Source organism: Erigeron canadensis, chromosome 9 (genome assembly GCF_010389155.1).
Source record: "Erigeron canadensis isolate Cc75 chromosome 9, C_canadensis_v1, whole genome shotgun sequence".
Taxonomy (NCBI): domain Eukaryota; kingdom Viridiplantae; phylum Streptophyta; class Magnoliopsida; order Asterales; family Asteraceae; genus Erigeron; species Erigeron canadensis.
In genome coordinates, this window is record NC_057769.1 from 24,243,804 (window position 1) to 24,387,982 (window position 144,179).

The window sequence follows — 144,179 nt, forward strand, 5'->3', positions numbered from 1 at the left end:
TCTAATCTAATAAAGCAACTAACTTCCTCAAGCGTGAAGAAGGATCAAACCACTAAATTAACAACTAAGTCCGCACACAATCCCCGACAACGACACCAAAAACTTGATGTGCAAAATCGAGCTTTAAATTTATATCAGAAAATACCTTGAAACTGACTACTACACACTCTCGGGAAGTGGACCCGTTCGTATGCAGTATAGCTAAAAAGTAAGTTCGAGTTCGTTCGCAGGGATTGGTTTGAATCAGTTGTTTAGAAAAATGGTTTGGAAAACTGGGTGTTGCTCAATATCTCCTTTAACAGAAAATTAAATTTGGTTTGAAACCAGAACATATAATGAAGAGAAACTTCAGACAATATAATTAAAGGTCATCCACCTTGACTTCCCTCGACTTCAAATGTGATTGCATTTGCTTAAGACCGAATTCATTAGAACTCAAAAGATAATCGTGACAAGATAAGTGCTCATGTGGTACCACCAACCATGAACCATCACCAAATCACCTAGGTTACTAGACAAATTACCCAAACCGGTACCACCAGTTCCAAGACAACTTTTCCAATAACTAGTTGTACTGGCTATCAATTTACGAATTGAACCTATGTAAAAATAACGTGGTACCACCAACCGTTAGTTGACAAAATAATTCTTTCATTAAAATAATATTCACTATCATACCATGAACTAGTGACAATTGCTTATAGACAAACAACCCTTTTCAAATCACATATCAATTCAACTAGTACCACTAACGGAGAATTAATACGCAACCAATATTATAATAATTATTTAAAAGAATCAAATCATCAAGATCTCAGAACAACGATAAATAAAATCAATTCTTTGAATTAAAAATATAGCAATCACATCATTCATCTCGTTTCATCAAGGTGGATGATAAACTGTTTAGCCACTCATGATCAAATAACAATAATAATCAAAATAAGAGAAGAACATATTGTACCAATCGTTTGATGAAAAAGAAATTGCAAGACAGTAATTAATACGATCTAGATGGGTGCCCGTGATATCCTCGATGAGTCCGCCTAAGTAATACTTGCTTGGAGATTGAAGAACCCTTGTAGAACAGATCCTAGAAAGACTTTAGATCGCTGCAAAATTCGTCCCAGGGTTTGTATTTATACCCCCTTAAAATCTGATGCAAATAAGTCGTCTAAAACCCTCTAATTCGTAAAGCCACTGCGACGCAGTGGGCTATCGGAGCAGTCACTGCGACGCGGTGCTTATATACTGACCTCAATGCTCTTTTTCCATAGGTGACTGTGGCACAGTGGCTATGTGAAGCTACCACTGCGACGCAATATGAAATAACTGAGCTCGTGCACCCTTTTTCCAACTGACTGCGGCGTAGTGGCCTGGTAATGCCCTCAATGCATCGCAGTCTGATTATTCTGACCTGGGTGTCTTCTTTTCAGCTTGTTAATTAGCCCAAAATCTTCATTCTTCTCAACATAAACAACTCCCAATCTCACAAAACAACTTCTTGGCCTCAGAAATAATCCGAAAATGTGTCGAATGAACACGAAACCTGTTAAGTGCCTGAAAACACTAACAAACACCATAAACGCGCCAAATGAACATAAAAGTAACTTAAAACACTCGTTAAAATGCCCAATAATGATGTGGGCGATAGGTATAAATTGGTCACGACCATTTGGCTAGCAATTGGTGAATCATTGATATTTTCTGAGAGCTTATAAACTCATTACTTTGAAGAATCTACAGATTCTCTTTTGCATCATAATGACTCGGGATGGTCAACCGGTCATGCCAAAACAATAATAATGAAATCATGGTTCATAAACTTCGAGTTATGACCATATGTGATTCAACTGCATGATGCATTATAATTCATATACAACGATGATATCAAAAATGAGGGCATCATTGACTTTTAATTGTTGTTCCTCTTGATCAAATTATACTTTCTATTAGAGTAGCTCTTTAGGAACCTCAAAACAGTCAATATTAACATGTAAGTCACTTTGAAGTGCACTACCGACATATAAAATGCATTATACTAGGGCCTTTAAAGCCAACACATAGTCATATAACTTTAGCCACTCATTGTGATAACTCGTGTTCATAATAGAAACACTTTGATAAGTGAACTTCTCATGTTCATTTGATCATATAGAATTCAATCATTGCTAGTATCATCTTGTGTTCTTAAAAAGAAACACCTTGATATTTGAATTTCCATGACCATGACACATATTGAGCATTCCGACCGCATGTAATTGCATTCACTCTAGTGAATGGATAACACAACGTTAAACGGCTTTAGAAAATTTCTATCAAGTTGATACTTCATGAGCGTCCATGCGAAGTTGTACTCGCTTATATTTTACAAATTTTGCAACTTCACGTGCAACAAATTATAGCGAGACTTTAAAAGAATCACATGTTTGTGATTTTCATAAATTTCTTATGACCATTGTCACGAATTTTGATATGCTTTCATATTGAGCTCTTATAATGGATCTTCGTGATTATATCACACCAATTTGGTGATCATTTTCTTTAAGAAAATGGAAGTGTTTCAAAACTTGAAGTTTGCATATGCCAATTAATCATAGTATTTTATGTCAATTTTTCGACATAATCAAATGAATATTGATAATTAAACCAAAATTTGATCCAACAAAATCAAAAGGTGCACAATAATTTATAGGTATGATTCCCAACGAAGAATCATTAAGAACTTTTGAACTACGTGACGTAGTTTAATAAATAACTTATTGTTATTTTTCATTTGCATATCAGCAAAAAGACTATCAAAGAACTTCATGTTCTGTATTAAATACAAACTACAAGTAGTAGTAATCAATGGCATATCCTTCTCTATAGAGAACTTTAAAACAACTTCATGTCAAATGAACATAACTCTAGTTATGATATTTCTTTCAAGTATTTGGCATAATTGCATGGTATTCGATAACCATGTTGCGTAATAAACTGATGTTATTAGCAAATCATAATTCCATCATACAAATCAGTAACTTCTAATTATGATTTTTGATCCAACAAAATCAAAAATATTTGTCGTCCATTGGACATAACTTGTAATTATGATTCTCTACAAAGAATCATTAAGAGCATTTGATTTGTAATAGTTGTCAACTTACCATTGAGATATCTCATAATTGCAACGGGTATTTCACCGCTAAATATTCAAGTGTTGACATGATTTCAACGAGTCTTTCATCGTTATATATTCACTTTTAAAATCCCTATGGATGTGATGTTGGAAAGAAAACAAATATAATTGATTTTGCATGCTCTTGCAAAGAGGTCTTATTACCTCTCCAACATTTGTCATTATAACTACATAATAAGAGAATATGTAGTCCATTGTAGTTCTTGTTTATTAAACCTTAGTTTATTTATTAAAAAAATATATTGCATTCAATTATCATTGTAAATAACCGTTGTTATTTACTTTATATGAGCTACAATTATTTATGCTTTGAATAAATTCAAAGAGTAGCAAAGAACTATATGTTCTTTTAACATAACTTTGATCATATTATTTTTAATTGAATCCAAAAAGATGAAACTTTTAAGTTTCTTATGCATAACCGTAGTTATGATTCACCTTAGTGAATAACGAAAAAAAATCAATTAGTGAGGAAACCTTGAAGTTTCTTTTGCATAACCGTAGTTATGATTCACCTTAGTGAATAACGACAGAACAATTAGTGAGGAAACCTTAAAGTTTCTAATGCATAACTGTAGCACGTTATGATTCTTATGATTATTTTTAGTGGATGACAAATAAAAATGTTCTTTTATAACATATTATTGATCATACATATAAATATTGTCATACAGTTTTAACTTCTAAGAATAAAAAAGTTATAATTATAAATAATAATTATAACCATAATCAATACATATTGAAACACATAGCAAATCGCTTTCAAGTTTCACACTGACAAAACTAATAAGCCGTGATTTCTTTATAAACAAAATTCATAAGCCATGACCAGGACCCATCTTTATATTGACCATGTCGTCATGATATTAATTTAATATCTACTATTAATAGTTAGATGAAACAAAACAAAACATTTAAGTTGGGGTTATACCACACTGTACCTCAAAAGCAGCCGTTGAATACAAGCAATGAAGCAAAATGTTGATTCGTTGAACAATTAAAGCTTGGAACTATTGGTCGAAATTCATAAAAAAGAGTGTTCGGTCGAAAATTTTAATCGAAATTGTACAACTTTGGTTTGTTGACAGAATAACTAGACAAATCATTACAGTATATAACAACATAAATTTGTTATGCTAGAATATATAGGGTTTATAGCCATTGTAAAAATAAAACAAGCACGAAATCGAAATTTAATATATTTTTTTATTTACTTTCATTTGTACTTCAAATGATAGTGATCCAAATCAACCCACTTGTTGAACTAAATATGATCGTAATCAAGTTTAGCTATCATTAGCAGTCAATTCAGATAAATCATTCAAATATGCATATGTATAACACAAATAATAGTTACATGAACAAAACATATATTTTCCTTTTAGTAATGAAAGTCACCCAAATCAAACTACTTGTCGAGATAAACAAGGCTTAAACCAAATTCAAACACCGTTAGTAGCAAATTCGGAACATCATAATTCAAAAGAAAAAAACTTTGTTTCATTCAATGCTTAACATCATACGTTTTCTTCTTATGGTTTATTATGTTATTTGACTGCCCAAACCTTAAAAAACATAAGTAATCAACTAACACAATGAAGATATATCAAAACTTACCCGTAAAATTTCTTACCTTTGCAAATTTACGAACCAACGTAAACTTCGAAAAACTTATATTAGTGGTTCAGATGGTTACGCATGACCTGTACAAAGTTATTAATCCAAAAGCATAATTCCTAATAAATACTTGATGCATAGTTCCTCATTCTTGCAAACGTGGATTTTAGTAAAAAAATATTGTCGGTGTACTCGTAGCAAAGTTTCAATAAATCTCAATAAAAAAATCTGGACACCTTAAAAACTCAATGAGGATTACTTAAAAAGCTTAGTAGTTAGTGGAAAAAAATTTATTAGAGATCGAGCGTATCTATCTATATATAAAAAAAATAACATATTTTATTTATGGAAATGTTGCTCTATGCAATTTGACTAATATACCCCTTACTCTTTATTTAAATTATCATTTTTTTCCACTAATATACCTAAACTACCCTTAATGAAATAAATTACACCACCAGTCCCTCAACTATTAAAATAACTACACTAACCATTATATTAATTACATTTACATCAATAGCATTCACCGCCATCACCAGTCATGACCGCATTGCCGCCGCCACCGCTGCATTTGCGGGTACCATGCTAGTTCTAAGAAAAGAATTTCTGACTCAATAAAAATTTTAGTTTGACTCAAAAGAAATTCTACCGGCTAGATAATTTATTTAGGATTTTAAACTATTCGTGCTGATAACGTGTTATAATAATATGGAGAGAGGAATTGAGAGAGGAGAAGATGTAATCTTATTAATCAGATATTACAATATAGTCTTGTACTAGATTTTAGATCCGTGTCCAACACTGAACATGAGACTTACGATATTATCAGATCTTCATACAATTAACTATTTAAGCCATAAAAGTTTACAATTTTAAAGATATATGATTCCAAGTGTTATACTTTGAAAATTGTAAATAATTACATAAGACATATTGATGGATTTGTTTCCCATAGTCACTTTACAAGGCAAATGTTACAATATTTTCTATATTATAAAATTTTTTGAAACCACTTATACTCATACTGTTATATTAAACATACTTGTGAAAAATTAGAGAAAAATCGAGAGTTGTAATTGGTCAATAAACAAAAAAGTGTAAATTAGTGAGACTTTTGCTATAAATATTAATAATGATCATTAGGATTATAATGATATAAGCGAGAATCAATTTGACGAAATTGAGTGATGTGATTGGGCAATAAGTCATTAGTTCAATTGTTTTAGGCTCGTGTCTAATATACGGGGCTTACGATGTTATCAATATTATATGTTTTTATTATAATTTACAACATAATATACTATTTTGAGTAATAAAAATTGATCGATATATCAACACTTTAAGTTTTATATTAAAATATTTTTTTCAAATATATTCATCGAAGTTGTTCTTAAAATGTTAATATATTTACCTCAAATTTTATTTATTTTTAATTAATTAATTTTATGTTTCTATGATAGAACATACTATTTGATATATATTAGTTATTATTCAATTGGATATATATTATTTTTTATTTTATTGGATAAATAATAACTATTATTTTATTAGATATATATTAACAATTATTATTTATTTAATATATTAAAATTATTGGGTAAAAAATATAAATTTGTGATGGAAAACAAAAAAGTATAAATTAAAGTCAAAATTAAAAACATTGGTCAACTTTAAAAAATCGAGAGTTGTGATTGGTCGATAAGTTATTAGAGATTTATAGGTTCGAATAAAATTTTTTAAAGAATATGCCAAAACATAAATAAGGGAGTGAATATCCATACAATAATAAAATATAAGAATAAATTCTTTTTATATTAAAAGTTTTGTTTGAATAAAATTATCTTTTGACTTTTATTTGAAAAATTAAAAAAAAAATCCTAAATTGAAATGTAGCGTATCTACTGTTGCCAAACATAATCTAATTCACATAGTATCGTTTTTCAGTTCAAAAAAAAAAAATCCCCTTTTCACTGCCGCCGACCGGACCTCCCTAACTTTACCTCCCCTCTCCTCCACCGCTCCCCGTCCTCCATCTCCGACGTCATCCGTTACCAATCAAAATGTCGGACAACATCCCTCTCGAAATCCAAATAGAAATCATTCAGAGAATCCCTGACATAAAATCGGTAATTCAGTACAGATCGGTGTCGAAATCATGAAAGTCGATGATCGATGGCAAAGAATTCGTTACTGGCCATACCCTCCGCCACATCCAGCAGCAGCCCCGTCATCTGCTTATAAGGGGTCAAGATTTCTTTGATTCCCAGGTAAAATATGTGTCCATTGTTGACGATGAAACTTTCCCACATCAAAAGTTCAATTTGTTTGTTCCTGATGTTTGTAAAGATGCAAAATTAGTGGGCAGCTCTTATGGCTTGTTTTGCTTGTACGATGATAAAACAAGTATGGTTGTTATCTGGAATCCTTCCATACGGAAAACCGCCCTTACCACGGTCGTACCTTGTAAGCCGTGTAGTATGATTGATGTTTTTTTTGGGGTTTGTCATAACACCCTTGACCCTAAGATTGTCAAGATTACTAGAATCACAAACCAAGTTGAGGTATTTACATTGAGTTTAGGGGCTTGGAGATCTCCACTAAGCAACACTTGTCCTCGTAAATGGATTTCAATGGGGATTATGGGATCCTCTCAGGCATTTGACGGATTTATTTATTGGGATGCCCTTGATACGAATAATGAGGGTCCACGGAATGTCAGTCTCATTATGTCATTTGATCTGACAAGTGAAGAATTCACGGAACTATACCTCCCTACTACCCCTTTTGCGTATTTGTATGTATCTACTCTAAGGGAGTCTATTGGTGTTTTTGACCTCCATTTAGACACACGCCCACAAGTTGTTAACGTATGGATAATGAGAGGGCGTGGTTGTACGAGATCCTTTGAAAAGCTGTACCACATTAACCTATCTGATGCATCGATAAGTATACCACGGGCGTTCCGAAGCAGTGGTACACCCATAGCTGAAATGGAGAATAACCAGTTCGATTCACCTGTTGCACTTGCTGCTTATGAACCCGGATCAAAAGACATCACTGAAATTTGGAACCATGGAATAGCATATGCATTCCGTGTGCATTCCTACATGGAAACACTACTTTTGCTTGGTCATTGATATCTCAGTATTTGCTTCGCAAATAATTGAAGGCAAGTTATCAACAGTATTTGTTCTATCAAAGATATTATCAACATCGCAAAGTATGAATTTAAGAATAGAGGGTTTTTTACACATGCAAGTTGGCGTTCTGAAGATTCACGAGTAGGATTTAAACACAAAAGCAAGCCTTGACAACTAAAGCAAGGAAGGCCATTCCTGATTTTGTCAATCTTGAAGGTTATTTAAATATTTGTGTTATAGTTAAACATTTCCGTTAGACTTACGCTAAGAAAAAGCGGCATGTTCTTTAGAGATTTAGCAAGTGATAATTTTTATCAGTAAAACATGCTATAAATATTGATGGTATATAAGAATCATCAACGACTTTGTAAGGGTTATTTAAATTTTTGTGTCTCTCACTCTCTCTTTGTATTCTGATTATCTTGCATTCAGAATGTCGTATATAAATAAGCAAGACGTATGTATATGCAGATATTAATCTTCCACAGGATGCTGTTAAGTGAAATTTGAATCCAGTACCTTGCCTGACATTTTTCTTGACATGATGGATATTGATAACTACAAGTCTACAACCCAAACTGGTATGGAAATTTTGTTCTGATAATTTTCAATATCGAATCTATATCGTTTTGATGATGTAGAACATATCCTAATTGATAGGTTTTGACCTCTAGGTCTTTAGACACTCATGTTAGCCCCAATGAAGAAATTTCTTTAATCGGTAAGTTATATAGTTATCTCTGAGCTTGGTCAAACATAATCTAATTCACATAGTATCGTTTTTCAGTTAAAAAAAAAAACCCCCCCTTTTCACTGCCGCCGACCGGACCTCCCTAACTTTACCTCCCCTCTCCTCCACCGCTCCCCGTCCTCCATCTCCGACGTCATCGTTACCAATCAAAATGTCGGACAACATCCCTCTCGAAATCCAAATAGAAATTATTCAGAGAATCCCTGACATAAAATCGGTAATTCAGTACAGATCGGTGTCGAAATCATGGAAGTCGATGATCGTTGGCAAAGAATTCGTTACTGGCCATACCCTCCGCCACATCCAGCAGCAGCCCCGTCATCTGCTTATTAGGGGTAAAGATCACGGTGATCTACAGAATAAGGTAAAATATGTGTCCATTGTCGATGATGAGTGATGACACTTTCCCACATCAAAAGTTAGTTAATTTGTTTGTTCCTGATTTTTGTAAATATGCAAAACTAGCGGGTAGCTCTCATGGCTTGTTTTGCTTGTACAATAATATTAAAAATATGGTTGTTATTTGGAATCCTACGGTTAGGAAAACTGTCGTCGTACCTTATGAGGTGGGTGGTTGGAATTGGGATAATGTTGTTCGGAATGATGTTTTTGGGTTTGTGATAATACTCTCGACCCTAAGATTGTCAAGATGACTAAAAATACACATCGTAGTACCCAAGTTGAGGTATTTACATTGAGTTTAGGGGCTTGGAGAAGTCCTCTAAGCAACACTCCTCCCGGTAAATCGATTTCATTTGGATGGTTTCAGGCAGTTGTTAGACGGATTTATTTATTGGGATGACTTTGATACGACTGAAGTGGATGGTGTATGCACCTATCCCAGTCTCGTTATGTCATTTAATATGACAAGCGAAGAATTCACATAATTATATCTCCCTAATCCCCCCCCCCCCCCCCCCCCCATGGTTCTTTGTCCGTATCTAATCTAAGGGAGTCTCTTGGTGTTTTTGAGTTTAATTGTTACCCAAATATTCATAATGTTAATGTATGGATAATGAAAGGGTCTGACTCCTTTGAAAAGTTGTACCACATTAGCCCATCTGATGCATCATCAATGCGTATGCCTATGGGGTTCCGATGGAGTGGTGCACCCATAGTTAAAATGGAGAATGACCAAAGAGATTCATGTGTTGCACTTGCTACTTATGAACTCGAATCGAATGACATCACTGAAATTTGGAGCAATGCAGTAAAGGGCCTATTTCGTGTACATTCCTATATGGAAACACTACTTTTGCTTGATCATTGAGATTATAGTATCTGTTTTGCCAATAACTGAGGGCAAAGTTATCATCAACATTGCAACGTGTGGATTAAAGAATAAAGGGCTTTTTACAAATGGAAGCAGTGTTCTTGAGATTCAAGAGTAAGAACTACTTTTGTGACGTCTTAAATACGCACAAGAGTAGAATTTAAACTCAAAAACTCTTGATTATTATGAGCAAGCCTTCACCGCTTAAGCAAGGCCATTCCTGATTTTGTCAATCTTGAAGGTTATTTAAATTTTAAATTTTTGCTTACGCTAAGAACTGCCACTTTCTACCAGTTTTAAGCTATCGGAGTTTTAAGAGTTTCCTATTTGTGTCTTTTCAAAGAAGTTTGCAGATTCAGAAAACCTTAATTAGTTCAGGGAGTGACACGTATTTTGTACTTTCTTGCTTTCAACTTGACTTGTTTGGTTAAGATTTCACTATTTTAATTGGTAATAGCATAATGGTAATCTTGACTGTAATCTTGCGTTGTCGTTTTTTTGGTTAGTTTAAAAATCATTAGTGGTAAACGAGTCATTATAGATTCATCTGCTTGAACTTATTAATAGGAGTAGTATTTCAGTGGTTTGTTTATGAACTGTTGGCATGACTCTCGAAAATGATCTTTTGACACTTGAGATATTGGGGCAATAGGACTAATGTGTTTGGCCAACCTGTCTCTTCTTGATCATAGTTTCTTCTAATGAAAAGAACATAAAATGATGTTCACATTATAGTTTTTTACAATCACAGTCTCATATGTTATTGTATATATGTTTAGTTAAGCAGAGCTTGTATACAATTTTGAGCTTTTTTTCTGGACGTTATCAGCAAGATGCTTTTCGTAGGAATTTGTGGTTTGATTGGGATATATAAATGGATTTTTGTGACAACTGTATATTTAAAACTAATGGAGTGTCCATTTTATTTCCATTTTTACCTTTCCTACGGGGACTTGCTCTTAAAGGGCGACAAAGGTCACCCCTATGGCCCTATTGAGTGCACCTATCTACCTACTATTATGCTATTCGTTTCAACAAAACGAAGGTAAAGGGAAAAAAAATCCTGTCAAATGGCCTGAGTTCCATGAAAAGTTTAGGAAAAGAATTCCATACTGAAATCGATAAGCTTGAGCCATTTAGCAAATAGCAATTTGGCAGACATTTTAGGATTGGTCGTGTCTCTTTATGAGTGATAGCCATGTCCGGTCACTGGGGGAAAAAATAATACAAAATGGTCTATTGGGCAATATGACACTCACAAAAGGTGTCGTTCCAATTATTTTGGGTCACTCACCGAGGGGTGTATTTGGGAAAATAAAGATAACAATTTACAAAAAGCAATAAAGCATGAGCTCTTTAACTAAGGCTGAGTGTGGGTTGGTTTCGGCCGAAAACGGAACTTCAAACTGAATTTGTTGATTTTTGAAAACCAGAAACTGCTAGATTCAGCTTTGCTTTGATTGAAATTGTCGGTTTTTCGATTTGGTTCAGGTTAATTTTTGATTTTTTTTTTTTACTTAACCATTGACTCTTGATTTCGAGTATAAATATGATGGGAATTATATCTTGTCGATCATATAAAATACTCTTTTCGTCCTACTAAATGTGTCTTGTTTATATATGCAAAGTCTTTCTTTATTAACTTTGATCTTAAATATACTTTTGTGTATTATATAATACTTAGATGAAAATTATACAAAATAAATTTACATCTAAAACTCAATCAACTCATATAACTTTTACAAAGTATTATATAACACAAACAAATTTATGTAATGTCAAAGTTGATAAAAAAAAAACTATAAAAATATAAAACATGTCACATAGTAGGATGGAGGGAGTTAAAAAAACAAAAATGAGTAGAATTCAACTATTTCACCTAATGAATTTCAACATACTTGAGTATGATTAAAATTTATGAAGCCAATATCATTTATTCATTTTGACCGTGAGCAAGATTCATATCCTTGAGCTTACATTTTAAATAGAATAGTAAACACCTAATCTTGTTTTTTACAATCCTACCATGACGTTTTAAAGAGGTTGTTTATAAGTTTTATTTAAAATAAAATAAGACCTTCAGTTTTGTAAGGCAGGAGGATGGAACCTTTGACTTCTGTTTCCAAAGACAAAAATATTAACCATTTATCCAAACATTTTTCCTTTTATGAATTTCAAACATATAAAACTTCATATAAGAAATAATATAATCACATCTCAATACATAATATGATTGAGAAGCGGATGTATATAAACTAGATGAATGTCCTCACGATACGACACACATGGTGGCGGCATTGACAAGTAGTGGTAATGGCGGTGGCGAGTAGACGGAGTAGTGTAGGTTCTTAATGTACAGATTATTTATCTAAAAGGTGTAAGGTAATAATTTTAGAATTTAGGGGTAGATGTTATAAATAAACTTATTAAAGGTATTTTTGATACAACTTTTTATTCGAACATTCAGTCGGTATACTACGGGAAAATCGCACCGTATAATGGTGAAGTCTTGCACGTACCCTAGACAACGAGATATTGATCATGAGCTGTTACAAGTATTTAGAGGGAAAAGCTCCAAATTTTTGCCATAACAAGGGATTGAAATCAAAACCTTGGATAAAACCAGAGATGCCACTAACCAGCTGTGACTATTGTAGTACAACTTGCAAAGTATAACACTTGGAACTATATATCTTCAAAATTATTGTACTATATATCTTTGATAAGAACCTGTGATTATTGTACTACAACTTGCAAAGTATAACATTTGGAACTATATATCTTCAAAATTATAAGCTTTTATGACTTCAATATATGAAGATCTAATATTGATAATATTGCAAGCCCCGTGTCCAGTTATACTATAACACAGTTGAACTAATAACTTATTGACAAATCATATCGTTCGATTTTATCAAATTGACTTTCTCTTATGCCATCATTCAGCTTAACTATAAATTAAAATATTAAATACTAATCATTATCTAAGTATATTATTATATTAGTACTTATATTAATATTTAACGAAAAAGTTTCACTCATTTACACTTTTTTAATCCCTATCCCAAATCCAACACCATGTAGAACAAATGGTCGGTTTACAATTATCTTAATTGAATCCTAAATCCAAATAAATATAAACATCATTCAGGATTCATATAAAAAAATGTACAACCTTTTACTTTTTATGCATTAATTTTTTTGTATTAATAATGTTCACAGTTGATTGTTATCAAAGTATTTAGTATTAATAATGTCGTACCGGACACAGGCTAAAATTTAGTTAAAATACCAAAACCAAACCAATCCGTTTATTTATTTATTTTTTTGAATATTTTTTTTATTTTTAACCCTTAAGTTTTTTTTAGCTGAGGAGCGACACATCAAGCCATCAAGGCCCCTTAGGGGGGAAGGAGTGGGGGTCGGGTAGGGCTCGGGTTCCCCGACCACGATCGGCTACACCATTTCTAGTGCTCGGCTAAGACTCGGTTAAGGTGAGTTCGGGTATGAGTTTGGTTTGTGAAGCCGAGGTTGGTTTCAAAATTTTTGAACATTGAGTGGGTGGTCCCTAGTCTCAAACGGCTAGTTTGAACATAAAAAAAAAAAATCACTTCCCTCCTATAATAAACGGCTAGTCTCAAACTCCTTCTTCTCCATATTTATATATACATATCGATATATATATATATATATATATACACAGCCACCGCCTCCGATTATATACATACCACCACCACCATAGAACCACCTAGAGGTAACCAACAAAATCACCACCAAGGTTATCGTCAACCACCACCACCGAACCAACCACCACCGAATCAAGTTTATTTTCAAGCACCACTGAACCAACCACCACCACCACCACAGAATCTAGTCTACCGTCGAAACCATACACAGCCACCACCACAGAATCAATATTCCCAACAACCACAGGTGCAATTCTATACACCACAACCCGCTAGCCCACTTTACGGTTACAACATGGGTGCTCCACCTCCCGTCGAACCTCAACACATTGAACTCGCGCAAAGGGAAAACTTTTCTGCATTTGAAGATCTCGGGAACGACGACGTTATACCTGAAACACAACCGGTTGAAGAACAGGAAGAAGTTGAAAAGGTCGATTGTCGTGGGAAGAAAAAGGTGTTTGCCAGGAGGAAGCCGCGTAAACATTGGACGGAAGAGCAAGAGGTCGCCTTGGCTGAAGCATGGATTCAAATATCGGAGTGTAAGAAGTATGGCAACGAACAAAAGGCCGAAGGGTTTTGGAAACGAGTTCTCAACACTATACGAGCACCTTGGGTTCGACTACGCGAACCTTTCATAGTTTGACTACAAAGTGGAAGACGATGAATATGGAGATGGGTGTTTTCAACGGGTTATGGATTCAAGCGGTACATATACTTACACCTTTTTCATTGCAAATGTTTAATTGTTTGATTGTTTTAGAAAAATCTATATAGATTAAGTACTCTGTTGGATTGGATTTATATATATATGTGTCGATATGGATATATATATATGTGTGTGTGTGTGTGTCGAATTGATTGATTATTTGTATACTAATCAGTAAATTGAGTCGAATTGATAGATATATATGTGTTTGATTTTGATTTCGAGTGTAAATTGAGTTGTGAATTGATAGATATATATATGTGTTGGATTTTGATTTTGAGTGTAAATACAATGTTTGATTTATGTAGTTTCATGGAAAGGGGAGTGGATGCAATGACTTGGATGTTACGACGGCCGCTTTGTCCGATTACCACACCAAATTGGACAAGCATTTTACACATATACCTGCGTGGGATGTGGTAAAAACTCATGATAAATGGAAGCAACAAGATTGTTTTACTGATACTGTAGAAATGGGAATCGGTTCGTCTAGTGGATCCTCAAAAAGAAAGTCGGTGGATTATGAATCGGCAAGCAACGACACTGTCCTTCCCGACATGAATGAAGACCCATCCCCGCCTTTGGAACCAAGAAAGATGAAGAAGAAGCAACCCGCCTCGTTTTGCAGCTCGGTGTCAAATGTAGCCGAGGAAATCACCAAGTACACACAACGAAGGACGAGCTATTTGGACAAGAAGGAAGAGAAAGAAGAATTGGCGAAGCATTTGATGGCTACACAACTTGAAGGGGAGGTGTTCAAGAACCGCCAGCGTGAATGGGATGTTTTTATGAGGCCCCATGGTCACATTACCTATCCCGCTTTGTTGGAGTGTATTCTCGAGGAAAAGCGCGCACTCGGGAAAAAAAACGGATGGCCTTGTAATTTTTAAATTTGTTGAACTATTTATGTTTAATTTTAATTTGTAATGTGGTAAACTATTTATTTTTATGTTGAATTTTAATTGAATTTAGTATTTATATTTATATAGTTAAATTGATGATTTAATATAAAAAAAGAAAAAGAATGGAAATTGGGTAAGTTTAATAAATTTGGATATTGTATTTCTAGTGATTTGGGTAAGAATTAGGTAAAATTTAATAAGTATGAGTTGGAAGGTTTTGATTGGAAGATAATTTGGGTAACTTAATCCAAGTACCACTCCTTCCCCCTATATAAAAAAAAAAAAAAACAGAAAACAAAGCACAGCCAAAGAGTAAGAAAAAAGAACGAAAGATGCCTTTGAAAGTGTTGGACGCAACCTTATCAAGCTTCAACTCTGTTTTTGAGAAATTTAAGAATGAAGCAGGAAACAACAAAAGTAATCTCATATTGTTTTTGGCTGATAATGAGCCCTTAACTAATCGCAGTTGGTGCCCTGGTTAGTACTATCTAACATCTTTTCTTTTCTTTTATTTATTATTTCCTTGCGATCCTAATGTTAAGTTTTTTAGATAAGTCTTTAATCATATTTGCTAGTACTCTAATTGCAAATTATATCATGTAATTACAACTTTGATCTTTGATTTGAAACCTATATGGGTTTTTGTTTGACTTGGATATAGTGTTTGTGCCTTTGTGGCCTGTGGGGGATCTCATAATAATAATGTTTTGCTTCTTTGTTTTTGGCCCGGTTTTGTTTTAATAATAAATTCTTAAGTTTTGTTATGTTAGTATTTAAACCCTTTAATATTTTATTGCTTTAATGTATTAAACCCCTTAAAATGAGGTTCAAGAGGAAGTTTGAGGGCTGAAATCACTAACTCGACTAAGCATAATGATTATATCAATTAAGTTGGAAGTTAAAATTTTAAGTCATCTAAATTTTAGGAATTTTATTGTTTTCAATCTCCAGTGTAGCTTATTTTGTAAAATGCTATATAAATCATAGTTTTGAACTTTCAAAGCAAGTCCAGCCTGCACCTGAAATACCAGTATCAAATCATGTTTGCAATGTGAACTAAAATTTTACCAAACAGACAGACCCACTTACCCAGACAAGTTGTTGCAATGTGAATGAATTAGAATTCAAGTTTTCTGTCATTCTGGACTGGAATATCCTAGCAGGGGTTTTCACTTGTTTAGAAGCCATAAGTGATAAGTTACCAAAAATTTGGTAGCCAAACAATGCTCATATGCTCGAGCTTATGAGAACCATAAACTCAAGCTCTCATAAGCTCCTAAAAGCTAGTTGCCACCAAAATAAGAGAAGCCAAACACTCTATAATTCAAGTTAGTTTGTGGTCTTAATTTTTTTTTTAAGACCAAGATTGTGAAATTTTGCATAAAATATGAAGTGCGAGGGCCCGGGGAGTAAGTTTATCCTAATTTTTACCACCTTGTTTTGTGATTTTCTCGTTAAGTTGAGGTTTATGGAAGCGGCTGCAGTATGCAGAATAGGGCTGCAGTTGAAACTAGCTAGTGGCTTTTATCAAGTAATTTAAGATAGACATACACACTTATATCTTCACCTAGTTTGAGTACAAAAATGTGTGTGAACAATAGTTTTAAGTTTTACTAGTACTTACCTCAATTGTTATCAAACCTGTGTATGTGTTGATATATGTTGGTCAAGCTCAAATCCAAACTGCGGATGTAGCCCAGATACTTGTTTTCAATCTCCAGGGTAGCTTGTATTGTAAAAAAAGTTGTATAAAGTGTAGTTTTGAGGATCCAAAGCAAGCTCCAGTCTGCATCTGATGAAATACCGGTGGACTATCAAATCATGTTTGCTGCAATGTGAAATAAAAAATTTACCAAACAGACAGACCCACCCAATTTTTGGCAATGTGAAAGAATCAGAAGCCAGTTCCTTTATAACCCCAAAAAATGGTTTTCTTTCATTCTGGGATGAATAATGCACAGGGGTTTTCACTTGTTAACATGCTGTTTACTTGTGTCTACTATTCAACAGATTGTGTGCGAGCTGAACCAGTTATATACAAAAAATTAGAATCATCGGGAGATGATGTAGCACTCCTGAGGGCTTATGTTGGGGACAGACCCACGTGGAGGAACCCCAGCCATCCATGGAGAGTGGATTCAAACTTTAAGCTCAAGGGAGTCCCGACTCTAATCCTATGGAAGAATGGTGAAGTTAAAGGTCGCCTTGAAGACCATGAAGCACACATCGAACGCAAAATTGATGCACTTCTCTCCTCCAAGTGAACTTTTTCCAAGTGTTTCCACCCTAATAAAGCTTTAGTTACCACATCTGCTAAATGTTGAACACTATGTTTTGACTCAGTGACCAGAAATAATTGAGGTTATGACTCTTGCAATGTGCTTAAACTGCGTTCGTAGTTTGACACTGCTCATGATTAGTGATAACTCTCCCCTTGTTAATGGGCAATGGCCCTTCCCTATGAGATATGGGTATGGTAAACCATTATGATTTCTATATCATGCTTTATAAGTTCTATGTTAGTTACATTGTCAGTGTATGTCTAATGAGTAATGTCACACTTTACTTTTTAAAAAAATTTGCAGCTTAATTATTAGGTTTGTAATTGGTCTCAACTTTTTATATTTTATTTCATTTGAGAAAGTTTCACAAGTATGAGTGTCATGTGGAATGAAATGTACCAAAAGAAGTTCTGGAAAGTTACAATACACTATTTGATAGTAATAAGGACGTTTAAAGTATGAAAAAAAAAAAAAAAATCAAATTCACAGCTCTTGAGTGGGCGATTTTTACATCACGATTACTAGTGGCTGTCATAACTTTCGATATGTTGGCAACACACTCTTATATATATCCCGAACATTCTTGATGATTGCAGAATTAATGTTGAGTATCACGTAATGCTTTTTATTGGTTTTGATTTTGTTATCGATTTATGATCTTACTCGGGTTATTTTTTAACTTCAATTACAACAGAAAAATAGTTTCGTGTTTTTCTTCGTTATATATTCCTCATTCGTGCATTCTACTTCAACAGTATGGTTTTAATTTCAGATTCATAGCTTGTGTTTTGACTTAAACAGCTTTTGTAGTGGATGCTTTTGCTCATGCTTTTCAAGTGATCAACTAAAGTGTTGTCATTTGGTCTAACTGCTTGTCTTTTAGTGAACTAACATATGCAGCTCGTTTATAATGTTTTAATGTTGGATGAGGACACTCTATAGTTAAGAATAACCTTTGATTTTAAGCCAAATGTCAAGATTATCAACTTTGCTAATTAAATTGGTTTCACTTTTAACTTTAGAGGATCTCAGTACTTTAATTGTTGATCAAGTTTTAGACATTATATGTTATTGATGTAGGTCTGTCATGTACATAGTTATGTAACTATGTAATAATACATTGTACGCTTTGGGTTTTTTTAATTTTATTTTTCTAATCATGGGTGTCCTACGTACTCGCTTTACGAGTAGACTAATCCCAAGAGCCTAGAGTCATCAAAACAGATTAGCATCAAGAGCCCAGAGTCGTCCAAGCAGATGAGCAAATGTGACAACTAGGGTATCGTTTTTTAAGGAACCAAGAATCAAACCTCCTCCAGGAAGTCTCGTTCTTTTGGAGACACATCAACCAATAGACCACCAGGCTAGTGGTATGTCATGATCTATATATGTGAGTAATGTATTGGATTATTGTGCATCTAATGTTTCTGCTTTAGGGGATGTGATATTATAGAATAACAATAACAAACGCTGACCAAAAAATGTTAAATGTTATTGGTATATGATATGATGATAATTTCATTGAGACTTTGTTACTACTCTTCATTGGAATTTTATCAGCTTTATAACTATAACTTGGTTTGTCTAATGAAATATTTTGTGACATGTTTTCATCTCTCAAATGAGGTTTGTCTTCGTCGTAAGTCATACCTACTCCCAAAAATTTTTGGTTTTTCTACTTTCTCTATATGTACTTTCAAACCTTTTTGAACCAATTTTAACAAGTATAAATATTACAATATATACTCAATCATAACCAAGATAAAAATTACTTTAAATTTTGAAACATATATACATACAATAATACAATATAGTGTATGTATATAATATCAGTAATAGACATGAAACGATACAAATATCGATACAAATATCTCTGTAATTGCTTCTTATAGGCGGAGTATCAAAAACAAAAATGAAAGCCTTACTCATTTCTATATGTTTAACGAGCACTTTGTAATGAAAGCATCATGTCCTGCATTTCACTAGTGATAGAAGTGTCTCCGAAAGTATTGCTCATAGGAATTAGCGGAATACTATAAAGATCAGTTGGTTCCATTTCAATCATAAGACTGGTCGTTTCGTTGTAATTGCCTTCGCTAAGTGAATTAGTACACTTTCCCAACTTTCTTAAAGTGTCAAGCTCCATAGTCACTTCTTTCATGCTAGGCCTGTTCCCACCAACTTGGTTAAGGCACCTACATACGAGGTTGCTTATTGCTTTAAGTTGCTCATAAGTCGCTTCCTTTACCACGCCTTGTTCAAGAATATCAAGAAAGTTATTTTCCTTTGTTGCCTTCAAAAAATATGTCGCGAGATTTCGTTCCTCAGGACACCTTTCCATATTGAGGGGTTGTTGCCCTGTTAAGAGTTCTGCAAGAACCACACCGAAACTATAGACATCACTTCTATCTGTTAATTGGCCTGTATGAAAATACTCAGGATCTAAATATCCAACCGTTCCTTGCACTAAAGTAACGACTTCATCGTGACCTAAGGGAACTAGCCTTGAAGCTCCAAAATCTGCAATTTTTGCCGTGTAATTTTCATTCAACAAGATGTTACTCGACTTCACATCTCTATGTATGATGGACATTCTAGCATCTGTGTGAAGATAGGCAAGGGCACCAGCCGATTCATGTGCTATCCTTAAGCGAGTATACCATGATAATCTCTCTATGCCGTTCTTTCTATTATGAATGTGGTGATGAAGGGTATTATTTGAAATAAATTCATACACTAGCAATGGGACATCAGTTTCCAAACAAAATCCTAAAAGTTGCACCACGTTGGTGTGATTAATCTGTGTGAGAATCACCATTTCATTTATAAAATCCTCCCTTTGTCCTTGATCCACTCTTTGGGATTTCTTGATTGCGACAAAACGCTTATCTATTAGAGTTCCCTTGTACACGGTACCATTGCCACCCTTACCAAGAACCTTAGTTTCTGAAAAGTTTTCGGTTGCTTTTTTTAGCTCTTCAAAACGGAAAATGTTCATAGAACTGACACCGACACCACCCTTAGTTTTCAGTTTGTCTTTCAATAGTGCACCCCCATTCTGTTCATAATACTTATGTCTTAAATTTTCAATCTTCCTTCTCTTAGCTATGAAGAACAACATCAATAACATAATCACTATTGTGGGTAATGCAAGTCCGAGACCTACACATAATGAGAAGCAAAGAACGATCACTTGAGTTTTCTGAATTGAAAGACAAACGAAAATGCACATATATTTTATTTTTAATTTGATAATAAACCATAAACCTCGAGTTTTCTTAAGTACCAAATAAGACTATAGATAACTATCCCTCGAAACGATTGTAATAATAGGAATTCTGTATATAACCAAAGAACTAATTAAATAATTGCTTATATATGCCATGTGAATTGCTAACAAGAGTTAATTATGTGAATGTTGATGTGGGTGTGTTTAGCAGAAATTGTCATATTGTATGTTAAGTCTCAAAGTTATTATTAAAAAAATTAAAATAAAAATCTTAGGAGTACCTAGCTTGAATAAGAGAGTTTGACGGAATGGTTTTCGTTGACATCCATTTGGAACCATAAAATTGCCTGAAAATCCTTTTTCACATTTGCATGTGAAGTTCCCGGGAGTATTAACACAAATTCCGTAACAGGAATGTTTTGCCGGATCTTCACACTCATTGATATCTAGAAATTAAGAAAATGTAGACAACTCGTTAATATTGATACAAGTACAAAAAATCTCTTTTTTCGATTCATAGTGCAAATTTGTAAGTACGAGTTAATATATAGTTCACTAGATACATTTGAGTAAACTTAAAGTAACTAATTAGCTGAACTAAGACAAAGATAGATATGAGAAAGAAAAATATCCAAATGTATTTCAATGGATGTACATCAAAATTACATGATGTAACTATTACAATTTACAAACAAACAAACAAATTTTGATGACATTTGGCAGCTTAAATAATCCTTTTCTAATTATATAGTAGTCTTAATACTCGTATGATATAAGGATTAACTAAAACAAAGGTAAATTGGAAGGAACTTTCTCATCCATGTACCAATTTGGTACCCGCCAATCCCACCCCCCTCTGGTCCCTTTACCACTACATAGCTCCGCCACTATGATGCAAGTAAAGAATTACAAATGGTGGGTATGGTCAGAGTAAATAATGAAATTTAGGAATTATTGAACCAGCCATATTGTACATACTTCAGGTATCATTCCAGTAGAATATCAAAATAATAATAATAATAGTAAGTAGCTTGAGTTCTAGCAACTTAAGGTGAAGATTGACTGTTTGCTTTGGTATACAGTCATGTGTCCCCTTGTTGAAGGACATGAACTCATATATGCATATCTTTGCTGTTGTAAAATGAGCACAAAAATGGGAAAACTGCAGTAACATACAGTAGATACTTCGTACGTACGTTACCTTGGCAACCAGGAGACAGATAAGGGCTTCCTTGATACCCTTGTATACACTGGCAGCGGTACCCTCCAGATTCCCTTGTGGAGTCAACACATATGCTATTTGATTGGCAGGCGTAACCGTCTGTTGCTTTGGCTTCAGCACAACTCAGATTGCCAATAGCCCAATCGAGCACTAATGGGACATTATTCTCAACCTTTTCGTGGAAGGAAAAATCAGATAAATCCGTTGAACCATTATACTTGAATGTGTTCTGCTCACCAACAAATGCGTATGCACAACGTACAGAAAGGTCGTTCATCTTGGGTACTTGCGACAAGTTTCCTATGGAAGTTCTGTAGTAACTAATGTCTCGGGGTATGGACGATTGACAGCAACCATTCCCTGAACACTCATGATCACTTGAAGTATTCTCCGAGCTAGCATTAGAACAGAACACCATACAACCAGTAAACACTTGTTTAGACTTTGATCTTAACGTCAGCCAAGCATAATCATTGCAACCAATCACTGTGAACCTATTAACTTGTGAGAAAGTGTAGGAGGGCCATGCGGAAAAATTATTGTACATCCAGCTGTTTGAAATTTTTATGCTGCCATTTGGGTAATGCGAGTAGCATCTTCTAGCCACTAGATTGGATATCCTGATTGTAGAATCAGATATCTGTTTGATCCATCCATATTGACTATCTTCTGTAAAAAAGGCTTTATGTGGCTTGGAAGAAGTGTTGCAATAGATTGCAAAGTCATTATCTATAGAACATTTTGAGTTAAGGCCGACGCCAAAAGGGTAGGGAACAATTAAGTCACCGCAGCTGGTATTGCAGCCCGGCTTTGCCATTGGTAAGTTTCCGGTAGCGTTAATGAGATTGTATGTTTCAGAGATGGGAGTAAGACTAGGATTGGTTTCAGATGTTGTAAAGGAAAGCATTACAAGTATTTCGAACGTTAAAACAAGAAGTTTCATGGCTGTCTATGTATCTTGTTTGTACAAGTATTTGAGTAAGTAATTCATTATCTCTAGCTATATTAATGTATATATAGACAAGCGCCGATTTTGACATAATACTTGTTAATCCAACACAACACAAAGTTAAGAGGTTTCATGTTTGACCTTAGCTCGTGTCGTGTTCGTGTTTTGGAAAAGCTGACACGATAAAAGTTCGTGTCAAGACACGATAAAAGGTTACACAATAAAAATTCATGTCTTATCGTGTACCCTAACTACTCTTTCAAGAAACCTGTCAAGACACGAATTGGCCCGTTAAGGCCGTTAAAATATAGTTAACATATCGGGATAACCACTGAAAATTTGTAGAGAAAATGATCAAATAAGGCTCAAATTTTCCTGCGTATCTTCAACATGAACCTTATACCCGTTTATGTTACATTTGGAATGTGTATTTCTAGATCCGCTCAGAGGCGGTTCTATATAGTGGACACATAGCTAGGTCCAGGACCTAGGCTAGATTGGCAATTCAACAAAATAGTAAAGTAAAATTAAAAGTTCGAAATCATGATCTGTACTGATTTTCATTTTAATTTAGTTTATTCGTATCCATCAACAATATATCCACAACTTCAGTCAGGCCAGTATTCCCTGCATCCGCTGACTTTGATAATTTCTTGACTTTGACACTTACATTTTACCAAGTCTTTTATCGTTCACACATGAGTCATGAAAAGATGCACCAACTACCAACCTCAAAAAAAAAAAAACATATCCATAGGTAATACGACTTGATCTGCCAATCATATATTTAAGCAGAATGTCAGATGAATAGATGATTTGACAAGACTTTCGACCTTTTCATGAACAACGACATAAGTAATTATCAATTTCTTAAATATTACACGTATTTAATTCCATAGTTGTAGGATATTCTAACAGATATTTTAGTTGTCAAGTTGTAATATTTATCAGCTATATGTGTTTTTATCGGTTGTTGAATTGAATTATATATTATATATCTCTATTCCTAAGAACGTCCCGAAGTCATTTTCTGAATAGTGACATAGTCAGTGATGTCTTTCTATGTGATCCCTCTAAATGTGTTGGTCTGATAGAAGAAGTATGAAGTCTGGTATGTATTAGTTAGTCTCAAATCTGTTACTTATAATTCGATACTACTGTACGCAGAATGCTTTCCCCCCTAATCTGTATGTAAGCAGAGTTTTACGAATACTGATGCAGGCCCAAGCCCAACCATTGAGGACCAGGCCCTTTTGTTTTTAGAAAATCAAGACAAAAAGAGGCCACCACAAAAATGGGCATAACTTTTGCTAGAAGGCTCCGTTTTGGGCGTGTGACCAGTCAAAACGACCGCAGAAATGATACGCATCAAGTTGCAAACGCCAAATGCGGTTTGGTTGACCTTCGAGCCCCGAAATGGCCTTTTTCTATGAGTTTTGGACCATTTTGTATGTTTTTTCGGTTTTTTTTTACTTTCTTTTGGTTATAACTTTCGGCCCACTTGTATTTTAGGGCCCATTCGAATTTTGCAGCTTTATTTATATGTATCTGGACATGGGGAAATGATCGGTTTATGATAAATCAAAAATTCATTTTTTCCCTATTCACAATGTGTGTTTAGTGTGAGAATCCAGATTATCGGTATTCAATCTGAATCAACGATAATTTGAAGAATTGTTTTCCGGGTATTTTTTGAATCAACAGAATCAATTAGTTATCTTAAATTTCATTGTGCGTCAAATACCTAAAGTGGGACTAGAAGCTTATGTAAGTTGCTTTTTGTTTTTTGTCTGCAGATGTGTAGTTGCTCTACTATATGGACTCTAAATGGTGTGCAGGTAGTTTTAAGGTCTTTTATGCTCATAAAATAGATCCGAAATAGGTGTCCAGTTGGATAGCATGTCGTACCTATTATTGTGTTTTGGCACACTATAATTCCTCAAACTAGCGGAAGACCAAGGGTATAACATATATTAGTGTATATTGGTAAAGAGCACTTTGAATTTCAGTCCTATGAAGTAACCAACTAATTGTATGCATGTGAAACAAGCCAATGATATAAATCTGCTGGAACTAGGCTAAAAGGATGGAGGGTGCAAAGTGTCGTTTTTCAATAGTACTTGGAGGTCAAGTTAGGTTATGTCTGATGTCTTTAAAGAAGGCCTATGAACCAAATGTTTAGGGGGGTCGAGATTATTTAGGTTCTTTGAACTAGGAGTTGCTGGACTAAAACCAATTGTGGAGCTTGCTGAAGTCCAACTCATTATTTATCTATCTATCTAATATAACAGCCGACTTTTGCCGGCTATTATTTTTCTTTTGTTGTGTAAATCTGGTCTGTACCGTATCAGCCTACAACAGTGCAAACATGCTGTTGATCTGACCAAACATTAGTGTTTTATTTGGAGATATTATTAAAGCACAAAAGTAGGAGTACGTGGATGCATTAGATTAGCATCTTATGATGATGATGTTCCCATAGGTTAACAGTTGATAATCAGGCTTATAAGTAAGTCTGCAGCACCTAAAATTTCACCAAGATTAAATTCCATTGAGAAGTGTACGTGAAAGCTCAGTTTCTTACCTTTAACGGAGGAGTTGTTCCGGTCAAACGTAGCCAAATTGGGTGTTAGAATAATGATCTGATCATAACTTGCCAAAGGTCTTTTTGGAAGCATTCTCCCCACCATTGGGTAGGGTTATACACTATCTACATCCCACCTTCCCTGCACCCTGCTATTGGCAGATTGGGTAGTGTTGTTGTGTAATAATATGATCACAAAATGTTTATAAAACAAGTTGAGTTATAACAGTCTTTCCTCCACTCTGATTGATATTGTAAAGCTTTTCCATGGTTGAACTAAAACTGCAGACAAATCTGAATAAATCGTTGTGATAAAATTAAATTCTATCACAACACCTATATGCATACATATTGTACGAGTGTATACTTTTGTTATAATCACAAAAAAGAACAAGTTAAAATGTTCTAAAAATGTTAATAACTCATCTGAAAATTATGCAACTTCCACAGTTACTGGTACTTCAAGTTCTTCACAAGAGTTAATATCTGAATTTTCTTCTTCATCTGCTTCCAAATCATGTGCATTAGGAATGTACCCAAACAGCTTCATTACACCACTAATTAAGAGTTCTAAACCTCATATAAATTTCTTTCTTTTTAGCCTGTCCTTTGTCTTACACCAATAACACATGAACTTTACCCCAAACTTCAATCCAACTACAACTCAGCCGGTTGTTTATCAACACATCATTACTTAATAAGCTTTTCAATACGTTTAGCGTCTCCCCAACTTCCATTGCAGTATACTGTGAATGCAAAACGTAAGGACCCCAAATTATTACCATCAATTTCTATCAGCTTTTCCGCCACATACTTACCTAGGTCAATGTTACCGTGAAGTTTCACCAAGCAATGATGCCCATACAAGTATACAACAGCATCGGGTTGCATTGGCATTGTGTCGATTAAGTTCTTGGCTATCCACAATACACATGTAATGCTCAGACGCTGGCTGTCTTCCATAATCTTTACTCATTAACGATAAATAATGACAGCCCTCATCAACTAAACCAACATGGCTACAAGCAGAAAGCAGTCCAATCATCATAATATGATCTGGTTTTTCAGCAGTTGCCAACATTTCCTTAAACAATTCAAAACTTTCTGTCTCGTAACCATTTTGAGCACATCTTACTATGATCTCATTCCATGATTCCCAAATTTCTATAAACCATATTTCCAAATGCTTGCTTGTCATCTTCAATTGATCCACATTTGACATACATATCTATCAGAGAGTTTCCAGCAAAAAATATCACTTTTGGAGTTTTGGGTCCAGATTCAAATCTAAATCAATGTTTTAAGACATGTGTGTGAGCTTGTTGTCCTAATTTCAAATCAGCAAGGTTTGCACATGCACTAAGAAAATTCTCAGAAGTGTAATCCGTTGGAAAGACATTGTCTTGTTTTTAGTTTCCAAGATAGTCCTAACGCAGTCGAGAAATATTAACGTGCGTTGTGAAGTGTCAACATTAACAGACTTTGCGTAACCACTAATGATTAATGTTGCTCTACCTCATTTTACATACATATCAACCAACGCATGCATATGACATTATCATTCCTCAGCTTATTAAACATCATAACTCCATCAAGAGCACTTATCATGATAGCTAGAGTGACCTCATCCGGTTCAATCCAAACTCCATCATCGTCTTAAAAACATCAACAACCTTTTCAGCCAGACCATTTTGTTCATAACACATAATGAAACGAGAAACACATTATGCCGATCCATCCCATCCAAAACCATTTGATCTCCATCCACAATTCCACATTTCCAAAACATATCTATAAGCGTACTAGTCACGAACACTGATCAGTCTCAGGCATTGACAAAAACACTTCATCTAAAAGACCCACAGTTGTTAATATAGACAAAACAGCATTCCAAGAAAATATATTTCTCTTGGGCATTTCATCAAACACCTTAGAGGGGAAGGAGTGGTTTTTGACTTGGGTAAAATACCCAAATGTTTATCCAATCAATACCCTCCAACTCACCACTACCCAATTTAACTCAATTCTTACCCAAAACACTTGAAATACATACCCAATTCATTAAACTTACCCAAATTCATTTTCTTTTTTTTTTCTTTTTATTTTATTCCACCAATAATTTAACTAAACATTTTATTAAAAACTTAAAAAAACATTACATAACACTTAAAAAAAACAATACATAATTAAAAAAAACATTAAAATAAAAACAATACAAAATAAAAATACATTAAAATAAAAACACTAGACTTAAAAAATAACGAAGACGACGATGGATGTCTTCGTTTAGTAACTCCGCGTAAAAGGTATCGTCCCACACCGGTTGAACCGGTTGGTCCATGATGTGAACCGGCGAGATAGCTCGACCATCACCTTTTATCACCATGTTATGCAAAACACACGCCGCGTAAACATACTGACCAATCTTCTCTTTGATCAGTGGTCGGAGAGTACGTCTAAGAATCTTCCATTTTCCTTTTAGAACCCCAAAAGCACGCTCCACATCTTTCCTCGCCCCCTCTTGTAATTTCTTGAATCTTTTCTCCTTCGGGTCAGTAGGATACGGGTATGCTTTAACAAACGTCGAGTACTTGTTGTAGATGTCGTCGGTTAGATAATAACCGCGTTTGTACTGTCGACCATTAACAACGAATGAACTATCCGGGGCAGTGCCATTTCGCTCCGTGTTATACAAGTCGGATTGGTTCAACACGTTGATGTCGTTGTTTGAACCAGGAGCACCAAAATAAGCATGCCAAATCCACAAGTCTTGAGAAGCGGTTATCTCAAACATAATAGTGGGAACGCCATGGTCGCCTCTCGTATATTGTCCTTTCAAGTGTCTTGGACAATTTAACCACTCGACATGTGTACAATCGATGCTACCAAGCATCCCCGGCATGTGATGGCGCTCTTCGTGAGCTTGGAAAATACGAGCAACGTCGTGTTGGGTAGGCCTACGTAAGTACTCACGGCCATACAACTTAATGATGGCGTCACAAAAATGATCAAGAGAATCGCGGCCGGTTCTCGCGGCCATGTGTAAGTACTCATCGTACTCGTCGAGCGGACTGACCGTTGCGAGTTGGCGTACTGCCGATGCGACTTTTTGGAGCGGTTTGAAACTGTCTCTCCCACGTGCATCGAACCCGTCTCTAAAATATGGAAAATTCGCCTCGATGTCGGCGACAATTTTCAAAATATGCTTTTTTCCATTCGAAATTTCTTTCGAAAGTAAGCGTCATCATATTTTGGCTCATCAACGAACCAATCATTAAGCAAAATTTGATGACCAATTTCGTGTTGGCGCTCTATGGTTCGGCGGTTTTGAACCGCGTTGGAAGATGTCGTGTCTTCCATCCACTAAAGTGTGTTATGCAGGAACATACCATCGGATTCATGAATCCGATCCGACAACGACACAACGAGATTCCGATGAACTAGACATTTGAGGAGAAAGGGTTTTTTTTGTGCGTTAAAATGATATTTGTGTTTGGTGTGTGTGTTAAAATGAATGTAAGTAGTATATGTATATATAGGGAGAAAGGTTTTTTTTTAAATTAAAGGGGTATGTAGCTGTTGGGGGTGGGGGGGTCCACATGTTCCAACGTTCAAATCAACACCACGACTCTCGGCTTCACAAACCAATCTAATATCCGAAATCTACCTACCCGAGTCCCGAACCCTGGAAACGGTGTAGCCGATCGTGGTCGGTGAACCTGAGTGGTAGCCGACTCCCACTCCTTCCCCCCTTATATGTATCATGGAGAAAACCAAATTTCCCATTAACCAATCCTCCTAATATATCCACTTGTTAACACATGTAATCCACTAATTCTCTTACCTAACCCCACCCCCTGATTTTCCACATGTCATGATCCTAATAATTAGGAGGATTTTTAGGCTAAACAATTAGGAGGATTGATCATTATCCATTTTTTCATTATATAGTGAGTTTCTTTAAAATTCTATAAAAGAGGGTGTTTTGCAATGTATTTATTTTACAAGATGCTGTTTAGACTTTTACATCAAAAGGTGGTAAGTATTTACCAAAAAATTTTAGCACATACACATACACATACACCTAGGGCTGCAAATGACTCAGTTTACGAACAGTTCATGAAACGTTCGGCATGAAGTTCGTTCGTGTTCATTTGATTATTTAAATGAACGAACATGAAACAAAAAATTTGTTCGTTTAGTTAAATGAAGTAATGAACGAACATGATCAAAACTCTCGTTCATTCATCATGTTCATGAACGTTCGATAATCTGTTCATGAACGTTGTTCGTTTCTGTTCGTGAACCGTTGTTCATGAACAATAGTTCTTTTATGTTCATTTACATATATTAATACTTAATCAACTATACACTAAAAAATAGTTTAAATATAAATATATCTTTTACATCATATAATATACATATGTATTATTAATACCTAGATAGTTATCTGCTTTTAAGAAAAAGGTTTAAATATAAAATACTTATTTTATAAATATTGTGTTTGTTTGTGTCCGTTCATTAGTGTTCGTGAACATTAATTCATGAACATGAACAAAACCATTTTATCCGTTCTTGAACACAACATTATGTTCGTTTATCTTTTCATGAACCGTTCGTTAAATTAAACGAACGAACATGAACAAGGTCTCGTTCGTTATCGTTCGGTTCGTTTACAGATACACGAATACAAATTTTTTTCTAAAGGCTAAATTACACTTTGACATATTTTGCAAAAAAAATTACAAAAAATATATTAAACTTGTCACCTTTTTTCACTTATAGTCATCGCGTCAACTTCGTTGGCTTTTCTCTGTTGAATTGCCCACATTTGTTAAAAACAACTTTACCTTTCGTCCTTCCAATTGATACCATTATTAAAAGTGATTTCAACTCAACTGCAAGTGTCAGATATTGTTTTGACCGATTAGTGAAACTACATATTTAAAAGCCAAAAATCATACCTTTAAATTTTATTCCTTCAAATTTGAAATTACCTTAACAGGTTTCATTTTTTCTAAAAATATTTAATGAAACAAACGCGGTTATTTTTCAAAAAATCCAAGATACACGTGGACACTTAGGAGCCGTTTGGTTTGTGGAATATAATGAAACAAAAATTAGAAATTTTTACCTTTACTTCATAAGTACAATGAATTACTTCAGTCAATGGATTTTGAGACTATTTAAATTGGGAAGTGATATATCCTCATAAAAATTAGACTAAAAATTCTTTTTAAACCACTAGCATGGTACCCGCGCAATGCGACGGTGTTTGTGAGGGAGACGGTATGGTGGTGGGGACGATTGTTTGTGGTAAAGGCGGCGTCAAGTGTTGTAGATAATTGATGTAAAAGTAATTGATGTAAAGAGTTAATGAAGATGTTTTAAAAATTCTTCATTTGAATGAAGGAAATTTAAATGGAAATGATTAATTCGTTTAACTAAATAGTTTAAAAATCTTTCTAATCTTAAGATAATGACAAGTGCAGAGAATAAGTGAATTTTATGTCACAATATTATCTATACAATATCATAAAAAAAGTAACCTCATGTTGAAAGTTACATGAGAAAATATCCAAAATACCCTTAATAAATATCTATACTATATTTTTCTCATGTAACTTTCAAGAGGTTATTTTTTTATAATATAATATAGATAATATTTTGACATATAAAATCCACTTATTCTCACTTGTCATCATCTTAAAATTAGAAAGATTTTTAAACTATTTAGATAAACGAATTAATCATTTTCCATTTAAATTTCCTTCATTCAAATGAAGAATTTTTAAGGAATGTTGAATTGGTACAAAATAAATTCGTTCCATTTCAAATTCCTTCATCACCGACTTAAAATTCCTTCATGATCACCAACTTAGAACAATTTCAAAGGTAAAAAATTCCAATTCCACTATTTCACGAACCAAACGGCTCCTTATAGCTTGACCTAGTTAGAATGCAAAAATGTGTTAGAACTTTGAACAATAGGTCCAATTTTAACCAGAACTTAGACTTGAACTGTTATCAAGACTGTGTATGTGTGATATATGCTGGTCAAACCCAAATCCAAAACCACGGACGTAGCCCAGATAATTGTTTTCAAATCTCCAAAGTAGCTTGTATTGTAAACAATGCTACTTTGTGTCGAAGCATGGAGAAGGTTTTCGCATGCCTAACTGTGTCGTTTTTGCTAGTGTTATTAGTCTAGGGCAAGAATCGAACTTGGGACCTTACCGGAACAAGATTCATTGCCACTAGATCAGATTGGTATGGCACAAATATACTCGATGTATATTTGTATCATTTAACTTTCATATGTCAAATTTGATGAAACCCAATGTACATGATGTGCAAGAATAAATGAACTGCATGTGGCCATGTGGGTATATTTAAATTACATCATGTTATGTTTTTTTTATTATTTCAGTTCTTATCTAACCAATAGATATCAAATCTATGTAAATATATAATAAGATTTATATTTTAATAAACACGAATATACATGACAGGTGCATGTTATGTATCTGCAAGTAATCAATTGGTTTCATGCTTCAAATCCCAGTATAGACCAAAATGTAAACTGAATTTATGATTTATTTTATGGATGATATATGTATTGTTTAGAGAATATAAGACGTGCATCTGATAGGACAATCTGACTTGCGTTTTCGAAGTTTTGTTATTGTTGTGTTGTGCATACATATCCAAAATTGAAAATTTTGTTGTCAAATTTACTTTAGTAAAACAATGGGGTGAAACCCCAATGATATCGTCGTCATTATGGGATTACATGAGCTTATAGATGAAGGCTTAAGTTCATAGATTCAAAACTTGCCAAAGACAGCTGGAAAAACCATATCCTGTTATTCATGTGTGAGGATGGTGTCTTACCAGACATGAGTTCTATACGATGCATGCTCTGGGTACCAAGACGGTACATGAGATCAGAAGGTGTTTACCTATTTACCCTTTTTTTTCTAAATTTACTTTAGTAACTTGTATTGCTCAACTTACCCTTTGTTCATCAATGTTTAACCATTTTCAAAATGGTATAATGGTACAGTTTTTTTTTTTTTTTTTAATAAAAAAAAAAAGACTTGAGCTAGTGAAGGGTTCGGAAACAGCTACAGGAATACCAGCTAGGCCCGACCTACTCCAGGATCGTTTGCCCCCTTTATTGTCTTTGTTCTGTTTACTCATAACTTCTTTAGACAGCCAAAAGCGTTGAGCAAAACAAATATGAATAACTAAAAGGCAATAAACAATGTAGTGTCATTTTGTACTTTGTAGAAAAACTGTTTCAAATAGCTTGCTTTTGTTTCAGAACTGTTTGCTTCTTGTGCTTAAAACACGAGGAAAACATGAACCAATATGAAATTATGTATTATTATACAAAGTCCCAAAGAACGAATCAGATGAATACAGACATGTTTGATTGTATAAATGAAGTAGTATAACAATGTTTTCAGTAACTTTTTATATACATTTTATACTCGTCTAGGATACAACGGGTGTAGTGAAAGAAATAAATTAATCAATTAAGAACCTTGAGATCAAAGAACCAAAACGATGACTATATCCCTTCTATTTCATTCTTCCTGATTATGCCTGTTTGTTACAAGGCCGGAAAGCCATCTCACCTTCAAGCTGTAATCCCAGTTCGAAACCAGCTCATTTCTGGTTTCTGGACCAAAAAAGCAATAAATACTCCTCATCAAACTCGTTGAATCATAGAATCATTGCGCATACATTCAGGGATAGGATACTTAGTAACATCACGACCAACTTTGTTGGTTCTGATCATCGGCTGACCCATGGAATCACGGTGTAGATCAAAGATAATCTTGTTGAATTTCTTTTCAGGAAGTGATGAGTTCAAGAAATAAGGTAACATTTGCCTTTTATTTGGTGTGATCGTTTTTTTATGGCCTGCATATGCTCTCTGTCCTTGAATTGCATGACCCATGTTTCCACCATGAGAAGGCATGAAAACATCACTGTTTTCTGAAACAATGTAATCAAGTGCTGCCATAATTGACGCTTTGTTTGCAAATGGTTCTAGCTCTCCAGGTAAAGCAAGGTCTTCTTTGTTGTAAAAGTTAGGGAATTCCTTTATTAATGGTAGCAATGCTTCTTTACCACCTAATGGACTTCCACCAGCCCAAAAGATCATTGCGTTCTTGGGAGCACGTAGAGCTTTCAAGAGCCTAAAAAAAAAAAATCAAAATATCAATTAGTTATAGTTTCGATCAACAAGGTGTTTGGATTTATGTTTTGAAACTGATTATCCAAAAATGGCGACTTGCACTAGCTTATTAACCAACTTTGAGTGTTTGGATACTAGTAAAATAAGTTTCAGACCAATGGCAACAAAACGCATCTAAAAGTAAACTAAATTTACCCATATATGCATCTTTAGCCTAATTCTATTTGACAGACCATTTTTATCTTTTAATTCCTTAACAATTCAAACTTTGTCAAACTTAAGATTATTTAAAATTACATAATCAAATTACAAAACACATCTAAACTCAGTGAACTGGAAGCCTTTTAGAATATATACTTAAATAAGCTTACCGTGTAACCTCCACAGCATTTAAAGGACAAAGCCCAGCAAGTTTTCTGTCATGATATGTCATGTTGGATCTTGATGTTAGGAGCTCAGGGCGAATTTTTCTCTCGTTATAAATTACTTGATCATAATTAGCACTCAATCCAGGAAGGCACCCTGTTCTCACCCACACGTCTTTCTCCATTCTAAGATGAAGAGCAAGATAAGGCCCTTTGCTTCTCATCCTCTCAGTAAGTTTGTTTCCTAGTTCAAAGATCGGTGGGGCAAACTTCAATGCGTGAAAAGCAACCTTGCATCGGAGCTTTTGTAGGTCAGAAGGAAGATCCTTAGACAGCCTAGAATCAAGACCTCGTAAAAGCAGAACACCTTCCCTTCTCATCTGCAATAAACAAACAAAAGCTAAGCAATATTACAAAAACCATTTTATGCCACTGACTAACTAAGCAAACAAAGATATACGGCCATCTAAACTTAGCAAGAAGAAGATGCCTTTTTGCTTAATTTAAAGTTGGGATTTGTCACTACTAAAAAATTCGATTGTTGACCAAGTAGCTAATCATAAAGGGGTCAATATTATACATAGATATATCCTAATAATTAGTGCCATGATCAAAGTCAAATTACTGTCACATGAAAAATGATTTCGACAGAGAAAAAGGCAAGAATTTGCATACCCTTCGGAGATAACGAGAGCGAATCCATTGAGGGGAAACATGAAGTGGAGTATGTTTTTCCTCAACTGGTCTTGACATCAAATGGTTTGATGGCAAGGATGAAATAATTCTAACATCATCAGCCAAAGTTTTCTTGAAGTGTTCAACATCAAATATATCAGAAAACTCACTGCAATCACAAATTAAGAGTCCAATCAATACACATAGTTTATATCAACAAAATCAAATACAAAAAAGAAAGATTCATAAACTCAAGCCTTAAAACACAAATCTCGGACAACCTATTACAAACATGTTCCCAAGGTCATTCTTAAACACAACTCCTATAATATATTGAACAAAGAGGGATCCTTGTTCAAATCACTCTTGGGGAAGTCAAACCTTTGGTTCTAATGTATACAACTTAACTAGTTAACAAAAATATACATATACATAATCAAATATATAACAAAAAAAAATATAATAGAGATGGATTAAAAAAGAAGAAAAAATAGTACCTTTCATCTCCCCAAATAACATTAACTTGTAAAATAGGCACAACAAGAGTAGCACCAAGAATCCTAGCAATTACAACAGCATCAACTATTTGATTCCTTTGTTGATTCATACCACCAGAAACCACAACCACCAAATACTTACTCCTATCTTTCAATATCTCAATACTTGATTTCTTATATTCTTCACTAAAATCCAAACACCCTTTATATCCAAGCCCATTTGGTTGCTCCCAAAATTCACTCTTTTTTTCAACACCTTTATTTTCAAATTTCATCAAATTTTGACTCAAACCACTACTTTTAGTCAACCCAAAATCAACTTTTTTTTCACATGGGTATGAACCAAAAGTCTCAAATTTGCATATTTTCATCAACATAAACAAAAACCCAAAAACAAAAATCAATAAAAACCATAATCTTATTCTTGGGTTTTTAATAAAGATCTTTGCTTTAGAAAAAGTAGAAATCTTTGAAACAGCAGCTGTTTTTTTAGGTGTGTCAATTAAAGATTGTAAATTTGCAGATGAAAGGGAAGTTATGATCTCAGAAGGTACAGATATGTAACACTGTTTTTTATTATTACTATTAACAATCTTTGAAATTGCCATTGAAATAAGTATCAAGAAAATGAAGTTATACCTTTTGTGGGTGTTTTAGTGTGTGAATAAAAAGATTTTTTATAAAATTGGAAAGCTGTTTTAGAGAGAGAAAATGGACGGCGGGAAGAAAGAAAAAGGAGACCAAAGAATCCGCGTTTGGTCTCGGAAGTGTTTAGGAAAGAGAGATGAAGTGAATTTATGTATGTATGTATGTTCTTTTATAAAATAACGTGTGTGTGTTTTTTTATATATAAATAACAAAATAAGAAGACGAGTGTTTAATTATGTTTGGTTTTTCTTTTACCTTAGATCTTTAGATTGAACGGAACAAAGCGTTAAATTTCATTTTTTTTTTCCGGAACTCCCCGAAATGTTTTAGGAATGTCCATAACAGTAACTCGAGGGGCGTTCTTTGACAAAAAAAAAAATTAAGGGCGTGAGAAAATTGATGCCACTTTCTAGTCTTCTTTTTGTGGGACCAGAAAACGCCTGAAAAGAGGAGTCTTGCTCTGTTCAATCTTATATATCAGTTTTTCATATACTTTTTTACAAACTTTTTTTTTAAACAAAAATAATATATTAATTTTTTTAAGACATTTAATTAATATACATGCAATTAATACAAAAAGACGATATTCCTATCATAAAATTTGATGATTTTACCAATATAATGTATTAGAAGCTTGTAAATTATCTTATAAAATATGTATTGTATGGTAATTGTTGCACAATATGTGAAACGAGCATCATCTTCCAGAGTTTCACTAATATGCATACACACAAACGTCATTAATTATCATCTATACTTTTTTATAAAAAAAAATAACACTCTCTCTTCGGTGGCGAAGCTAGGTTATTTTCAATGGGGGTCGGGATCTAAATTTTTTTTTTCTCTAACGTTATTTTTTGGGTAAATGAGGGTCGAAAGGAGTATATCGAAATTTTTTACACGAAAACAATATACCCCCTACATCGCAAAAAAAAAAAAAAATTCGGGGGGTCAGGCGCCCCTCCCCGCCCCTTAATAGTTGTGTCAATGTCTCTCTTCTAAATGTTGAAAGTTACATATGACGAAATTATACTTATACCCTCCTTATTTTTCTACCCCTTAAACACACACAATTCACCCATTGAACACACACAACGTACCCCTTCTTAGCATATGTATAACATTGCGATTTAAATATGCTACATTTGGAGAAAAATTAGGTGTACATCGGATAATTTTGTGATATCAATTGTATCCACTACAACACGCAAGTATCATACTATTTTTTTCTTACAAATATCAAAGAGTGGATATTTTCAACCCCAACTCATAAAAATGTCTTTCTCGTCAAGGGTGGTTCTATATAGTCACAAGTAGATAATAAACTTAGGTCATATTAGAAATTAAAAAACGGATCGCCGGAAAACCGAACCAACAAGTAGTAAACATAGCCAATTACACCCTTGCACAAGCCAAACAAAGTTTTGGCCGTAAAAAGTGACCATTTTTGGCCGGCAACGACCGCAAACCCATAAAAGGGTTTCGGATCTCACTGGAAAGGGTGATATATCACGTTAGGAGCATCGGCAAGTTTTATCGGCACGTATTCCGGCAATAGAAACCAAGAAAAATGTAGATCAAGTCTCAAAATCGAAAACCCCCAAATTGATTTTTTAGGTTTTTGGCGAGTGGCACAAGAACAAAAAAAAAACGGCCACAAAGTACACGCTTCTAACGTTCACATGGATCGGCCAAAACATGCCGATATATATAGTCAAAACTAGCCGATTAAACTTACCAAAACTATTCGATACACGTGCCATAAAGTATCCGATAAGCCAATGTTTGCCGATAGTTTTTGCCGATAAAAAAAAAAAAGTCGACTACACCCTTACCTTTAATTACTCGGAATTAAAGGTATTTTCGCCCATTGCTATCAGTCACTTGTCTTGGAAAAGAATATAAAAGGTTTAAAGAGATACGTGCTTCATACGAATGTAGGATTACACGATAATCCACTCAGATGCCAGCTGGTGATGGCTACTTGTCAAGCTGGCTCTTTGATCCTACATGGAGATGGCGACTTTCCATTGTTAGAATGCCATGCTGGCACAAAACTCTAATCCAAACTACACAGTACACACACCCTTTCGTTTAGTATTATTTTTGCGTATTTGAGTTTTTTTTTTACGGTATAACCAAAAAAAAATGATTAACATGTGGTCACGCACAATATTATATCATGTTCCGTCCACTGGATGAGTGGTTTCAAAATATATATATTAAAGGGAATCAAAATGATAATATATGTTAGATAATGATTAACATATGTTGGGTTCAAATTTTTAACAAAAAATAATATTCTAAATAATAACATGTGTTAGATAATGATTAACCATAGTTGTTTTTCTTTTCATCTAACATAAAATAACAAAATATATGTCATATTCTAAAAAATTTTTAAAAAATATATGTAAGTATGTAGTAAAGTTATTTATTGAGTAAAATAAATTTAAAATAATAAAACATTTTGTAGAAGAAAAAGTCATGATCAACTTACAATTGACAACAAAATAAATTAAAAAGGTAATAAAAACTTACATAATAAATAAAAGAAACATATGAAGCTTAACTCCATATCAATATCAATTCCAGTTAACCCCTTCTTTTCAACTTCTTTTTTCTTGGCAAATTCGTTACTTTTGTTTATTAATTTGTAATAATTAGTTAAATAAAAAGTTTACAGTTTAAAGAAAAAAATAAGGAAAGATGTCAGATGATGAAAAAGATGAAGAAAAGTAGTTGAATCTTTCGATTTCCTGAAGTTGTAATCAAATACTAATTTTTACCTCTTTTTCTTGGGTTATATATTTATATGTGTGTCTAAAGAAAGAAAATAAGCCCAAAAATAAATATCAACATGTTTAGAAAAAAGCCCAAAAACAAATATTAAGATGTAGTAGAAAGTTTTTCAAAATTTATAAAAATGCATACTAATTAATCAACAAAGACCATCTCGGATATTTTGATTTTATTCAGGTTGTTCTAATTCGAAACAGTCCATACATGCACAACACGAAGTCATAGATGATGGTTAACATGTGTTGAGTTAAGATGTTCAAGATGAACTAACATGGTCTTATATTTTGTAGCTGAAGAAGAAGCCATAATGAACCTATAATGGACAACAAGCTAAATTAGAAGAGATGAATAATAATAATAATAATAAGGGAAAAATCCATAAAAAGGTAACTTTTTTACTCGAAATTCCTATTAAGGGGAACCTATTTAGTTTTCGTCTATTAAAAGGATTATATTTCTAAAAATTTCTCAATAAAGGTAATCTCATTAGTTTTTAACGTCAGATATTCGTTAAGTAACACATCAGTTTGCCACATGTTAAAAAAAGTGACATGGACATCCTTATTTCTTTATCAGTATCACACAAAATGAAATCCAAATCGCACCTCTGTTTCTCTGTCCCTCCCTTTGAAGAATCCCGCTACCACCACCGCCCGTCGCCAGATCATCGCCGGAAATTGCTAGAAGCCACCACTCCATCACCATCTCCACCCTATTCCACTTCATCACAAACTCTCTTTCTAAATACCGTAAAGTCTACTATTCGCGACGGCCACAACCACTGCCAGCCGCCGCCAGAGCATCGTCGGAAAATCGCTACTCCTGTTCACGAATTTGTACTACCACCATCGAAACCCTAACCCTTAATACGAGTCTTTGGACTGAAAAAAGGAAACGAAAGAAAGAATTCAACTAGATCTGTATATAAAGAAAAATAGTCGACGGTTAGACAGTGATTTTGTAGCGGTGGTGTAGGGCGGAAGCGGGTTTGCAGGGCAGAGACGAAGGCGCCGGTGTCATGGCGATGACTGCGTCGGTTTCTTCATATATAAAGTACGGCGACGGCGGTTGGATGGAGGTGGTAATCGGAGGGTGATTTTCGAAGGGTTTGCAGGGCGGAGACGACGGCGCCGGTGTCATGGCGATGGCTGCGCCGGTTTCTTCATATATAAAGTACGGCGCCGGTTTCTTCATATATGTTATGAGATATATATAGATGTTATATAGTAATTTAGAGGACAAAATAGTTTTAAGACACGTCATAACCAAAGTCAACATTTTCTAAGCAATTCAGATGACATGTCAGAATTTTTAATGACGTGGCACGACAAAGTGGCATTTAACAGATGATTAACGACGAAAACTAGCGACATTACCTTTATTGAGAACTTTTTTGAAATGAAATCCTTTTAATAGACGAAACCTAAATAAGTTCCCCTTAATAGAAATTTCGAGTAAAAAGGTTACCTTTTTATGGATTTTTCCCTAATAATAATAATGATAATAACATAAAAATTCAATGTCAAATAATAATGATTAAACATTAACAAAATAAAAATATAAAAAAAAACTCTTTGTTTGTTGAATTCGTGAGACAGTAGGTAGCCCAAGTTTGTGTGTGTGTTTTTTTTTTTTTGTTAAGAATTTGTGATGGTTTTTTCCTAGATTTTACATATATAATAATTTTGGGAGAATTTTAAGGATAAAAAGATTTGTTTTTTTATTTTTGTAACACCCCAAATTTTACAGTATTATTATAAATGCAATATGCGTCATATAAGCGTATTAAATATTGTTGTATAAATCAAATGTCAAGCCTAGTATTTTTAGAGAAGTATGTTTCATGAGCCGGGAAAAGTAAAATCGCAATTATGAAAATATTAGGACTAAATTATAATGTCTAAATAAATGAGGGACTTAATGTGTAAAATTGAAATTAATTCAAGGGATAAAGGCATGGGAATGTACCCAACTATGACAAAAAGGCTATGTAATGTACCATACTACTCGACTTGCTATTCAGTGTAACCAACTACGTTTTTTGGGTTATCCAACGCATGCAACCGGATACACAAGGTAATTCATCCAGTTATAGATTTTTTTGCACCGTGGAATTCCATTAAACCAAAAAAAGATTATATATACCTTTTTTCTGGTATTTTGCCCCTATTTCTTTCTTTCCCTTTTTTTTTCTTCCTCCTCCCACTCGTTCCTCTTTCTGCCCATGGATTCAATTTCATCAAATTCAACAAATTAACGTTATATAAACTATAATTGTGGAGCTAGGATGTACATTATCACTTCATGGACTGCTAAAAATCCTGGACGTCGATTTGTGAAGTGCCCTAATGTAAGTGAATTTTCGATTTTGACCTAATTTTTTCAATATTTGGTTTAGGGGTCAAATTGGGTTAGGGTTTATGTTTTATTTGGCAATAAGTGTGTGTTCTTAACCCTGATTTAGGTGAAAGTGGGTATTGCACAAAATTCAGCTTCATTGATGAACTACTCACAAGTGATTATTACAAAAACCTTGTATTTGAGCTTCATTCAGAAGCAAAGAAGAAGGAACTAGAGGAAGAAGTTGATTCACAAGCCAAGATGAAAGAAAAATCTGATTCAGACCCTGCAGAAATGATGAAGGTTCAAACAGAGTTGACTTTTGCAAAGTCAAAGCTTAAAATGTTTGACATGGTTTTTTATGTTTTGATTGGAGTTGTAGCGTTATTAAGATTTGTAATTGTTGTCTTAGTCTTGTAATTTGGTATTGTAATGGTTTTTAAGAAATGGAATGGACTTGTTTGACTGCTATAATTTGGTTTTGTAATCCTATAATTTGTTATGGTAATCAATAATTAAACTGAAAATTTGCAATGCAGAGTAACCAAAAGACAATGTTTTCCTATCCACTGTCTTAGTCTTCATAACCAAGTTTTGAATCTTACACAATTTGATTTCTGGTTGTGATCTAATCCTTTCAGCAAAATGTTTTCCTATCCACTTGTAGTTAACCAAAGAACCATACTTGAAGTTTCTGGCACAGGTGTGTTCATCAACCAAGGACATTATTTGGAATGACTTCTCATTATTCAATCTGGCAAAACATCTAAACTTGCACTTTTGTTGCTTAGCAGGGAACCTTATATGCTTTCTCTGTTTACCTTTAGATGGGTCAGAGATGTTAGGGGGTCTAGTTCCACACTTTGCAATTAAACTGGTTTTACAAAATCTCTCAAACCATAAGGTGTATCCATTAGCAAGTGCATAATAGGATAAACATTCTCTTAATTAGTTGTGGTCTGTATATAATTCACCCACCTGAGGTCTTCTCAATTTCCAATGTGTAGATGGATCATGAGTTGGGAATTTGGGCAATTCTAGTTCTGGTGATTGCAATGGGTCATTGGGAATCTCCCCATCCTTTGATTTAAGGGCTGCAATTAGTTCATTTAAGAAATTCTCATGCTCACTATGAACTGCTGTCTTAACACCTTCTTCATCTTCATGACCTTGGTTATTAATTACCACCAAGCTCAGGAAGTTGCCTAGGGGTTGGGATCTTGGCAATGGGGTTTCCTTTCCTAACTTCCCTCATTTCATCTTTCCATTCACTTAAATGGTCTAATGAGGCTACATAATCCACATCAGAATCACTACTCTCATATGGTTCATCATCACTATCAAAAGGCTCCTCATTTGGTCCTTCACCATGCTCTGTTTTAGACACAAACTCACCCTCATTCTCATCAATCTCACCCTCATTCTCATCAACAGTTCCCTTTTCAACATACTTAGATAAGTCTAATGAATAATAATCAACAAATACATGAACATCATACTCTGAAGCAATAATATCATAAAATACAGTCAAATCACCTTCACCCCCCAAACTCAACAACCCATGATTCAGCTCACTACTACCAGAATAATAAAGAGCACAAGACTGAGTACCTGTTTCTTGCTCTATGTGGTGCACAAACTCTTCATAATCTATTTTTGGAGTCATAAGGCTAATGACTTTACCATCATCATAGCGTAGAGGGTCAAACATGAATGCCCCGACATAACAAACCTTAATTTTGTAAAAATTTGTCATTTCTACAAAAAAGACAAGAAGAAAATACAACATCGATCAGTAATTTAAAAGATTAAAAAAAATAATAATAAAATTATAAAAGTTCAAGAAAACCCTAGAAATTTGGGTTTAATGTAATAGACTAAAATATACAGAAATAGACGATAAATACCTTCATAAATTACAAAGCGGAATGCAAATCGTATGCTTTTTGGGGGGAATTTGAACAGAAATTGATGGTGAAGGAGAAGAAGAAGAAGAAAAACGGGCGGGTGATTTTGAGGAAGAAAATATCTGAAATGAGAATGAAAAGAAAGATATATAGATGGTGGGTATATATACATTTATATTTTAAATCTGTAACACATGTCCCGTTTTTTTAATAAAAATAAAAATAAAAAATGCAAGTGGTTACCTGCTACTTGTTGGGTATCCGGTTGCATGCGTTGGATGACCCAAAAAACGTAGTTGGTTACACTGAATAGCAAGTCTAGTAGTACATTCCCATGCCTTGATCCTTTAATTCAACTAATAAAATAATATATATATAGATATAGATATGATCTACATGATCATTTAACAAAAAATGAAAAGTAAGTCGGCCGAGAATAATGAACGAGAAAGCAGAGTCAGCCGAAAGAAAAAGAAGAGAAGAAAAAGGAGGTTTCAAGCCAAACCAAATATGCCAAATCATTCCTAATCGATTAAGGCTTTGATCATCATCTTTTTAAGATGCAATTTCTTAGTTTTTTAGTCTAATTAATAGTTATATAAAAATATCGTAGGTCAAGAAAAGGTGCATGTTTGGGTCCATATTTATTTCTTAATATCTGGGCTCAGCTATGAAGCATATATTAAATTTTGGTCAGATTTGGAGATAGTTTTTATGTCATGTTATGTGACATAAAAAGTTTAAGAAATGTTATGATTTTGTAAGGTAATTATGAAATAATGATAAGGAAATGAAAATAATTGACCTGAGAATTATTGGGCAAAGAAAAATTAAAAAAGACGATATGTCTCAATATTGATGATTTATATGGATTTGGTTAATAGGTAACCAAGTATTTTGAAGAATACAAGTGTATGATGTAGCAGGACCACATGTGAGTATATAAGATTTAAACTGGCAGGTTGATCATATGAAGGCAGATTATGTGCGTAAGAGATCTCATATGATCAATAGAGCTATATAATGCCATATTTGTTTAGCTGTTTCCAGTTGTTGAAAATATGTGTTGAAATTGCTGTTATTAATTAAATTATAAATGATTGAGCTGTAACAATGAATTATATGGAACCCGGTTATATATGTGTGATCGATTCCATGTAATGGTGCAGTTGGTATTGATATAGTAGAAGTTGATATGTAGTCTTGTTTAGTTATGTGATATGGTTTTTGTTAAAGTTGTGAAGATAAATAAGTTGTAGCAATGAAATTACTGTTTTGATAAGATTATGGTAATAGAGAAGTTAGCAGCAAAATTTGTTGTCATCGATAATATTAAGCTGATAATATAATAAGCAGAATCCTTGTTGCAGTTGTAAGTTTTAGGTAACAATTAAGCAGTTTGAAGATTGATAGCCAGTATTTGCAATTAACCATTGTTACTGGCCTTAGATAATGATCATGCCAAAGGTAGAAGCTAGGTCCTTGATGTTGTATATTGATGTATGATTATAGCGTTGAATCGACTTATTTGTGAGCTAAAACATTAAGTAGGCTAGAAATTTGATAGCAGTGTCGGTCCTGAGTTATCCGATGCTCAGGGCTGGATTGCCAAAACATGCCCATACAAAATTTTGTATGCAAACAACTAATGGCTATATCTCCAAAGTGGCTTAGTTTTTTTTTTCGAACGAGAGAATTTTATAATATGAAAGCAACTAGCAAGGCGATAGCTAATTAGCTGCCAAAAAGTACAATTACAATGTAATTATAGAAAAAAAAACAATACTACTAATTTAGCCTCATCCCGAAACAATAACTGCAATATAAATCCAAAGTGGCTTAGTTATACATCAATTGTTACCAAATAAATAAATTATTATAAATTTATAAGTTGAAAGAATAAGTTCGAATTAAAAAAAGCTTGATAATAATTAAAAATCAGTAATTAGATTTATTGTTAGTTTGTTGCAACAAACATATACTATCAAAAATAGCATTATAATTTGTATTAATTAACAATAACAAGTAATATTTCATACACATAATAATTGTTAGATATATTTGGTAATTTTATATTCATTTCTCAAAATGAAAGTAATATTAAAAAACCTTTATTCTAGTATCACGTTTAAAATGGACAATTTTATTTTCTGAATGTCAAAGGGTGTAAATTGAATATTAAAATAATTAATAAGTTTCTGAAAGTTTGGGGTTTAAATGGAAATTTAAGAATAAACCATGTCTATCTGCTTCTAAGTCCGTGACGTGCAATTTCTCCGCCACTTGCCGGCATTCGTCATTAAAACCGATCTGAAGTTTTTTTTTTCTCCATAACTAATATATAATACCTTTGATGCATAAATAAACTAATTATAACATCCTTTTAACGCCTAAATGAAACTAGCATATTATAGCTTGAACTAGAAAGTTGTTGCCCCTCGATTTTTGTTGCTCCGTGTTGTCGCCCGCTTCGCCATATGCCAGCGCCGGCCCTGTTTGATAGCCATGTTGTTTGTTGGAGTAACAATGTGTTGCTTAGATGTTTTGTTGAGCAAGTTTGTCTGTTATGCAACTACACGTGCTTTAATTGTTATGTGATCGTAGAAATGTGTTAGTCATGTTGTTATGTGTTACCTAGATATTTTGTTGTGTAAGTGTGTATGTTACACATGCTTTAATTGTTAGATGATCATTATGTGATTGTGTGGTGTAAATTCGGATACACAAGGCTAATGTGCAGATTTTATGGATGTATGCGGATTGACGATGCAGAAGCAGTTAATTAATCCTTATATGCAAATAGCTGTGTTATTTACTTTCTTATAGTTTGATATAATGACCCTCTTATATTTAGCAGGCATAGTTGATTATATGGAGGTTGGCTATATACGTGTAGTCTGGTCCATATAATTGAGCAGTTGGCAAATTGTACTTGCAGTCTATATTATGAGCAGTATATTATTTCAGAATGATATGATATCCATATTATGTTTAGTAGACATATAGGATTATATGGAGGTTGGCTATATATATGTAGTCTGGTCCATATAACTGAACAACTGACATAATGTATTTGCAGACAATCATGTAGTTTATCTCACGCAGTACGATATACAAACAGTTTATATAATGCAGAAGGTTAATATATGTACACGCAGTTTATATAATGCAGAAGGTTAACATGTTTACTTTCTATATATTCACAAAGCGATGTGCTTATTCCTTTAATTATAATGTTGTAGGTGCTTATGGATTTAGCGTTAATGTTGAGCAACGGGATAGGACGAGCACAGGGAAAGTCATAGCCGTGAATGAGCACTTGACAAAGGTTTATGCGAGTGTTACTTTTAAATTACAGCCGAGTACATTATGCTTGTTACTTTACTAGCCCATATTTTGGAACTAAATATGTAGTTTTCTGTAAGTTGGCAATTTGGTCGTTAAACTAAGTCATGTCAAGTATTTGGTTATTTATAAACAGGTAGTTTTGGATTGGAAATTAGCAGGTATGGATTGTTGATATTACAATGAGATCATGCTGAAATTTCTAATTTTTCCTTCTGTCGTTTGAAATAAATTAGTATTCGGCATTGTCGAATAAATATGTATATACTGAATACATATTTATCTATAGAAAGTTAAATGAAGTTTTCTTTATATATAAAAAAAAACGGGCGTAACAATTTTTTAATAGGATAAGATTATAGACTGGCTTATAGAATTTTAATTAAAAAAATATAAAAACAAAGGATTAAATAGGAGGGAGAATTAGACTCAGGGGGGGGATTAGGGTTGTCAAGTGTACCCCTAACCTCCTATTTTAATTATAATCTAGATAATAACAATTTATTAATATTTGAATAAATAATATATATATATATATATATAGTTTTCTTATTTTGAGAACTATTTTTTTTTGTAAAAACCATAGGAACTCTTATATTATATATGGGGAATCCCTCACATACAAATATTTTAATATTTGTATGAATTCTAAATAAATACATAACCCCTCATGAGTTTTATGATTATAAAAACCAAATGTGAAGGTTCTCCATCTAAGCTTAGATGAGGGACAACCGCATACTTACTTCCCCCTATATATATATATATATATGTTATTTACTTTATATTATATATCTTTATATATAACTAAGAAATGATATGATCGATCTCACGTATTGGTATGTGACAATGTAATAGAATGAGAAACAAATATAGACAATGGGCAATTTTTATTTTCCATCTAATATTAATATAAATTGTACTACTCCATTAAGTGAAATTTTTAGTTTTAAGAATGTTGGCAATGAGTGAGTGGTGACTGAGTGGTTAGTACGCCACTCAGTAGAACACCATCACCGACAAAAGTTTGAGTGGTGCGACCACACGAAAAAACGAACCGGAATACCGAATTGTTTTATTATATACCAAATTGAGTGAGCAAAAATCGAACTGAAAATTACACATTGGGTAGATTTTTGAATTTTGTAATAATTGGTTTGAAAAAATATTAAACGAAATTCAACTTGTTTTATTATATAATTTTATTATACACCCTCCGTCCCACTAAACTTGTCCAGTTTATTATTTTTAAGGTCAAACTTTACGAACTTTGACTATAAATATTTTTGTTTGTGTTATGTAATATTTGATGAAAATTATATGAATTGATTGTGTTTTAGATATGTGTTTCATTGGTATAGCTTCCATCAACTATTATATAACACAACTAAAAATATATGTGGTCAAAGTTCGTAGAGTTTGACTTTGAAAATTTAAAAGTGGACAACTTTAGTGGGACGGAGGGAGTATATTTTATTGACCTTGGCGATATCCTCCTAGGCTCAAGTTCTACTTTTTACGGGAAAATTTTGGTTTCTATCTCAGAAATTTAAGTAATTTACGAGTAGAAATAATATGATAGGTCATTCTAAAAGTTAGGGGAAAAATAAAACTTATTGTAATACCTAATCAAGCTGTCCAAAAGGGTTGAGGCGAGATGAAAATTAATAAGCATAAAAGTTTTTTTTTTTTTTTTTTCAGAACATCGAAAAAAGTATTTTTATTTTATCTTTGATATTTTCAATTAATTATTTTTAGCGATAACATTTGTCATGGCTAAAAGTGATAGACGTGTCATCTCATGAGTTCTAATATGTGTCATCACAAAGTGTATAAAATATTGTTACACAAAAATTCCAATTCAAACTATGTAGTTATAACAAGTTTTTGTCGATAACGTCATTGTAAAAGGTCTATAACGTCAACAATGTGAATTTATAACGATGACAGTAATCTCAGTTAATCATTTTCCTTATAGTGCATACAATGCATTATATATACTCACTTTGAGATAGACGTATAACTTCGTAATAATATACATACCCATACTTCATCTGTTAGTTTTCTTTCTTTGTTTCGTAGAACATTTTCAGATTTAGAAAAAAAGCGGATATGTTCCAACAAATATGAACCAAGCAATAATCCTATAGAAACGGACCGGCCACCCAATAGGTCATCGGTCCAACCAAATATTAGTGCTAATACTTTTTTAGCAAATAAAGTTACAAAAAATGCGACAAATATAAAAAACTGGTTAGTAGAATATGTTTTTTTTTTCACTTAAAGAGTTTATAATGACCATATTATATATATTTATAACTTTATAAGAATACCTAAAGTTAAGTATTAATATTATATTCCTAGTTCGATCTACAGCCATATATTTCAGTATAACACCAAACCATGGATTCCATTTTGTATGGTCGTGGGTTTCTCCTTTGTTCTTAGTTTGGTTGTCTTAATTTCGATTTGGTCTTTGGCTTTGTTTCATTTTTCAGGCCATTTTATTTTGTGTTTCTTTCCTATGACCATATATTTTCAACATTGTATATATACGAATAACAAAATTCCCGTGCTGAAAATTTGGTCATTGTTACCATCTTATTATTTGTCAGAGTATTAGTTAGCGAAAGAATAATGATCCTTATTCCCTATACAATATATTTTAACCATACATAACAATATTTATATTATACAGTATACGGTTGATGCAGACGGATAATTTAGATAACTAATCGAACCTGTTGATTCAAAAAAATATCAGGAACGATTCTTCTAAAATTCGTTGATGCAAGATGGATACCAAAAATTAAGAAAAAAATCAAACTATCGCACAATGATAAAGAGAAAACTGATCAAACTGAAAACTTGTCTTAGGCTTCCAAATACAACATGGTCTGTTCTTCTATATTTGGCCCGTATCAACAGTATAATTATATAATACATATATTGTTGTGTATGATGGATCACCTCGAAAGCATTCCATCAACCAATTCGCGGTTAAGCAGCAACTTTATATTTATACCTTTTTTTTACTAGTGAATTATAGCTCAGACGCGTATGATGTATGCTAATCGTACAACGAAAGGGTCCCGCACCAAGCGGGTCTTAAATAGTCTTTCTCACCATATCACCTCCTTTATTGGAAAATACCGTCGAGGAGAACCTACCAAGGCTCGAACTCGAGACCTTAGAGTAAACTCCCCCGGAGCCCCGCATAGCAGGTTTAGTGAAACACCCCTGACCAAATTTTGTAGATTATACACTTTGTTTTAATTAGTAGTCTGTTAGAATGTTTACATTTTTAACTTTAATTTGTAGATTATACATTTTGTTTCAATTTATTAAGTGTTTCGTTTTTCTGTTTATTTGTCAAGGACTCAAGGCCGGGTATCTTTTAATGAAAAACTGTTTATTGAACAACATTTTAGATAGTCTATAAGCCTGTTAACTAAGCAGTTTGTTTATTTGTTTTATATATATGTCAAGGATTAGATAGTGTTTCACGTAGTCTGTAAGCTCGTGGGTAAGCATAAATAGTAAAACTACCGTAAAGTAGCTTTACCTTTATACTTTTTTTTTTTTTTTTTTAACTATTTATGCATATTTAAATTTGAATTTGTTCTACCCATATTCATACTCATACCATTTGCAAATAAATAAATAAAAAAAAGTTCCATTTTCCTGATTAAATATATAATAAAAGGTCAAATAATATACGAAGTATGTACAAAAAGGATAATCATTTTCAATTATTAGTTCTATTATAAGGAAACCTCCTTCATAGGGAAGTTTGGCTTTGCCAAAACAATGATTCAATAATTCGTGAATTATATACCTATGTTTTGAAAGGTTCGTGAATTATATATATGGCAAAAGTAAAAGGAAAATAATGGAGAGAATACCAGCTGTTTCAAGATAGAATTATGTCAAAATAATCGAGAATACCATTTTTCCTATCTTTAGATTTTACCAATAATCTTCTTGTTATGAGTATTTTACCATATCCAAAATGTGGTAATTGATTTTGACCTGATTTACAAATTTCTGATGTCTATATTTGTATTAGATTAAGATCATAGCTAGTGAATATTTCCAAGCGAAAAACGTAACTATAGTTGATACAAAAGAATAATTCCAATTAGATAAATAGAACATTAAGGTGTACGTACACCTACTTTGATTATTTTGCCGGCTAACAACTTACTATCATTATTCTTACTAGCCTACTATTTCCCCATGATGCTTACACTACCTGTATCTTAGAATTGGAATATGCTCATTTATTTTTTTAATAGATAATTTATGTTTTAAATTTAAGGGTTTTGCTAAATAAAGTCTCAAACAAGGGATGGACTTTAATATGGAAAATACAATTTCAGCATTTTACTTAAATTAAATACAAGATCATTGAGATACTAATGTCCACGTTTAAAGTCCGATTTATTTCATGTAATGTTTGTTGCTTTCAGATCTTGCCAAAAAGTTGTTAAAAAAAAAAATAACGGAAGTATTTACATTCATGACCAAGAGTGTACTATAAGTTTTGGGGGATTTACTAAACAAGTTATAGATGAAGTAATAAATCCAAGAATTAAGAACACTTGGAGATTATCAACATTTGGTGTTTTATTAAATTGGTTACAAGGAATATAGGTTCGCACACCGGGAACACTCTTATCATGTGAAGATGTCGTTTACTCTACAAAAAGAATAACTCATTATCTTATTGCTTTCGTTGTACTAAAATAGTTATTTATTTTCCCAAAATCATGTAACATGTTTCACTTTAAATCTTTGATCAAATATACAAGAAAATCAAAGTTTTATAAAATGTATATATTCATGTAAATTAAAACAAAACTTTTGTTCAACTAATTCAATATTTGCATGAATATTTAACTCTTCAATATATGTGCCTTTTTCTAATATATCAGATAATAATGTCATCTATGGGAGTTGTGTAAAGAAACCTTTCTACTATATAGTATTGCCAGATTACCGAGATTAGAGAAACATATTTGTATATGGAGTTATGGAACATATGCTTTGAGTTCTTATCAATTGGTTGCTCCTAGTTTATAAATGTGGAATCCAAATCTAAACATGCTCTTTTACTAGAAAAAAACATACTATAATAAAAGTATGCATCATCATATACTTTGGTTGTGGGAGTTTAGGTGAGGATTCTTATAAGTTTGGCAAGCTGCTTAATTAAGTGATTAGTCATATTGTATTGGCAAAACAAAATCACTTGTTTCCATATATCCAAAATTATAATATATTTAAAACTGTGGATATGGATCTTTATACCAAGGCGCATAATATATTACCAAACTTTTGTCTTTTAAACCAAGATTCAACCATTGGTTATGTGGTAGTTTTTTATTAGTTAGAGTAATTTAATAATATAGTATATTTGTACTTAAAAAGAAAAAAAGTTGAATGATAGCCTTAATTATTAGATGCATATTATATTTGTGGACATTCTTAATTCTTTATGAAAAATTAGTTATATACTTATTTTGAATAATGGACCATGCAATCTTATTGAAACTCAGTTTCATCTACTGGGCTTGGGCTAAAATCAATCATGGGCTTTTTCCATTATTTAAAAAGATCAAGTCATTAAAGATAAAAAAGAAAAAAATATAGTATAAACGTAATTCACAAATCTTCACATTATGTATGGGTCAAGTTATTTTCTTACACAGGATTGATCATGTAATGATCGATACAACAATGTAAGTTTCGTTCATAGAGAAGTAAAATAAAAAAATCCTTAGGAATTCTATTTTCATATTCAAGCTACATATCATGTTGATCCGACTACGAGTCACATGCTTTGATTCCGTACTATGTTCCTCATTTCTTGTGTGAACGAATATTCATAGTAACTGTCCATGAGATATAATCTGATTGCTTAGTCAATGATAACAATTGTTCTTAGCTAGATTTTAGAGTAGTTCCATTTGATACTATTATGTAGGAATGACTTTTGCTTGGTCATGAAACACTTGTTCACACTGATGTATGGTGTTACTTGCGAGTCACTATAATAATTGTAACGATCGGCATATGCAATTACTCTAGTGTAGTACCTTTGATTTCGCTTGATACTTGAAAAGGAGTATAGAAGTGAGGGGAAAAAAGTTTAAGACCATACGTCAACAAATTTTGAAAGTTACAAGAGACTAAAATATATATACTAGAACCACTGATAATTGCAAAAACTTCATCAGTTCTTTGAGGACTTGTTGATGTTTCTCCTTTGGGTTTTCTGTTACGCTACTCGTTAAACTCCTATGGCTTTGATTATCTTTGTAATAACTCCAAATGAAAGCCACAATAATGTTATGTGTCATGCTAAATTAGTAAAGAAAAACACAGGCACAATAGGTTTAGAGTAAAATGAGAGATTTTGTTCATGATTTCATACTACTTAGTTGTTATTTTTGTCTATATTAATGATCTTTACTTAATTAAGACTCGTTAACACCTTCAATTGAGTGATATTTTTCTGGCCATAATGTTTAAAGAGTGATGCAAGTTTACAAAGTATGAGTGGGTAGTAATAGAATTGCCATACATATTTGAGAACAAACATTAATAGAGACACTACTGTTCCTCTCAAGGATAATGAATCAGAAGTTGTGTTTGGAAGATCTTTAAGATTTGGGTGTGACACATATGAAGTTGTTTAAGCCAAGTTAGGCGTTGTAAGACCTTTGAAAGTGATTCCGAATTCACAAAACCAGTGATTGATAGAGACCGTAGGCACGGTGGAATTTCTTTTCCATCTAATTGTAGATTAACTAGTGATGATGGATAATTTTTAAACCCCCACTTTGACATAGGCTTCTTCAGACCTCTTATTGCTAGACCGCAACCCACAAACAAAAAAAGAGTAGCCCATACTTGTTCAGATTGCAAATAACAAGTTGTGTTAATGATATTAGACTTCGGAAGTGCTGACAACCAAATGACTGTAGAGTCTTGCATCTAGTGATCTTAAGAAAACTTAGGCACATATGGGCAAAAAAAACCAGAAACTTTATTTGAAATGCCAAGAATCCTGTAACGGTTCTGTTTCGGTTGTTCAACTATATGAATTTTATCTGTGATGTGCATATGTAACTGTCACAAGTACCTTGATGCAATATAACGGGTGAGGATTCCCTCAAGTTGATTTCCCAACTTGAGTCAAGTTGGGAAAATCTAGACTTTTGAATAAAAATCAAAGGGTAAGATTCAAAGATCACCTTTGAATCTTGGCCCTTAATTTTCATCCAAAGAAAGATTACTCTAACATGACTAGTTATGTAAGGGTAACTTGAGGGAATCGCCTCCCCAATATAACAGCATTGTATGTTGCTTTACTTTTAGTACCAACAAGTATTCTCTAACAAGTAAGAACTAACAAGAAGCACATGCCACTATCTGAGGAGCTAAATACGGAACCCGGAATTCTTATCCAAGGTTGATGAGAAGAAGTCCAGAATATTACACATTTAGTCGCCTTGAAGCAAATCTTAGATCCCAAGCGATGGGTTAAAGAAGTTCTTGCCATTAACCATGTCCATTGAATAGAAACATCGATCTACAAGCTCATACAAAATTAGCATCTATGAAAAAAAAAAAAGACTATGCTGATAAAGTGATAATGAATAAGAAAGCTTGCGATGAATATGTTTGAGAAAATCAGCAAGACCTACTTTACATCACATGTATCCATTATATTGATCTAGTCAACTCAATTACATCAAAATGATCATTTAATCCAAGACTTAGACAAATTCATACCAAGGAAATAAGCTTTCATTCTTTTTGGCAACACTGATTTTAATCGCCATTCTTCATTGCCGCCAGATACTTACACTAGAAAATCTCATGAGCTTTGAGAGAATTCAACCCCGTTACCGTCACCATTGTTGCATCACCTCATGTAGTAGACGTATCTTGTTGATTCATCTTTGTCCCACGGCTGATTGTCACAAGTTTCTCCTTCTTTCCAGCAGCAACTATAACATAGCTTAACTGTTAATTTCTTCAGTCTAGTTATGTTTTTACCGGACACTTCAACTCTGTATCAACAAAAGGGTTAAAGATATCGTCGTCTATCATCAAGAAACCTTGATAGAGTTATATTATCAGATAGAAATATAGCATTCATAACTTCTATTGCATTATAACAAACAAAAAAGAACCCTGATTGTATACAAGCTATAAAGCGATGTATATACACCAGCGTTTTTCTTCCAGCAGGAGCTCTTTAACTGCTCGATTTCAACTATATAAACCAATGTGTTATACTTGTGAAAAAGCATATGTAGCTGTTAGAAAGTCAAATACCTGTGATGTAAAATCTTAGCAGTGTATGCTGCTCTACTTTAAAATCAATTCACAATCATAGAAACATACCCATCTGCTAATTACACACACTTGTCATCACAACTCAACACCAACAACAGAATAATGAAAAAACCCTCTCGCTCTCGCCTCGTTTCAGACTTGTTGGCGTACCTTTATTTAGCAATATCATTGTCATCGTTCTTTTACGAAATGGATAAAAACTTTAGCATCTTAATACAAACTTGGCTTCTTTTACTCTTCAAAGTAAATGGATAGACGTTTTAAAGCTTTAACCTTTTAAATCTTGTATCACTTCATTTCTAAATTGATTCTTTCATTTGCTTATTGCATCTATTTTCTTAGAGTAACAACACATATAAACATAATTACTAGCTCAAAAACACATTGTATCTGCCAAAGCATTTAAATAACCAGGCTACACCTCATTTAGCATGTCCTAGTTATTTATACAATAAAGTAACTTAAATTTTTTTTTAACGTTTAACAAAGCTTTACAAACCTGTCATAGCTTGCAAGGTTGCAAGCCCCAATTCCTGCCAATGTACATTAATTAATTAAATCATGAATTGTATTGTAAATAAATAATGCTTGGAATATAATTTAAAAATGATGAAATAACGGCCTTGACAGTAACTCTTCAAAACACCAGTGTATCAAAATGAAGTCTTAAGTATTTCGAAGAGCTACCGTCAAAGGTAGTTTTTTCATCAAAAACATGGGTCATTTGTGTGTTGGAATTTTATGTTTTAATGATAAAACAGATGTGAATAGTAGGGATTAAGAAAATTTATTTGACAAAAAAAAAAAAGCCCCAAATCAAAGCAAACACACACAAAGATAACACTACGAATATTAAATCCGTTTTTAGGAAAACTTAGGAAGATACCAGATCTGTCTCTGGGTCTAGAAACCTCGAATATTGAAAAAACAAAGGAGAAAACATGAGGCTGTATATGTTATATGTAGATCAGAAAAACTAGCTTAAGCAAATGGGAGAAAAAGGAAACTAATCGAGAGAAAATATAAATTAAGATAAAATAGATAATTGGTGTTGAAAGGAAAGTGTTTGGAGTTTGGTGTGTGACGTACTGCGGTGTGATGTATGGTAGTCTTTTTATATGGAAAATTGTTTATCATCTAAACGGGTGTAAGATCTCAAGTTAACCCAATATTAGAGGTAAAGTTGATATCTATACAAAGCCTACAATTAGTAGTCGCAATGGGAGGTAAAGTTGAGATCTATATAGAGCCTAGGGGTGAGCAAAAACCGAACCGGAAAACTAAAAACCGAAAAAAACTGACAAAACCGAACCGAAAAAACCGAAAACCGAACGAAATCCATTGGATTGGTTTTTGTTTTCTAAAAACCGAACGGATCGGTTCGGGTTTCGGTTTCATATGCCAAAAAACCGATCAAAAACCGAACCGAACCGAATTAATTATATATTAATTATTTAATATTTATATCATATTACATTTATATTTAATACTTATAATTTGTAAATATGTTAATATATTTAAATTTTTTGTCTTTTTAGTATACAAATCTATATAAATTGTATATTTTAGATAAAAACGTACAAGAAAATCAATTCGTTTTGTAAAAGTTATATCAATTTTAATACCTAAAAAATATAATTAGTCGATAAAAAACATTTTTATATTTTAATTTCTATATCATAATTTTTTTTGTTAACAACTGAAAATTAAATTTATAACATAATAAACAAAAAAGTTTTAAAAAAAAATTAAAATAAAAACCGAACAAAAACCAAAAGCGATCCAAACCGAACAAAAAATCCGACAAACCGAACCGAACAAAAACTGAATCCAATGGATTGGGTTTTTTAAAAACCGAATGGATCGGTTATGGTTTCGGTTTTAGCCAAAAATCGAACCAAACCGATCCATACTCACCCCTAATAGAGCCTACAATGCGGCGGAGATGGTAGTTATCGCGATGTGGTGGCGTGTAACGAATGGTGATAGTTAATGACGAATCTAAAATTTATATTTTGAATGGACAAAAAACTAAACAATGACTAATAAAAGTTAAAGTTATGTAACTGTTTTTATCTTAAACAAATTTGGTTTGATAAACTAATATACATATGTACATGGTTCACCCATATATGTATACAATAGATAAAAAAAATAATAATAATAATAAGCAAAATTAAATGATTTTTAAAATAATATACCTAAAAATAAAAATAAAAAAGAAAAGAAAATAGAAACTCTTTCCAGTAAGATATATACACAAGGAGGGATATCATGTGTACTGCATGCAGTACACAATTAGGGGGATACCGTGTGTATTGCATGCTGTACACAATTAGGTACTGCATAGGCATTTTTAGGGGGCATTTCCTTTCCTATTACCAATGTGGCTTCACCACCGATGATGGCAACGACGACTGTTGCTGGTGTCGACAACGTCAAGTGATGTAGGTAATTGATATAATTAAAACACAAAATTAATTAGTATAACAGTACATTAATTAAAATAAACATTATATAGATAAAAATAAACAGGTTCATAAATAAAAGTTAAATATTTGGGTGGTTTTCGGGAAGACTCCAAATGTGTTCAATTAGAGCGTGTTTTAGATCATTGTGGACTCACCTATCACGATTTTTTTCATCAATCTAAAGTGTAGCTACAACCCTTTAATCCTAACAATGTTGACCTCTACTTGAGAGGTTATCTTGATTGGCCAGGTAGGCTTCTTTCGCTTCACTAATTGCCCGACCGTTGTCGTCAATGATCATATTGTGTAAAATAACACAAGTGTACATGATTCGTTTAGTATTGTGGATGTTATATGGTCGGGCATGTTGTCTTATAATTCCCAAAAGTTAACACCTGACATTTAAAAAAAACAGTATATTGATAGGAACCGTCTAATCTCATATTCCTTTTTGGCACTCGCATAACACCTAACATTTAAAAATATGAATTTTCAAAAGTTTAATGGGTATTTTATAGAACCGGTTAAACAAACAAATCGTCAGACTGACAAGCTTTTGACTACTTCTTGAGAGTGGAATTCCATGCAACTAGTAATTTATTGAGAGTTTTTTAATAAAAAATCATTTTAATCTTAGTTTTTAACTACCAAGTTACATCAAATGGAAGTCATGGATCTTATGATTTTCAAAAAAGCTCTAACAACCCTTTTTACCTCAACCTTACATTATCATATTTTATATCAACCAGTTTTATGTTAATAAGCATAACGCTACCTTCATCGCCATCTGTTGCACTCATCACCGCTATCACGTGTCGTCGCTTCATTTCATGGATAAGACTTTGGTTTTTTAAAAGTTTTCGTTTATTTTATGGATTTAATGCTAAAAAAACATTTTATAAACCATATAATCATAAGTTTTGAAAGAGGTTTAATAGATGTGTAAAGTCGTTGGGTTAATAGCTAAATAGTAAAAGAACTTTCCAGAGAATATTTAAATTTGGGGAGATCTAGGTTATGAGAAGACAAGGTTTTCCTTATTAATTATCGCATGTGGCCAAACTAATAGGGTATTTTTTTACTAGTTATTGGATGAGACACTATGAGAGGACTTTTTAAAAAAAACTTAGTTAAAAACGAGACTATGTTGTGATATTTGATCCCGTAAAAAAAAAATTTGGGTAGAAAAACCAAAGTAAGAGTAAAAATAAAAATGAAAAAAGAGAAGGAAAGAAAGAAAGAGAAAAGAAGTAGGCGGAACTGAAAGCCAAAAACAGGAAATTAACCTATAGATCTATTTCAAATCCGACCTCCCTTCCGTCCTTACTCTCAACTTGAATTATCAAACCCTAATTCATTTCAATCTTTCATCAATTCTCAATTCCCACACTGACCCACTTCTAAAAATCCAAACTTTAATCACCCCTTATAATCTTTTCCCAATAATTAGGGTTTTTTTTTAGGTGGGCTAATTTTCTGGAAAGTTTTGTAATTTATCAATCTGGCTATGGATTTAGAATCTTTTGATAGTAGTGGTAAGTTTTATAAAGATTCAATTTTTATTAATTTTTAGCTTGTTTTAAGTTAGGGTTTATGTTGGTGAGTTTTAATTCTTTATCTTTTGTAGCATTTATGTTGTTGTGATTTTAGCTTCAGCATTTGCTTTCTCAAGTCTTTTTTTAAATTTTGGTTTTTTGTGATTATTGTGGATAAAGATACCATCTTGTGGCCAGGGAGGTTATGACTCCGGGCTACCCGCAAGGCGGGTGGTTGTCGTGGGATTAGTTCGCTTGCAAAGCGGGTCGGATACCTAGGTTAACCAAAGAAGAAATTTTTTTGTTGATTTTAGGTGTTTGTTTGTGTTCAATGTAGTTAAGAATATATGTTTAGAAAGTTTTAAAAAAAAAGAATGAATTTGTAGTTGATATGTTAGAATACTTTCTTGTTACTCCTCGGTGTTGTTTATGGGGTGACCTCTTACGGTGCCATATGACGTGGGCTAGTTGTGGTTGTTGGCATTGTTAAACAGTTTGTCTATTATGTTATGTTTTGGTCCATGTCTCAAAATAATTACCCATTTTATGGAAAAAAAGTGTAATTAGTACTAAAAGGACGGTCTACACTTTGCCATCCGTTCTAGTTTCAGCCTGGGGAATTATGTAAAGCTTAATCAGTTATATCTAGGGCTTTATATCCTACATGTTCAAAAAAGGACGAGTATGTTGGACATGTTAAAGTAGTAAGGTACTAAGGTTTATGAGTAGTTGGACCCGAAGGAGTATATTTGAGGGATCTTTTTAACAATTACATTGTCTATAGAGAGACTACATTGTGTATGTTAGGGGTTAACGCAGCTTTACAATTGATATTTTTAGTTGGTAAATTTGGCTTAATAGGTCTGTCTGTCATTTGTGCGTCAAGTGGTTTCCAACTGATAGTATAAAAAACATGTGTGATGGACTAGGGTCCGCAGAGCATGTGTGAGCTTTCCTTTTTTGGTTAGTCATTGACTAGTAGTATCCTATGCATGTTTCTTTTAATGTGTTTGTAGTTCGTACTGCATAGTCATGTGGCATGCCATCGTATAAAGATAAAAGAAATTGGTGGATTATCTATGATGATTGTTTGTATTGTTTTAGGAACTGATGATGATCTTCCACCATCACATCAAAATAGAATCCCAAGAGGTGGACGTGTTGCGGGAAATGGAAGACCTGCAGTTATGGGTTCTGCTCAGTATACAAGGATGTATGGGGAAACTGATATGGTAGCACAAATTCGTCTTCTTGAACAAGAAGCATACAGTTCGGTTTTAAGAGCCTTTAAAGCTCAAGATGATGCCATCACTTGGGTACTTTTTGTCGTCATATACGCGTATTTCTCACATTATTTGGTTAAGTTTTTTAATAACTTCTGAATATAATGTATCTCTGCAGGAGAAGGAAAGTATAATAACTGAACTTAGAAAAGAACTAAGATTATCAAATGAAGAACACAAAGACCTTTTGAACAAAGTAAATAAAGATGATGTAATTCGCAGAATAAGGTCCGGTGGTTCTATAATTGTAGCTTTATTATTTCTACAAGATAACTTCTGTCATAATTTTTGATGGCGATATTTCCTTAATTGTAACAGGGAGTGGCGACAATCTGGTGGGATCCAACCCGGGATCCATAGCACCACACAAGCGGTTCGGGAACCCTCTCCCAGTCCATCCGTCTCAGCATCTCGTAAGAAGCAAAAAATGACTCCATCAGCAACTTCACAATCTTTTGGTGGACCCACTGCACCTTTTCATCCACAGCCAGCACCCTCATTAAACCTTCCATCTTCATCAGGCGCTAGAAGAGCACCTTTAGCTGGAACCAAGCCCAAAACCAAGAAATCTGTAAGTTCAGATTTTTGATTTTGACATTTTTTTTGGACTTTTTAGATTTTTACTTTCATTTTGACAGGCTCAGATGATGGGTGGAGCGTCTTCTATGAAAATGCAGTATCCACCTACTGGTCCAATTGGAAGAGGTCAAATTGGTAATCGGGCTGCTTCTGGGGCACTTGCAAATGAGTCTGCCGAGACAGCATCATTCTCTTCATTGATCGGGAGAAAAGTGAGAACCAGATGGCCTGATGACAACAATTTCTATGAAGCTGTTATAACAGATTATAACCCTGTAGAGGTATTTGAGTTTGTAACATGTTTACTAAAGGTGGTCCGTATCGGCTCATTTACTTATATTATAGGTCAATTGTGGTATATGTTTCATCTGTAATGGCTCAAGTGCGTGAAACACAAAAAGTTTAGTGAAAGGAAATGGATTGAAAGTTTCCTAAACTGTAATGTTATGGGTAAAGCCTTCTAAAGTTTTTTGTTTAGAAGTTTAGATAACTACTAAAAATCAATAATATTTTGTGTTCCTCTCTGATTATGCTTATTTGTTATATCAAAAGTCTAAGTGCGTTCAATATGTGTATCTGACTAGTACCAAAACTTGTTCTTTTTATCGACCAGCCACCACAGAGCTTACCTGACCCGCCAGTTTTTCCATTTTTAATGTGTATATTTTAGCTGAAATCCTCCATTATGCCTTTCAGGGTCGGCATGCCCTAGTGTATGACCAGTTCACCGTTAATGAGACTTGGGAGTGGGTCAATCTTGCCGAGGTAAGTTTAAAAATATGTAATGTATAGTTAGTAAAAATCGTTCTGGATCATAGTTTCACAACTAAAAGCTTGTTATACATGAAGATTTCTCCCAAGGATATACAATGGGAAGGAGAAGACCCAGGAATTCCGCACAAAGGGGGTTATGGGCGAGCAGGCCATGGAATGAGTAGAGGTCCTGGGCGTGATAGTGGTCCGGGTGGTGGACGAGGCCGAGGGATGACAAAAGGTCAAATTAGAAAGGATTTTCCACCTGCGCAGAATGGCATAGGAAAGAAGCGCCGAGATGATATTCAGTTACTTAACACTGATGCTCTAATTAAGGAGGTAATTACAAGAACATGGGTCATTGTACTAGGTTATGGTCCTAACCAGTTAATTTTGGTTTGAGATAAAGCAATTCAGACGGGGTTGGATTGACCTGCGATTTTGAGATGCTTTTTGTCCAGCATATATATTACAATGAGTCTCTAAAGACGATTACTTAAAACCTGTTGTTTTGTAATAAGCTATTTTTTGCACTATAATCATATAGGAGGCATGAAAAGGAACATTGGATGATTTGATGCCTCTGATCTATCTTCTCTAAGCAATTTGTTTTACCCATTAGAGATAAAATATAACCATAATTAACCCATACTGTAAACAGTTCATTCATCTGGTTACTATGTGCAGGTAGAGAGGGTATTCGGGTCTAGTCATCCAGATCCACTTGAAATAGAGAAAGCTAAGAAAGTTCTGAAGGTTAAAGAAATTCATATTTTGCAATGATGAATCTTTTACTCATCCTTTTTTATTGATGTGGAGGACTTATTAGTCATTTTACATGATGTAGGAACATGAACAAGCACTTACTGATGCCATTGCAAAGCTTGCAGATGTCTCTGATGGTGAAAGCGGTACAGACTCATTTTAATTAACTATGTTCCTAAAGAAGTCAAGCCATTAAATATTGGTTTCAGTCATTTGAACATCATAAGCATACAAAGTGTCTTAAGCAGCATGAATATTAGTAATTATCAACTGCCTGTGCTTATGGTGTGGTTTTGTGATTCTTGCGTGTAAGTATCATTGCCTTGATTACTTTTGAAGGAGGTTTTACCAACTTCTGTATATCTAGTCAAATTATAGCCTAAGCTGCATTTTAAAGGAAGAGTGTTGGTATTAGAAGTTTACCGGCATTAAAATTTTGTATGCATTTGTTTGAAAACCTAGTTTGTTAGACAGTTTTTCATGTCATTACCAAGGTTGGTAAAATGAACGGGTTCAGTCACATATTAAAACTTTTAATATGAAATGTGGTTGGATTAGGTTTACTTGCAAACACTATTGCTCAGTTTGTATAAAGAATAAGAAGAAAAAACTTTGATCATAATAACTATATTGTTATAAATAATTTTTGCAACTTTTGACTTGCCTCAGCCTGACCTGTTTTGTTCTAAGCTGAAATTTATATATGACCCATTTGAGCCAAACACGACCCATAAAATATGATTGTAATGACTAATTTGTTATATATAGTTTAGCAAATATTGACTTGCTTGGCTATTTTTTTTATTTTTTTTTTAAGCTAGACTTTTTATACGATCCATATGAGATAGCACAACCTAAAGCGAGTAAATTGGTTAAAATCATTACCTTTAAGGTATAACAGATACAAGGGTGTATGTTAATATAATTTTCTTGCCTTCCAACTGGTTTTGATTAGGGCATGTATGCTCATTCATATCTTTTAGGCTGCAGGTCTCTTCTGCCTTCTTGAAACAGTCTTTTACTAAGATACCATGTTTTTCAATGTAATTTATACGTACTTAGGCTACACATTGAAGTTCACCATAGTATTTTACTTTGTCTGCGTATAAATTTTAGTGGCATTCCTTGTAAGAGTTGCGACAACCTTCAATAAATGCAAGACAAAAGAAAATGTTGCAAATGGATAAGAGTTGAAGTGAATAATGGCTGTGTTTGGTCACTGTTGCTATATTTTGCATTTTGTTAATTGTTTATATGTGTTAATTACATAATGAATAAAAGTCATGCAAAGTGCATTTCAAATGGATAAAAACTTCCTAAATTTTGTCTTAGATGATTATTGACATTCTACTTTTTTTGCAATCATACCTAACAAGCTAATTATCTTACAAAAATTTAGTTCATCCTAAAATTTTTCGTATATTTTTCGAGCTATATTGACAGATTATACCCATTTTGGGTCTATTACCCAACCCACCCATTTTACAATCTTCACCTTCAGTGGTTTCTTTTTATTTCGATTTCTTATAGCATAGTGGTTGGTTATTTTGTCAACACCGGGGACAAAGGTTGCAGATTTTATTGATTTATTTTTAGTTTGTAATATCTTACTAATTGCATCCTGTTCGAGCATTTGTTCATTGTCATCTTTGGTGTTAATCTGGGTATGCAAGATTTCTCACTATGCCAATTAATTTTATTCGGTTGGAGGAAAAACCAGCATCAATTTTGGTGCATAGTCAAAGCATTTGTAGAAATTCGTCACTTATCATTACTTATTCACATCACATTTTCTTCAAATGATCTACGTAAATACTTTCCATGCATTCATCCAATAGGTTGTAATCTGGGTACCACTTTTAGGAGTGAATTGGCGTTATACACTTTCTTGCATTGCAGTTAGATCTTATATTTCTTCTGTACATATATAGGATACAGATAACTGTCATTATTTCTGCTACAGATGAAGGTGGTCGGTTTATGCGTGGCCATTCAATAGGAGAATGATGAGATGGCTTCAGAAGCGAAAGTTAGCAACTCAGATTAATGAAAGTGATCCGTGGGGCTTGTGATGACAAGATATTTTTGTGCCATGTAGACATGTATTTTCCGGATGGAAGTCACGCACTTTCGACATCAAAGATTTTATAGGAGGTAGGTGTTGTAAAATGTCATATCTTCAGGTACAAAGTTACTGGGTCATAATGTGTAGTGGTGGTAAATTGGTAATTAGCTTATGGGTTAAGTTATGAAATGGGAAAGGGGGTAGTTTGGTGATTTAATGTTGCTGGGAAGGTTTATATTTGTAGAAATTAATGTGCATCTTTTTACCTTTTTGATAATTTCAAAAGTGGTGATTATTATGGGATGAAATTGTCCAGCAATAGTATTCTTGGATTAAGCAGTAAAAAATGCTTGAAAAAAGGGTAACCCTTTCATTTTGGTTGGTCTAAAAAGAATATTAAACTTGACATTTTTGGTAATTGTTTAGTCTATTATTATTTGGTTATTTAGTATCTGTGACATGTTTATTAGTTTTACAGTTTCAGCTCATCAAAAACCACCTTGATTCATAAAGGTTAATTTAGATTGTACAGTGTCACATTGTTACTCAAAACATTTTTAAATATTCTGAACAATAATTTATATTTGGGTTACAGAACTTACTGAAAATCTGAAAACAATAATAAACAAGTGCATAATGATGAACTAATATTTACGAGTAATACACTAACCTCGATCTCTCATTGGTTAATGTATATAATAAAATGTTGCTGACCTTACCATGTGCCATTTTTAATACAATAATACATCAAAGGGGAAATGATACGTGCAGATTTACAAAATTACAATGGACTTCATCACATGAGTAAAAAGAAATAAAAGAATAGCTAGCAGCACTGTTAATCTCATATACTCGTATCAAATACAAAATGCTTTTATATATTGTTTTTCTTTTCACAAATATATTGATTTTGGAGATGAAGTAAATCCCTACAATGATACATTTGATATATTGACGATCAAGTCGAAGAAAAAATAATGCGGGGCAAAGCCTCTTCAATTCATGTGCATACATTTGTTATACTGACACAGCAAACTAACGACAAACATTAGACACTCACCACATAGAAAATAAACATTTGCCATTAAAAAGGAAAAAGAAAGTTGTATTAGAGTGACAGAAATGTAGAATTCCATACTAAAACGCCTAATGTAGTACCAATGGACCATAGGTCATACCTATAAGTCACTGTAATAAAAAAGCCTTGGATTCAAATTTTTCGACATGTCTAGACACACATGACTACGTTGTAAAAACTTTTAGGAATAAGAAAGTATTGGGTTCAATTTTTTCGGCAATGTCCAAGTGTCCAACCATGTCAATGGAGTTGTCTAGAGCTATTATTTGTGGGGTGGACACTAAATAATACTAAAATGACATCCGAAATCAAGACCGTATGGAAGTTAAAACTAATAATACATGATCATAACATAACTTGATTTAGCTGTCCATATGAGAAATATTAATCTAAACTAGTGTTCTAACCCGACTATTGATCGAGGATAACAAATTTCTATCAATTAAAAAATGGAAGAGATGTAGACATAACTTTAAGATGTCATTGGTTACCCCTTTTATACATTTTTTTTTCTTTATTTCTTTTTAATAATGTTCTTATACAATTTTTAAAATGACAAATATAAAAGTATCTGCTATTATATAATGTGTAATAATATTAAACATAACCATAACAATAAGTTAATTACAGAAGCACCACGAATAAACAATGCCAACAAATCTTAATATAATAACCATGTTTTATTATCCCTGATCAATGACCAAGTATAACGCTAGTTTATAAAAGAAGAACCAAATGATGACGTTAATTACAGAAGCACCACTGACAAATAGTGTTAAACGAATCATAACATAACAACTAATGTTTATCTCTGACCAACAACCAAGTAAAGCGATAGTTTGACCAACAAGGATTTGACCTAGTGGTAACCAAACTATATTTATATGTTATATTGTACCTTACTATAGCACGGTACGCATACAATGTGGCGAGAGTGATGGCATTTTGGTGGCGGGGACATCGAGTGGTGTATGTTGATGTAAAGAAGATAATGGAGATATTTTAAAAAGGTAAGAGTTTAAGATGTAAATTAGTAAGATAAGAGTTTAGCATGCAAAATATTTTGTTAAAATTAAATTGGGTAAATTTTTATAACTCTTATCAAAATAGAGGTTTCATTAAAGGCAATTGAATTATTCTCAAACTAACTTTTTTTTGTAACTACTTTTAAAAATGAGAGGGTGGATAATTTTTTTATAAGTATTAAAGATAGGGAAATGCAGCCCTTAGGGTTGCACTTAACGTGTATATAAAATCTGTATTTTTCATATCAAAAGTCCACCCTCAAATTTTATGGTAAGTTTACAACTATTTAATGCAACTTAAATACAACCTTTAAGGTTGCGTTTAACGAAACCCTTAAAGATAAGTTAATTATTTATGATAGGGTAGTCATATTCTTACAACAAAATTTTACCATTTACAACAAAGATACAAACTTTATTGTGCAGGGTACAACTGCATAATGCATATATTGTTGTAGATTGCCAAATTTTGTTGTAAGAATATCATTTCCTAATATAATAAGTTGATTATTTAGTTTCATTTCAAAAAAATAAAATCAAGTCTTTTTCATTGGGGTGAATATCCCCTCAAGTTAATTTCAACTTCAGGGGTCAAGTTAAAAGAATGTCAACCGATAGTGGTATTGATTTCATTATTTATAATATATGTGATAAGTGTAAAAGTTCATAAATATTTATAGATGTGGTGATGTTAGTACTTAGTACCATCAAAATTGATAAATTTACCACATAATATAAATATTGTACAAGTGTTTGATGCATAGTTGTAATAAGTTTATTAATTTTTATGGAAATTGATTGATCCTCCTAACATTTTAGCCTAATAATCCTCATAATAGTGTAAAATTTTGACATGTGTAATCCACTAATTATCTTTCCTCATCATCCCCTTCATTTTTCTATGTGGCTTGATCCTATAATTAATAGAATTATTAGGTTGATTATTTAGAAACATCTATCATTTTTCTCAATTTTTATGGTAAGAATATCAATGCATCATTTATAAGCTTAAATTTTTTTTTATAAACAACAATAAATGTTTATGGAAAGGGATTTTTGCATATATCCCCTTTAAAACTACACTAAATACATATATACCCAATCTATATTTAAATTAACAAATATACCCAATTTTATCATATAAATTTATATTTTTATCCAATTATATTTTTTACATTAAAAATACTTAAATTTTTGACAATTTTACCCTCTCATTCTTAACCATCATCGATCCATTCAAAATTCATACAATTAATAACACCTAAAAATCTCAATGGATTATCAAATGCAAAGAGCAACAAGTATTTATTCCAAAAAACAAAATATCGAAATCCACATTCTTCTGTCAACAAATAAACTATCCACCATCATAAGTGTAGCTTGCCAAATTAAATTGTAGCTCCTATGAACCTTCACTTTTCTTGGTTTAACTTTGATTTCTTATTTCCTGAAGCCTTTGTATTCTTTCCATGTCCCCTAAATAAGTAAAGATGTTAGCATTCTACTTTATGATTTCGAAGCAAACAAAAAAACAGATCATAAAATCATAACCTTTTGTTAGTTGACGCTTTGTAATGAGGTGAACTTTGAGATGCTTGAGTTTCCGAATTCTTGCATCTTTGTTGATGATGTCCATACTCACCACAGCTGCAACACTTATGTCTTCTTTTGGGCTCATCATAGGCTTGAATTCTATTCTTTCTTGGTCGTCCAGGCGGACGTTTCAGAATAGGTGGGAATATCTTTTCTGTCGTTTCTATATGTACCCATTCATCCTTTGAACGCAATGGAGCTATTTCCAACTCATAAGCTTGTTTATATTTCTGAATTGTGAAATATGGGTCGACATATGCGTCCCAATTATTATCTCTTTTAAAAGCTATGAAAGCAACCGCATGTACACAAGAAAGACCCGTTACTTGCCACACCCGACAAGTACAATTCCTCTCATTTAGTGTAACCTCCCATCACTTTCCTTTGTACTTCACTTCAGCTTGTTTATATAGATACATGGAAAAGTTTTCTCCAAGAAACAAATCTCTTAATACAATACATATATCTAGTTACCATATATGAACATCCATTTAATATTTATTCATAATAATAAAAGTATTATATAACCACTTTTTTTTCTATGTTGAATATTGATATATTTGTTGTATAATTAGACATAATGATAATGATTATTGAAGCTTTAATCCAATCAAAATAGATGCTTTAATCCACTTCTTTTAGGGTACTCCTTTTTGCCACTCCTTCTTACTTTTTCTTCTCCTCCCCGTCTTTTCTCCACTTGCGCGGAGTATCTCTCCATCTCCCCCTACTCAAATAAGGATAAAAAACAAGAAACGATGGAAAAAAAAAGTGGATAGAAGGGTGGAGACCAAGCGGGCGGCGCCACGCTCCCCACCCTCCCACCTATTAGGTACCGGTGGGGCGGAACGGTGTTACACACGGTGACCAACTGCTACCGCTTTGGTCATCGGCGTACTCCGTCCACCCTTATTCTAGTATTTATATTGTGGAAAATTTTGAAAGTGTTAAATCATGTTCAACATACACTTCTTTTCTGAAACTATATAATGGTAAACAACTTGATTTTGGGAGACATAATTGATTTTTATAGTCCTTGAGAATTAATTCAGAGGTTAAAAGGACACTCTCTATTCATGAGGTCTTGTGTTCAAGGTTTGTGGTGGATATAGAAAGTTCTTCTTTGAGGGCTTAACCAGGTTCAAGTCTGTGGGGCAAAGTTTACTCCAATTAATCGTAGTGCCTTTAAACAGATTAGTAGGGGGTTTTCCTCTCATCAAATATTTGAAATACTAAAATAGACATTTTTATTTTGAGAGCTCTCTAGCCAGGACCCGATTATCCCCACTATCGAATCGATACAGGTTGAAACGAAATTCATGTAAAAAATGAATTTTTCCACAAATAAGATATTTATATGCTATTTATTTACTCGTATAACTTTCCATTAAATTAAAGTCTATAAATATAAACAAATCAAATCCACACCGATCGATCCAATCCAATATAAACATAAACAATACTAGAATAATAGGAACCCGAAATAAGTAGAACCGGTACGAATAAGGAACAACCTAAAAACCTCTCAATTTCTCTCCCCCTTTTTGAAACCCTAAAAAAGCCCCCTTATTAATTAATAATAATAATTATTATTATTATTAGGGTTTTTGGGCCAAATTGTTTGTGAGATGGATCGTAAAAGAGGAAGACAAGATGGCGGCTGGAATGGAGCTCCGAAACGACACCGTGACTCCTCCTCCGGTTAGTCTCTCTATCTTCATTGCTTCAGATCTGTTTTATATCTATATATATTATATTATTATTATTGTTATGCATTTGTGATTCATTCTTTAAGACCATCTTTTAACAATCACACTGAAACTTTAATTTATCAGTGCCAAACTAAAAAGTAAAAACCCTAATAATCACACTGAACCACTTTTATAACCATCACACTGAGAAGTCAGTTTGTTGGTGCCTTGTCATTGTAGCAAACATACCCTTACATGCCAAAAACTTAAAAAAAAAAAAAAGAAAAAACCCAACACGCCCAATTGATCCATGTGGTGGCCGCCAAACCGAACTAACGTGCCGAAGCCCGGCTCGTTGGGACGTCAAAGATGGTCTAAGAAAAATTGTGTTTGCATAATAATTATATTGATTATTCAGTAATCTTACTATATGTATATATATGTTTTATTTTAATAGTTTATAGATTATGATGAATGAGCTAAACTTCTTGTATTAAAAAGCTTTCTAATTTTTAATGTTCGGTTGCTACTTATCATTTTTTTTCGGGCTATTATGTACATTAGCTTATTTCATATCAAAAAGTTGGTCAATGATACATATTGACTAAGTTTTGACTTTTGTAAGCCTGATAGCTAATAGTGATGTGAGGGTTATTTATATCTTGAATTACGGAAAGGATTTACTTATTCGTGGAATCGGGGTTTACTATTATGTGTTAAGATCTTTCTGTGTTGTTTGAAAGAGTTGCGAGTTTTTTTTGCTGTATAGAGCTTACAATACATTGTAGCTATGAGTGTAAGGTTTCATTTGTGAAGTCTTTAGGTACATTTGTTTAAACATTGTGGAACTTGTTATCTTATGTTAAGTTATTGTAAATAGGAGATGGAACTAATTAGTAGTAATAAATAATTTTTGTTATGCTTAAAGTATATGTTTCACTCTTCTTGCATCACGAGAACATCAATGGTTGGTTAAATACACAGTTAATGTTAACGGGACAGTTAGTTCGAATCTTTTATCGAGTCGACTACATTTGAAGTGATATGTGCCTATGTGATTCTAGGTTTGAACATAAGTGCTTCATGGAGTAAGGAATTTTTTCTCTTCATAAATTACTAATATTCTTTTTGTTTGTTTCGTTTAGTCATTTTACTTGTTATATTACATATGAGTCATTTAAAGATAGCTATGTGTACCGATTGGGTTTGTTAATGTTTGTAGCTGATTAGTTGTCTACCAAAGATCAGATTTTTTACGTAAAACAGTTGGATATATAGTTTACCGGTTAGAAAATGACCCAAATGATACACAACCATCTTATAGTGACCAAGATGTAAAAAAGTACAATGTCTAATACGGCACGACAAAAAATATTGGTTTCTATTCAAGAAAACCTCGTCGATATTTTTTTAATATGTGGTTATCAATGTCAATGATCTGCTGATAAGTAATTATGATGTGAGTCTGGATGTTAAAAGCTTATTAATTCTCAGAAATATGTTCAAATATAGTTAACTGAAACAAGGTAATTAATTTTTGCAACAGAAATGGACTCCTTTACACCTGGTGTAGGAAGCAAATCAAAGCCGTGCACGAAGTTTTTCAGGTTATAATCTTAACTTATACAAGATAAATACAATGTAATTCTCTAAATTTTAACCCGGCAGAAAGTTGTCTAATAAAATACGAAGTCTCCACTCTAAAACACCATATGGTGCAATTTGGGAGGAATACTATAAATGGCCATGGTTGCAGCTGGAATTACTGTAAGATTGATTGTTGGAGTAGGAAAATGTCAATTGGTAATGATCTCTATTGTTTGGCTGAATTACCATTCAGATTAAAAGATTACACACAATTTAATAGCCTCTGTCTGGTAATGTGACTTTCTCTTAGTTGAGCTTATATTTTGGATGTTGAAATACACTCATCTGGTTACTAAACCTTGCAAAACTAATTAGCATATGTAGTCTTGTTAAACTGAGCAGAAATTTATATATATGTTTCTTTTATTATTTTCTGTGACTTTCTCTTAGTTGAGCTTATATTTTGGATGTTGAAATACACTCATCTGGTTACTAAACCTTGCAAAACTAATTAGCATATGTAGTCTTGTTAAACTAATTAGCATCTTTAATTATTTTCTGTCATGCACTTGATGTGAAGTTTTCTTCTACTTGGTGTCATTAAAAATGTAAATAGTGGTTTCGGCAAAGTGAGTTTTAGTCTTGTCTTCCAAATTTTTTTGCCAAGTTTTTGTTGATGTGTTCTTCTAGAGGTTTTCTGGATGTATCTAGATCTAATAACTGTTTGAGATCTGCATGCTTCCTGTATGACGTGTATGTCTGCTGGGCGTGGGTTTGTGCTAATTTGAAAGGATTAGTGGCAAAAGTTATGTGTTTTCGGTAAATTTGTTTTCTGGAGTTTTCATCTAGTCTTTTGTTTGATCAAGCAAGTCATTTGTCAAGCAGATGGTTTCATGCATATGTTAACTTTCTTAATGTCAGGAAGGCTTTTTTGCTGTTTGTGGAACTGTAGGTGTTTTATTTCACTTACATGGTTGTCAGCCCAGGTTTATAGAATTTATTGTGATTGTTCACTCGTAGATTGTCATTAATGCTTTAATGAGAAAACAGAGCAGCCATGGAACTGACATATGATGGCCATCTGCATTCCTTTGTTAGTTTTTAACATGGTTTTTTGAAAGGTCTAGATGGTCATCGGTAGCATGGAGCTTTAAAAAAGTTTATACCCTAGTGCGGTCGAATCTTGCATAACGTACCAATTTTAACATAATCTCATCAATCAAAAAGTTTCTGCTATTGTTTCTGTAAATTCTTTAAAAATGCAAAGTTAAGCAAATGCTGCAACTGCCTATCTTCTTTCTCAATTATCATGAGAACAAGGAGGTCGTGTAAGTGCAAAGTATGCCGGGCTAACAAGTTTGGTTAGATATTTATCTAGTTGAATATTCTGGCCTAGTTGCCTAAAAGGGTCTACCTCCTAAAATGCTTTTTTTAAAACACAGATGATGTGACATATTATATGTGCGCATCTCATCATATAAACTTGTCTTTTAGAAAAATAAAAAAGGTCATTGTCATCAATTGGCACGTAATTAGTCAAAGTTGCTATAAATTACATGTTACATAGCACTATTCTTAAATTAAGTTGATTGTTATTACAGTATTCTAGTTTTTGTAGGTTATATAAATGAATAAGCTAATAACGGTGTTGAGAACTCGACCACTATCCTGTTAGGGCCCAAAAGTCATTAGAGGCTTAAAATGTTTGTGGCACCTTCACCATTTATTGGTTTCTCATATTTGTGTTTGGGTGATGCAGCACTTCTGGTTGCCCATTTGGTGAAGGATGTCACTTCCTACACTACGTCCCTGGCGGTTACAGTGCTGTGAAACAGTCTTCAAATGCGGGAGCCCCCCCTGGAAGAAAACCTCCTATGCAACAACCATTTATCGACGGTCCACTCAAAAGTAAGCTCTGTAACAGAATCAACACCCCTGAAGGATGCAAATTTGGCGACCAATGCCGATTTGCACACAGTGAATTGGAGCTCAGTACCAGACCAGCATTCCCAGTTTTTGAAGATCCCCGTCAACTCCCAGTCAACTATGGTACTGGCTATCAAGGGCGGATGGAACCAGGCCCACCTGGTCTGGCAGCTGCATCTAACTTTGGTCAGTCTGCTGCAGCAGCCAACTTTGGACAGTCCGCAACTGCTAAAATCAGCATAGATGCGGCTCTTGCTGGGCCCATCATTGGGAAAGGCGGGGTGAATTCTAAGCAGATAAGCCGAGTTACTGGGGTGAAATTAGCCATAAGAGATAATGAGACGGACCCAAGCCAAAAGAATATTGAGCTTGAAGGAAGCTTTGATCAGATCCAACAGGCAAGTGCCATGGTGCATGAACTGATTGTGAACATTGGTTCTGGTGGTGGTGGGGGTGGTCCAAATGGTCCGCCCCCAAGAAAACCTGGTGGTTTTCAGCAGCACGGTGGGCAAGGGCATGGTGGTTTTGATGCAAGTAAAGTCAAGACAAAGATGTGTGAGAACTTTGCTAAGGGGCAGTGTACCTTTGGGGAGAGGTGTCATTTTGCGCATGGTCAAAATGAGCTTCGTAGGTAGGCAGCATGTTTTGGTGTTGTCGTTTCTTTCAACATAACTTGGTGTCATAAAATATTGTTGTAGGAAACAGTTTGTGGGCTGTGGGTAAACAGGAATATATTAGGATTCATGACATTCATTTAAGTTTTGGTAAACTGATTCTTTTCTTTGTTGCTGCTATCTATTATGCATTCGAACTTCAGGCTGCTATCGGATATGGATGTGTTTTTATATTCAATGTGAGAAGTTTACTTAACATCTCATAGCTTTTCTTCACACATATTTCATTATTCTACATCTTTCGTTTGTTTTTTATCTTTATTTCACAAACGTTTGACTATTAGTAACATACAGAATAACAGAAATATAACCAACTCAATGTCTTAGAATAGTGCTAAGGTTTTAATTTTAACTGATGAGATGATAGTTATGTGATCATAATATGAATATACAACACATTTATGCACAAAATCAGACCGACATCACATAGTACACACACCCAAGCAGGCAAGGCACCGCCGTCTCGAACAATCATATGTGAATAATGACATCTCAATTGAAGAGTTAGTGTGAAGAACTATATTTCCATGGACATTACCCAGTTGTTATTTGCAGTCCTGTTAAATACACGTGGCAGTTTCGCAGTAAAGACCTCTCTCCAATCTGGATGTTGAATTAGGTACTCCCATACCCTAAAACATGAGTCCCGTTAAACAAAAATCCAATATTTACAGAAACACTGTACTTCTAAATCTGGCTCCTAAGTAATTGAAAACATATTAGATTTAAGAAACATTAATGTACCTTTTCTGAGTATCAACAAAATCTGGACCCTCTGCAGAAGGTGATGTTGAAGTAGTAAGAAGAATTTCCTTATCAGAGCGGTGTCTCATCAACGAGGCAATACGTACTTGACGCATGCTCCTGTTAACAACGGACACCATTATTATCATTTATCAACCACACTGTAATATCAACATATAAGTAAGCCATGAACAAATTCTTTCTTTGTTAGGCTTAATTTAATGTCTTTCCTGGTAAATGTATTTAAAGACCATAATCTTGTACACATGTAGATGTAGAAACTTGAAAGCGACTGGACATCTGGTTTAGAAATGACCTTCATAACTTGGAATTATTTCTTAAAGATCATGTGCAAATGAATAAATCTAGATAAAAAATCTAAGATCAAAGTGGGCAGTTCAACAGGTCAGAATTGCATATATGCCAAGGTATGAAACAGTTACCAGACTGATCTGAAAGAGGTTCAATACCAGTTAAAACCTGTTAGGTCCCAAACAGGACAGGATAGGACCAAGAGACTTGAAACTCAGGCTGTTGAAGACCGAGTCATAGAACCCATTTTTTACTATGACTGAAACCAGGAACCATATTAAGTACCTTACTCGTTATTGTCAATAAAAAACCTCAGTTTGATTTATTGGTGGGGCGATGACCCTCTGCTGAAGATACAGGTAACCCATAAGAAACTGGACAAATTGGATTTGACACAACTGACTGTAAGTGGTTTGATTGAGGGGCAAACCGGAAGTGGCAGCCACATGGCTATCTAATCCAATCTTCACAACCCCATATGGGAGATATGCATATGGTAAACTTTATCGATTTTGTGTAAACGCTGTATGGAGAATGATACGAAAAAAAGTTCCAAAAATCCCTTGTTAAATATTAGTAGGGTTCTCCCAATGTATTCCACATCATACTGGAATATTGCAGCTAGTCATGGGTGGTAAATTACCTACATATGACTGAATGAAAGCTTAGAATATTCCACCGGGATGTCGTATTTATTACTTTCTATTGTGTGAAGCTGAACAGGAGACATATGAGCATTTGTTCTTTAGGTGTTTGTATTCTGCAAGTGTGTTCGCAATACATACAACCTCTTGATTCACAAATCAATGAGATAGATTATTATAGTGACTCATTTGGTTTTATAATCATAACTAGAAGAAAAAAAAACTCTTACGCGTCAACCAAACCCAACCTTTTCCCATTCGGTTAGTAATAAAAGATGGTATATATCATCCGGAACCAGGTTTAATCTGTTTCCCAAACTGCCCATCTTGCCACCTTTGGTTCAAAAAAACAACAGGTTTAAGCAGAAATAAGAAGAGAAACTTTACCAAGAAAATGGCGTGATGACAAATCGGTCTGTTTGAGTTTCATATGCCTCTAGTAACCGGCCAGTCCATCTAGGGTCCTCAAAAGAAGCACCTAAACGAATCCTCCTGATGATTTCATCAGGGCATCTTGTGCTTCTATCAAAACTGGCTGGAACAGCCGAACCACTGGATGTCTCCACCTGAAGGTGATTTATTAGAGAGCATAGGAAACAAATGGTGCTTCATCAATATTAAAGTGAAACAGCATAACTAGTCAAAAATTATCATTGGATATAACACGGTGGCAACAATTGCACACGTGATATTGATTCTATTCAAATTAGTTCAAGCTTCTACACAATATACTGAAGATATCGAAGGAATACAAGACAAACATACATGGCAGAGAGATAAGAGGAAATGGAGATATAACTGACCAAGAGCCCATGGAATATTGGATATGCATTTCCTTCAGAGTCCCATCTTGTGTTATGCTTTAGGACTTGGAAGTTCTGAATTTGAAACGTCACCTTGTGCTCTGCTAATAATTGTACTATTTTGATGCACAGTGGCAAGGAGTAACCTTCTATTTCTGAATATGGGTCAGATCCAGGATCGTAATTTCCCTGATCCAAAACATGTAAAACAAAGTGAACTTTCATTTTTCTACCTGAGGAAGTTTAAGATATTGTTCATTATAAATTGTCCAGGGTTAGATTGCTACTTCTGAGTGGGTGAGCTAGAGGTGGCAAAACAGACGGGTTAGAAAGGTCTGGTAACGGGTCAAAAAGGTAACTGTCAGTCACAGATCAGATTCCGTTGATCCACCAACACTTTTTTCTGCATCTTTCTGATTTACAACATAAGTGATCAAATAGTGTAAACATGTTTTCAAAACTCTATATTACATAAAATGATAGCAGAATGTTTTTAAAGGATTTAGGCCTTCGTATGAACAAGATAAGCTTTTAATGTGCTTATGTGAGCTTTCACCAGTACAACACACTTGACATCTTTCCTTTATATATACCTCCAATGTGGTTATCCCTTAATCCGTGATCAAAAGAATTTAACTGAACTGACCCATTACATTTTAATAAGTATTGATATAAAACATGGCCAAACATTTTACTTGAGTTATAAAATGAGTGAGACCAAACAACACATCCTTAAATTCATAGGCAAAGTAGAGATTGTTGAACCGACTTGAGGAGCAGAATCCTCGAATGCGCCAACAAGATGAACCTGCATTAACACCATTTAACAAGAAATAAAATCTAAGCAAGTTCATACCAAGATATATAATTTGTGATTAAAAAATTGAAGATTATTTAGTTACAAGGATAGAGAGCAATACATCCAAAATTGCATCGTCATTATCATCGTAATCAGAAACTAATGACAACATCTGTGAGAGGCCAATATCAACAACACTTGGGGAATCCAAATGAGCGATGGACGTCCTACAATCACGGTAATCACACTTTCAAGAGTTAATAATTAGTCAATGCTGAAGATGAGTTAAGATACTAACAGAGATGATATTTTTTGACACATGGAAATGGATTCTTACATGCCACTTTTGCGATTTCTTATGACAATGCCAACACATGTAGTTGCTTCATCGGTGCCGACGACCTTCACAGCAAGGAGAGATGGTCATTTTTCGAATAGATTACATTCAAAATAACAACTAGTACATTTATACAATCTCTATGTTGTAAAACTATATCCACTTCTATACTTTGATTAGCGTGTGTAATTTGATTTGTAAGATGCAAATTTGGTACTTGGAAATTTACAATCCAAAAGTGGAATAAGTTACTTCTCTAGGGTATGGGCCCAAAAAGTGCATATTGTTTCTTAAAAATTAACAAGATACCTCCACAAGTGCAGGATCTACAATAGCATACTCTCTTTGAAAGACATACACACATTTAGTTTGCACAGAACTCTCTGACCCGGATTCTTCAGAAACGGAGAACTTTCTTTCTGGGATTGCACAGAGTGAGCGTGAGGCAGATACCAAATATGGGTGCTCCAGTAAAGCAATTACCATGTCATAGCCCTGCTCATTATCACAAGTTTCAGTAGTCATAAAATGTATAACATCCCTTAAACAAAAACAAACTTAATCCATCAAAACGCATTAGAAGTTTTACACTAGAAAGCCTAGTTTGAGCTTTACTTTACATATTTAAGCTAACAACTCAAGTGAAACACATGGGACATCTTTGCAATCTGACATCGAGGATGGAAGAGCAAGAAAATAGATAGTTGGTCATATTTTGACGTCAACCTTTCTTTGCCGATAGAGTATTCTGGATATAGGTGATCTTTACTCATTTAGTTCTTTTTTCTCCTTTTCTTTCTTTGTGTGGTAGGCATGCTACCACAGTACCACACCATCATTTTGTACAGTTTAATAAATTTAGAAAATTTACCAGATTACAACCCTTTTACTCAAAAAAAAATGTTTGATTAACATTAACCTACTTAAATAGTTAGGATCCACCTTCTTTCTTCAAAGATTATGTAATGTCTAGCAAGATTATGGCAGTCACCAAAAAACTTCAGCCTAAATTTCAGGCATGACATAAGATGGATGAAGATAAGAGGTCAGCAGTACTTAGATCAAGGTATCCAACGAGCTGTTCTCCAATGAAGAAAAGTCCAGGCCCATTTGGTTCTAAGAATTTAAGGGATGTAAAGGAATTTGAAATTTCTTATGTTAACCTAATATAACAAGGAAGATAATTCAAATTTCTTTCCACCAACTTCTCATAAATTCTTTAAACCATAAATTCTTGGGACCGAAAAACCAAGGGGAGAGAAACAGAGAACATCAGAGAAAAATTAAAGAAAATATATACTGTAATATACATACTAGACTAGTAGCATACTGGAAAGCGACAAACTTCAAAAGTCTGCTGGATCTTACTAATGACTAAAATTATGTTTAGCATAATTCTTTGTTTTTCATCCAATCTATAAACACAACATGAAACAAAAAGGACAAACAAGATATTGGTGATTTAACCCTCATCGACAATATATATGTAACTGATATTTACAACAACAAGACCCAATCCCTTGGCGGGGTATGGGGGAGGTGAGATGTAGACAGTCTTACCTCTACCCAAAGGTAGAGAGACTGCTTCCAATAGGGACCTCCGGCCACAAAGAGATGAAAATCGAAGAGTGAAGAACTCAAGACCAAAAGGATTTTACTTCAAGCTCATAAACGTCGTTAGGAGATGCATAGCACATGCTTGTATAAGCTAATCTGATTCTGGACATGACATAATACTTTACTTGAAAAGAACTTAACATTTTTATCTTAACTAATCCAATCATCGATCTCGTGTAACCCTATCTGCTGTTGTCGAAATACTACTTTCTTATAGCGCATCTAACACGATCCGAAGTTAATTTTTTTTTTTCCTGGTTAACCATTGATCATTACCAATTCCACACAAAAACTGCCCAACACAATATTCTGGACTCTATTTTAAATCTTACCTAAAAATACAGGAAAATTACAAATATCCCCAATTTAAGAATGATAGATATTCACCCATTTGTCCTAAACAAGCATACATAGTTAATGGATATTTGTCCCATTAACCTAAGATCATCTTTAAATGTCGGTTTGTACCGGCGTATTTGGGACTAAGAGAAGAATAATGATTAAGATTTGACGGAATGTTTAATGAATTAATAATACCTCAAGGGAAGAAGAATCCGACAGAAAGTGAACTCCATTAACGTAAATCATGATCTTCTTGTTAGTGATCAAAGTCAAGTAATGTATTTTGAAGCCCTATGGTATGGTAAGGTTGTCTTTTTCATGTTTTTAGTTTTATTTCATGAAATATGAAATAGGCTAAATTACATCAATCATATTAGAGGTTTTTTTTTTTTTTTTTTTTTTTTTTTTTTTTTTTAAAACTACAATTGTCATATACTCATTTGGAAAAATCATAGTGCAATATGGAAAAAAGAAATTAATGTATAACATATGTCATTTTTTTATTATTTGAAATACGCTTATTATTATCAAAAAAATTATACTGATCATACTTAAACCTAACGAAAATTGACAGATCGTTAAGTTTCGTGAAGCACACAAAAGATAAAAATGTTTTTCGAAGTTAGATATGATGATGGAAGATGCTTTAATTACCTAGGTAAATGTTCATTTACAACCCTCATTACCTATATACTAAAAAGTAAGTAATTTTTAGTTATAATAGGTAATTTGATTTTCTTTAAGCTCTATTGATTTTCATTTTATATACATATTGGAGCTGGTATGTTGGACAAAGTGTCATAAATTTATAGTAAATAATTTGACAAAAACTTAATATAAAATATAATTTTCATTAAAGAATTGACATAATTTTTTTGAAATTTTTGTAATCTAAGCTGACGCAGACGGAATAAAGATAAACAATTGATTCTGTTGATTTTACGAATACCCAGAAACAATTCTTCTAAAATTCGTTGATTCTAAAAAAGAATACCGAAATTTAGGGATTTTCACACAAACACGCACATGTGTAAGGGAAAAAAAATGAAATTTTGATTTAACATGAACTGATCATTTTCCCATGTTCAGATACATATAAATAAAGCTGCAAAATTCGAATGGGCCCTAAAATACAAGTGGGCCGAAAGTTATAACCAAAAGAAAGTCCAAAAAAACATATAAAATGGTCCAAAACTCATAGAAAAAGGCCGTTTCGGGGCTCGAAGGTCGACCAAACCGCCTTTGGCATTTTGCAGTTTGATGCGTCTCGTTTCTGCGGTCGTTTTGACTGGTCACACGCCCAAAACGGAGCCTTTTAACAAAAGTTATGCCCATTTTTGTGGTGACCTATTTTTGTTTTGATTTTCTAAAAACAAAAAAAGGTCTGGTCTTCAATGGTTGGGCTTGGGCCTGTATCAATAACCCATGATGATTTCAGGATAGAGTTGTTACATCTATTAGGGGGTGCTTGGTTTGGATAAAGGAATGACATAGGTAATGACAAAGATAATGGGAAAGAAATACTTTGATTATAGGGTTTCATTATAGGGTGGAGTGTTTAATAATTATATATAACAAAATATATATAAAAAAAAGCATACAACGGCTGAGAAAGGAGAAGAAGGAGAGAAGAAGAGATGGGGAGGATTGATTACCTTATCCCCCAATTTACTAGTATAATGCTTCATTACTCATTTTCATGCATTCAATACCTTTCCTTTGTACAAATAAACACCTTTATTCATTACCTTTCCCTTTCTTTACTCCCAAAACCCCAACCAGGCACCCCCTTAATGAAAGAAGTTTGTTAAGGAGACACTTACACAGTTAAACACACCATGGTTACAATTAATGAAACTCACATTTGCAAGGCATTATCATGTGTATATATGAAGATGATTCATGTATAACACCATAGATAACAACCATCGAAACAACCATTGGTCGCATTCCTCTATTAAATTATATAAATTAAATGATATGAATTTGCTTCTCATATTTTTTTAACACCACCCACCATCACCACCAATAACCAATTAACTACTCCAATTTATGGCAAATCTATTCCTACTTTCAAGCTATTTCAATTTCCAAATAATCTTAAACTATCACATTGATCGGATGAACTTTATTTCAAAATGTAAAAGTCTCTTTCAAATAAGTTAAACAAAAGTACAATATGTACATTTTTTAATTCGTGTTAATATCAACTGATAACAACAGATTAGAATCACAAATGTATATCTTACATTAAAACAAGCACACTACATCACCAACACACGTCCCAATTTACTAATAAATTATTAGGGTGTTGCCAACGTATGAGAGATGACATGAAATATTCCACATACCACGCTGAAACACCATCGCCGATGGTGTTGTATGGGGTGCAATATGATGATTTGAGGTACGACAAGTTGTGCAAGGGATATAATGTGATATGACAATATCAACATAATAAGAGAATGAGATATGAAAAAGGTACTAGTTACACAAAAATATTAATTAGAACTTAGCTAGAAGTGAGGTATGAATGTATGATACGTGATTTGTGGCATGGGTTACCAATATTAAAACCAACTTTATATATCTAAGTGTACAAAATGCAAATTACTTTGGTCGAGTCCTCGTGAGATATTTCTAACAATACCTTATAAGTATTTATTTTGTTACTAAAAGAAGTACTATATAAAAGTACACATTTTTTTAATTTATATAGATCAAAATTTCAAACTCCCTCATGATCTCCATAGCTTGGTTGACTTGATTATTCAATTCATGATATATATCATCCATGAAAAGAGCGTTTATAACTTCATGTACACGATTGTTTATAGTGCGTTTATATGGCCACATCTCGATGCCAAGCTTCTTGATACGAGTCCTAAAGGACGGTCTACCAACTGCAATTAATTAAAGGCGAGTATATTTAGCCAAATATGAAAATAATAATAATAATAATAATAATAATAATAATAATAATAATAATAATAATAATAATAATAATAATAATAGTTGTCGATTCGTAACTTTTGACTCGACTCGAAAACATGATTTTTTGACTCGTGACTCGAAACGTGATTTGACTCGTAAGAGTCGGGACATTTTTAAGTACTACATAATATAATATAATCATATATATGCATGTGACGTCTTTAGAAGTATATTAAGTTCGTTATTTTAATAAATTTACTAAAATATTACTTATTCGATAGTTTTTGAGGCGTAAACTTAAAGTTTATCTACAAATTCTTAATAAAATGATCAAAACTACGTAGATAACACACAAAATAATGTAGCAAATTAAGTATAATATATAATATATAACGATAGTATCAATTTAAAATAATTATAAGTTTGCGACTCGTGACTCGGTCCAAGTTTACATAGCGACTCGTAAGAGTCTGGACAAAAACGAGTCACCTAAAGAATCGACTCGTTTTTGGTATAAATCGACTCGACTCGTAAGAGTCGACTTGTAACTCGTAAGAGTTTAACAACTATGCAGGCAATAACTTTGATAGCATAACAAGTCCATTAGTAAATGATGTTCACCTCCAAACATTTTAGCAGCAGATTCAAGAGGGCAATACTTTAAAATATGGCTTAAGATTAGCAAAGTCAAACTTGAGATAATTAAAGGATTTTTGAGTGGTTGGGATTCACCTGGATACTAACCTGGTTGAGGGATTAATGGGTACCAAATGGTATATGAAATCAGGGTTCCATCCAACTACTTTTTTTACTATTATTATTTTTATTTTTAATATGTTTTAAGATTAGCAATTAAGTGATATGTCCTCCTAATTTGACCTTGCTTTGCATTTCCTCTTTTTCAAACTGACTGTTACTACTTGTTTGGTTCCTGGATTGCCAATAGAATTACAGGCCATACTTGACCAAGTCTTCTAGGCAGCTGTGACCTGATATGAAGGACCAATGAATGAAAGACATATCAACTTACTGCTGTTGTTAATTTGAACTGTTTATTTGTATATTTATAGAACCAGTCCAGCCTCTAAAAAGAACCGGGCCAAAAATCCAGAAATAATCTGGGGGTCAAAAACATAAAGGTGCATCAATTACGCAAGTGGACAAGGATGCATGTGTTTAGTGGAAGCACTTTGAAATTTTGATACTTTAGTAATCATTTTAAAGTTTGAAATAATATATGTATTAGATTCTAAACCTATATGTAAATATACATATTATATACACAACAAGAATTTTCAAATGTTCAAATGTTTACATAACTTCATGTACAGTGATATTTTCTTATAAACACATTTGTAGTGGTTTTTAATAGATAACGAATAATGTAAATTAAATATGGCAAAATGGTTGGGATAACTAGTGAAGTACTTATTAGAAGATTGATGACTAGGTTTAGTTATATATTTTGGAGGGTTTGTTTCAAGTAAAAGGATGTTCCTAAGGACGTGTTTGTCTTTTACATAATTAATAAAGTGAATAAATGAATAAACAACGTTTTTACATAATTAATAAAGTGAATAAATGAATAAACAACGTTTGTATAAATTAAGTAACTGAATACAATTGTTTTTGGTTAGTTAAGTTAAAAGATAAACATTTTTTGATTGGCTTAATAGATTAAGTATATTATGTTTTTTTTACCCTTAATAATAACTTGTAATCCTTTTGTTTCCTTTTTGAACGACATATTTATAACCATATTCAATTAATTTATATGCATACAATACTTTAAATCTTCTTTTCTGAAAATCTTTTCCGTTTTCTATCGACTATTCATTAGATTTCATAAAATACTTTATGCCTTTTCTTCGTTCGATCTATGTCGTTCTCTTCGGCACAGAAAACAAGAGATGTATCGTATATTTATACAAGACAGGTTAATATCTCTTATATAAAGGTAGTAAACTGTCGTTAATTGACATTCAATTTAATTACTTGATTCCAATGAAAATGGGGGATTGCTAACAGAATGACAGGCCATACTTAACCAAGTCTTCTAGGCAACTTTTACAACAACCAACACACGTTGCTCAGATTTGGACCTATCACCTATACAAGTAAAGCCCTTCATCAACCACACCGAGACAAAAAGGTTGGTCCAAGGTTGTTGGCAGACACCTTTTTCCACTACTACACAAACCCATTTTTTAGAACATGCAAACATTATATGGCACCGTTCCAAAACAAATAGATCACTTTTGAGGAATTTTTTTATAAAACCGATCCAAAAATTTACATATAGAACGGCTTGAAGTTTACCGATCCAAAAGACTACTTATGGAAAGGTTTAGATAATATATAAGATCCAAACATATATATACCGATCAAAAAGATAACTTATGGAACACTTTCGATTATGTTTACTCATTATAAGGAACGGCTTGTACCCGAGATTCAAAAGCATTAGATATGGAACGCCTTTATCTATTGTTGTAAATTAATATTAAAGTTAGTTTTTGTTATATAAATCTAAATCAAATTCACCGATATATATGCCGCTTTAGATTACCACTAAACAATGGAATAAATTTATAATTTTATATTATTTTTGGGTTTTAGTAAGTTAATATTCGATTATTGTGATTTTTATCGGATTAAGAATCTAATTAAAATTTAAAAGAACCCATAATCAAAACAGTGTTATGTCGATGGTCATTACCAAATTTTTGACTTTGAGAGGATGGTATTATTTTTAAAATAAAATAAATTAATAAACTTTAAAAGTTCACATTTAAAAATACGAGATGGGTAACCGCGTAATGCAGCGACGGTGGCGGCAACGAGTAGTGGTGGTGGCGGTGATGGTAACGATGTAGTTATTAATCTAAATGTAAATGATATAAATGGTAGTGTGGTTTTTTTTATGGTTAAAGAATGCATATTTTATAAATAATTTTATCATGGGTATTATAAGGATATTAGATGAAAATTTTATTATGAATAAATGAGATAGATAGTTTGGATAAATATGGTTGGAAGATATTTTATAAATATTTTGAGTAGTTTTAGTGTTTGAGTTGAGAATGTGTTGAAATCTAATGATATTTTGGGTATTTTATTGATAGAAAGTTGAAAAAAAATGAGAAAGTGGTTTGTTTTATAATTGTGTATAAATAAGGTAAGAACTGACAATTTGGTATTTACAAGAAAAATGAATATTTTGATATGTTTTTTAATATATTAATAATATAGTATCTATATTTAAGACTAGACGTATGTGTGCGACGCGATGATGATGGTGGTAGCTACGAGGTGTAGCGACGTCGACAATGGTGGCAATGATGTGCGGTGGTAGTGGTGAATGTAAAATTAATTGATGTAACAGGGGTTAGTATGACTATTTAAAGGTTGGAAAAACATATGTTGTAAATTATTTCATTTAGGATATTATATATGTATATTATTTGAATATGTTTAAGTTAGTGAATAATGAAAAAAATTATATGATCATTTCAAAGTCTAAATTGTCTAAAAAATGAAAATGTAGTTTATTTTACATAGAAGTATAAATATAGATGTGGATATATTTTATTATATGAATTGGATTATTATCATCAATTGAAACATAGTTAAGTTTTTTAATAATGTTGGAGATATGTTTTCAATAATTTGTTTATTAATAATAATGAAAAGTATTATGGTTATTTTTTATTAGAAAACTAGAAAATATAAATTAGTGATAAAAAAAAGTAAATTATTGAAACCCTTTTTTATAATTAATAAAAATAATAATAATAATTAAAGTTCTTTGTGTACCTGTATATTCTAACTTATTTTTTTAACATAAAAATTAAAATTGGAAATAAAATTCAATTTGAAAAAATCAAGAGATGTAATTGGTCGACAAGTCATTAAAACAACTACTTTTATATATATGATAATAATCTATATCTATACTACTGTAATATAAAGATGATTTGAAATACCTTATATCTTTAATATCATCAATAAGTTTTAGGTACATTTTTTTATTGAGATATCTTTTCAATATATTTATATATACCAATATACTAAAAAGGATTTTGGCTTCTTGAGAAGATATATGGCGGTATCGTTGATTGACATGTGTATTTTCTTCTAACTATTTAATTATTTTACCTAATATAATTCTAATAATAACAATATTTTGTATATAAATCTTACAGAATCGTAACTATATTTGCACTTTTTTTTTATTTGGTTGAATTATTTAACTCTAAAAATAATAATCATTTTACCGAATATAATTTTAATAATAATTTTTCTATAAAAGAAATTACATAATCCTAGTGAAATTATGTCTCTAATTTTTATTATTTGATTAAATTGATTAGCTCTATTAATATAATAATAATAAATCATATCATTTTTTATATATGTTTTATAATATGTATCTTTTGCTTCTTCTTTTTTATCTATTTAAATTTTTTTTAGGTCTATTTAAATTTTTATCTTTTATGTTAGTGACTCATTGGTAAAGTCTTATACTAGAAGAAATCAATCAGGATTCGAATATACTTCCTAGACTTGTGGGAGCAGATTATTAGCGGGATTTTCGTGAGTCCTAGGTTTTATCCCAGGAATGCGTGGTTTGAGCTCCACATACTGCTCAATTGGATGTTACTGTGGTGGCTCAAATACTAACTCATAACTATTAACTGCTAACTCATTGTTCAAAAAAAATAAAATAATAATCTTTTATAATTTTCTAATTAACTCTAGATACTTCATAAATAAAGTAACTATTTTGATATTATAAAGCTTCTTATACAATGTTAATCATATAACTCCAAATCTTTTAATATATTAAAGTGCAGTTGCTTTAATAACTTATTGATCAATTATAACTTTTAATTTTCTCAACTTGACTTTTGTTTTTATTTTTGACTTTAATGTAAACATTTTTTTTTCTATCACAAATTTACATTTTTTAACCAATAACTCCAATATAAAAAATCAAAAATAATAGTTAATATATATCAAATAAAATAATAATTAATATATATCAATAAATGAACAACTAATATATATCATAAAAGTACTATTTATCATATAAAAATACAAAACTAATTCAATAAATTAAATATTATATAATGTAAATATATTAAGTTTTTAAAAGTATATGCACTATTATCCGTTTTTTTAAGTTTTTTAGTAATTATCATGACACATATTACAAACAAAGAAGTGGAAATTATTTTATTCTTCTAATTAATTCAAAATCTTTTATCTCATACGACATACTTTTGACAAATTTTTAAATCCCAAAGACGGAGCCTGTACGACTAAGACATTTGGCTATCACACTTTATGACCTATCACCTTCCACACTCTATGACCTATCATCTCCACTATCTCACCGCCGCAACGTGCGAGTACTTTCTCTTGTATTGATAATGACAACATGAATGTTTAGTTTTAAGGATGGGAAAGCTGTGATTGGTCAATAAAATATCTTTTTGTATAAATAAAGATAAAAAATAAAAACATAAAAATTAAGATCTTTATAAAGATTAAATAAAAGATAAGATTTTGCTAATTTCTTTTGACTTGTTTTTCATCTCCCGCTTTACTTTTCACAATTGGTTGCGCGCCTAGATTGATACAATGTTTTTCAAATAGAACTTTTTCAAAATCATTTTTTTTTATGTTTCTACTTGCCGAGCCAAACTACACATTATTCTTCGGAATAGATTTGCATCTCAACTTCTATTGAACCTTTTATGAGTAAAAAGAAAAACCTTCATAAATCCACTTATTTCTTTCAATATATCCTTTAAATTAAAGCTTCACCATCATTTTAATTTACAAACATCAATAAATACCTTTATGCCTTTTTAATCGCAAAATCATCCACAAAATTCAGAATTTTAGTGAAATTAAAAGTATACGGCCATACGGGTATGATTTTTACTGTTGAGTTTCTTCACGTTTTCTACCAATCTCTATGGGTGACTGTTCTATACTATTGTTTCTTTTTTATTTGTTTAACCTAGTAATCTGACTTGATGAATCGCCTTGCGAGCCGATTAATCACAGATTCATAAGGTGACCACCCGCGTTGTGGTTAACGCAGAGTTGTTGTCGGTGAACCAGCGTGGCCACAAGATATTAAACGGTATATTCTTATTCTTATATATATATTTATAATGAATTCATGTGATAATATGTGTGTTTGTCGAACTCATGCATTCATCCGAGCAGCAAGTTATCGACTTATTGTACATTATTCTGATAAAAGCATATTTGTTACAATTTGTTGGCATAGGTAATACAGTATATCTTCTTTGTTTGATTTTAGTTATAGCCTATAGGTGATTATTTATATATTAAAGTGGTTAATTTTGTTGGTAGTAACAAATACTTTTCCATAATTGTTTGTTTGTTATTGTACAAGGGATTAGTAGCGGATTAAAAATTAAAGGCGCTGAGCAAATCATTTGCCAATTTATTTTGAGAGGTTAGTAGCGGATCCAAAGTATATTGTTTGAAGCATCCGACAGGTTATAATTTGGTTGAATATCTATGTTTGTATAATTTATGGTTATTATCTGAATTTAGTATCATCAACAAAATGATTGGTGGGAATGCAGGTACTTTTTGAGGTTTATTTTTGATCTTATTAAACATAAAAGTTTCCTTATACTGTAAGTACTTGTTAAAACCTTCATATCTATATTATTGCTTTTAAGTTTTATTTGTGAAGTCATTAATCTATCTTTTTATTTTTTATTTGTTTATAGATTGGAATATATAACAAATGCTCACAAGCCGCTAAGGAACTCAAAGATTTCATATTCAATTCAGCATTGAAGTTTATCTAGTTTGTGATATTCCGTGGACCTGTCAAGCTGCTAATCAATTAGAGTTGTATTATTTATTATTAGTTTATATAAAGATGTGTAAATTTAAATTGTAGTGTAAACCATGTTGAATGTATATATAAAATGTGAATGCCAATTTGGATTTAGTGTATTGATATGGTAGTGTATTTTTACATCGTGTTGTATGTGATGCATTACAAAATGACAAAATTGAAATATAAAATTGATATGAAGGCTTTAAATAACTGATCCGCTCTTTCTAAAATGAATTCAAAACCTTTAAAAAGTGATCCATAAAATAAATGAAACCGATCTAAAACATTGACAAAATCGTTCTAAAAATGACTTAAAAACCGATCCAAAAAGTGGTCAAGAATTTGTTCTAAAAAATGGCTAAAAAACTGATCCAAGAAAAAAATATGAACCGTTCTATAAACCTTTTAAAACTGTTATAAAAAATAATTTATTTTTTGGAACACTAGCTTTTAGATCACTAGTAAAATTATGGATTTCAACTTTTTTTGATGTTATAAAAAATGCTTTTGTTTAGTAGTGTTCCAATGGCAATAGGTGAAACTGAACAAGCACACGTGGCTCACAAAAACTCTTTCATAATTTTTACCAATGAATTTGTCTATGTGTCAGCCCCTACTTATTAAGTATACCTTTAAGCCTACATTATAGTCACATAAATTATTTTCTCTTTTTGATAATCTGGGGCGCAAAACCCTATGGAATATGACAGTTAAGACAAAATGGTGTCACACGATAAACGACCCTTTCGTTTGATGTTTCTACTTAACAATGTATTAGTAAATTTACCCGCACTTTGTTAGAATGGAACATTAAATTTACTTGAATATCAATTATATATCAGCACTATTCCTTTTAAACCCAGTCATTTTTCAATATAATTACTTTGTATTCTTCTTATCATAACTAATGCTAACAATTAACAGATAATGGCTAATAACAATCAACCAACTTGATTTTGCTCGAGCAAAAAAAAAATTAAAAAATTAACCAACTTAATCCGATCATCATATTATTATATCAGTGTATCACATACATAATTACATTAATGTGAAAGCAGGTATACTTTTGCTTTGCTAAAGGCCATGTGCTTTCTCCTCTATTGACTAATTTGCTACTTTTGTTTTGCCTATGGTATGCTTTTCTATTCTGCATTATTTATACCTTTGAACCTCACATTAAATACGTCCCCCCCTAATCTTACCCCATCAATCATATTCACAAAGTGACCCCCAAATAGTACATATTGTCAAAGAAACTTATGCTGCTGATCAGTGCCTGAGTTAATCAAAGTGTCTATTTACTAAAGGTTTGATTATTTGTTCTTCTTCTTCTTTTTTTCTTTTTCTTTTTTAAAAACTTTCTTTTAATTTTTATAATTTGAAATGTTACTTTCATTGAACCGTTTGGGATAAATGTTCTTGAGTTCCATAGATAATGTTAATTACTTAGTTGTTTAATTTTGATCGACTATATATTACTGCCTAGACACATATATACATTGGCGGCACTACAAGGTGGCAAAGCCCCCCTCAAGATTTAGATTTTTTCATGCATTTTGAAATTTTACATTGATTTTTAAAAATTATTTCTTATAGGTTTTAATATTTTGACCTTTTTATATATATACTTTTAACAAATTTTTAATTTTGTCTATTTTTTTTAATACCATCTCTACATATATAGATGATATTTGCTAATTAGTGTCTCTAGTGCACTAGTTAAGAAACATTTAATGAAGTATTTATTGAAGTTTAACTTTCCTAAAATATAGAAATATGTATTAATTATTCAATTAAAAATAAAAATTGTTGAGTTAAATTAATACATATTAAATAAAATTTTTGATTAATAAGAAAATAACAAGTTCATTAAATGCTTCTTGACTAGTGCACTAGGGGCACTAGTTAGCAAATCCCTATATAGATATACATTAAATTTTTATAAATTCAATTAATTAATGTACATAAAAAATATCAAAAAAAAAGAGAGTACGTACAATAATATATAACACAACTAAAATAATTTTATATCCTGTAAATAGTTCCACATGATCAAATAATTAATGTGTAACTTTAATGTTTACTATTTCTTATTTTCTGATATTTTGTATAGAAGGCAAATTAAGGTGACTACTATAAGCCTATGGAAAAGACAATAAAAGTTGATTACAAGAATAAGATCATGATCAAGTTTCAACTATCTTTCTCATCCGGAATTACATGCTTATGGGAAGAAATGCAAAAGAGATTTGGGAGATTTAAGATATTTGAGGAAATGAATCATAACACTTTTCAAATCCGTTATGTTGAAGACGGTACCGGTAAATATCTTCAGATTGCGAGTGACGAAGACCTCTCGGCTTGCATGGCCAAGTCGAATTCAAACACAATTTACATGACTATCGACAAAGTAGAAATTAAAAATTAAGATATGTTCCCTGCGAGTAATTTATACCTTAAAAAAATTTGATTAATATCCCTCTAGTCATTTGTCAATATGTTAGTTTGACATGACAGGAAAAAGTCGAAAAGCAACTATTTTTGTCGTTTAGTGGCTTCCATCGTGACGATATGGTGTCCCTCGAAAAGAAAATCGGAATGCTTTTAATTTCTTGTGGTGTGGTGTGTACTGTCCTGATCAAGACTTGTATTTACTTGTCTTGTTAACGTTTTATTTTTCATTTCATTTCTTTATCTTGTGTCATGCTTTTGTATTGCATTTTATTTCCGTAATTTTGTATGACTTTGTCATGTTGCAAGTGGTCTAGGTTGGCCTTCTAAAATAGAAAGTTTACAAGTTTATGCAACACAGAAAGTCTAATTAAACAAAAACAATACACGTAAATCATCGATTAGAATTTTTTGTGGAGTAATAACTGCCATACAAGCACGAGGATATATAAAAGCAAAATTTTTTTAAATTAACTAAGATTTTGAGAAGAATCTTATCTAATCCAATAATCAATCAAGTGTATAACTGCAATACGAGTTTGAAAGCCATTAGACCAACTACTCTTCTCTTAATTAAGAAAAAGAAGTAATTGTGTGGGAACCCCTAATCTCATATCGCATAAACTTGTAACCGGTGAAGCAAAACTAATCCCAAAACGCAAAATATATTTTACATAATTAAACCCTAACACCCCTTAATTATCTTATTTGGTCGGAAAAGAAAAAAACAAGTCAACATGAAATCATGAATCAATAGTTCAACGTGTGGTCAGGCCAAAAAGCCTACAAAAACTTATCAAAAGAGTGGGCCGGACCGCCGGACGAGATTAGGCATTTTAAAATCTTATTTTTGTTTGAAAGTATGAGAACAAGCCAAACTAAGGTCGGGCTGGGCCGATTTTTTTCTCTACTTATGACGTTCTAATTATAAAGGCTCTGTTTGATTTTCACTGAATGGGATGGTTCAGCACTTGGTGCTGAATCGGTCAGCATCCTAATTGTTTGTTATGTTGTTCTGAATACTGAACGAGAGAAAAAAAACTCTGAACCATTTCACCTTTAGATGCTCTCTTAACCATTCATTATCCACTTCTTACTCAAATACCCTTCTACTCCCTTTTTCATCCCAATCTATTTCTGCCGTTTCTCTCCCCATCTACCTTATTTTTGCTTCTTTTTTTTTCTACTAATTCTATGGCATAGATATCTGTCATAATCTCTTTTTATTTATTTTTTCCTCTCCTACTTTTTTCATTCTTTTCTTATGTATGTTTTAAATGGTGGTCTCCTATTAAAAACAAGAACATCAAGTTCCATTATTGCCTTCCAAGTCACGTGATTTAGTGGAATCAAATGTAGATGATGATTCTGTATTTCTGTTAGAGCTTTTGTTGTTGTGACACATGATAAGAAAGGTGGTTGTTTGAATTTGTGAATAAAAATGGATTCTCAGAGTGAAATTTGATGGGGTTTAATGGAAGTTCTTAATGGTGAAGGTGGAAAAATGTGGTGGTGGTGAATAGTGATTGTGGTCAGAAAAGATGAGGAAGGAGAGATGATGATGATGACATTCTCTTGGCCATTAAAATATATGAACATTTTTTATTTTTTTTTAATGTTTTAAGATAATTATTATATTCAATGTTTTTATTATCTTTTTTATATTTTTATATGCAATGCTTGCAACTAAAAACAAAAGTTAGGCCATGTTTGATTAATCAAAAATCTTTTCCGTAAGGTTAAACTTGTAATTTTTCATTATTTAGAGTATACATTCAGACTAGAAATCAAACATATTATTTTCATTCAGAATCAAGTTCATTCTGTGTCTTTGAACCATTCAGGCTAAAAAATCATTCAGCACTAAATCATTCTGCATTATCAAACACAACCAAAGTGTTAAAAAAAATATGAATGGGTTGAAAGTTGATGATGAATCTTAAAAAATGATTCAGGAAAACATATACCCATATGAGTTAGTGACAAATAATAACTAACTTATAATTTTTATATTTTTCTAGGATAAAGATCCTCAAAAGTTGGATTAACTAAGGTTATTGAGATCTCAAATCTTAATTATTAATTTCAATTAATCCAAAAGTTAAAAATCATCTTAACTTCACCTATAAAATTATCTAAACCTTAGAGGCCATCTGTATGACAACATAAATTAGGCTACCTTTGTTTCCCTAAACAACAATTAAAAACTTCTAGATACGTTTAGTACAGAAAATCTTTTTCTACCGAATTTTCTTAATCACCTATATATAAAACCTTTGAAACCTTAAATTTAAATGCGTTTAATTAGTTGAAACCTTGGAAAACAAAAGGAACTTCTATTTTTGAAATCAATAGTATAATTAGAAAACACTTCTATAATTGAAAATCAAAGAAATAATCATTTGCATCCTTTGAGGAGCTAGCCATAGTTTTGCTAGCTTCTCTTGGCCTTCTTTAATTGAACAACTCCATCGTTTAACACTTCCCAGCAGGAACAACTAGTCACCAAACATATATATATATATATATATATATATATATATATATTTCTCATAGTTTATTTGGCGCAACAGCCAAATGAAAAACACTATATATACATACATATATCCAGTGGTGTGATATCCTTGCTGGTAAGGGTTAAGCGATAGTGCTGGTTAATTAATGTCACTGCTAGGAACTGGTAATTAATTTGTGCTTAATGATCTTTATTAGATTTCGAAATTAAAGGATATATGAAGGAGACGAAGATGAGGTGATGGGTGACCAGAAGGGTGATTAATTAAGAGGTGGTATATATAATTATAGATTTAATAGAATTACGCTTCTCATAATTTCATGTAAGTATCTTAAGAATTTCATAGCAAACTTCATTGAAAAATCATGGCCGCGTGCGGCGCTTTAATGTCGAGCAAAGTTTCTTGGAAATTTCACACGTATATCTTAATGATACTCTGTATTATTTTAATTTTAATACTTAGTAAATTAGTATTCAACGCGGTAGTAATTAAATATATATAGTTTTTAAAAAAGATGTTACTTGGTATAAAAAGAGTTGCTCTTTAAAAAAGTGGAAACGGGTAATTTTTGAAGAGTGAGACGATTTGCGCCATATAACATGTGGGGTAAGAAAGTGTTGTATATATATAGAAGGGGAAGAAAAAAATAATAAAAAAAAGAGTATTCCTTATCCTTTTTCTTGATCCACGCAAAAGTCAAAAGAGGAGGAACGACTTGTGGAAGTCGCCTGAAGTGTTAGAACATGATCACGTAAAATGAACGTATGTCCGGAAATGATTTAAGCCTACGGGGTCACACGAAATGACATGGTAACTCTATATTATTATATTAATGTATTAAAGTAATATATTAATTAGTTTGATCACTTAAATGATTAATTTAAATAAGTTAAAGGTTAATTGTATTTAAATTAATTAAAAGGAGAATTAAATGTAAAATAGGGAAATTAGAGTTGGACTCTAATACCATATATGAGGGTCGAAAATTTCAAGGCTTTTATGCCTTGAGATTACTTGGTCACCTAGTTTAAAAACCCTAACAATTAGTCCTATAAATAGAGGGCTTAATCAAGGGTTTTAATTAATTCAATTCACACAAAAAAAATATCCTTCTCTCTCCCCCTTTCTCCTCTCGGTCGAACCCTCTCTAAAGGGTTTTGGAATTTTCGGTTTTAGGGTTTTAAAGGGTTTAAACAAACGGTTGTTCGCTTTGTGATCAAGTTACTAGCATACGATATACGGGGTGTCTAGGTGCAAACGTAGAGGGATTTACTTCAAATCCTCATAAAGTTCTTCACTTTGTATTCTACATCAAGAGGTAATCCTAATCCTATTTCAAGGTTAATTATTTGATTACATGGTTCTATTTACTTCCGTTGCGTACTCGTGTTTAATGATATTTGTTATATATTCCAACAGTGGTATCACGAGCCACCCATGTGATTTTTAATTACCTAAAAATCAAAACTTGAAGGGGGGGGGGGTAGGGTTTCATAATTTTTCGGAAATTTTATATAATTATCTTGTTTATTTTATTAATTAATTGATTTAATTGTAATAAAATAATATATAAACTTTTTTTTAAACCCTAATTTCAAGATCTGGAAAATAAATTAAATTTTTTTTTTTTTGAAACCCTAATTGCAAGTTTTGATTTAATTGCATGATTAATGTGTTGATTGCATGCGTTTCTGGATTACCTTTAATTTTAATTGTAAAATAGAAGTATTAATCATGAAGTTTTTTCATGCAATTAATTCATGATTATTACTTAGTTATAATGATAAAATTACTTGATCACTAGGTCTATTTAGGTGGATGATTAAAATAATTAATTGCTTGACAATGTGATAATTGTTTGTTAATGTTACTGCTTGACATCAGTCCATTAAAACGACCATAACTGTTGATCCGTACGGTGTTATAAGTCGTCCTTTGAACTGTAGAAACTAGACTCATAGGGCTACAACTTTGTAGTTCTGAGCTAATCCCAGTTCAGCCATCTTCTAGGGCTAAATACGTCGTGAAGCTGCTAGAATTTTCCAAAGAGCATACTATATGTTTATGTAATGAATTGTTATTAAATTTTGGCTTACGCAATCAAGTTTACTTGATGTATGTGGTCCTTTTCATTGAGAAAAAGGGAGCCAATCTTAAATCATAGTGGCCTAACCTAGGATGGATACCTAATTGTTGCATGGTTAGTAAGTTTAGTTTTGCCCTCTATGAATTATGGCATGGCGATGTCCCTAATTTGTCTTACTTAAGAGTTTTGGGATGTGAGGCACTCGTGAAGCGAGATACGTCTGACAAATTAGAACCCAGAACTACTAAGTGCATCTTTGTCGGTTACCCTAAGGAAACGATGGGTTACAACTTCTATGATCTCGTCAAAAACACTGTTCGCGTTGCTCGATATGTTGAATTTTTTGAAAAGAAATTAGCTCAAGAGAATAGTGGGAGGGTTGTAGAACTTGAAGAAATTCAAGTGGAAGATGTGTCACCTTCTGAAGCTCCTAGCAATCATCAACTTGGGGGGGAAAATGTTCAATGTGATGAACCTCAAGTCGATGATAGTGAAGAAGCAATTCCACTTCGTAGGTCCGAAAGGACAAGACGTCCTACTGATAGACTATGTCTGATGGTAGAAGAAAACGTTTTAGGAGATCTCGATAAGCCTCCAAATTTCAAAGCTGCATTATCAGATCCAAAATCTGACAAATGGCTTGAAGCTACGAAGGTGGAAATGAAATCCATGAAAGACAATCAAGTTTGGAGCTTGGTTGATCTTCCACAAAATGCTCAAATTGTTGGGTGTAAGTGGATCTTCAAGAAGAAGACGGACATGGATGGAAATGTACACACCTATAAAGCTCGTCTCGTGGCGAAAGGTTACACTCAACGTTTTGGTGTTGACTATGATGAAACCTTTTCTTCGGTTGCGGATATTAGAGTTATTAGGATTCTCTTAGCCATAGCTGCGTACGATGACTTTAAGATATGGAAAATGGATGTTAAAACTGCCTTCTTGAATGGTTACTTGGATGAAGAAGTCTATATGGATTAACCTGAAGGTTTTATTGATCCAAAACATCCCAACAAAGTATGCAAGCTTCAAAGGTCCATTTATGGACTAAAGCAAGCATCAAGAAGTTGGAACAAGAGGTTTGATGAAGAAATAAAAAAGTTTGGTTTTGTTCAAAATCCCGATGAGCCATGTGTATATCGCAAAGCTAGTGGGAGTCATGTTACTTTCCTTGTCTTATATGTCGATGACATATTAATCATAGGAAAACAAATTCCAATGTTGCAAGATGTTAAATCCCAGATTAGAAAGTGTTTTGCCATGAAAGATTTAGGAGAAACGACATTTATTCCTGGAATCAAGATCTATCGAGATAGATCAAAGCGATTAATTGGACTAAGTCAAAAAGCTTATATTAACAAGATTTTGAAGCGATTCAAGATGGAAAATTCTAAGCGTGGGTTTACACCTATTGTAACATCCGCAAATTTGGACCATTTGACTTTGTACGTAATTTGGCTAGCGAATTAAATTGTTAATATAATTTCATTTATTTAAGACAAAATAACTAGTTGAATGGTAACGGGTCAACCCGTGGGTCTTACCCACACCCATGACCCACCTATTTTACCCAACCTTATCTCTCCATATCCTTCCATCCTCCTCCACCCATTTCATTTCTATCTTCTCTTTCTCTCTCTATTTCCTCCCAAGAACACACACAAGCACATATCCCTCTCTCTATCTCTAGATTTCTATCACATCTATTGAAATTTAAGCAAGATTAGAACTAGAATAATAATCATCATCATCTTTAAAACAACATATCAAAAGATTGAGTCTTCAAAGTGCAAGAATTCTTCCATTCGGGTCAATTTTCAGATTTGAGCATTGTGGTGATTTTTGGTAAGTTACATCTCACTCAAATTCATCATTTTATGTTTATTATCATGTTTTTATTCAGCCCCAAGTGTTCTTGAGTCAATTTGCAAGTCAAAATCGAAGTGGGTTAAAATTAGGGTTACAAAGTGGGTAAATTAGGTCAATTTCGAGTCTAAGCTAAAAATGGATGTTTTAAATCAAGTTTTGAAGTGGTTTGTGTCTAAATATGTTCATACAAGCTGCAAAAACAAGCCCAATCTTTCCAAGATTTGATTTTAGGTCAATTAGGGTTTTGTCAAAAGTCAAAGCGAGTCAAGAACTAATTGAACATGAAATTGGTGCTATAGAACAAAATTGTGATGTGGGTTATGCTCATTTATGTTTAAAATTGAGTTTGAAAGAAGCTCCTAGTCGAATTTGAGGTTAAAATATATTTGGGTCGAATTTGGGTGTGTTAGGTTACAAGGTTTCAGCTAGTCAAAAAGTGTGTAGGCCTATTTTGAAAATGCCATAACTCATTCATTAGAGATCTTCAAGAGTCAAACCTTACACTTCTAGAAAGGTCTTAAAGCACCCTATATTTGTTAAGAATTAAGTTTTGTCTCAATTGGTCGTCCTATATGCCAAAAGTAGTCTACAAAACTGAAGGTAGTCAACGAAAACTGAAAGTAGTCTACAAAGAGACTAGTAGTCTACAAAATTTGAAATAATCTACAAATGAGTCAAGTAGTCTACAAATGAGTCGAGTGGTCTACAAAAGTTGTCGTTTGAGCTTGTTGACCTCCCATAGTCTTTGAGTCGAGCCATACCTTCTTGTACATCTTCTTTTGGGTACATAGGTGTCTTGTACGAGACTCCATAGTTGTTCAAGGGTTAGAGGTCATTACTAGGATTCCAAGTGTTGATGTTGGCTTGTATTGTGGTATATGTTGATAGGTTATGGACGTGTGATGATCATTGGGCCTACACAGCTTGATTTCAACTTGTTATTGCTCGGCATAGGTGAGTTCCGTAGCTCCCTACTCAATTGAGATTCGGGCTGAAAAGTGTACACATACGTGCTTGTTTGATTGTTTGGTTAATTTGATTGACGACTTATTGTTTGATTAAATGATGAGTAGTTTTGATTGATTGTTTGACTGATGGATAACCTTGATTGATGGATAGTCTTGATTGATTGTTTGATTGATGGATGGTCTTGATTGATTGACACGTTTGGTTGATTACGCATATGATTGTGATATTGTGATTATTTAGGATAGGGGTACATACATGGAAGTCGGTTATACCTTCAAAGGGTTTGAGATGTGGCGGGAAGGCTGCGGGTGACCCTATATATAAGGGGCATCGAGAACTCGTTGAAAGTAGAATCCTCCTAAGTGTATGTACGTATAGCTTTGGTTGGTTGATGATTGATGGATTTGTGATTGAGGTAACACGCATTGTTGGTTATGGATGAGACGTACGTATCCCCACGCTAATGGGAAATGTGAGCGAGAATGTTCGCACCCCTCTTGTATGGGAAATGTGTGCGAGGCCGTTTGCTCCCCGGGGAATGTAATCACGCATACGTATTGATATGGTTATTGACGCAAGTGCCCCCAAGCTAATGGGAAACGTGAGTGAGAACGTACGCACCCCTTTTGTATGGGAAGCGTGTGCGAGGTCGTACGCTCCCGGGGGACTTGCACATTTTGATGATGGTTGATACAGTATTGGCTCGCTATGTGATGTGACTAATTTATACCCACTACCCACATCGTTATTAGCCATTTTACTATATGTTTTAAGTCGTTTTTGTATGCATTTGGCGCGTTTATGGTGTTTGTTAGTGTTTACAGGCTCTAAACAGGATACGCGTTCATTTGGTACATCTTAGGATGATTATTGGCCCGGAAGTGCGTTATGATGATGAGAGTTGATTTGAGTGGAAGAGACGGCAGAGTTTGGCAAGTAATCGAGATCGAAATAAGTTGGCTCTGTACAAGTGTTCACTGTGCCGTAGTGGGGATGTACTAGCCCACTACGCCGCAGTCCTTATCCACGGAAAAAATGGAAAACACCCCACTGCACCGCAGTGGGGGTCGCACTAGGATGACTGCGCCGCAGTCAGGAAAGGAAAAAAGAAGGCCGAGGAAATTTACTGCGCCGCAGTGGTGGTCACACAAGCCACTGCGCCGCAGTCAGCGGGAAGTCAAAGTCAAACCAAGACCACTGCGCCGCAGTGAGGAGAAGTCAAGACCCACTACGCCGCAGTGGGTGCACGGGAGAACAAGTCTTTCCTTGTTTTTGCATCAGATTTTGGAGTAGTATATATAGAAAAACCTAGGTCGAAAATTAGGCATCAAAACTCTTTCTAGGAGCTGGTCTACAAGGTTTCTTCACCCTCCAATCAAGATTATTTCTTAGGCGGATTCGTTGAAGATTCACGGGCACCCATCTAGATCATATCTACTTACTGTCTTGCAATTTATTTTCTTCAAACGATTGGTACATCATGTTTCTCTTCCATTTTATTTACTATTGTGGATTGATCATGAGTGGCTAAACGTTTAATCATCCACCTTGATGAAACGAGACGGATAATGTGATTGCAATATTTTTAATTCTAAAGAGTTTATTTAATTATCGTTGTTCTGTGATCTTGATGATGTTAATTCTTTTTATTAATTAATTTTGATATTGGTTGCATATAATTCTTCGTTGGTGGCACCAGTTGAATGTTTATGTGATTTTAAAACGGTTACTTGTCTATAAGTAATTATCACTAGTTCATAGTATGATAGTGAATATCATTTTAAGAAAAGATTAATTTTGTCAACGTGATTGATATCGGTTGGTGGTACCACGTTATAGGTTCAATTGAGAATTTGATAGTCAATAAAATTGATTGTTGGAAGAATTGTCTTAGTTTTGGTGGTACCGGCTTGGGTAATTTAACTAGCAGTTAGGTGATTCGGTATTTTGTTCACGGTTGGTGGTACCACGTGAGCACCTTAATCTTGTCACGATTATCTTCAAACTCTAGATAATTTGTTCTTAATCAAATGCAATCACATTTGAAGTCGAGGGAAGTCAAGGTGGATGACTTTTAATTATATTGTCTGAAGTTCTTTACAAATTTATACAATTATTTTGCAAACCAATTTACTTTAATTGTCAAGAGGATTTTTAAAGCAACACCCGTTTTCCAAACCATTTCATAAGCAACTAATCATTTCCAATCCCTGAGAACGAACTCAGACTTATCTCTTAATTATATTACAAACGATCGGGTCCACTGCCCGTGAGTGCGTAGTAGTGAGTTTTTAGGTAATTTTAGTTTTATAAATTTAAAGCTCGATTTTGCACATCAAGTTTTTGGCGCCGCTGCCGGGGATTGTGTGCCGATTTAGTTATGAATTTAGTGGTTTGATCCTTCCTCACGCATGAGGAAGTTATTTGCTTTATTAGTTTAGATTTGTTTTCTTGAATTATCACAGGTGCATTTGATGTGTGGTGTTAGTTGTGTTTTGCAGGATTCTTTCATAGTTGATGATTTTGCGTTCTTCAGGGCGACCTCTTTTTAGTCCATTGAAAACTCCACCAAGACGTAGGATCAACTTTACAGCACCACCAGATTCAGACGAAGAAGGCTTCTATCTAGAGGAATTCTTTGATCTTGCACTTGTGAAAGACGAAATGGGTGACAATCCACCAAGAGATCCAAACGACATCCGGTATGGTGACCGAACCCGAACTATTGCTACGGCTCGTGGTTCCGCCATTAGACCACCGGGTGTTGATCAAAATTTCAACTTAAAGCCGAACCATCTCAAGAGTATTGAAGAACAGAAATTTGATGGTAAAAAGAAATGGGATCCTTATAAGCACTTAGAGAGGTTTGAAAAGTTAGCTAGGCTTTATCAATATGCCCAAAACCAAATGAGTGCCGTCAAACTTGAAACCTTTCCTAGTATTCTCACCGGAGATGCCGAAGATTGGTTCAATGATCTTCCCGAGAATTCAATAACTACTTGGGATCAACTCAAGGAAGCTTCTATTGGAGAGTTTTATTCGGTTAGAACTCAAAGACAATAAGAGAACTTGATAAGGTCCTTTGTGCAAGAAGATGGGGAAGATGTTGATGCATGGATCCGATTCAAGGAGATGTTGAGAAATTGTCCGGGACATGAGTTGACTAAGGAGAAGTATGTTGAACTATTCTTTGATGGTTTGAATAAGAGTTCTAAAAGAGAGATGGGGTATGCTTTCGGTGGAAGTTTTAGCAAGATCACTCCAAATGAAGGTTATGACATTTTGGAGCATATGGTGAAAGATAATGCGGCCATGGATGATAAAAGATTTTTGAAGAACGAGAGCCGATTTAAGCAAAGTAAGGTTGCAAGAGCAGATGGAAGCAACAGTTCTAATGTCATTGATGAAATACAATAAGAAATAAATATTTGATTAATATCCCTCTAGTCATTTGTCCTGACCAAGACTCGCAATATGTTAGTTTGACACCTAGTCACATAAAACGTGATACGCTTCGGTACGGGTACGCGGTTCGGCTACATATTTCGCTAGGTGTGACGAATTCGATACGGAGGGAGTAGGCTCATTTCGGTACGAGGCGGTACGAAGTGGTACAATGTACCACGTATTCGGTACGATGTACCAAAAACATAAGTAAATAAAACTTGTAGATTTCATAAGATAAAGATTAAATAACATGATAAAATCCAACAAAATAACAAAACAACCATAAAGTTTCTATTCTACTCGTTTCCTTTTTCCTTTGTCATTAAAGATAATTGATAGTGAATGGAGAAATTGTAATAAAAGATTAGAAGTTGGTGTCTTGGTAATATAAAACTCTGAAAAGGTTAGTATATATAGTAGAAACATATACATGTAAATTTAATTTTGTAATTAATATTAAATAAGTTATTTTGTTAAAAAGATAGTATTAATTACAAAATATATTGGTAACTTAAAAGATACACTCTTTTTGCCGCTCAAAAAAGTCTTGGAATCTTACTTTGGTAGTTGGGAAGTCAAAACGGTAATGGTACACGTACCAGTACATTTGAGTAGTTTATATTTTCGATTTGGTTCGACATACCAATGGGAATGGGTGTACGCGGGTCTATGAACGTTTTATGTGACTATGGTTTGACACGACAGGAAAAAGTCGAAAAGCAACTATTTTTGTCGTTTAGCGGCATCCATCGCGACGATATGGGGTCCCTTGAAAAGAAAAGCGGAATGCTTTTTCTTGTGGTGTGTATACTGTCCTGATCAAGACTTGTATTTACTTGTCTTCTTAATGTTTTGTTTTGCATTTCATTTCTTTATCTTGTCATGGTTTTAGAAAGTGCTATATATGTTAGTACTTTAATAGTTCTAGCAATCTGCTAGTTAAGTAATAAAAATTCGTTGACCGTTAGTTCAAAAAAAAATCTTGTCATGGTTTTGTATTGCATTTTATTTCCGAAATTTTGTAAGATTTTGTCATGTTGCAAGTGGTCTAGCTTGGCCTTTAAAATAGAATAGTTTTCAATTTGAATTTGACTCGGGCTATATATGATGGGTGGTAGTGGTAAATGAATTTTGTATAAGTTCAAACCCTTCCACAAAATTTACTAACTGTAGCACCATTAATGGAGATTAGCAGTAAGCCAGTAATTAATAATTAGAATTTTTAATAAACAAAGTTTACAACTTTATGCAACACCAAAAGTCTAATTAAACAAAAACGATACACCTAAATCAAACCATTAGAATTTTTTGTGAGTAATAACTATCATACAAGCACGAGGATATATAAAAGCAAAACTTTATTAAATTAACTAAGATTTTGAGAATAATGAAGTCGACATGAAATCATGAATAATTAGGTCAACACTAGTATGGTCAGGCCCAAAAAGCCTGCAAAAACTTGTCAAAAGAGTGGACCGAAAGAAATCAGACGTTTTAAAAGCTTATTTTTGTTTGAAAGATGAGACCAAGCCAAACTAAGATTGGACCGGGTCCGGCCAATCTTTTCCATCTCTACTTAGGCATGTGCTTATAATGCGTCCCCCTTGCGTCCTTGCTTGCGAAGACGACAGACACTATAGCCATGGATCGTCTAAACAGTTGCGTCCTTTGCCTCTAGTCGTCCCCAGGACACTTTCAGACGCTCCTTGTGGGGTAGGGTGTAGGGTGAGACCAACGAGCGGACCAAAATTAAAAAAAAAAAAGAAAAAAGCTTTTTATATCTGTATATGTATGGTGTATATATGTATTGACATGGAGCTTCTTCGATCTGTTATATATATATGGTGTATATGTATATGTATTGTGTGTGTGCGTGCGCGAGCACAGAAAGAGATAAGAGTAATTATTTGTGGTGTATTTTTTTTTTATATATATTTTTTTAATATCAATGTTTCATTTGGGTACGTACCTCAACTTTTATAAAAGTTTTATGATTAGATATATTTTGTTTAAAGTTTAATTTTCAAAGTTATTATTTTTATATATAAAAGTGTTTATTTAAGTTTGTTTTTAAATAATAAAAAAATTATAAAGAAGAATTGAGGTTGTGGCGAAGAAGTCTTGAGGAAACTTGTCTTATAGGCAGGGAGAGTCTAAAGGGAGTCCTGCTGATGTGTTAGTGAAGAAGCTAGGATAACTCTTCTCTTTATAAGGAGAGGCCTTATGATGTTATGATTATAGAGTCATGAAAGATGACAACATAATTAAATTCGGTTACCTTTGTTTCCCTAAACACTAATTAAAACCTTCTAGATACGCTTAGTTACAGAAAAACTTTTTTGACCAAGTTTTCTTAATCACCTATATATAAATGGAAAATATTATATACTGCAAACATTAGTCCCTGCCCTCACATTAATTTTCCCAGGTGATGAAATAAAAACTTAACCCCCTCCCTAAATGTGAGGTGAAACAGCAGATAACCATTTGCTGTTAACAGCATATTAGACAACTCCATATATAAAACCTTTGAAACCTTAAATAATGTATTAACGTGTTTAGTTGCAACCTTGGAAAACAAAAGAAATTCTTTAATTTTTGAAATCGGTAGTATTAGAAAACAATAGATATTACGAGTAGTTTCTATAATTGAAAATCAAAAAAATAATCAATTGCATCCTAAACTTGGAGGAGCCATAGTAGTGTTGCTAGCTTCTCTTGGCCTTCTTTAATTGAACAGCTCCATTGTTTAACACTTCCCAGCAGGAACAACTAGTCACTGGACAAATATACATTTCTCATAGTTTATATATTTGGCAATAGCCAAACAAAATAATAAAATGAAAGTGAAAAACACTTACTATATATAAATATATACATACATATATCCAGTGGTGTGATATCCTTGCTAGTAAGGGTTAAGCGATAGTGCTGCTCAATGTCACTGCTAGGAGAAGATAATTAACTTGTGCTTTATGTAGACTTCGAAATTAAAGGATATATAAGAAGGTGAGGTGCATGATGGGTGACCTGAACTGAATTAATTAAGAGGTGTTATATATATATATACTCGTAATTATAGAATTAAGCTTCTCATAATTATTATTTCATGCATGTAATTAAGTATATATTTTAAGAATTTCAGAGCAAAGAATTAATCATGGCAGCGCGCGGCGCTTTAGTTTTCCAGCAAAGTTTGTTGGAAATTTCACGTGTATATATCTTAATTAATGATATTTCTTTAATACTTGGTATATTAACATTCAACGCGGTAGTAATTAAATATACATAGTTTTTATATTTAAATGGCGTTGATGATGTTCTAAAACGAAGATCTCGATGATGATATTTCTTGTGATTTACTTTAGGCTTAAATCGATTTAAGATCGACTAAGCTCGATCAAATACGAGTTGACGAAGGCGGAGTGTGTATGCTTGTTAAAACTAACTTTTTGTTTTTTGAAAATTGACTTTTATTCACCAAAAGACCACCCACCAAATCAGTGGGAAGTCACCAAATATGTACTGCAGATTTACAAATAATGACGTAACATATTGAAGCAGCCTCAAAGTCAGGTTAATGATGTCATTAATGGCCAGTCGTTTAAAGAAAGTAGCAGCCCATGTGCATTGTATGAAAAAGGAAGTTTTTTCTTTGTAAAAGTATAATTTATTAATTATTATCATTATTATTATTATTATTATTATTATTATTCCTGTTTTTAAATTCTAGACTGATGCATCATGCATGTGGGTTTGTGTTATATATACAGGCTTCAGTAGTTTAACTATTTTAAAGATTTGGCGTAAGGTTAACAAGTTTGTTTTTAGACTCTATCTCCTATGTACGTTCACTTCATGTACGTTTTTGTGCTAATTAGGATTATCAAGATCTTAATTTGTAACACCTTGTGTAGTTTTTTTTTCTTTTTCTTCTTAGAACGGCAAACTCCTACTCCCAAAATTACAAAAATGTCAGATGTTTGTCTATTCAATGTGAAACACGTCAAATGAAAAATCTAAAACTTTAAAAAGGGGTTATTCAAGACTAAAAGTTTATATCTATACTATCTTATAATAATTATCAATTTCTCTTTCATAAAAGTGTTAGATACAAAATTACCACTTTATCCTTGATAAATTAATTTACATTATCAATTCTTTATCTTTTAGCAAAAATTGTTTAGAGACTAACTAGTTAATCAACCCGGATGACTATCCGGACATGATCAGGAAAATATAAATAAAACTTTTATTATTTGATTATACAGACCAATTACAAACCTTTATGTTCTACGTATTAATAAATAGACTAATCTATCAAAATGATAAATAATTACTCCCACTGAAACCATTACCACATATTAATAACTCAAAACTTGAAAAAACAAAAAAATTATATTAGTAAAACCATCCATCGATTCGTTTTACAAGGGTACGAACTTGTAAAAGTCATCTTACCTGCATTTTTATCTAACAATTATCCTAAGTTCTATTACACGAGGTGCCATTCGTGAGAGTCGTTTTCTTCTTCATATATTTATATTTTTCTGTCTATATCATCTTGATCTTTTATAGTTTTATACATCTCAGAGTATTTTGTAATGAGGTTACCCTTATTAATTGTCGTGTTCAAGCCTTGGGAATGACATAAGAATTAAGTCCGTTAATGAGGACTTAACTTGGGTATTCACATGTTCAAGCGGGAAGAGTGTACTCCTATTAATCATCATGCCTTCGGGCGGATTAGTAGAGGGTTTTTCCCCCATCGGGTATTTGAAATAGGCATTTCTACTCCGAAGAAGCTCTCTAGCGCAGACCCGGTTAAGCCAACATATGTTAGACCTTCCGCTATCGAATTGCAATACGAAGTTTTCAGCGACATTCACCTTTCAAAAAAGAAAAAAATTACATAACTTTGACTTGATAACTAACTCTTTATCTCCTAACTAATAAAGGCTTGATTAATGAAAATAAAACCTTCATAAAAACATAAAGTTACTAAAGATATAACAAAAATCCAAACATAACTATAGAATTCAAGATTAATGGTAACAATACAACTGATGATAAATATCGTTTGTTAGGCATCTTTGATAGGCTTTGAAGCAAATACAATGTTTGGTTGTATAGCATGTCCGTTGTTCCTCGTACTTGAAAATGGGTCGAGGTTGTAGGCATGAGTAAAAAGTTGGAGATTGCACAAATTCATATATCCTCTACAACGTCTCCATGCCCCCTCAGTTCCTTCACTACACATCTCAACTAAGATTCTTACGCATGATTAATCTGCTACATAGTTTGAATTTAGAGGTCAAAAGATGTGGTAACATGTCCAAATGGGTTTGTGTCCAAACGACACATGTGTTAGTTTGAGTCAAAATGGGTAGGGATAACCTACACACTACTTTATCCATCTTAAACATGTCAAATAGAGGTTTACCAAAACTGTACAGTTATAGTTAAAATCCAAATTTTAAACGATTACTTATGAGGTTCTATGTATTAGTTACAGTTTGGATAACTTTCGAGCTGTCTTTTTTTAGCTATAAATCAAGAAACTAATTCCATTTGGATGATAAAATAACCTATATCCACCCATTTACATGTATTTACAATACCTACAATACAGTATATTGAATTGAATTGACAAATTTTACCTGAATACGATGTCCTTGCAGAAACTTGACGTACTCAACCATCTAGCATGGGTTGCTGTATAAGTTTCCTGCAGCAAATCCTGTTATACATTAGAACATCTCAATAACTTAAAGCTAAAGAAACAGTAAAGCAACATTATATGGCCAGAACACAACACACTTTGTGCTACTAACTATATCTATATCTATACTATATTATAAAGCAGATTCCTTCCAGATTTTCAACATTGAGTTGAAATTTTCAATATTGATTTTAAGTACATCCCCAAAATACCCCTCTCATCTATTCTATATTTATCTAAAATAACTATAATACCCTTTCTCTCTCCTCAAATCTCAACCAATCATCTTTTTTCTCTCTCCTCCATAAATCATTTATTCCTTCAATTCATTCAAAATCTTTTATCTCAAAAACCGTACATCGATAAATTATAAAAATTGTATGGGTGTTCTTAAAATTTCATGTTCTTTCATTAGAGATGTCATTCGATATACTTTCGACAAATTTTTAAATCCGAGGGTGGAGCCCGTACGGCTAAGGCATTTGACTATCATACTCTATCACATATCAACTCCTATAACCTATCATACTCTATGACCTAGGTATCACCCCACCATCTCACCGCCGCAACGCGCGGGTACTTGCTCTCGTATTAATAAAGGATGTCTTTGCAAACATGGATGTCTTTGCTCTAACTGTATATTAATAAAGGTAAATAAGCTTGGTATCATGCATAGACTTACCTTGGTTTCAGCTAGGCAGTGTTCTTTCACTACAAGTCCACAACCTAATAGTAAGTTGAACCAGTTCCTAGAAAGACAATCTCAACAGTTGTTAATTGCTGATCAACTGGGAAGCCGGCTTGTGGACGTAATCGGTCACATCACGCACAAATAGAACAAATAAGATGAAATCTGTGGCATCTTGAACAAAAAGCTGAACCTTGATCCTAAATTTCAATGGATGAACATTAGTTTTTAATCCATTGTTGTAAAATGTCCGAAACTATAAAACCAAAATCAGTGGAGTAAGTGCAAACTAATCAAACAAATAAGAGAATTAATATGATTATTAGTCATCAGTTATGACACTGTAATCACCACATTGAAACCTACAAACACCCTCATCATCAGAATCTTCATCAACCAGTTTGTAAAGACCATCAACGTTTTTTAAGCATTTGGTGCAGGCATGGTGGAAACAACCAAATTCATTCTAAAATTGAATACTAAATTCATCATGAGTTATGATATCTACTATCCTAATAAAATAACCTTTACAGAAACAATCCCATTTGGTTAAAATAATCATTGGAAAATATGAGCTAAAGTAAGCTAAACTTATCACTGACATTTTGACAAACACTTTATGTGCTTCAAAATTTTGTTCTATATTCACAATGAAAATACATACGTTAAGTGAAATAGGTGGATTTATGATATAAAAAACCTAACCGATAAAAATAAAATCACAAATATGAAACAATTAATCAAAAATATAGATCAATACTAACCAGTAAATTAAAAGTTAAAAGACAACTGTATATATCGCTTCTTCACTAAACCTCGTTAATGTCAATAAAAAAAGCTGCAATATAATTCTCATGGAGTAAAGCTGGATAATCTATGAATCCATGGATTAAAGATGGAAGCTTTTTTTTAAAAAAAAATTGGGTATAAAGACTGATGAAGAAGAAAATTAAAATAAAAAAAAAAAAAGAAAAGAAAAAGGATATATATATATATTTTTTTAAGGAAAATGATTGATCAACCTAACCAAAACAACCTAATAATCAACCTAACTACGTGATGATGACACTTGGCATAATCAAAGGAAGAGATTGAGAGAGATAATGAATGGATTACACATGTCATGCGATAAAAGCTTTAGGTTGATCTTTAGGTTACTCTTTTTTAAGGAAACTGATATTGGAAGGGGTGGCATGCTGCCACGTGTAAGTTTTTAAAACATTTTTAATTGGGATTCTCTTTTATCAAATAGAAAGATAAATTAAGGAAGTGACTAATTACGAACCTTGTCTGTGTTTTATATATATATATAGAAAAGTACTGTGAATGTTTGAACTTTGTTTTTCAAAGGGGGCTCCTCAATATCATGCCTCTTGTGTATTCTTTTGCATCAGTTTATATCCATACACTTTTAGGTAATATTATTAACTGATGGTGTCTTCATAAGATCACCATTTAATCATCTATTATCTATCAAACAGTTTCAACAAATACTTTTTTTCTTCATATTGTTTATAGGAAACACTTGCTACTTGCTAGTCAACCACCTTTTATTCAATGACACTTCAAAAAACACTTGGTCTAGTAGTCGGTCAGTTTCAGGACATTTTAAGTAACTCTTAAAAACAATTCGGTGAAATTTCAGTTACAGGAATTGAATTTAGAAAAACAACATATATATAGAGATAAGGGCATAAGGCGGATTTCTTGTTTCCAGCTTTTCTTTTGGACCTTCAAATGGAAGACTGCAACATAAGGAAATAAATATCCAAGCTCGGATTGCAGAAAGTTATTGTGGCCCATACAAAATTCTAATTCAAATACACAACTGATCATATGTAGTACTAAAAAATGTTTTAGAACTCTGGAAGTAGCAATTATGGTTTATATGAATCGTGCGTCAAGATGATCAATTTGATAGGACTGTTGCTAGTGGACAATCGAAGAAGAGTGTGCAAGTCGGCGTCACAAGCAAGGAGGATGAGGTCATTATCTTCATCCCTATATTTTAGACGAAACGTTCTGCCCCCTAACTTAAATCTTTGTGCCACCTTGTTTTCGAGTTCCAGTAAGCTAGATGAAGTCTTGAATTGAAACTTTATCATATCATCTTTGAAGGTTGCCTTCACAGTCACCATTCTTGCATTCGAGACACTAGTCTTAGTCTTCTTCGATGATGTATGAACAAGACTATTCTCACAGTGCAAATATGCTTTTACAATTTTTTTTGTATATTCGGGTTTTGATGTGTTCTCACACAAAGCAGGGTGATTTCTGTTCTGTATTACATGCCCGATTGTCTTATTTCTCCATCGTTTCAACTGCACCATTAGGCATGCTGCTTGGTATATGAAATCTGATTTACAAGGAAGGTGGGAATGCTTGCCACAAGTCCACCACTTGCCAGAAAAACCATGCCGTTTCCTAAAACAACTCCATCGCTTAACCTTTGCCAGCAGGAATACAATAACAGATATACTAAAACGTACTTTTGCAGGTCTTGACCGTGATTTTTGTAACGTTGTGGAACTGGTACCATGATCATCTTTTTTGTTGTAATCTGGGAATGGTCTGCTAACATATCATGCTTTTGACAAGACTCACCAACTAAAAAAGAATAAAATGGACTACATATATGATTATGCTGAAATAATTTAACATAATGAAAGACTATACACAAGCATAAACAAGTAATCGGTGCTTCCCAACGGCACGAGGATACCAAAACTGAACAAGAACACGTTGCTCGCGAAAAGTTAGGCGTTTTAGCCGGCTTAAGTTTTTTTTGGTGGCTCTAAGCAGGAACAATTTTGGGGGCTTTTTTTATTCTTTTTAACAAAATACTACATCCTTTAACCGGATTTGAGACCATCGATCTCTAAATATATATAAAAAAAAAAAATCTTAATTTTAAAACTGCCTAACACTATTGGCATACGAAGCCCATTATGGAAATATATAGATTTTCAAAGCTGAGTGGAATATGATGAGCCCATTACTAATAACCATCTTTAAAAATTAAACTAGTACACATAATATAAGCCCAAAATTGGAGGCCTTTAACTTGTGATGCCCTAAGGCCTAAAGCAACTGCCTAGCCCATTAAGCTTATTGGTAGGGCCCTGGTTTTAACGCATATTTAATCTTATCTTGTAGTTTTTGCTGGGGCAAATTATATTGAAAGTACTCTAATTTGTAACAAATAGCTTTATGGGGATGTAACAAAAAATACATCATTTGTGGGCTAAAACTTGGCAAAAAAAAAATTATTGTGGGGTCTCTGTTATTTTAGACGAAATGTCCTGTCTATTCCGTCTAAATGTTAACGGAGGCCCCCCGACATATGTTTTTGCCAAGTTTAGTAGTTTGCAATTTATAAAACATTTTTTTTTTGTATAAGATGGTTTATGTTTTGCTTCAAGATAATCTCCCTACAGGATAAAGTGATGTGACATAATTTACTTTAAAATAAGATGTGAGTATGATCTTCGGTTATTTGGCTCATCAAAATAATTATAATTAGTTTGACGAGAATTCTTATATCATTATCATGTATTTACAACTTAAACTTACATAATTTCAACGTTACTACTTTTGTATACGTATTGATTATACTATATTATAAGGAAGATAACGTTGATGTAAATGCTTACGTCGATTGTCACGTATACAGATTAACCATCTCTTCCAAAGTTTTTTTGTTCAATAACTTGCAAACTACGTCTTTTGTTGGCTAAAACTTCGGAAAACATCTGTTCGGGAGCCTCCGTTTACTTTTAAACGTAAGATTTCGTCTAAAAGATAACGGAGACCCCACAATAGATTTTTTGCCAAGTTTTAGGTTCAAAAGACGTGGTTTGCAAGTTATTGAAGTACTTTTAAAACAATTTGTTCTTTTTGCTGATCATTTCTGGATCTCAGCTCGAAACCTATAGTTCAGAGGAACCAAATCAAAAGGATAAAGACTACCTATTATCTTGTTATGTTGATGATTTCGAGGACTAGTGACCATTTTATGTAACTTCCGTTTAAGTAGCTAAAGCCACAAACAACTAGGTTAAATCAACTTGTAGCTTAGTTGACTGATTTATACTAGCCAAGTAGTAAATTCACAATTTTACAAGACATACTAAACTTATCTACATCTATACTATTTTGTAAGTAAAAACAATACTTTATTTTTAAAAATGTTGAAAAATATGTAAAATTTTCACTTTAGACCCTTAAAATATTTCTACATATACTACTGACTACCCACTTAACATTAATGATTAAATTACATTATCAATTATTTATTTTTTAAAATATGTCCATTAACCTATCAAATCAATTACTTTTAAATTAATTATCTACACCACTCGTCGCCTCCTCCTCCATCAATAGTCGCCCCCACCACCACAATGTCGCCGCCACGACTACCGTCACATTGTGCGGCTACCGTGTTATTATAATATTAACTACTAGAAAGGTATCAACGCAAAGTAGAGGCGGTGTAATGATGGGGCAACGACAAGTAGCGGTGGCGCGCGGCAGCAGATGTATAGTTATTTATGTAAAGGTAATTGATATAAAAAAAGAAAATACAATTATTTTAAGAGTCGAAAGAATCATTGTGTAAAAGATTTCACTTTGGCGTATTACGTAAAGATATTTAGATTAGTGATAGACAAATTGAAATTTTCAATTATCTGTCCATGAAATTGGGGCTTTACAAGATATTACAGATAAGTGAGCTTGTGCAATGCCCGATAGTCGCAATGTTTCAAATTGTTTGGTACTGACACATGTCAGCATCATGTCTGTAATAGCTGTGTAAGAAATAATTAATATGGGTAATACAAAGTTAATTTTTATTTGAATTTTTTAATATTTATTATAATGTTGATTTCTAATTCATAGTTAAAATTTTGTTTTAACTAGATGGGTGACCGCACCATGTAACGATGACAACACATAGTGTGCGAGGTGTTATATGTTAATTTCTATAAAAAAAAATGATTGAAATTAAAGTACTCATTGATGTTCCGAAAAATAAAAAAATATTACTATTTTCATAATTAAATAAAAAGTAAGAAATATAAAGTATAAATAAATTAAAATGATAGAAACTTAATAAATTAATAAGTGTATCAATTCCTCATATTTAAGATAGTTAACATAAATTTAAGGGGTATATTGATATTATAACTATTTCTCATTGTTGGGTTAATGTATTACGAGAGCAAATATTCGTGCGTTGCGGTGCTGAAATGGTGGGAGTGATAGCCAGGTCATAGAGTGTGATATGTTATAAAGTGTGATAGGTCATAAAGTGTGATAGGTCATAGTAGTTGATATGTTATACAGTATGATAGTCAAATGTCTTAGCTGTACGGGCTCCGTCCTCGAATTTAAAAATTGGTCGAAAGTATATCGAATAACAAATCTAATGAAAGAGCATGAAGTTTTAAGAACACTCATATAATTTTTATGATTTATCGATGTACGAATTTTGAGATAAAAGATTTTGAATGAATTGAAGGAATAAATGATTTATGGAGGAGAGAGAAAAAAAATGATTGGTTGAGATTTGATGAGAGATAAAAGGTATTATAGTTATTTTAGGTAAATATAGAATAGATATGAGAGTCATTTTAGGGAAGTACTTAAAATCAATATTGAAAATTTAAATTCAATGTTGAAAATATAGGGCATTTTTACTTTATAATATAGTATAGATAAGGGTTTATTGGACTTAAGACTCGTGTCCAACAGTAGACACAAGACTTACAACATTATCATTATTAGATATTCATATATTTAACTCATAAAAGTTTATAATTTCAAAGTTGAAAATATACATAAAAACTAATTGTTCAATTCAAATTCAAGAATTTTAACAAATAAAAAGAAAAATAATATATGTATATATATATATATATTACTGTTTGTAGATATTTTTTATAATAAAAATAATATAAAATATTGATTAAATGTTGTAACGTCTCGATAAATAAAAGTAAAATTTATAAGTTGAATTGCATTAAGGTGATGCCACGTAAGTGGCTTGAGTTCCTTTAAATAGAGACAAGTAGAAGTATAACTAATACATATGACATTTATTTTTCATTTCAAATAAACAAAAATACATATGACATTTTTTAAGAACACCGTGAGCATGTGATTTTGCTAATAAGAGTTGTATTTAGTATGCATATACAAAATTGTCATAATCGTTATATTAAAATCCGTCTTTTCAATTTTATGATCAAATATACAACCACGTATGCATGTTAATAACAATCCATATCATTATGATAAGTAAAACCCGAACAAAATAGAAAGAAAAAAAAAAATAAAACGTAACCGGAGATTGTGGGAAGAGAATAGTGTACTGATGTAGAGACTACATGTTCTTCATTCGGCTCTCCTCTTTCAGAAGCCCAAAGTGAGGTAAGGTAAGGTATGTGGATTCACCGGAAAGCGGCCGCGTTGGTGATTCTAAACATAAACTATTTCTCATTTTATCTGTTATCCGAGCCATATCAGAACCATCACCTCGATCCACCTTATGGTTTACCATCATCGCCATCCATAGTAAGACTATATATATACATACTAAATTAGTACATTTTATTAAATGAAATAGTTGGTCTTAAAGAAAGCATGGTAAAGTGGCGAGTATCTCCGTTTCCATGGTAAAAGGTCATGGGTCGGGCCCGCCCACCCACCCATTACGCACTAATTTCCAGAATTAAAGGAAAAAAAGCATCCAAATAGCTTTCGCTTTTCAAACTTCCAATTATTTCGACTTCAAAATATAGATGTACCTTTTTTTATTAAAAAAAAAAAACAACACAGAATGATTTTATTTCATGCTAGCAAGTTGCTAGAAAAAACATAATTAATACACCATTGTAAAGATAACACATTAATTCACCAAAAGAGTTACCATATAATATTGAATTTACACTACTCTTTCCAATCACTCCCCACCTTTGATGAACGATTAGAGATCCGCAAGATATGAATCAAGAAGAAAGATGCAGAGGTTCAAAACGTGAGGAAAAAGGAAATTCGGTGGTGATGTGTCGTATTTTATACCCATTTCTCACAATGAATTTAGTCGCTTTCGTATAGTTTTTGAGTCGTTTTAGTATACATTTAGTGCATTTATGGTATGTGCTAGTGCTTTTAGGTTCATAACAGGTACATTGAGTGAAAATAGCATAGAACGTTGATTTGGGAGTTTACTTGAGCTGAAGGAGTTTTGCAAAGAAGTTTTAAGGTTGAAACAAGCTTATAATGCACTCTGGAAGTCAATACCTACGAGACCAAAAGTGTTCTCGGCGATATCGTGTGGCAGATTGAAATTTCAACAGATGGCCATGTAGGTACCTTGGTGTGGTCTCGGCCATATTGCTGGACAACCCAGCTTTGACTTTTGAAGACTTATAAATACCAAATTAAAAAACCCTAGCCGGGCTACCATTCACTCCAGCCGATTTTCAAACACTTTGAAGGAGTTTTTCTTCCGTTTAACACCTTTGAAGATCAAGAATTCGATTGGAGATTGATTTCATTATCGTTTACAATTCTTAATCATTCTTGGATTGATTTCAACATTCAGTATATTATGTTTTCATACTTTATTGCTTGTTTTTATCTTTCCATTATGAGTAGCTAATTCTATCAACACCCGCTTGGGTAGTGAACATGTCATAGGGTCGTTTTGAATGTTACTTGCAATTGTTGAACAACGTTTTTACGTTTAATCGAAGATCCATATTTATTTGAGTTTAAATTTTGTTTTTATCTTTTATATTTATTGATTGATAATTGTAATTAGAAGTTCGGAGGGGTTGCTGGTTTCTATGATGCACCGAAACTCCAAACAGGTAGCCGTGTCCGTTTCCCAAACTCCATGGAAACATTTTCGCATACGAAACACATATGAAACGTTCCCTTGAATTTTCCATAGATACCGAAACGTTTCTTTGAAGTTTTCATACGGTTTCTAATTAATATCAAGGTTTTAATGGAATTTTTCTATTCCCCAAACACAAACAGGTTAATATTATATATAATTTGATCAACATTAATTTATTTCTATTTCAAAACCAATTATTAAACAGTAAACATTCAATTAGTGATCACTGATCAAGCATGTATTATACAATTATACATATTCTCTCGAGTCTCAAGTATTTCTCTATAAAAATTGATATAATTTACATTTGTATTTTTTTTTATTGCCGTACCATATCCTTGATTTTTCAGTTTTGTCTTTCCCTGTTCCTGTATCGTTTCCGTACCCGTTTCGGTGCTATATAGGCTGGTTTTTATTACATAAATAGTGATGTGGTAATTTGGTGAAGTATGAAAGTCGTGAAGTCAATCCCTCACCCCTTCAAGTTGTTGTTAACATATATGGTTCGGCCTAACATCCATCTAACTATTCAAACCTTATTTTCTAAAAAACAAATTCTAATGAATACAGATATAGATTACAAGAGCATAAATTTATATATGTATATAATGATCAACAGATGTTTACGAGTTAATTTTGAAATGTTTATAAACATAAGTTAACAAACCGAAGCTATGTAAATTGACGTTTATTTTATTTAAGGTTCAAATTCTTTTATACGAATTTGTTGTTAGAGCACTCATGGTATTAGTGTATTGGAATACAATACACTTGAACACCCGTGAGAGTTTAATATACTGAAAATGTATTAGAGATAATTGTGGTGGTAAGTGGTAACCATGATTTCTTTGGGCTGTGTTTTCTTCTTCTTCGTTTTTTTAAATTTTTTTTCTCACAAACAATTTCAGTAATACACCGTGTTTATTAATTTAAATGGTGAGTATTGCAATATATTAAACGTATTAAGTATCAGTGTGAATCGAAAGAGAATATATTGAGATGAAATTTTGCTTATATGCTAATGCAATGAATGTATTGGGGGAGATGTGCTTGTATACAACAAACCGAATTTCATCCCTCTTCCCTAGGTACTCTTTAACTTTAACATCTTATGTTTAAAGTTTTATTCAATCGTTTCAATTTAAATGTTTTATAGTGATTTTAGAATTTCTTTTGAATTTGATTGTAGATATATTTATTTGTATTATTTAATATTCGATAAATCATATCAATGAAAATATAAATTCATTAATATATTTTACATCAATATTATATGATATAACCAAAAATATATGATCAATTATGGATATAACAGATTCAACATGTAAAACTAAAACATCTAAAATGAAATTAAAGAAATATATAATGACTTTTAAATTTTGTCAAAAAGTCTAATCATTATTAGCCATAACTTTTTTGTTCTTTTCGGAGTTTTTCTTTTAACAGTTTTTCTTTTCGATTTTTGTCATGTATCTTTAATTTTCAGAAGTTCCAATTTGACAAACTCTTTTTCTTTCTTCTTTGTAAAGTTAGTTTCGATTAAGATGTGCTGGAAGCAATTTTAACTATCGATTTGCTGGACCTTCAACCCCTCCTCATGAAAAATACCTTGAAATGAGAAACCCAAGACTCGAACTCGAGACTTTGGAAAAAACTCACTTCCAGAGCCCACATAGTAAATTTAGAAGATACCATGGTCAACCCACCTAAGTGGAGTTATCCCAACGCTTCATAATCAATTAGTCCCGCACAAAGCACGTATGAAAAACCTCGTTCAAAATCCAGATTCATCAAACCCCATTCAAAAAGGGTAATGGGGGAACCCTAACCCCGGTATCACAATTGGATACCCATCGACCCACCTCGTATGAGCCATATGATGCCGGTAAAATACCTCCATCCTAATCCCCACATGATCTGGGCACCCCGAAGGATCGAACCCGCGTATTTGAATTTCACATATGGGTATAGGCTTCATTGGTAACAGGTACCTTAAAAGAATTAATTTTTGTACCCAACGGGGATCGAACCTGAGACCTTAAGGTCACAAAGTATTTGTTTTACCATTAGGCTAATTCTTTATTGTTCAAACCCCCATTCACTATGGAACATACTCTGAAATAGAATTATACAAAGCTAAATAATTTGAAATTGCGCCTAGATTTTTTTAGGAGAAATGATAAATATATAATGGTTAAAAGCTTGAATTAAAATTGAGAAAGTCAGAAAGGAAAGGTGCCTTTTTGATTTACTAAATGCAAAAAGATGACTATGGAACCTAATAATCTTAAACCTTTGAACTTGCATTTGCAACATTTTGAATCAATTGGAATTGAAAACTAGAAGGCTATAACTATATGAACCTTAATAAGTTGCACCTCGTGAATACTTGAACCTCTGGCCAAAAGCCCATGAGCTTTCCTCTTGAGGGGTCTCAGGTTCGAATCATGCCACGTGCAAATGTGTTGGGGGGCTTTAGCAATGCTATACACATCTAACACATGGAGAGCAAACTCTTTAGGGCATTGCCAAGAGTCAAATCGGCGTGGGAGCATCCGCATGGGAGATATTAACCATTTATCCATTGCTTCCTTTAAAAAGTATAAGGTACAAATGCCCATATAGTGATATAGACGGTATCCTTAACATATAATTCCGAATCTTTACCTTTTTAATAAGGGTGCAAATGACTTTGCACAAATTCTATGATTAATTCCAAGAATAGTCTATATGGTCTGTACATTTTTACAAGAATGTTTGTGGTTCACTAAATGCTCGTCTATACTTAAAGGGGGGGGGGGGGGGGGGGAGGTACAAAGATCGTTCATTTCAAAATATTATATAAATTAAGGAACCGAAAATAGATCTATTAAACTTTTATAACTAACAACTAATAATAGTTAATACTTGGTACAAAAAACAAAGTTGTCTTTAAACATATTGTATACTCTAAAATATAAACTAAATAAATGATATACCAAGATAAATGTAAATATAACAAGTTCAACACATGTAGCAGTCTATACAATAGTATAACCCTCGTCCTCCATACTTGAACCAACCCAAAACCCATCTTGAAAAAAACCAGGTTTAGTATTTTTGATGTGCCAACCCAAATAACTCAATTAACACCACCCACTTAACACAAAACCAATTCATTTGACCTGTCAAGCCACTTGACCCTTAACAGATTAATTTTGTGCCACTTGATTTAAATCAACCCACTTGAAAGCATTTACTATTTAACCCACTTGACCTAAAACCTAATTACTTATTTAGCTTGTCCACCTGCACGCCAACCCATGTATTAATCGGGTTGACCCGGGCCCAGGTGGAAATCTTAAACCATTGCATTGATTGAGTCGGGTTAGTTTTCAGAAATTTTCAAACACGTGAACTTTAATAAGGTCGACCTGAGTGACAACCTTATGATCTCACAAGATTTACATGAACATAAAATGAAAAGTAAATTACATAAACCGTATTGTGGTCTGTTCATTTTATCACTATCCATCCATTGTTAGAGAAATATTTGAGGATAGATGGGTAAGAAAAAGATAAAGTTTCATTATAGTTTAATTTTTTTTTATAAAGATATAAATAATTATTATAATATTGAAAAGAGGGTAATTTAATCATTTAAGTTGGATGAATGACTGTTTGTGTGATTAGTTTATTCTTATAGGGATGGTTTATGCAACCATTTCCAACGAGGAATGGATAGTGAAAACATGATGAGACCACAAGGATGGTTCATGTAATTTACTCTAGAAAATGAAAGACAAACTTTGAATGAGCCTTGAAACACAATCGGGCCGAAAACTAGGCCAAAAAACAAAGTTTAACAAAATCAAAAATATGCACAAAAGGTCTAAAACACATAGAATCAAGCAGGTTTGGGCAGAAACGATGCCTTTATGGTAGTTTGTACAAAAATGGGCTCCTCATTTTTACTATTGTTATGACCATTTAACTGAAACAACCTTAATTAGTTATACGATTTTGAGCCTTTAAATACAAAATAGTTTGCTCTTTCACATTTGGACCGCATCACCTACACTACTCACCCCACCAGCACCACCATTCGCTTTCGCTGTCACTACACCGCCGCTTTCATCAACACTATCACCAGTGGATAGTGCGAGTGCCCCTCTAGTTAATATTAATAAAGGTATTTGTATATCATATAAAGATGTTTAATATAATGAATAATTAAAAAGGAAAAACTAGGCTAATCAATTCTATTATCTGAGAAACAAGGATAACTGGTTTATACAACACTACTTATGTATGCTTGTACGATGATGTTATGTAGTTTCAACAATGGTGACGGATAGTGGTAGTGGCGGCGGTGGCATTATTGGTGGTGACGGTAGTGGTGTGATTATTAATGTAAAATTAATTAATCTAAAATATAAGAATGTAGTTATTTTAAGGGTTGAATGACATATGTTGTAAATATATTATTACATGAAATAAAAAGTATGCTGAAAATAAATAAAATAGTGAATAAAAGAGAGAGATAATTTAGATAGATCAAATTTTCTCTTAAAAAATTAAAGAAATTGTAGAGAATTAGATACTTTATAATGTAGTATAAATATAGCTAGATTACACGTAAACAATCAAAACTTGACTACAAACTTGACATCGTCAACGGAGGGCAAAAGGAACAAATGGTCATGGGTACCATCTTTAACAAAAAGTACGTAAATGTTTAGGAATCTTTTAGTCTTATAGACGAATTTTTTCTCTCTAACTAGCGACCCATGTGAACCGCAATCTTTAACTTTTGTATGTGTATGTTTGAAAACAACTTATAAGGGTTTCTTTTCAAAGATATTATATGAATAGAGGACCTGATAAAAGGTTATTAATTTTAGGGATAAGTACTCAGAAATGCAGCCAACTAATGCTCAAAAGTTATTGTGTGCCCAAATTTTAGGTCAGCTTTATTGTATTCAGGAAACTTGTTCAATAGTCCTATAGCATGCAAAAGTGTCCGGGTCAAAAGTTAGCCGGTCACCACTTTCATGTTGACCCGTTGACTGCTTACGTGACATGCACACAATAACTTTTTGGGATTAGTTTATGCACACAATAACTTTTTGTGATTAGTTTATGCACACAATTAAAAAAAACAGATTATTTTTTTTCAAACTCGCCAGAAACTGCAAATACTCGCCGGAAAACTTAAAAATCCGATTAAAACTTCGTTTCTTCGAATTAGACCACAAAATTGGCACCAAAATACTCAAAAATCAGCCGCGAACAAACCCTCGGCAAAAGTTAAACCAATTAAGAATCGCCGGATAATTCATCAACTCGCCGGAAAATTTAAAATCACCATAATCTTTTTGTTTCTTCGAGTTTCGGACAACAATTTTGAGCAGTTTGGTGTTGGTTTCAAGTCGAAACTCGAATAAACAACAAAGTTCTGGTGATTTTAATTTTTCCGGCGAGTTGGTGAATTTTCCGACGAGTCTCAATTGGTTTAACTTTTGTTAAGGGTTTGTTCGCGGCTGATTTTTGAGTATTTTGGTGCGAATTTCGTGGTCTAATTCGAAGAAACGAAGGTTTAATCGGATTTTTAAATTTTCCGGCGAGTATTTGCAGTTTCCGGCGAGTTTGAAAAAAAATAATTTTTTTTAATTGTATGTATAAACTAATCCCAAAAAGTTATTGTGTGCATGCCACGTAAGCAGTCAACGTGAAAGTAACCGGTCCCACATAGCCATAATCCCGTTTTATATACACAATAAACAAAAGTTCAAGTTTCGTGAACACAATAAAGTTGACCTAGAGTTCGTACACACAATAACTTTTAAGTATTAATTGTCTGCATTTCTGGACACTTATCCCTTAATTTTATATAGAAAACAACCAAATAACTGATGAAACAACTCAAGTAAGGACACACAAAGGTTTAAGTTTTAGACTTTTAAGGGTATAGTTTATTTAACACATAAAACTTAAACACACCTACTTATTCTCATTGAAATTTTATAGTTAAAACCATATATATATAAGAGCATATACAAATTTGTATGCCATTTATTTTTGTCATTGAAATATCTTCAACCACATATAAAGTTAAAGTTTTTTTTAGCGTTAATGAGTCATAACGTTAACATATTTTATTTATATCATTGAACATGATTATTATATGTATTTCACATAAATGCATTTGCATATACAAATTTGTATTAAATATATTGTTTTTCACTGGAATATATTTTACCAACATGTATATAAAGGTTGAAGTTTCTTGTAACTACGTTGATATATATATTACAGAAGGATAATAGATTTTATTTATAAATATAATGATGATTGTCTGATAAAACAGAAATCTAAAATAAGATCATGTACGTACTTAAAAGCTTATATTGGTGTTTTAAATTCTATTTGAATTGCAAAAAAGCCATGTTAATTGAACCCCCAATAAAAGTCTTTTTAAATGTCCGGTTAACTTGACCCCCAAATAAGGTTCATTTGATATATTTGAACTTCAAAGATTCCCTGTTAATTGGACCTTCAAATAAGTTTCTAGTCATAAGCTAACCTCTATATATATAAACACCAAGTCCAAATTCAGACCATATACTTTCCAACCCCAGTCCATATAATTCTTTAATTAGCTCTCAAAAAATGCAGTCCAAGATCGAAAATATTATCTACAAGTTCAACTTCCAAGGAAGTTCAGGTTCACTAATTCAATACTGGAAAGCACATTCCAAGTATCTTACCATCAAAGATCAACCTTTCCAATCAACTCAAGACGACGACGACGAAGGGGTCTTAAGTTATAGGGAGGAATGTCTCCAAAACAATTGTTATTATTTGAATGAACGACAACCAAATTATGGCTTGTATTCATTCGCAGGACAAGCAGCTCGGTCAGGGGTTGTTAAGGAACAGAACAGCTACACCGATAAGGACGTTATTATGGGCCAGTTAGCTGTCCCCGTCTATGATGATACGGTTTTGGTTGGAGTCATTGAGCTTATTACAGACATCCCACAACAAAGTTATGCAAAGGAGTTCAATAGAATCTGCAGATTGCTTAAGGTAAGCTATGTATCTTCTTTTAATATATCATCTGTATATATATATGCATCTAATATTTCTTGTTTTCTTTTCTTTGCAGAAAGAGAACTTAGCAACCAGGATGTAACAGGGTTAGTGGAGATTGTGACAAATAAGGAATTAATGCACTCTTGAAAGATTGAACTAGAAAACTTTTCAGGTCAATGATGTAGACAACAAATGACCTACTCCAAATAAGCTTGCATTCATACCAGGTCAAGTTCGCCAGTGGTCCGTGGACAATCATTATATATATATGTTTATCGAATAGGCAGCTAGCAAACGCATATATATTATATATATTCAGTTGTTGCTTTTGTCAATTCTATGCTTATTAGTTAGGGCCTAGCCTGGACTGTGTTAATTTCCTTATTCAGTGTTTTGATATATTTGTGTATCAATGTTTAAAGTAAGTAATGTTTATTAATATTGAAAGTGCGTCAAACAGAAAATGACTTAGTGTATGTGATAATAATAAAATCATGGACACATTTAGCTAGGAAGGGGGTGATCATGTCGACACTGTTATTACAAATTAAGGTACTTTTTGTATTTTACATATATAATGGTCAGAAACACAAATCTAAAAAAAGATCTTCACTGTGCCTTTTGCCTTTGCCAAATTGTCGCCTCTTATGCTCCGTTAATTCAGCCCTTAAAAAGTTATCTTTAGAGCTTTACATATACTGGTGTTTTTAAATCTATTTGAATTGCAAAAATGCCATGTTAACTAAACCCCCAAATAAAGGCTGTCTTTTTAAGTCGGGTTGAATTTACAGATACTATGTTAATTAGACCCCAATCGTCTTTTTAAAATTTATTCAACCTTCAAAGATACCCTGTTGATTATATTGGACCCACCAGTCATGTCACTAGAGGTAGTGACAAACCATACCAGTTGGATCGGTTGGGTGACAGATCAAAAGAGGTTCTGGTGAAAATGAGTTCGGCTCAACACGACCCATCTTGAAAATAGTATCATTTGAGTTTGGGTCATATCGGGTTCAGGTCAAAATGGACCCGGGTCAAAACAAGTCATCCTTAAAATGATCAGTTAGATTATACAATTACCTTTTATAATAATTACTGTTTATAAATAAGTTATATAATTTATACTACCCTCATTTGTGTTATATAACTTATAATTATAATTATTATTATTATAAAGTAACATATATATATATATGGGGATGAGATTATAAGGCTATTAGGTATCTAAGGTTAGGTGTGGAACACTCACATATTGTTTTTTTTTAATCTATAAAAATCATGGGGCTCATGCATTATGTGAGGGGTTCCACACCTAAGCTTAGGTGTTGCACAGCCTTATATACCCTTTTTCCCATATATGTAATATGTATATATCAACACGCGGTACGCGAATAGTGTTTAAAGACTGATCATAGATTTGTTTGAACGTTACATAACTTAATGAAGACAAATACCCTTTGGCCCCCTTTGTTCGCATGAGTGGATTAACCACCTGTATGGCTATCTATCTGAAGAGTTTTGAACGGATGTCGAGTACATTATAGAGTTTTTTTTTTGCCACTATGTGACACAAGTGAAACAGAGGTACTAAAGATGCCGGTTAATAAAGACAGTGAAGCGGCAGATTATAAACATGTCTTGGGAGCAATCAGATATAATGTCGACTCGCCACGTTATGGAAGTTCCTTTTGTATCTTGGATCTCAGTCTTCCCCTATAACTCCATATCGTTGTTATATATATATCCTTAAACTAGTGTTTGCTACTATTCTTCTTTGTTGATCGAGCTGCTCTCCCTCATTCCACAATGTCTTCGTACAATAAAATTGAAAATTTGGTTAATAATGGCAGAAAAACGATGCTGAAGCATAATTCGTGCCGTAAGGTGGTCAACATTTGAACATCAAGAGATGTAGCATGAAAATGATGTAAATTTACATGAAGAAAATAATCCTAGACGACTTGCCCCGTAAATCTAGCTATGGTTAGCAAAGGTACGAACAACTAATACTAATAAGTAATGACATGCCCAAGGAGACCACTATTCAACTCATAAAGCAACAAATAAACAGCACCATATATACATTTATGACCCAGCAAATCAGTTTGTGTTTCTTGGTTAACATATATGCTTATTCTTCCAATCAGTACCAATATTTCATTGCCTTGCCGCCTGTACCTCAGTATTCGAATGGACACCTGTCTTCTTTTTTTCTTTTTTTTTGGGGAACCCAAGACCTTCAAAAAGCCCTGATTTATCCATCCCCGTAAATGTGAGAAGTAAGATATGAAACCAGATGGATTTCCCAAGGTCAAAGACCTTACCATTGAGCCAACAACTCTATTGACAAACGGGAACCTGTTTTAGTTGGTAAGCTTTCATTGTTTAACATAATTTCTTTGTTCACCATGATCATGTGTTAGCATCTATCATATCTATAGTTGGCGTGAAAAACATGGAGTACCAGCATCCAAATCATATGGATGATGATCTAAAGACCACCTTTTACTGGACGTACACCATCAAATCTGTTTTAAGATATAGTATTGTACAATACTATGAAACATATTTGGTGATGTACGACTAAAAGAAGGTGGTTTAAGGCTAGATAAGTAAAGTAAAAATGCTGATGATGCCAAAATTAGGTAGAGAAGTTTTCAAGATGGTCGGTCAAAAGCTATTTTCCCACTATTTGGATTTTGCAGATGTCATGATCAAATAACCTTCTCCTACGTGCAATCGCAAGTACCATCTACATGTTCAACAAACATTCTGATAAATGCTTCCCCATTTGAACTGGATTCCTTCATGCATTTCTGGAGGTCTGCATCACTTGAAATCAGCTGGTTGCTTTTAGTGTCTTTGTACTTGATACATACACGTTTGTTCTTTAATTCGTGGAACCTCTTTGTCACTTCTGTCAGCAGGTCTGTGAACTTGGCTGAAAAGGGCAGGTTAAACTTGATCATATGATCATATTGAACTTTTATCGTCTTCCCCATAAAACTGGATTTTAAGCCCCTACGCTGCAAAGGAGTAAAGCAAACCAAAGCAAACCTTCAGTTATGTTTTCGCAGAAACCTACCAAAAAAGCTAAAATATTTTAGGTAATATGAATCCAACACTTTCATGAGTACATAAGCATCCACAATGATAACCTACTGTTTTCCTGTGCATAAACCTTTCAAAAGCTTTATAAATGAGTTCCAAATATATGCATTCAAACTTGAGGCTAAAAGAAAGTAAAATATAAAGCACTTCGTCATGGTAGACATCTATACCACATAAGCATTGAACGCAGACCCACTATAGCTAATAAAAAACTTGAACCTATTCAAAAAATTATCTCTATTCTTAAAGTGACCATAGAGGTCCCACGGGGAGTTTCTGGTAGTACTAGCAGAAGATATCAGAGAAATCCAACAAGTTAGAATAAGGAAAACAAGTAGTTTAATCCAATATCTGATTTAACTCTTAAGGAAACAAAATTGGAACAACAACAAAACAAATTATATTAAAAGGACTAAAGAACAAGGCTATAAAAGTCGGCCAACTTGGGTGATTACTCGGCCACGACTCATAAGTTGGGGGGATGGCAATATGAGTTAGCCCTACTCAGACTGCAAAATCAGCCCGGTCAAACTCTGGCAAATAAGTAAATGGGTGGAATAGAGATGTATGTATAGAGAATGTACAAAGCTAGGGGCACAGAAGACAAAACAGGCTACATATAGATCAAACATGATCTACAAGGATTAACAATCCGATCTGAGCATCAACGTCTAGTGAAACTCATCATGCTGTTACAACATTATCCAATAAACCTTCTTCTACCAGTCAATTGGTAATTTGGTATTAGTAAAAGCTACAGGTGCGTTTAGTTGTAGAAAACTAAAAGTGTTTTCTAGAAAAATTTCAAGGGAAATGTGTCCAAATGTGAGTTTTCCAAAATAGATTTAACTGAAAACAGAAAACTCTGTATTTCTACTTTTTATTTTCAAGCGTGCAGCTAAACGCGTTTTCAAAATTTTCAAGGGTTTTCTAGAAGGGATTAATCACGGGAAGACCAACGTACTTTCCCATTTGTACACGGTTGCCCATTATACTTTTTTATTGATGAGGTTTACTCACATACTTTTCTTTTTTGTACACGGTTGACCAATATTACCGACTATCACAGGTAAACCGGTCAACTTTGGGTCAACCGTGTACAAAAAAAAAAGTATGTGGGTAAACCTTATCAATAAAAAAGTATAATGGGCAACCGTGTACAAATGGGAAAGTACGTCGGTCTTCTCGTGATTAATCCAATTTTTAATCAACGTTCGTAAACATGTACTTTTTAATCAACACAACTATATATTATATTGTCAATTGTTTCCTTACATTCTATCTTCATAATTATGTCCATATTATAACTATACTCTTACACACAACTCAACATCGTTCTAATATAGATCATTTTTAAACCACATGTTAAAAATGAAAATAATATAATTCATCTCGGACGTACAACGCACGGGTCTTAAGACCTCGTTACAAAGAAAAAACAAGTTTTGAGGTCGGGCACCAACATTCATTATTATTGGGTTGCAATGATATGCAACATCCACAACGTCAAAATGTTCAAAATTTTTGTATTTTGGGTTTCGTATGAAATATTTGGTTGTTATTCATTTTTTATTAAGTAAGATTTACATGTATTAAGTATGCGGGATCATCCATAAGATATTTTTTTTAGCCATACATCACTACTTATTTTTTTTATTAATCACGAAAAGACCATCGTACTTTTCCATTTGTACACGGTTGCCCATCATATATTTTATTGATGAGGTTTACCCACATACTTTTTTTTGTACACGGTTGACCCAAAGTTGACCGGTTTACCTGTGATAGTCGGTAATATTGGTCAACCGTGTACAAAAAAGAAAAGTATGTGTGTAAACCTCATCAATAAAAAATTATAATGGGCAACCGTGTACAAATGAGAAAATACGTTGGTCTTCCTGTGATTAATCCCTTTCTAGAAATGAAAAACCTTTCTCATTTGCTTGATAACTGAAAATGGAAATTTTGAAAAACATTTCTGTAACTAACATTACCCTATTAACTCAAGGAAAGTATCATTTTAGTACGTACTCTTTTGCTGTATTAATATGGTGGTAGTAAATAGAAGGTTCTGTGAATTCTCTGCAAACACGGGTATAAAAACGAATTCATTAAACAACTGGTATTGAGATAAAATAAGTCAAAAGTCAGCAAGGGTTTAGTAATAACATCAGGTTTGACAACAATCTCACAGAAATATCTAGTTCAGGATGATTTCAAAGCAAAACCATAACAAAAGTATTTTGACTTTAGGGAAGTGAGTTTGTTCACACTCGACAATAGGGGGCTGGGGAACTTGTAGACGATCAATCAAAGAGGAAAAGTTAGGCAATCAGCCGGGTTAGGGACAAGTTTAGGTAATCCCATATCCGAACCCGATTATAAAATGGGTTAACGAATCCTGAACTTTGAAAAGGAGGTCGAAAGCAAAGTTGTAAACGACAACCCTGAACTTTGGAAAGTAGATAGAAATTTCTTGTTATAAGAATCAAAATATTAAGCACCATCAAATTGGATAGAAGCAGGATCACTGGAATTACAGACAACCAAATCTCTGACTTCATACAGGTGCAGATAAGTTTAGTAAAAATGTAATAAAAAGCAGGAATAATCTAAGGTCATATAATGATACTGACCAAAAAAAAATGGAAATAGTAACAACCATCTTCAGAATATAAATGTTTCAAGTAATAAGGAGCTCTCAAATTACTGATATTCTACTACCGTAAGTGCAAACATAATTTTTATGAACTTCACTAAGATTTGTTTTTTTCTTCAGATGTAACAATAAGCAAACAAATATCTCTAAGTGATTAAATGAAATAAGACCAGCAATTAATCTAAAATATTCGTTTTGGGTACTCTGATATACTTTGCAGATAGGGTAAGACTATATAATTTATATATCAAAGATATCTTGGGACTGCGGTCATTTAATATGAAGTTGCGACTAAATATATAAAAAGGAAAAACCAACCTGCAGTAAGTGCACCAACTGATTAAAATCCTCAACATAACTTTCTTTTGGTACACTTGTGACTAGCTCAATGATTCCGGCGAGTTCCTTCCTATCACCCACATCATAGAATACAGGCAGAACACACTGCCCCATGCCTGCTGCTTCAGCATATTGTTGGTAATGATGACTACGCACAAGATCTTTTGTCCTGTGATCTGCAATTCCTGTCTGAGCTGCACGCCCAGCAAACCAGTTTCCGATGACCTTGTTTTGCGTGCCAACGAATCTAATAACGTTATCATGAGATTTCCTCCTGTACATCAAAACTTCTTCATGGTTTTGATCAGCTAATCTAAAAGGTTCATCTAATAATAGAAGATTACACCCAATGTCTTCTGAATCAAGAGACCTGATGCATTTCCAAAACTGAAGTAAACCTGGTTCTTTGTAGAAATTAAATTCCTCAAACACTAGAGAAATAATTTCCTCAACTGATTGATACCGAAACAGTAGGAAGCATACGCCAATAGACAATAGCCTTGTAATAACATGGGAATTGTCCAGAGCATTAATAGGTTCCATTGTACTGCATTAAAACACAACAATCATGTTAATACTAGATCCCAAAACAAGGCTAGTGATATGAGATATGGGTTTTCATCATGAACAATAATTGTTTGTTTTCGGGTATTGTTGAGAACAAAAGGGTGCACACCAACTATATCTGAAAAGTTGCAATTTTGATTAGAACTTTTGATGGCCGTTGTGTGATTGATTCCTTTTGATGGCTAATAATGTATACATTTGAGGCTATATATTATGTTACAAACAACTTTTCATTCATACTCAAAACGAATTTCAATTTACTTTCGTTAAACAAATTCATCGCAAACAAAACAAATAAAACATGGTATTTCTTCTATACAAGTGTGTAAGAAAACAAATCCAAATTTTTTCTTTATTCCACCCGTGTTTAACACGGGATTTAAATCTAGTTGTGATACATAAATGGAAATACAGTGTCATTCTAATAAAGTAATACAAATGCTATAAACAAAACCTATCTACAAACATTCCACAAAATGCATCAAAATACAGTGTCATCCTAATAGAGAACGTCTATACACACACCCACCAATTCGGCATAAACAACAATTATACGCGCGTATACTCACTTTGACTAGAAAAGTCAAAGTACCATACTTGCTATATCAATGAATCCTTCCCATATGGTGGGTGTTAATAATTCAAACCATATACCCACCATACGGGGAGTATACATTGAACAGCGAGTATGATACTTTTGACTTGTCTGGCAGAGCATACTCGCCGTATAGTGGGTGTTTATGCCGAATTGAGATGTTCCTATACAGGACCAGTCTAATATACTGTAACATATTTACATTCAATAAAGAAATACAAAATGATATAAACAAAACCTATGAACAGACATTTAATAGAACGCATCAACCGAGTCTTCCCGGTTTCACGCATTGAAGGTTTGCAAAATTGTAATCTTGCACGAAAAAAGGCATCACCGTGTTCAAGAACAGATGGATGCCTAATTAAGTATATTAGGTAAATCCAAAAAATCCTTAGTTGTGAAAAAAAAAAAAAAAAAAAAAAAAAAACCCATTAATTGCCTCTTTTTGTGCAATATGTCCCAAAAAAAATCCCCTTAAAAAGTACTCGTATCATAGAAAAGGCAAAAATAATTAACTGATAAGATGAGCACTTTACAAATGACAGTAATAAATAATACTCTTAATAATAATTTATATCATTTTCACTTACGTAACTCGGAGACTGCAAACGTGCAATGAATCGCCGGCGAAAAAGATCGAGGTCTGAGGTGCGGTAAGGAGTGATTTAAGGAACTGTCATGATCATAAATATACTTGTGGCGCCATGGAGGCCCGCCATGGGCCAACACAAATATATGAAATATATACATTACTCTATATTGTACGGAGGTAGTCGCCGAAATATTTGACCAACTTTTCTCTAATTGGTCATTATTTGGTCATACACAGACGTCTTATTGACTGGCCCTTTACTATAAAGTTTAATCAAAGCTGATTTTAAATTATGTTTTGATCCATCTACTTTCTTAATTTTTCAAACAAGCCAATAATATATTCTTTAAAGGAATGATTAATTTACCATCGTAGGTGCAATTCGAATCTTGTGTAAATTCGACATAAATTGATCGAAGTTATTAAGGGAGTAAAAAAAATTTTGAATGCCTAATCAGTTAACATGTAAAAGGGTTCTCTGTTTAATACGAAAGTCCAAATAATATAGTGTATCTTTTGAAAAATTCTTCTTAATAATCCTGCTAACAACATGATTATGACATTTAATAAACTAAAGGATGAAATTAACCGATAAATAGAGAGATTTAATGGATTTATTAGTCCATGGTATTAGAAGAATAATTAAGAGGATTTTGTTAGAAAAAATATATCGATTATCGGATTAAGAGTCCCAAACCTTATATTTAAATTAGTGGTTAAAATTTTAATAATTAATTGTCTTTAAATCATGATCGTTAATCTTAATATAAGGGTTGAGATCTCTCTAACTTTATCCTTAAGTTGTTCCAACTTGAGAGATCTTAATCCAAATGAATTTTACTCATTTGAAATCAAATTCCGAATTGCCAATGATACGATATAAACGTGATAATTTGTAGATTGTTGATTTACAGTTCATATGATATAATTGTATAATGTATAAATATACTTCGGTCTTTAAAAATTTTAATTGACAATATTATTAGTTATCACTTTGTTTGTTCCTATATGTACAAAAATGACAGGTGATATTAAAAAGTTATTTACTTTACTTTTGTATATATTAAGCATCTTTCTCGTTAATCATCGTTGAAATATTTAAGTGTGTATGAGTGGCCATGGCGTTGTTCAGAGCTTAATCCTTTCAAATACAATACATTTTAATTCATTCCTATTTGGACAACCAACTGTATTTGTAATCAAAAATCTTCCACGAGACGTGGAAGAAACAAACTACTTACAATAGTAAAAGAGAGGCTCACGACTTATCTACCAATGAACTAAAATAGGATTGACATGTTCTTGAAACAACACGTGGCGTAATCTTTGATGTGTCTTTGTAATTTATTTAATTATTAAATTAGCTTTTTTAGTTGTATATAGTGAAGATGCGGTTTGGACCATTTAAATCACGATCACTACGACATCTAAGTGTGTGGAATCTACTCAGATTCGTCTTTGAGGTTTATACTAGAACATGAACATATACACACGAATTAACAAAGAATAAGAGACAATAACAGATGCAAAACTCGTAATATATCATTAATCATATGAACATTACACCAAATAGAGTATACATCTGATTGGCACGGGGTATAGACCTCTACCCCGTGCGAGATGAACAGCACTGTCTAGACTCAAAGCACGAACCCAAAATTGTGACCTAATTCTAGTATTTATAGGATGTCGAACGGGCTGGGCTTCTATTACGTTCATGGGCTTCGAGTTCCTTCACACGAACTAGTAGCCTCGTGCTGACGTCATCACGACCTTGATGATGTCTTCACTTCATCACAATCGGCCATTAGAATTGCATTGTACTAGACAATAATAGGTGCACGGAAACTGCACCAACATATAGATTTAATTTTCTTATTAGACTTATAATTAAACTCTAAAGTTGTATATAGATTCAATTTTCTTATTAGACATAGAATTAAACTCTAACTCTTGCCTTATAGATAAAACACATTATAACCTTATTTGATTGATCGTTTTTTCATGAATATAATTTTCCCTTTTTCTTTCTCAATTATTCAACTCTTATTACTTATATTACTTATAATAAGTAATTAACATGAAGACTTCAAAAATTTGAGTTTGCAATCCGAAATTACAAAACTATTTGTTGTCATCCACTATGCTTATAAGTTCGATTGTGATGTGATTGAAAATTTTTTAGGTAAATTCAAAACTCTAACTAAACATATATCTACCTATATATATATAACAAGGTCTTAAATTCATTTCTAAACAAATAAAACTCTTGGATGAATTTCAACTTTCATTTATAATCATTAGATCAAATTTAATTATTTCATATTTATTAAATTACAACATAAATACTTATAGTTTATAAGGTTAGTCAAAATATATCCTTTTACATATATACTTTTAATTAATAATATTAGATTAAGAAACTAATATTTTAGAATATGTTGATACGATGCTATCTAACTTTTGAAAATAAAACAATTTAATTTGTTATTTTTGTCCTCATGTATAAATTTTATACCAAAATTTATATATCATCTATCTACCAATATATATATAACAAGGTCTTAAATTCATTCTTAAACAAATAAAAACTCTTGGATAAGTTTCAACTTTGATTTATAACCATTAGATCAAATTTAATTATTTCATCTTTCTTAAATGACAACATTAATACTTATAGTTTATAAGGTTAGTCAAAATATATCTCTTTTACATGTATTTTTAATTATTAATATTAGATTAAGAAACTAAAATTTTATATCTATCATATAAATAAAAGAAGATTTTGCTTACATCATTATTTAAAAAAAAAAAACTTAGTTGGTATTTTTAGAAAATTTCTTATAACTTTTTTCTTTTTCCTTTAAATGATTTATGACATCATTTATTAGTTTATTTTTTGATTTTTTTATTTCTTCACTAATATACAAGAAATTGGATATAATAATTAGTATATGCATTATTCACAAATGTTAATTATAGTACGTTTTACATCATAAATAACTTTCTTGTTAGCTGTTCAAAATAAATAAATTCATATTTACTAATTCAATATAATTAAAATACGTTAAGTCATATATAATAAACAAAGTTGTATAACTTTTTGAAGCTTTTCTTTAATCTTTTTTTATTTTTAATGAATTATCATTATATTATTTTAAATGAATTATATATTAATAAATATGCAAATGAGTTACATGTTTTCTTTTAAGTCATATATATCTTTTATTATTGCAATACATGACATATAACAATAATTTTTCAATATATCAAAATAAAATTTTCTTGATTTACCCGCGTAGTATGTTGATACGATGCTATCTAACTTTTGAAAATAAAACAATTTAATTTGTTAGTTTTGTTCTCATGTATAATTTTTTATACCAAAATTTATATATCATCATATTTATGTTTGATTTATGATAACATAATTAAATTATTTATTTATTTTTTTTCAAAGTTCACATTGTTTAATTTTGGAAGCTTTTATTATACACGAGACAAAATATCCGCGCGTTACGGCGGTAAATTGTTGGGGGTGATAAGTCATAGAGTGTGATGGGTCATAGCTCAAAGGAGGTGATATATCATAGAGTGTGATAGTCAAATGCTTTAGCCGTACGTCTCCGCCCTCGGATTTAAAAATTCGTCGAAAGTATATCGAATGACATCTCTAATGAAAGAGCATGAAATTTTAAGAACACCCATATAATTTTTATAGTTTATCGATGTACGCGTTTGAGATAAAAGATTTTGAAGAAATTAGAGGTATAAAATGATCTATGCTGAGAGAGAAAAATGAGTGGCTGAGATGTATATAGATGTATTGTACATTATGCATTAATATGTATACATTGTTGAAAAGTTAAAAAAATTTAGACGGCACAAATGTTTTATAATATAGTAGAGATAGAAATATAATATAATATTATTGTTATACACTTATACTCTCCTCTTAAATCTAAATTACCTATATGTTTGAGATGAAATACATGACTAATTTCAGAAAAATTAGATGTAAGTGTAGTGGTCAGATATTATTATGATGCCTTGATACTTTATATTTATTAATTTTTTTGTATATGTGTATTTATATAAGCATTAAACTACGTTAAGGATTGTAAAAATGACTAATATAGTTACACGGCTTAGAAAGAAGTCAAATTTATATTTAGTTCTTAATTAATGTATCACTTGATACATTAATTTTAAGTTTTACTATAGATACATAAAATCATGAAATCTATGATTTTATCTTAACTTTCATTGTAAATATATGCAATAATATATTAATTATTTTTTTGAAGTGTAAATTGATGATGGAAACCAAAAAATATAAATTAATTTAGACGTGTGTTGATTTTAATTAATTTTGAGAAATTAAGGGTCGTGATTAGTCAATTGAGGTTAAGTCATTTGTCTTTTAATATATATTAAGATTAAGATTAAAATTAAGATAAGATTAGACTAAAATAAGATCATTATATTTCAACATGTATTATATATATCTATTTATAATGATAATTATGTTATTACGATAACTTCGTATATTTGACTCACATATTACAATGGTTGTAAATCAAAGTTGTAATTCATCAAAGGGTTCCTAGTTAGCGTGTACAAATGGGGTGTTACAAAATAATTATAAAAGTCCACACTAAAAAGTGTGAACTTTTAGTTGTACACACTTTTAGTTCTATATATTTTATATACATAAAAGAGTGACAAAATTTTTAATTTGTTCACGTTAACTAAAAGTGTGGATAAATGCAATATAATTTGTAGTGATACAATAAATTATATGTAACCAATAAAAACATACGGAATTTCTATGTTATAGACAATAAATAAATATACTTGCTCATCCATTAGGATCATAGCAAGGTTGGACACGACATTAAGATCATTCTTGAATATCTATTTCCACCGCAAAATAACTTTAAACCTTATAGTTCTTGAAGGATGTGTAAATTGATAATGATGATCATGTCCATTCCATATTGTAAATTGATGATGATGCCCTTTCCATCTTTGTCCCAATTTTGATGTAGTGGACCATAACCAAGGAATCCACACATGAATTTTAAACTTGGATTTTTAGTTGTTACATTGAAACCATAGATTTAAAAAACAAAAATCAGGAATCGATTCTAGTATTAATTAATTATTACGAAAAAAAGTTAAAAACCATGGCAAGCAATATATATGAGAAGTGAATTTGATGTGAAGCTGTATTCGATGTGCTTGAGGTTATGATCTATTATTTATTTATTTATTATTATTTTCATCTTTAATAAATAACAATATTAACACTTTTACTTTATATAATTCGTCAAAATATACTCTTCTTAATTATTATAATATACTATAAGTAATATATATATATATATATAGAGAGAGAGAGAGAGAGAGGATAGAGATCCTGGAAGAAGGTGTCTTAAGAAGAGAAGGTCTTATAGGCCAATTAGAACGCAACATGTGTCAAAATGGAAAAAAAATGCGCAGTGACATTTTGGTAAATAAATCAAACTTTTTTGAAGCTTGGTCAGCCTGGGTTCTGGGTCAGCTTGGGTCTGGGTCAGCTTGGGTTTTGATCAGCTTGGTAGGTCAGCTTGGTTTAGTCAGCTTAGGTTCTGGGTAAGCTTGGTTGGTCAGCTTGCGATCTGATTAGCTTAGTTAGTCAGCATGATTAGTTTGGTCAGATTGGGATCAGGGTCTGATTGGGCCAGGTTGGGTCAGGTTGGGTTAGCTTGGGGTTGGGTTAACTTGGAGTCAGCTTGGGGTCTGGGTCAGGTTGGGTCAGCTTGGTTAGCTTGGGTTGGGTCAGCTTGACACAATCTACACAAATATAGATTATGGGTTTTGGGTCAGCTTGGGGACAGGTTGGGTCAGCTTGGGATTAGGTTGGGTCAGCTTGGGGTCTGGTTCAGGTTGGGTCAGGTTGGTTAGCTTGGGTTGGGTTAGCTTGACACAATCTACACAAATGTAGTGTAACATCTTAAACTTTTCGATCTTTGACCTTGACTTTGTCGTTAGTCAATCGGCAACTTCTATCGATTTATCGTTAGTTGATCTTTAACGCCGTTAGTTTCGTTAATTGCTAGGCGATTAATTTAATGATAAACGATGATTAATGTGCCTATATGTGAATAAGTTATTGAGTTATGTGATGCTAATATGGTGTGTCGGTTCACCATTATGTGCTTAAGACGTTAATTAGTCGTCCGTTAGTATACGTATTAGCTTCGGGCCTTAGTTTTTATGCTCAAATGATTTTTTGGACTTGTTGGTGTGGCCTTTAGCCAAGCCCAATCCTTATGCACGAAAATTAAAGATACAATCTGGTCCATTAGGTTAAACCAAGTATTATAACCTCCTTTTAAATAATCATTATTATCTAATAACCTATTTTCACTAAGATTTACCATTCTCTCACTTTTCTCCATCTTCTTCTCTCAAATTTCGTGAGTTACTTCCTGGAAATCAGTAGGAAACATATTCTTGTTCATTATGTGTTCATTATAATGATCCTTGCTTGTGTCTAGAGGTTTCCATACCCGAAAATTAACGTTTTCGGAGATATTTTGGGATCTCAATGATGACGGATATACAAGAAGGTTTAAGCACAGTAAAATCATTCTTTTTTGATGTATTTTAATGTTATGTATTTATTTGAAAGGATCTTGATTAATACATATGGATTTCAAAAGCCGATTTGTACCATGTTTAACGTCTTTTTCTTTAGATCCGAAGAAATAAATATTTAAAAATGGATTTTCTTATGGAATTAGATTCTCTACTGAAAATCATGAGTTTTGCAAAAAGAATCACTTGATTTGGTTGAATAACGAATCAGGAATCTCGTTTTAAAGTTTTATAAACGTGTTGTAACGTTTCTGTCATTTTATTTTTAAGCAGAATATTAAAACGAAATTTTTTCTGAAGTTATATTCTTTATCGAAAAACACAGATTTTGCAAAAAGAATCATCTAAATCCGTTATATAACGAAGTAGATATCGTGTTTTGAAGTTTCATATACATTAAGTAATTGTTTGGGAAAAAAAAAAAAAAAAAAAAAAAAGAAAGCAGCTCAAAGTTTTAGCATAGCCCCCGTCGATCTCCATGTTCCCCCTGCCTGCGTCATGATGACGTCAACATGATGACGTCAACATGATAACGTCATGCTAATGTCAAAATCAACCAGAATTTACGTTTTTAGTCCCTGTAGTTCAGACTTGTCGTTTTCGGTCCCTGAAGTTTCTGATTTGACATAAACGGTCCCTGTGGTTTTGAAAATGGCAGTTTTGGTCCCTGAAGTTTCTGATTTGACATAAACAGGCCCTATAGTTTCGAAAATGACAGTTTTGATCCCTATAGTTTTGAAAGTGATGATTTTGATCCCTATAGTTTGAAAAGTGACAGTTTTGATCTCTATAGTTTTGAAATTGTCAGTTTTGATCCCTGCAGTTCTGAATTGACATATTTAGTCCTTGCAAGATTGAAATTGTGTTTTGAATCTTGTGAGATTGAAATTGTAATTTTTTATATTCATGGTTCAAGATTGAAACTGTCATTTTTGAATCTTGTGGTTCGAGATTTAAATTGTCATTATTGAACTAAAAGTTATTGAATATTTAACACCTTAAATTAAACGTATTTACTAATAAAAGCATGATGTTGAGTCCTCATTAAAAGACAATGATAGTGAGTAAATTAACAATTAATTGGACTCTTTTGTACATCGTAGGTTCTGAAGGTTTGAGCATTCACTGTTGAGTCTTAATTGGTGTGACACTTTGTTATTGCATTCTTATTGAGGTAAGATAATATCTTTCGTCACCTGAGGGTACAACAAAACATAATTTTTATAAGTTAAAACCTCAAATGGATATAATTGCATATTTGTATGATTATGGGATTATATGGGAGATTTTATGGGATATGTAAGTTTACCATTGATGATGAGTGATAAGTTATCTATGTTTCAAAGGTATGATAATATGCATATGTTATGAAATGATGAAATGTTTTTATGAATGTTTGCATGGCTTGAACACCTAGTCACTAGACATATGTATAGGATTGTCATGACACGTGCACGAATAAGGGCCCTAAAGTAAAAGATGATGTATGTGATTAGTTTAGGTGAAAGTGTAGCCTCTAATATAATTAAGAAGTCTCGAGCATATTCAAGATGTTGTGTTAAGCTTAACCCGTGCTAGTTCCTCGGAGCTAGGGCGTACGTGGTCACGTGGTTTGGGAATCATGATACCTCCCGTGGCATAGTTACGTTTGAGTATTCCGGGTAGAGTAACTAACCACCCTTGCGTAAAGGCATAAACGGTTTATTCAGTTGGAAATGACTTTGTCAATTCCTTAACGACGCCGATGGACCACCGAAAGGTTTACCCATCATGTCGGGTGTGAGGACTCCATGTATGGTCTACGACCACCTGCACACAAACCCCACATCCCTATGTAAGTGGCATAAGTCACTTAGCCTACGTCTAGGCAAAGAAATGAAATAAAGAAAGAAAGATAAGAAAGAAATGCTAGGCACATTAGGAATATGATGATCCTATTGTGTTATGTTTATTGTGTGCAATGCTATGTATGTGATATTAACTCTTATGACATGTTTTTGTTAATATATCCTGAAATGGCAAATGTTTTCAAATTATGTTATCTTACTTAACTAATTTATTAGCTAACACTTGTTCTTTGAAAATGTTGTGCCTTCAGGATAAGCAAGCTTGAGTTAGGAAATGATTAGCTCGATGAGATGGGTAGAAGTAATAAAGAAGACTAGCATAGATTGATTAGACTTCCCATAGCCTTACGTTTTGGCTACTTTCATTTATGATTTATGAACATGTAATAATGATGGCAATTATGTTGGTGCCATAACTTGGATTTCATTTATATTGTTTTGATGATGCACGTTAGTAACACCGTTTTATAAAGGTACCATCCGGTTACGAATGTGGCAGTTTTAAGTGATCCTTTTCCGCTACTTTTTAAACGTCGTTTGGCAAAGTTTTTTTTGAAATCCATGTTTTTAAATGACGGGTGTTACATGTAGATTAATCTACACAAATGTAGATTATGGGTTTTGGGTCAGCTTGGGGTTGGGTTGGGTCAACTTGGGGTCTGGGTCAGGTTGGGTCAGCTTGACACAATCTACACAAATGTAGATTATGGGTTTTGGGTCAGGTTGGGGTTGGGTTGGGTCAGCTTGAGGTCTGGGTCAGGTTGGGTCATGTTAGTTAGCTTTACACAAAACTACACATAATGTACACAAATGTAGATCCCAAGCTGACCCAGATTCCAGGTTGACCAAGCTGACCCATAACCCAAGCTGGTCAATCTAACCCAACGAAGCTGACCAACCAAGCTTATCAAAACCCAAGCTGACCCAGAACCCAAGCTGACCAACCTAGTTGACCTAGAACCTAAGCTGACCAAGCTAACCCAACCAAGCTGATCATAACCCAAGCTGACTCAGAACCAAGCTGACCCAGAACCAGACTGAAAAAAGTTTGATTTATTTACAAAAATGCCACCACGTTTTTTTTTTAAATCCACATTTCACGTTCTGATTGGTTCATAAGACCTTCTCTCCCTTCTCTCCTTAAGACACCTTCTTATTTGATCTCTCCTATATATATATATATAATAACATGTTAGATCGATTTCCATGTTGTTGTTAACGTACTCATCTAGTGATGGTATCATAGTATACAATAAACAAATATGTCTTTGGGGCTAAACCTAACCAAGTTTTTAGGAAAGAAACACACAAAAAAAAGGAAATTAAATGAATAATAATCAATTTAATAGATATAATAATTTCCAGCTTTTCTTCCAAGTCAACACCGCATAATTAGGTCTGCCAGATTTTCAATTGGGGCCATAACGGGCTAGAAGTTTTGTGCGTTAGGCTAAGGACCTGGGCCACTGCTTGGGTCAAGCACGACTGCATCATATTTTTTTTCCCCTTAGACTGGTAGCAAATTAGCCTGAGTCATTTGCCGTAATTTTCTCTTATCCTGGTGCCTTACCATAGTATTTAGTAACAAATTCAGCCGTCTCAACAGAACTTATTTAAAATTGATACCCTTGTCATTTTAACATCTTATATATATATTTGTCAAAATATTAGTTTATCACATATAAACATTTTAATAGATCTATAAATATTCCTCGCGTATTACGCAAGAAAATAATCTAGATGTATATAATATTTATTATATATCTAATAGATTATTAGCTAATATATATCCTAATAATAATATTATCTATCTTTCATCTTATCTGATAGAATAATAGTTAATATTATGGATAAAGATAAATTCACCTAATTTGTATGCCTACAAATCAACCTAATCGAAGGATGATGATATGTGAAAAAATCATGAGACAAGATTAGGAAAAAGAATTAGTGAATCCACATGTTCAATTCTTAAGATTTTAGGTTGAATTTAGACATATGAGTTAGATTGATTAATCATTTTCCTAATATTATATATCCAATAGATTAGTTGAAAAAATAAATTAAATTAAATATTAAGATTTTAAAAATATTTACATTATTATCCTTTTTGAAATTTTGTTACTAATTCTTATTACACGTATAAACAAAAAATAATGTAAAAATCTCATCTTTATAGAAAATACCTAACACGGTGTCATATTTTAATTGAAATATTGTAGATGTGTTCCATTTAAAATATATAGATTACTTTTTTATTAATAAAAATAGTAAACTATATTTTAAATCATAATAAAGTAAAATTAATATTAATAATGTCGTAACACCCAATATTTACAATATATATAGTGAAAAGTTATTTTGAGAACCCTTTTTTTACGAGAATCTTTGAGAACTTTTCAAATCAAGCTTAACCGATGATTCTTTACATGAAAATTGTTTTTTGATTGTTTTCTGAATAACTTATGTGTAATTTTGAAGTTTATAATTGTGTGGAGACATGAATTATCATCCGTTATACGGTTATGTGGAGATTTGGATTTTTGATCACATGTGCACGAATATTGCTATGATTACATGTGATCTACTTGCATACATGTGATCATAGCAATATTCGTGCACATGTGATTAAGAATCCAAATCTCCACATAATTGTATAACGGATGATAAACCATTCTCCATACAGTTATAAACTTCAAAATTACACATAAGTTATTCAGATTACAATCAAAAACAATTTTAATATAAAAAATAATCATCGGTTGGGCTTGATTTGAAAAGTTTTCAACGGTTTTCGCAAAAAAAGATTCTTAAAATAACTTTACTCTGTATAATATATATATATATATATATTATATAGGTAAAGGTTATTCAATAAACCCTAAAAAACAAGAAGTTTTAATAACCTTTTTTCAGAATTAATATTTATTGAGCCATAATTTGCGACCTTTGTATAAATGTTACTATTGCAATTAATAGTAGCTTGTCACTTTTTTTTTTTTTTTTTGGAAAAAGGCTTTTTAAAAACAATTTTTATTTATTTATATAAGAAATTATATTGTTATCGTTATTTTTATTATTATTGTGTGTTAGTATATGTATATAATATAATATAAAGATAAAAATATGTTAACTCACGTATTACGCGAAACAATAATTTAGTATTATATATACTAGCTAATTAACCCGGGTTCAACCCGGGCTTATTAATAGAGTTTTTGTAATATGTAATTAAGTTGATGTTCAAAAATCATGAGATAGTTCAAGCATACTCATAACCTCGGAATAGTATATCTTATATTTCGAACAAATATAATTAGCTTATTAACCCGCATAAGTTTAAAATTTTGTTATGAAAAAATTATTTAAATGATTGAAATTTTGGGAGACCATGCATAAAATATTAGAGTTTTTTAAAAAAATAAAAACTTATTTTTTTTTTATAGAAAAAGCATCATAAATAACAAAAAGAAAAATAAAATAAACTTATGAAAGTAAAGTGCTTATGATATCATAAGTAAATTAAACAAAAAAAACTAAACTTTAAGAAAGCATTTAGAGGTGACAAATTAACTATTTTTATAGAATGATAATATCATAGCAATTGTGTTTTATTTTATTTACACAGGTTGATTGATGATATTAAGATGAAAAAAGATGGTGTACCTATTTTTTAAACTTGACACATAGTAAAAAAAAATTAGATAATATGTTTTAATTTGCATGAGACTTACGCTTAAATAGAAATAAATCATAAATCAATTAGAAAATGATTTAAGCTTTAGATATGATGATGTCATAAATCAAGATAATAAAAAATAAATAATTAATATAATGAAATCTAATAATGACAAATAAACATTATTTAAAAAATGATGATGTCATAAGAATTTTATTTATTTTATTATTATAAGAGATTATTACTGTTTAATATATGCCACTA

General features: G+C 32.7%; 9 protein-coding genes, 2 long non-coding RNA genes and 1 pseudogene across 13 annotated transcripts; 4 read left to right on the forward strand and 8 right to left on the reverse strand.

Moving 5' to 3' along the window:
* Positions 1–6,744: 6,744 nt before the first annotated feature.
* On the forward strand, positions 6,745–9,202 carry LOC122582766 (F-box/kelch-repeat protein At3g23880-like). Its single transcript, XM_043755198.1, has 3 exons — positions 6,745–8,154; positions 8,410–8,519; positions 8,916–9,202. Exon 1 carries the CDS (start codon positions 6,964–6,966, stop codon positions 7,933–7,935), a length of 972 nt encoding a protein of 323 aa, XP_043611133.1. The 5' UTR covers positions 6,745–6,963; the 3' UTR covers positions 7,936–8,154; positions 8,410–8,519; positions 8,916–9,202.
* A 6,345-nt stretch (positions 9,203–15,547) lies between these two features.
* LOC122582254 (thioredoxin-like protein Clot) lies at positions 15,548–17,864 on the forward strand. Its single transcript, XM_043754620.1, has 2 exons — positions 15,548–15,736; positions 17,270–17,864. Exons 1-2 carry the CDS (start codon positions 15,592–15,594, stop codon positions 17,521–17,523), a joined length of 399 nt encoding a protein of 132 aa, XP_043610555.1. The 5' UTR covers positions 15,548–15,591; the 3' UTR covers positions 17,524–17,864.
* Positions 17,865–19,480: 1,616 nt separating this feature from the next.
* LOC122580904 (wall-associated receptor kinase 2-like) lies at positions 19,481–22,935 on the reverse strand. Its single transcript, XM_043753051.1, has 3 exons — positions 21,972–22,935; positions 21,052–21,216; positions 19,481–20,703 (listed from the first exon to the last, which is right to left on the reverse strand). The coding sequence occupies exons 1-3, from the start codon at positions 22,933–22,935 to the stop codon at positions 19,481–19,483; spliced, it is 2,352 nt and encodes a 783-aa protein (XP_043608986.1).
* A 3,023-nt stretch (positions 22,936–25,958) lies between these two features.
* Positions 25,959–26,968, reverse strand: LOC122583384 (annotated as a pseudogene).
* A 787-nt stretch (positions 26,969–27,755) lies between these two features.
* LOC122583385 (protein ALP1-like) lies at positions 27,756–28,565 on the reverse strand. The gene has a single exon (XM_043755796.1). The coding sequence runs from the start codon at positions 28,563–28,565 to the stop codon at positions 27,756–27,758; it is 810 nt and encodes a 269-aa protein (XP_043611731.1).
* Positions 28,566–32,944: 4,379 nt separating this feature from the next.
* Positions 32,945–35,898, reverse strand: LOC122581321 (O-fucosyltransferase 20). Its single transcript, XM_043753534.1, has 4 exons — positions 35,272–35,898; positions 34,775–34,943; positions 34,106–34,479; positions 32,945–33,735 (listed from the first exon to the last, which is right to left on the reverse strand). Exons 1-4 carry the CDS (start codon positions 35,877–35,879, stop codon positions 33,243–33,245), a joined length of 1,644 nt encoding a protein of 547 aa, XP_043609469.1. The 5' UTR covers positions 35,880–35,898; the 3' UTR covers positions 32,945–33,242.
* An 18,062-nt stretch (positions 35,899–53,960) lies between these two features.
* LOC122582275 lies at positions 53,961–55,591 on the reverse strand. Its single transcript, XR_006321142.1, has 2 exons — positions 55,186–55,591; positions 53,961–54,397 (listed from the first exon to the last, which is right to left on the reverse strand). It is a non-coding gene; the product is annotated as an uncharacterized LOC122582275 (long non-coding RNA).
* A 2,799-nt stretch (positions 55,592–58,390) lies between these two features.
* On the forward strand, positions 58,391–64,445 carry LOC122581724 (protein EMSY-LIKE 3-like). 2 transcript variants are annotated; one of them, XM_043753988.1, is made up of 10 exons: positions 58,391–58,692; positions 59,797–60,008; positions 60,094–60,203; positions 60,294–60,546; positions 60,614–60,835; positions 61,251–61,319; positions 61,404–61,646; positions 61,995–62,063; positions 62,155–62,218; positions 64,036–64,445. In XM_043753988.1, exons 1-10 carry the CDS (start codon positions 58,665–58,667, stop codon positions 64,077–64,079), a joined length of 1,314 nt encoding a protein of 437 aa, XP_043609923.1. In that variant the 5' UTR covers positions 58,391–58,664; the 3' UTR covers positions 64,080–64,445. The 2 variants fall into 2 exon arrangements, with proteins under 2 accessions (XP_043609923.1, XP_043609924.1); XM_043753989.1 differs by having other exon boundaries at positions 60,620–60,835.
* A 4,845-nt stretch (positions 64,446–69,290) lies between these two features.
* LOC122581111 (zinc finger CCCH domain-containing protein 14-like) lies at positions 69,291–73,929 on the forward strand. The gene is made up of 3 exons (XM_043753260.1): positions 69,291–69,534; positions 71,071–71,131; positions 72,871–73,929. Exons 1-3 carry the CDS (start codon positions 69,462–69,464, stop codon positions 73,670–73,672), a joined length of 936 nt encoding a protein of 311 aa, XP_043609195.1. The 5' UTR covers positions 69,291–69,461; the 3' UTR covers positions 73,673–73,929.
* Positions 73,930–74,016: 87 nt separating this feature from the next.
* Positions 74,017–79,653, reverse strand: LOC122581110 (protein N-terminal asparagine amidohydrolase). The gene is made up of 9 exons (XM_043753259.1): positions 79,505–79,653; positions 77,660–77,845; positions 77,351–77,415; positions 77,135–77,240; positions 76,984–77,022; positions 76,215–76,403; positions 75,799–75,977; positions 74,456–74,575; positions 74,017–74,343 (listed from the first exon to the last, which is right to left on the reverse strand). Exons 1-9 carry the CDS (start codon positions 79,553–79,555, stop codon positions 74,229–74,231), a joined length of 1,050 nt encoding a protein of 349 aa, XP_043609194.1. The 5' UTR covers positions 79,556–79,653; the 3' UTR covers positions 74,017–74,228.
* Positions 79,654–107,443: 27,790 nt separating this feature from the next.
* Positions 107,444–109,750, reverse strand: LOC122583900. Of its 2 annotated transcripts, none has more exons than XR_006321347.1 (4): positions 109,654–109,750; positions 108,884–109,089; positions 108,140–108,207; positions 107,444–107,768 (listed from the first exon to the last, which is right to left on the reverse strand). It is a non-coding gene; the product is annotated as an uncharacterized LOC122583900 (long non-coding RNA). The 2 variants fall into 2 exon arrangements; XR_006321346.1 differs by having other exon boundaries at positions 108,140–108,219.
* Positions 109,751–125,761: 16,011 nt separating this feature from the next.
* On the reverse strand, positions 125,762–131,795 carry LOC122582198. The gene is made up of 3 exons (XM_043754556.1): positions 131,743–131,795; positions 129,967–130,534; positions 125,762–126,904 (listed from the first exon to the last, which is right to left on the reverse strand). Exons 2-3 carry the CDS (start codon positions 130,528–130,530, stop codon positions 126,608–126,610), a joined length of 861 nt encoding a protein of 286 aa, XP_043610491.1. The 5' UTR covers positions 130,531–130,534; positions 131,743–131,795; the 3' UTR covers positions 125,762–126,607.
* Between the last annotated feature and the right edge of the window lie 12,384 nt (positions 131,796–144,179).

Bases quoted from the DNA above. Each gene is read 5' to 3' on its own strand.
- LOC122582766 (XM_043755198.1), top strand. From the start codon at position 6,964: ATGATCGATGGCAAAGAATTCGTTACTGGCCATACCCTCCGCCACATC.
- LOC122582254 (XM_043754620.1), top strand. From the start codon at position 15,592: ATGCCTTTGAAAGTGTTGGACGCAACCTTATCAAGCTTCAACTCTGTT. The intron at 15,737-17,269 runs GTTAGTACTATC...ACTATTCAACAG, and splicing joins TAATCGCAGTTGGTGCCCTG to ATTGTGTGCGAGCTGAACCA.
- LOC122580904 (XM_043753051.1), bottom strand. From the start codon at position 22,935: ATGAAACTTCTTGTTTTAACGTTCGAAATACTTGTAATGCTTTCCTTT. The intron at 21,217-21,971 runs GTAACGTACGTA...CTTAATTTCTAG, and splicing joins TCTGTCTCCTGGTTGCCAAG to ATATCAATGAGTGTGAAGAT. The intron at 20,704-21,051 runs GTACTCCTAAGA...CATTATGTGTAG, and splicing joins AACTCTCTTATTCAAGCTAG to GTCTCGGACTTGCATTACCC.
- LOC122583385 (XM_043755796.1), bottom strand. From the start codon at position 28,565: ATGGCCGCGAGAACCGGCCGCGATTCTCTTGATCATTTTTGTGACGCC.
- LOC122581321 (XM_043753534.1), bottom strand. From the start codon at position 35,879: ATGGCAATTTCAAAGATTGTTAATAGTAATAATAAAAAACAGTGTTAC. The intron at 34,944-35,271 runs GTACTATTTTTT...TTGTGATTGCAG, and splicing joins GTTATTTGGGGAGATGAAAG to TGAGTTTTCTGATATATTTG. The intron at 34,480-34,774 runs GTATGCAAATTC...TGTTTATTGCAG, and splicing joins GCTCTCGTTATCTCCGAAGG to ATGAGAAGGGAAGGTGTTCT.
- LOC122581724 (XM_043753988.1), top strand. From the start codon at position 58,665: ATGGATTTAGAATCTTTTGATAGTAGTG. The intron at 60,836-61,250 runs GTATTTGAGTTT...TATGCCTTTCAG, and splicing joins CAGATTATAACCCTGTAGAG to GGTCGGCATGCCCTAGTGTA. The intron at 61,320-61,403 runs GTAAGTTTAAAA...TTATACATGAAG, and splicing joins AGTGGGTCAATCTTGCCGAG to ATTTCTCCCAAGGATATACA.
- LOC122581111 (XM_043753260.1), top strand. From the start codon at position 69,462: ATGGATCGTAAAAGAGGAAGACAAGATGGCGGCTGGAATGGAGCTCCG. The intron at 69,535-71,070 runs GTTAGTCTCTCT...TTTTTGCAACAG, and splicing joins ACACCGTGACTCCTCCTCCG to AAATGGACTCCTTTACACCT. The intron at 71,132-72,870 runs GTTATAATCTTA...TGGGTGATGCAG, and splicing joins CCGTGCACGAAGTTTTTCAG to CACTTCTGGTTGCCCATTTG.
- LOC122581110 (XM_043753259.1), bottom strand. From the start codon at position 79,555: ATGATTTACGTTAATGGAGTTCACTTTCTGTCGGATTCTTCTTCCCTT. The intron at 77,416-77,659 runs GTATCTTGTTAA...CTTGCTGTGAAG, and splicing joins TAGATCCTGCACTTGTGGAG to GTCGTCGGCACCGATGAAGC. The intron at 75,978-76,214 runs GTCAGTTATATC...AATCACCTTCAG, and splicing joins CAATATTCCATGGGCTCTTG to GTGGAGACATCCAGTGGTTC.
- LOC122582198 (XM_043754556.1), bottom strand. From the start codon at position 130,530: ATGGAACCTATTAATGCTCTGGACAATTCCCATGTTATTACAAGGCTA. The intron at 126,905-129,966 runs GTTGGTTTTTCC...ACTCCTTTGCAG, and splicing joins AGTTGGTGCACTTACTGCAG to CGTAGGGGCTTAAAATCCAG.